The sequence below is a fragment of the Phocoena phocoena genome, chromosome 10 (assembly GCF_963924675.1).
Source record: "Phocoena phocoena chromosome 10, mPhoPho1.1, whole genome shotgun sequence".
NCBI lineage: Eukaryota > Metazoa > Chordata > Mammalia > Artiodactyla > Phocoenidae > Phocoena > Phocoena phocoena.
Window position 1 is genome coordinate 76,257,786 of NC_089228.1, and position 144,179 is coordinate 76,401,964.

The 144,179-nt window shown below is 43.6% G+C and overlaps 1 protein-coding gene and 1 non-coding gene across 2 annotated transcripts; both read right to left on the minus strand.

Moving 5' to 3' along the window:
- Positions 1 to 45,930: 45,930 nt before the first annotated feature.
- On the minus strand, positions 45,931 to 114,985 carry TNFRSF21 (TNF receptor superfamily member 21). The gene is made up of 6 exons (XM_065885671.1): positions 114,492 to 114,985; positions 95,350 to 96,001; positions 93,317 to 93,811; positions 71,782 to 72,047; positions 48,694 to 48,922; positions 45,931 to 47,356 (listed from the first exon to the last, which is right to left on the minus strand). The coding sequence occupies exons 1-6, from the start codon at positions 114,576 to 114,578 to the stop codon at positions 47,127 to 47,129; spliced, it is 1,959 nt and encodes a 652-aa protein (XP_065741743.1). The 5' UTR covers positions 114,579 to 114,985; the 3' UTR covers positions 45,931 to 47,126.
- Positions 107,971 to 108,043, minus strand: TRNAA-UGC (transfer RNA alanine (anticodon UGC)). The gene has a single exon. It is a non-coding gene; the product is annotated as a tRNA-Ala (tRNA).
- Positions 114,986 to 144,179: the final 29,194 nt, after the last annotated feature.

A 144,179-nucleotide genomic window follows, 5' to 3' on the forward strand; every position in this document is an offset into this window, starting at 1 on the left:
ATGCAAATGAATTGTGCCCAGCAGAAATTCAATTGATTTCTCCCAAGTGGAAGAGAATGGTTTTGCATTTATTAGGAAATCCTCTTCAGTATTACCAATTGCCTGTTTAAACATCTATGTTCTATGGATTCTCCTTTGAACTGGTTGTAACATCTTACTGGTTTCCTCATTAATTGATGGCTTAAATAAAATCTTTGACATGTGTTCACTTTATAGTTGTAGGAGAGTCATAATTTTACCATTTTGAATTTTTTCTTTTAACATTGGAAAGGTACAAAAATTATTGATAATTAATTCCGTACTTAAAAGAATGAAAAAAATTTAGAGCAAGACTTATCTAATACATGTAAGTAGATAAATTTACTGATGATAATTCCCAGCAAGCCCTCCCAAAGAATTGTAAAACGCGTCTGAGTCTATTTCCTTGCAGTCATTTCCCTCAGAAAAATCTATCAGTTCAATTTTTTTCCTAAAGAAATCTCACCTGAGCCATCCTTCCTCCTCTCTGAGGATGATTTGCTCCACTGCAGTCCTGGGACTTTCCCTTCCCTCTCTGGATTTCTGATCCCATGTTTTCCTCTTTCTTCTTTTAACCCCTTGTTTTTGAGAGGCACATCCTACAGTATCATTTGAGAAAGAGTTTACGAGGAATACATTTTTGAGACATTGCTAGTCTTAAAATATAGCCGTAGTCTACTCTTACTCCTGTTTTGTTTTTTTAATTTAGTTATTTATTTTTGGCTACTTTGTTGCTGTGTACAGGCTTTCTCTAGTTGCGGCGAGCGGGGGCTACTCTTCGTTGCAGTGCTTGGGCTTCTCATTGCAGTGGTTTCTCTTGTTGCAGAGCATGGGCTTTAGGTGCTCGGGCTTCAGTAGTTGCAGCACGTGGGCTCAGTAGTTGTGGCTTGTGGGTTCTAGAGCACAGGCTCAGTCGTTGTGGCGCACGGGCTTAGTTGCTCCGTGGCATGTAAGATCTTCCCGGACCAGGGCTCGAACCTGTGTCCCCTGCACTGGCAGGCGGATTCTTAACCACTGTGCCACCAGGGAAGTCCCTTACTCCTGTTTTGTTTGGCTGGGTATAGAATTCAGCTCCCCCTCTACACACACAAAAATAATAGTAATAATTGTTTCTTTAGAATTGTGAATATGTTTTTTCATTGCCTTTTTTGCTTCCCATATGTATATTGAGAAGGCAAATACCATTCTTATTCTTCCAGCAATGATCTAATTTTCCTCTTAGAAACATTTATGTTTTTTTCCCTTTATTCCCAATTTATGGGTATTTCATGATGAGACACATTTATATGAGTCATTTTTTTCTTTCATTGTACTGTGCCCTTGGTGTATTCTTTCTATCAGAAAACTCAAATTCTTCTCTTGTGAAATGTTTACTTGTATTATTTTAATACTCTTCTTCCTCCTCTCAGTTTTTTGTTTTTTTTTTAAATTTCTATTTCTGGAATTCTTATTATTTACTAGGTTGATTCTCCAAGTTTCTTAATTTTTCTCTTTACTTTTCAGGGTTTTTTTGTGTGGGTTTTTGTTTTGTTTTTTTAGTTTTTACTCTATATCTAAGAAAATTTCTCTAACTTTATTTTCCAACCTTCCTTTATTTTCCTTCTCTCATATTTCAAACTTCCAAGAATTCTGCTTGTCTTGAACTGCTCCTTTCACTAAGATGTTAGTCTTATTCTATGGATGTAGTAACTTCTCTTAATCCTCTGAAGATTTTAATTATAGATTAAAATTTTTTTCTTCTATTCCCTGAATTATTGCTCTTTCCTAAAACAATTTCCTCAACTCAGGGAATCAGCTGAGTTCCACCTGGTTTTCTCTCCCTGAACCACAGGCTGGAAACTGTCTAAAGGCAGTAAACTGGAGAAATCAGAAGACTCACATCGTTTGCTTTCCCTGTTTCAGGGATCAGTGTGCTTCACTGCCTGATGACCATTGTTTCAAAAACTGTTGTTTTATATATTTCATCAGGTTTTGGGTTGTTTCCATTAGGAAGGTAAATTTAGTCCCTCTTACTCTATTTTAAGAAGAAACAAAAGTTCTGTGTATATGTACTTATTACTTTTGTAAAAACAGTTACATTTTTGAGATCTCATTGTCCTCATAGTTTATTCAATTTATTTTCTTAGTTTTCTTGATATAGCATTTCTGTCACTTACTCCTACATTTATCTAACTGTAGTAGACTGTGCATAGCGAACAATGTCTCAAAATAGTCCTGAGAGTGGGGAGCCTTGTTTTAAAGTTTCTAGTGTCTTTTAAAGTCACATAATGTGCTGACTTAGGGCTTGAAATACATTTTTTATTGTTGTTTGGTGAAGAAAGTGTTCTTCTATGATCGTTTTCCTATGTGTTTGCATGTTTGTCTGTGTCTCTAAATCAGAACTAATTATTGAACTTCATTAAATGTCTTCTGGCCATTGATTGAGATGAACATGTTTTTCCTTTGATCTGTATTAGTAGAATGCACTATCATAATATATGTCAAGTACTTAGCTTGCGAAATGGATTTCATTTGCTGTATTTTAATGTTTGGTTGAGTTATGTATTTTTAATATTTAATATTTGTCAGCCCTATTCTTAAGTGAGATTGGATGTTAGATTTCTTCTTTAGTGCTATCTTTGTAGGTGTTGGTACAATGTTACTTTGGCTTTCTAAAAATAATTTGAAAGCTTTATCTGTTTCTCAATGCTCTGGAACAGATTAAATAGCACTGGAATTACCTGTTACTTAAAGATTTGAAACAATTCACCCATGAAGGAATCTACACTATATTTTCAACAGTGGCCAGCAGGTGCAGGAGTCAGGGAGGTGGGTAGTAGATCTTTAATAATTTTTTCCATTTCTATTGTGGTGGTCATTCTGTTTCATGTCTTTTTATCTTCTGAGGTTAATTTTGTTCCGTAGAAAATTATCCTCTTATCCAAGTCTCCAAATACATTTGCATATTATCTTGCAAGGTGCTGTTTAATAGTGCTTTAAACATCCTCAGAATGTGTGGTTATTTCTAATTTCTCATTCATAATTATATCGATGATTGGTGTTGGTTTTTACTTTTGTCTTCTTCATTAAGCTGGGTCAGGGTTAGCATATGGTTAAGATATAATGGGCTCCCAGGTAAAAATGCCTGGATTCAAATCATATCTCAATTACCATTTGTAATTACCAGATGGCCACATGCATGATAAACATCTACCACCTAGTATGAGGATAAAGGTATATGGACAAAGGCTCTCACCCTTTATAGTTCAACAGAGATACTGATATTAATTAGAATTTAATCAAATATAAACATGTAAGGAATTGTGCACAGTTCTATGAGAGCTTAGCATGTTCAGGCCTAGATAGATGGTCAAAGTTTCCCTGAGGAAATGGTAGTTGAGTTGAGAGCTGAAGAAAATGCGGGATAGGGGTTTATCAGACTGAAGGTGAGGGAAAAGCATAAGAGGCAGAGGGAAGGATTTGGGCAAAGGCTCCTCTTAGGAAGGAGCTGGGAACCTCATGAGGGACTGAGAAGTCCTCAAGTCAGGCAGGTGGAAATACACTGGAGAGGTGGGCAGGGCTGCCCCTCAGAGTCCCCCTCAGGGCTCTGAGACTCTCTCCTTGCCTGGGGAAGGGGCGGCATCCCCACCCGTTGTGAGTCAGGTAGTGAACAAGGAAACAGGGACGTGTATAATTGTAAACTTTCCCCAGGGGCTCTCGTGCACCCTCAGGATTTGGAAGGTCAGTCTGGCCTAGCACTCCCCCTTCAAGTGACTTTTCCAAAGGTATCAGTAAGGGCAGCGAAAGAAAAGGAGTGATTGTTCTTTAAATACCCACCATTTGCCAAGCACTGTGCTTATGGGCTTTACAGAGATGACCTCATCAGTGGGTGTATTTACAGCAAGGAGGGAATTAATTCCCAGCAAGGTTAAGTAACTTGCTCAAGGCCATGCATGTAATGAGGAATAGCAACAGGCTTTGTGCTCACAGCTCTCTGGTTCCAAACTCCAAAGTCTTTCCATAATACTGTGTAACCAACAGCAGGCTGGGGGAATGAGGTTCCAGGCCAGTGGTTCCCCAAGTGTGGTCCTCAAACCAGCCACATCAGCGGGTTTAACAGAAACTTGTTGTGACGACCTAAATGCGAAAAGAATTTGAAAAAGGATATAGGTATATGTGGAACTGAATCCCTTTGCTGTACAGCAGAAATTAACACAATATGGTGAATCAACTATACTTCAATAAAATTTGAAAAAAAGAAAGAAATTCAGATTCTCAGACCTCACCTCAGACCTACTGAATCAGACCCTCTGCAGGTGGCCCCAGAGAATGACCTGAGTCTTAGCCAGCCGTGCAGGTGGGTCTGAAACACACCAAGTTTTGAGAACCAGTGCACAAGGCTAGTCGTTCTCAAGGGTATTTGATGAAGGGCCCCTAAACTTGCATCTACTACTTTTCCTTGCCTCTATATTCGCCTTCAAACCAGAACAGCCATCTTAGCAGGGCTTTCTAGGAAGGATCTCGCACTGCTACCATGATTCTGCTGTCAGCAGCGGTCCAGTGTGTTCACACCAGTCCATACAGAACTGGTGTGTTCACAAATGCTGTTGCCCTCCTCTAAAAATAGTCCAACGGACCTGCTCCAAGGGCCTGTGAGTAATAGCCTGTGCTTTCTCCCCTCCCCTGGAGAATAGAGAGCATAGGAGGAAGAGAAAGAGAGACTTCCTGTCCCTTTGTACTTGTAAGAATATAGAAGAATGGGGGGAGTAGCCTTAGCGCTCCAGAAAGAACTCTCACCATCTTTCATAAAGGAAATCCAGCAAGAGGGGCCCTAACTGGGCAGAGTTACCCCAGGGAAACAGGAATCCATCACTTGCTCGTGCATTTTTTAACAATCTTAGCAGCTGAAATCTTGTTTAAAAGAGCATGGTAGGGCTTCCCTGGTGGCGCAGTGGTTGAGAGTCCGCCTGTTGATGCAGGGGACACGGGTTCACGCCCCGGTCCGGGAAGATCCCACATGCCGCGCAGCGGCTGGGTCCGTGAGCCATGGCCGCTGAGCCTGTGCGTCCGGAGCCTGTGCTCCGCAACGGGAGAGGCCACGACAGTGAGAGGCCCCACGTACCGCAAAAAAAAAAAAAAAAAAAGAGCATGGTAACAAGAACAAAATAATGCCATTTGCAGCAACATGGATGGACCTAGAGATTGTCATATTGAGTGAAGTAAGTCAGACACAGAAAGAGAAATATCATATGATATCACTTATATGTGGAATCTAAAAAAAGGGGGGGTACAAATGAACTTATTCACAAAACGGAAGTAGAGTCACAAACGTAGAAAACAAACTTATGGTCACCAGGGGTTAGGCGGGGGGAGGGATAAATTGGGAGATTGGGATTGACATATACACACTCCTATATATAAAATAGATAACTAATAAGAACCTACTGTATAGCACAGGGAACTCTACTCAGTGCTCTGTAATGGCCTATATGGGAAAGGAATCTTAAAAAAAAAAGAATGGATATACGTATAACTGATTCACTTTGCTGTACACCTGAAACTAACACAACATTGTAAATCAACTAGACTCCAATAAAAATGTTTTTTAAAAAAAGCGTGGTGGGGCTTCCCTGGTGGCGCAGTGGTTGAGAGTCTGCCTGCCGATGCAGGGGACACAGGTTCGTGCCCCGGTCCGGGAAGATCCCACATGCCGCGGAGCGGCTGGGCCCGTGAGCCATGGCCGCTGAGCCTGCGCATCCGGAGCCTGTGTTCCGCGACGGGAGAGGCCACAACAGTGAGAGGCCCGCGTACCGAAAGAAAAAAAAAAAGCGTGGTGGCAGTGGAGTAGGCAGGGAAATCAAGGAAGTGAGATGCCGTCTGCAGGGCACCTGGAGGGGGCAGGAGAGGGGATTGCCCGTCAGCCCATCTGGGTCTGGAGGGATTTGCAGTTTATCCGTGAGATGCTGCCTTTTTCACACCGCTGGAAGAGCTCCCTCCCCTCTGTCCCCCTCCCCAACTTCAGCCATCATCACCCTTACCTGCCAGGGCCCCAAACAAGTTCAAGGTTTCCCCAGAGCATCCATCTCAGGAAGAGTGACCCAGTTTCCTGTCCCCTGAGAGGGCCTGGCATCTGGGAATTGCTGTGTCAGGTCACACTGCCTCTTTGTCATTTGCTCAAGACTTGTGTCAAATGTCAGCTTGGTGCCAAGACAGAGCCCAGATCCGAGGGTACGGTGGTGACACCAGCCATACAATCTTTACTTTGGGTTCAAGTCCTCAAGCAGAATTATGCTGACCCACAAATTTTCAATCAGGGCACTGGGCAGTTCAGAGGGTTGGTAGAGGGAAAGAAGGATGTTAAATAGGAACCGAAAACCATCGATTGCTTCAGTCAACAATGACGGAAAAAAAAAGGAAAACTCACGCAGTTATGCCCACAGGAATCGTGCTTGTCCCTCTGCCCATGACAGAGCCCGGCCAGCTTGTGAAATCTCAGTAGCCTCTTTATATGGTAACAAAAGAAACAGTGAGAAGAAAAATCTTTTGTTTTCACTCAGCAGACTCCCCCAGTGGGTGTCAGGTGTGTCTCTTTCTTTTCCTGGAGAATAGGTTTTCTGTTTGTTTATTTGTTTGGTTTGCTTGTTTTTACCAGGCTCTGGTTACAGGGGAAGGGCCTGGATTCTCAATGAGTATTTTGCTGTAGCAAGGCTTGTACAGCGATGCACCATTTATGAACTCTACTCTATGTTCACGTGAAGAATGGAAGTGGGGACTAAGTTGATGCTAAAGAGTGAGCCGAATTATTTAGTGGACTTCATCATAGGGCTGCTTCTGCTTACCCTTAAAAACGAGTTCACCAGCCTCTCACAGGAGGAGGAAACTAACACTGAGGTTAAAGAATTTCATCAGCATGAATCCAACTCAACATCCCTCAATCAGTGGGGTCCAGAGACGCTGCTGGGAGAACCATTTTTAGAGGTTCTCCCAGCCCACAGCTCTGACTGGAGCCCCTTCAGCCTCCTCCCGTGCCCTCCTCACTGCCAAATTGAATGCCTTGTTCTCAGATGAATGTGAACTGAAGACATATGTATGCAGTAAACATGTGTCATTTTCCCTTCAGTCTCCCAGCATCTTCAACACCCTTCTCGTGACTGGGCGATTCCTCCGTATAGACACCAGACATTCTCTTCTGGACTGCTTTACAGCTGGGGCCTGACATATGACTTAGATTTTGACATCAGAGCCACCTGCTTCAGATTTTGCTTTGAAGCCTGTAGCATAAAGGAGTGGGTACCATGCAGATTCCATTTTGGTGAGCATGTTGGCAGGCAGATCCAGTTTCCTAGGGCAACAGTGATGGGGGATTCTAGCAATAGCTCCCAGTGTCCCAGCACTAAGAGGGGGGCCAGTCCTCTGCCACCCCCCTCAACTAGATCCTCTACCAAATCTTAGCCATCTCTGACTACATAGCCCTTAAGCCCAGTTCACTCGTCCTGACGGAGATTCTGTAGGTTACCCATTCTCCAATAAATTATTTTTCAGCCTAAACTTGTCCAAATTGGATTCTGTTGCCTGCAACTGAGAATCCTGTTATACAACATGTTCCATCTCATTCAATCCCCCATAACAGCCCTGTAGAATAGGGTTAACCTCAGTTTACAGAGGGGAAAACAGAGAATCTTAGCAGTCACTAAGCCTAATAAATGGGAAAGCTGAGATGTTTTCTTTTTCCGGTTTCATGGACTCCTTATCTTCCAGTGAACTTGGAGTAACACTTTATTTGATTTTTCTGCCTCTGGCATTCTACCTCAAACGCAACAGCTATTCTTTCTCATTGCTCTAGGCACTTAGGTCTTATCTCTCAGTGTGAACTTTCAGCTGCTGGGACCCTATCTAATACTTATGTTATATCACAGCTAGCTCTTTTCTCTTTCCCCTCTTCTTACTTATCATTTTTATACAACTAAAACCTAATTCAAATGAAAATATTATAGATAACATTTAGGTGTGTACCTCTTAAAGTCAGCACGCAGCCTATGGAAATCCATGGAAGGAAGGAAGGAGGGGGATATTGTTGCCAGGTACCCCGTCTCCATCTTGCCTGCTGGTGGGGTGCAGAGAGCATCATTCCTCCTTTTGCAGCTGTGGTCTCCTGCCAGCTACGCCCACCCCTTCATGCATACCTGCCGCAGCCTCTCTGAGTCACTCAAATCTTCTTGCCTCCAAAGAAACTCAAAACTTTTCCCTCCGAACTCTTCATGAGTTCATCTCCTTTAACCTCCCCTTGCTGTCAGCTCTGGGGCAATCGGACCAAGGCTGTCCTAAGCCTCATAGCGGTGTAGCAAACAAGATCTGCCCAGCCTGGCGTTCCAAGTGGAGTTGGCAGCAGCTGTTAATTGCCTAACATGAAGCCTGTGTTCCAGCTTCAGTATTACCAGTCACAAGCCACTGGGACCCCCCTCCCCGACTGCCCACCTTGCAGCAAATGAGGTCTTTGATCATGTGGCAGCTACATTAGGCTCCATCTCTCCTACCTCCTCCATTTTCCTTCTTCTCTCTTACCTCTAGGGAGATTTGGGGGATTCACGCTCCTCGAACTTCAACAGCTTCACAGCGTCCTTTGGGGCTTAGGATTCTCTCTCTGGAATCTTCCCTACTAGTGAGCACGAGGTGGGCACTACAAATGAGACCAGAGAAAGGAAGTATGGAATGGAGACAGAGAAAGTTGCAGTCTTTGAAATCACTGCCTGTCATGCAGATGTTGTTATGGACTGAAGGTCTGTGACCCTCAAAACTTATGTCTTAAAGCCCTGACTCCCACTGTGATGGTATTTAGAGGTGGGGCTTTGAGGAGGTAATTAGGTTCAGATGAGGTCAAGATAGTGGGGTCCCCATGATGGAATTAATGACCTTGGAAGGAGAGGAAGAAAGACCAGATTCCCTCTCCCCCCTGCATATGAGGACACAGTGAGAAGCCAGGAAGAGGGTCCTCACCAAGACCCCAATCTCCCAACGCCTTGATCTGGCACCCTCCCAACCTCCAGAACTGTGAGAAACGAGTGTCTGTTTAAGCTGCTCAGTCTATGGTATTTTGTTACAGCAGCTCAAGCAGACAGGCAGATGTTATCCCACTGTGGCCATTGATTCATTCTTCATAGAAACACTAAAAAGAGGAGTGGAAAATAAGCAACTAATGTTTCCCAAGTTTCCTGTCTGTGCTATACTCTATGCCAGATGACTTAAGTTTTTTCCTTAATTTTCACACCACCACCACAGTATCATCTCTTTTGTTTCAGTTTTAGAAATAAGAAAATTGAGCCGATAAGAGAACAAGTAATCAAAGTTATAAAGGCAATATCTACCAGAACTACGATTTGAACTCAGAACTTGTTTAAATTTAGTTTTTTAACGAAGTGTAGTTGATTGACAATTTGTGTTAATTACTGCTGTACAGCAAAGTGACTCATTTATAAACATATATACATTCTTTCTTATATTCTTTTCCATTATGGTTTACCCCAGGATATTGAAAATAATTCCCTGTGCTCTGCAGTAGGACTCTGTTGTTTATCTGTCGTATATGTAATAGTTTGCATCTACTAACCCCAACCTCCCACTCCATTCCTCCCCCACCCCCCTCCCCCTTCGTAAGCACACGTCTGTTCTCTATGTCTGTATGTTTCTGCTTCATAGATATGTTCATTTGTGCCATATTTTAGATTCCACATGTAAGTGATATCATATGGTATTTGTCTTTCTGACTTACTTCACTTAGTATGATAATCTCTAGTTGCATCCATGTTGCTGCAAATGGCATTATTTCATTCTTTTTTATGGCTAAGTAGTATTCCATTGTATATATGTACGACATCTTTTTTATTGAACTCAGAACTTTTGATCCCGAAATTTCTACCAGAGTAAAATGAAAACTTTTGAACAAGACCTCCCTTCTTAGACCACACACAGCATAATAAAATGCAGATAAACAAAGATTTTGTCTTTTAAAGTCCAGACTGTTTTTGCTTTGGGGTATTTTGAGAAATATAGATGCTGGTTGCTTCTTCCTTAAACCGGGTTATTTCATGCAATAACTCATAAAAATTATTTCCTTAGCTTACAAGTCTAGAGATTGAGGCACAGACATATCTCATTCATCTTAATATATCTCACAGTGACACCACGAGCAAAATGCAACAGGAAAATAACATTAAGCCCCAGCTGGCCTTAAAATGTGGAGGAAAATGAAGGTAGCGCAGTCTTCACACTGTCTGGCCTGTCTTTGAGGCAAATTTTTAATGGACTATAAATGAAAAGCCTACAGCCAGAAAACACTGGGAATTCTAGAGTTCTGCCTCCAAAATTCCAAGTGTTATCCCTACTTGCATAAACCAGGGATTTTTAAAACTACCGCAACAACCCAATATTATGCACTGAATCAACTGCAAAGATCTGCGAAGCAGAGAGAAGGAAGCCTTCCTTTTTACTTTAAAAAAAAAATTTTTTTTTATACAGCAGGTTCTTATTAGTTATCCATTTTATACATATTAGTGTATATATGTCAATCCCAATCTCCCAATTCATCACATCCCTTTTTACTTTTTTCTTCTTTTTTTCTTTTCAATTGAGCGTGTGCTGCCCAGATCTCAGGGTTCGAGGAATATGGAAGATGGTTCTGCTAAACAAACAACCAGAAATATTAATGCTGATTCACTCCAGATCTAGAAAAGCAACAAAGGAATCTTTTACTCCTGGTGATGAAATTCAAAGAGAGAGATTGAAAGAGACAGAGAAGTATTCCACCTTTGGAATCACAGTGTTGTTTCTTCCCCCCTTCATCTGTTACATCTTTCTTCCCCACCATCCTTCCTTTTGTATGATAGATACTCAGCAAATTATAGTGAAAACTGCTTTGCCACCATACCTGGAAATTTGGGGGTATAAACTGTACCCACTAGGTGGGTTTGAGGTCAGCTGATGGGCAAATATTCTTCTTCTAAGTCCTCAGTACTACGCCAAGTGCTAGAGAAAATAGAGTTGTTTACAAACTGGTCCTTATGCTGAAAGGGTGTATATACTTTTATGGAAAAAGATAATCATAAATGAAACAAGAGTGAGCGAATTAAAATATTACATTATTACACTTTCTGGCATATACTACAAGTGCTGTAAGTCTTCACAAGGAAGGGGAATTGATTTGAAGGCTGTGGGTAGGCAGAATCAGGTTTGCGAAACTCCTTAGCATCAACCTGCCCCTTCCGCAAGGCCAGCTCCGAGCCTGGAGGCTTCCCTGCCAGGCCAGTTGGCACCTTGCTTTGGTATTAACCATAAAGGCTTCAGACATTCATCCCTTACTAGCTTCCAGTTCAAATAAACAGACATGTATTAATAAACGACGTGCAAAGTTCTTCCTGTCTTTTGAGGACACAGTGATCACTAAGAAACCAGCATTCTTCGACACTCACCTTAAGTCTTTGGATGTGGGCTGCTGCAGAAAAAAGGCGTGTGGCCTCGGGCAAAGCAACTCTCTTTAGCCAAGGTAAATATTGCAAAGCGCTGACAGCTAAGGGCATCCGCACATAGCACTCCCAGCAGGTAGAGGAATAAGCCCTTCAAGTGCTGATGGGGAAGCTAGGCAGGGCATCACTGCATACACTAGTCTTTCCTTTATACCATTTAAATCCACTACTTTAAGTTCTGGAAACATCTCCTCTAGAATCCCAGGGTGGGTTGTGAGGGGTGAGGAGATTCTTTTGAGGGAAACTTAAAAGAGGAAGGTTAGCCCTGGGCACTACCGCTGGTTTCAGGGTCAAAACCAACGGTCATTATTTCCTTCCTCTTCAACCATTGTAGATTCTTCTACCTCCTGGCCAGCACTTCCGGGGTCTTGGTGGCTTACTTCGTGGCATCACCCATGTCCTCATCCCTGAGGAATCTCAGCCCTGGTCATCCTGCCTTTATCAGACTGTGGCTGCTGCACTCTTTATCATCAAACAAGGGAATTTTGAGAGGCGCCCAGGTGACTTCCTTGTGTCTCCATTGTATAACAGAAACCATACTTGGTCCTGATAATCAGGGTTAATTACCCCTGTTGGACTGTGACGTGAGCTCACAAATACAGCTATCTACCCTTGAATCAAGCCGAGGTTTTTGCCTCAACCATCAGCTGGTTGTTAGGATCCTCCATATGGTCATAGGTGTGAGTTGAGGGAGAGGTTCTGTTGCAGCGGTGATCCTATCTGGGCTACTTGCTCGGAAATCTTGCTTGTCCAGAAATCTTGACTATTTTTATTGCTCAGAAAAAATCTCTATTTTCTATAGCACTGGCCCTGCTCAGGCTTCCATCCTATGCGTGCTGCTTCTATCTTGCAATGGATGCTTGTTGGACCTGTCCAACTCTGTGACTAGGTGGATCCAAAAGAACTCTGCCCATGATGGACACTTTTGACTCCATGATCATTGGTGTCTCCTGATCAGTCATTCCATCACTTCCATGGCTCAGTAGCACGCCAGAGGCTGTTTTTCAAAAGGTATAAAATTATTTGTTAGAACTGGTATGGTCTTGCTCTAGAATCCTATGGTCTGTGTTGTGATTCTTCTTTGGTACTTAGTATAACTTCTGTGAGGAGTCTTTTCCCACCACTGGGGATACTTCTAATCTACTAGGTCATAAGGTCAAATAATGCATAGCAGCGTTGACCTGCTTCAGGGCTCTTTCCTGCCCCAGCCCCCAATCAGAATTAGTGAACTTCCATGTCACTAGGTATATCAGCTGGAGCAATATTCCAAGGTGTGGAATGTGCAGCTTCTAGAACAGCAAGAGGCCCACCAGGTGGTGAGCATCCTTCTTTGTGCCAGGAGGCACAAGATGAAATAATTTGCCCTGTTCTGATATACCCCCAAATAACCGGACACCTAAAATTTTTTCTAATATGGGGCCCCAAAAATTTTCAGGGTTTTTTCTATCCTCTGAAGTGTATGGGATTCCAGTGAACTAGCCATTATTTTTTTCATCTGGTCCAATTAGCATGATTCCATCCATATAGTGGACCAGTGGATGTTCTATGGAATGTCCAGCCAGTCCAGATCTCTGAAAGTTAACACAGCCTTAGAGCCAGACTATAAATTTATATAGTTGTCCAAGTAAATTTATGGTATTCCAGATATGCTTTTCTGATAGAGATACAAAAGAATGGATTGTCCAGATCAAGGACCACATTTCATGAATCTGAGGCTATGCTTACCTGATCTAAAAGAATACTCTCAGGAATCAGCTGCAATTAGCACCAGTCCTTGCTTGAGCTTGTGGTATCTACAAGCATCCCACAGGAGCCATCTGTTTTTTTCAGGCTCATACTGGTGAATGTAATGGAGATAGGATGGGAAAGAATTTCAAGGATGACGCTCATTTCTTTTGTTCTCCAAAGATGTAGTATTCTTTTTCACTTACTACCCTGCTAGAGGAGCAGGGTGCAATTTCAGAGGCTTCCTTCCACCCAGTCTTCCCCATTACAATAGCTCTTACTGCCCAGGCCAAGGAACCAATGTCAAGATTGTGCCTATTAGCAAATATGTCTTCTTCAATTATACACCAGGGACTGGAAGAATGCCTCCTGGCTGAGTCCACGCAGCTAGTGGACATTGCACTTAGCAAGAGCTACCCAATTTCACTATCCTTAGAGTTACATTTCCCATATTTCCCAAACATGGCACTTTGGAGAACATTCTCTCCCACAAGAATAATTTTCCAGTTCACCTCCAGTCTACGTGTTCGCAAGTGCACAGCTGTCTCGTGCCAGGCACTGTCTGGTGGGTGGAGGTCCCCATTGCCAACTGAGGGGCAAGCGACCCAGCTCCAAAATCTCATCCTAGCATCTGGTTTCTCAAACCACTCCTGGCACCAACTGTCATGGGCTGAGTTCCCAGGAAGCAGACGCTGAGACAGAGGGTAGCATGTAGGAAATCTATTCCAGATTGCTCCTGAGCGCGATACCTGTGGAGGAAAAAGGGTTCAGAAGCAGGACTGTGCAGAGGGAGAAGCTGGGTTAGAAGGCAGTTTTGACAAAGCAGCATCCAGCAGCTCAGAATCGGGGATGACCTGGAAGGCTGTGCAGAGCTGGGGCATGGGGCCGGGCATTGTGTCCACATCAACTAGGCGTTAGATACAGGTTGACTCAGGGAGAGGGGCTTCAATTTGAGTAAGTTGACCCTTTTCAAATAATTCTGAAGAGGATGGACAGCTGAGGGCTCTGTGGACAATGCTCCCTGCAGCTGGGGGAAGAGGGTCCTTCAGTGTTACCAAGGGACTTAGGCAACACATTGCAGCATCTATTCCAGCCACTCTCGTCATTGTGTAAGGAGATGGGATAAAAAATCAGGGCTAAGAAGCTTCAGAGGACCAACTTTGAACATCTGGCCCTGGAAGGCCATGTGCCTTCCAAACAGAAAAGGACTGTTTTGTCCAGAAAAATCGTGTGGATTAAATTGAAGAAAGGTTGCTGAGTCAGCAAGGTAAAGGTACTGCATGAAGATTCAGGAGACAAAGATTTTGACCTTTCCTTCCTCAGCTACTAAGTGACCAGGAAAGTCACTCCACTTCTCTGTCCCTCACTTTCCTCATCAGAAAATGAAAAAGGTACCTAGAGGGTAATACAGGAGAAAACCTAAATGACCTTGGGTACGGCGATGACTTTTTAGATACAACACCAAAAGCATGATCCAACAATGAGATACGACCGCACGCTTAATTAGAAGGGTATGAATTCAAACCACTGATGACACCAAATTTTGGTTTGGAGGATGTGGAGCAACAGGAACTCTCATTCATTGCCGGGGGGAAATGCAAAATGGTACAATCACTTTGAAAGACGGTTTGGTGGCTTTTTACAAAACTAAACATATTCCTACTATACAATCCAATAATCATGCTCCTTGGTAATTAAACAAGGTGAAACCAAATAAGAACAGGAATTACTTAGGAGGAAATAGCCTGGAGCCTTGAGAGTGACAGGATGGAGCAGGGGTAATGGGGAAGGGTCCAAATTTAGGTTGGAGGGGCACACAGTAGCTGCATCATATAAGCTTCCAAGGCATATTAAGGACTTTTTTTTTTTTTTGCGGTAGGCGGGCCTCTCACTGCTGTGGTCTCTCCCGTTGCGGAGCACAGAGCACAGGCTCCGGACGCGCAGGCTCAGCGGCCACGGGTCACGGGCCCAGCCGCTCCGCGGGAAGATGTGGAAGGGTTTCAAGCAGAGTAAGAGGTGATTGAAGCTACACGAGAAATCTAAGCTATTTTAGGAAATTTGCAATTGCAGTAGTAATTCAGCAACGGAATAGATTATCTACAGAGCTTGGGGAAACATTCTCCCAGAATGAATTGAGTTGACAGTCAAGGAAAATAAATAACTTCACGTGGGAAAGCTGCAGAAGACAGTGCCAGGGGGCTGCAAATTAGGTCAGAGTTGGGGCGGGAAGGGTGGACAAAGCAAAGATTTCAGGCTCTTGTCCCTGAGATTGGAGTCTTCAAAGTAGGAAAGGAAGGGTAGACACTTTGCTCCTTTGGTCACAAGCTGAAAATCTATTCAGAAGGGATATAGGAGCATTTTCCTGTTGTATCTTGGGCTCGCTAAGATGCAGGATAATAGGACAATATTTCAAAAAGGTAGGAATGATTATGACAGCCAGAAGAACTGCTCACCCAAACATCGGCAATGACTTTTTCAGAGACTCCTCCATCCACATCCATGGATGATTATTTTTCTGGAGCACAGCCTGTCCCCAAGGTGGGCAACTTGTAAGAAAGAGAAATAGGAAAGGAGATGGTCTTAATTTTCAACAGATTCTCAGAGAACTTTTTCCTTTTTCTATCCAGTCTCCCTAATCTCAAACTAAACTCTGTGACTCCTTTTATGTTATTTCACAATTTCTGCTACTTGAGGACGAATAGCTTCAATGCTGGAGTAGGGAAGCTTGTAAAATCCGTGGTAACTAACAGGTCCATGGTTATCATTTCGAAGTACTTTCTAATTCCATTTGTGCTCAGTAATGACATGAACGTCTATTGACGACATATTAAGTGCCATGCTACTATAAATTTTATGTTTTATACATGTACTTTTTAGGAAAGTTTTAGTGCAAATGTTTATTGAATGAGTGATTGAACAATAATTGGTAGTCACCATTAGGTAACCAGAAACTGACAAACTATATGAATGGATCAGCTAGGGGATGAGTGAAAGAGTTAAAAAAACAAAACAAAACCCTGATTGTGCATGTTTATCAGAGAATAAATCTGGCTGGGAAAAAAAAAGGCAATAATCCTCTAATTAACTGTATTGAGAGATCTCTAAATTGGCTTGAACCCCTGAAAACTCAAGTATATTCTGGCTTGAGCCAGTTACTAATTTATTTGATGGGATTGTCAATGAAAAGTCAAACAGACTAGCAGAGACTCCTGCATAAGCTCAGATCTCATGTAAAAGAGATTGGTTTGAATGCATTTAATGGGAGCTACCAGTTAAGAATCCTTTAACTGAATATGACCAGAGCTAGAAATGCTGAATAAACTATGGAAATCATGACCACAATGCATAGGAAAGGACATGTATATGTATATGAATATTGTTGGAAATTGAAAATTCCATATCTAGTAGTATTTCAGCCTAAGTCTTCCACTCTAATGTGTTATTTGGTATTTAAGATTCTTCATCACTGCCCCTTCTTAACTCCTTTTTTTTCCATTCATTGAACCCAAGGCTAGAAATTAAAGGAGAAAAAGCTGAGAAGCTATAGAATGGTAATGAGATCAAAACATATAGTAATCACCAGCATTTGGGATGTTTATTGTTCTATCAGCCTGGGTCCCTGAGCAAAGACCCTCTGTTGAGGGTCATTTTCTTGCTTTAAAAAAATTAATCCATCTTATCATACATATATAGACCTAGGAAGTATATTGCTTTGGCTTTTGAACCTTATAAAAAGTATACCAAAAAAAAAAAAAAAAGGGCTTCCCTGGTGGCGCAGTGGTTAAGAATCCACCTGCCAATGCAGGGGACACGGGTTCGAGCCCTGGTCCGGGAAGATCGCACATGCCGCAGAGCAACTAGGCCCATGCACCACAACTACTGAGCCTGTGCTCTAGAGCCCACGAGCATAACTACTGAGCCCGTGTGCCACAACTACTGGATCCTGTGAGCCTAGTGCCGGTGCTCCACAACAAGAGAAGCCACTGCAACAACAAAGAGCAACCCCCGCTCGCAGCAACTAGAGAAAGCCCGCGCACAGCAACGAAGACCCAACGCAGTCAAAAATAAATAAATTATAAAGAAAAAAAAGTATATCATACTGTATATATTCTCCTGGAACTTGCTTTTTTTCAATCATCTATGTTCTTATTTATAGCAGTGATTGTTTAATTACTATATAATTTTGTACTGTATAAACATCTCAATATTTTATCCATTCAACTGTCATTGACATTTGAGTTGAGTTCAGGTTTTTTGTAATGTGAATTATGCTACTATAGTCATTCTTGCACAGGTCTACTAGCATACATTTACAAGAATGATGAGAGAAATAAAAATGAAAACAATAAGATACGATTAGGTATAAAATTATTTGAAATGTCAAAAATGAAAAGTTCTATCAAGATCAAAGTTTGGAGTGATGAGCAGCAATTAGGATCTTGTTTACATTGCTGATAGGAGTATAAGTACCAACACCATTTAAAATAACTGCATTACTGTTAAAGCTGAACATTGGCATACGCTGTAGCACATCTCAATAAACGTTGAATGAATACCTGAATGGGTAAGTAATCACTCAGAGAGTTAGTTAAGATTATTTCAACCTCTTTTTCAAGTTTGTCCCTTTTCAGTCTCCTAGTGACTTTTCCATAATCATGGATTTCGATGCCTGGCCCATTTTCCTCTCTGCCTCATGTCCTGCACCATTTAGGTTACTTCAATTCCCAAATGGATGACCCATCCAACACGCTAGACTTCTCTTTACATGACATCAGTTATGAGGACTGAACACGCTAATAAGTCCAAAGTACCTAGAACAGTGCCTAGCACAGAGTGTTACATAAATGTTCATTATTGTTGTATTTCCTTCAGTACTCTTCTAGAAAAATATGACAATGGTATATAATTTAGGTGTTCTTGGTTCCTTGGCCAAATATATCTGTATACCCATTTCCATTGCATTTTTATTTGGGGCCAAGATATTGGTTTTCCTAACATACTTTTCCAGATTTTCCAGTGGAAGTCCCCCAGAGTGAAAGATCAAATGTCCATGAGTTCTGGATCTGCCCAAATCAACCATTATTCAAATAAGTCACACCTCCTTTTCCATTCCTTTGGAGGGATAGTTCCACTCTGATGTTACCTGCTCATGGTCATTACAACACCTAATGAAATCTGGACTTCACCCCTTGGAGCCATGCCTGTACCTCCTTTCGTGAACTTCATCTCCCCTTAGAGTTCTGACTTTATAAATTGTCCAGGTGTATCAGTCATTTCTACATTCTCCCCTTCAATCACACTGCCACCTTGAAACTTACTGAACAATGCTCAGAACAGCTTACTCTGATCTTATTCTTTTCTTCCTCCAACCACCCAAAATTTCTCTACCGGCTTGTTTAGCTGTCCCAGTCATCAAAGTTCCTCTATTGAATTTACTATTGATTCCCTTTCTATAGCTTTAAGAGAACTGCTGGAAACTTTCCTCCTTTGTGAGGATCAAACATGTGTTAGGCATTGCTATTTTGGGATTGAAAGCATGTGTAATTGGCCCTGGAGTTTACCAACTAGATTCTCTCTAAGCCAGGAAGGACTTGGAGAACATAGCGAAGATTTAGATGAAGTGGCTTCCATACCGATTATGTGAGCCATCAAGCACAGTCTTTCATTTTTATCTCCACCAGGCAGAGGTCATCAAAACAAGTCAACTTCCAGGGTCTGAGAGAGGACTGTGTCCCAAGCAGCCTGGATATATTGTTTACAGGCTTCTGGGAAAAGATTTGGAATGGGATATGGCGGGGGGGGGATGTCTCATAACATTGCCAGGAGACAGCTTGCTCAGTCAGGAACTATAGCATAAACTGGTAAAAAGAGAACAGAAAGAAAGGTGGATGAGTAAGAAGAGTGGAAAACAAGAATCAGATAACAAGGGTTGCAAAGGGGTCACACACTAGACCATGCATGCCTTAGAATTATTAAATTTCAGAACTGAAAGCGACCTTAGGACTTGTCTACCTTAACCAGCTCACTTTACAGTTAGGAAAATTTAGCTCACAGGGGTGAATGGATTTGTCCAAGGTCTTAGAGCTGTCAGCTGGATTGAAAATCCAGTTGTGGGAAATCAAATTCTTTGTTTATGTCAAGAAGTTTACCATAAGATGCAAAAATGCTTCCTATATTGAAAGTTAAAATAGTATGATAATGTACTACGATAAGATCATAATAAAATAAAATTAAATTAACCAAGAGTTAATGTCATTCCCCTGATCGAGATCCCATGATTATTACACATAGGCTTTAATCATTAGTGGCAGTTTTCTCTGGTAAAAGGAATTACAGGTATTTTTTTCCTTCTACTCTTCTGCATTTTCATTATAATCACATATTCCTTTCACAGACATTAAAAAAATGTTTTACCCATTTGATTTAGAGTTATTGGTCCCCATTGGGTTGTTCAGAAGGGAACAGTAAATTAGATAGTCTAACATTTCATTTTACGATATGGGAAAATTGGCAAATTTCTTTTGGTTGCTATTTTTAGGAAGGTACCATTTTAACATTTTGTTTCACAAAGATTCTCAGATACCTGTTCTGCTCTCCAGTTTCCAAAGCACTAATACACAGCAATCTAGGAGATAGAACAAATTCCCATGGGAAAAAATCCCTCTATATGTCAGTCATGTCAAAAACACAGACCTGGAGGGGAGGGACAAACTGGGAATTTGGCATTAACAGGTACACACTACTGTATGTAAAATAGATAAACAAGGATAGTACGGGAACTATATTCAATATCTTGTAATAACCTATAATGGAAAAGAATCTGAAAAAGAGTTTTCACATGCATATGTATAACTGAATCACTTTGCTATACAACTGAAACTAACACAACATTGTCAATCAACTATACTTCAATTAAAAAAATCTTTTTAAAGACACAAGCCTAGGAGGATTCTAGAAAGATGGTGTGTTCAGTTCCAGACCACCCCAACAGAGCGAGTTACACGAATGTTTTGGTCTCCCAGAGCATATAAAAAAGTTATGTTTATACTATACTGTAGTCTATTAAGTGTACAATAGTACTATGTCTAAACAAAGTACATAGTTTAATTCAAACATACTTTATCGATAAAAAACACTAGCCATCATGTGAGCCTTCAGCAAGTCATAATCTTCTTGCAGTAGTAATATCAGAGATGACTGATCTCAGGTCACCATCACAAGTATAATAATAATGAAAGAGTCTGAAATATCGAGAGAATTACCGAAATGTGACACAGAGACATGAAGTGAGCAAATGCTTTTGCAAAAACAACACCAGTAGACTTGCTTGAGGCAGAGTTGCCACCAATGTCCAATTTGTATAAAACACAGTATCTGTGAAGCACAGTAAGAAAACGAGGTGCACCAGTAACAAAACATATATAGTCTGTATAATATAGTATATAATACATAGAATTATATATAATACATTTTTCTAGTTTAATTGTGAATTGACATGTAACAGCTTTCAAGTATGCAGTACAGTATTGTCAACTGTACACACCATGCTGTACATAACATCTCCAGGACTTACTTATCTTGTAACGAAGTTTGTAACTTCTCGTCACCTTCACCAATTTCTCCCACCATTCACCCCCCGACTCTGGCAACCACCAACCTGTCCTCTGTTTCCATGAGTTCGCTTTTTTTTAGATTCCACATACAAGTGAGATCATATGGTATTGGTCTTCCTCTGTCCGACTTACTTCACTTAGCACGATGCTCTCAAGGGCAACAACCGTCACAAGGCCCTTCCTCTCCCTTCCCTCTACCTGTTGCTAGAATTCCCATTGTCCTTTTGATCCGTCCAGTTGAAGGTGAGCTCTAACCCCAGCTTTCAAGACAGCCATGAAGCCTGTGAATGGAGTCTGTCTCCACACACTGACCCCAGGTTGCCCTCCTTACTCAGGTGTTGTCATGGTGATCCACCCTCTATTCCCTGCTAGAACCTTCCTTCTGTTCTGTGTTACCTGTCAACTCCTCCAGCATCAGGGTTAGACCCTCTTAACTTTCCACAAACCCAAGTACTTCATACATCTTTCCCAGCGGGAAATCTCAGTACACCATTCTGCACCTCTACACTCCAACACGTGAGCATTTCCGTGACAACTTCCTGATAACAGTACTTTTGTTACGCTGAGGCTCGTGTTAACATGTCAGACAAAAAAAGCCGTGATAAGTCACTAGAGACATTTAGGGGCAAATTACTCTGTTCAGCAGAGTAACACTGGATGTCAGACCAGAGCATGGCGGAGGGGGCATGAGGGCAGCAGGACTTAATTTTCTGTTTTCCTCCGTGTTCTTGCCGGAGGAGTGGGGTTGCTCACTCCATGTGGCTCTTGGTTACACCTGCTTGGTAGGGAAGAAAGAGTTGAATCTGGAGGGAGACCTGAATGCATTGCTAACTCACTCTGTGGCCCTGGACCCAGTTCTTAATGCATCTACCTGGGCCTTGGTTTCCTCATCTGCAAAATGGGGAAGTGAATATCTACTCCACGAGACTGTTGTCTAAAGCACCTGGCATATAATAGAGGCTCAGAAAATGGTTACTCACGACCAGCCTCCTTGTTCTAAGACTCCATCCTTGTTGTCCCCTTCTGAAGCACGGGGGAGAAGTGAGCACACATGATTGGGAGGGCCTTGGACAGGCTGGGTGTGGTGTCCACATTCAGAGAAACACCCTGGGGTGTGGCAAGCCTCTTGCTTTCCTTTCCCCAAACCACTACCCCCACTGGCTTCCTGTAGCTTACACCACTCTGGGGCCACCTCAAAGCTTCCTGCCAGCATCCTCGCCCCTCCCTGAGCCTTCCCAGGGCAAACACGTCGGCACTTGGTGTTCAGAAACAAAGCTTTGAGGCCCATCCAGGTGCAGCCAATGGCCATAAAACTCACTTGGCCTGGACCCACATTTGGCAGTCAGGAAGCATCAGAAGGTATGCTGCAGAGACATGCGATTCAGGGAAAGAAATCCCCTTTCTCCCTTTCCTTTTTAATTTGTTCTATTTGCAGAATGCCAACCATAATTGCTTAATAATTATATTCATGGACCAATCTCTTCCTGTCCCAGACCTCCCCACGCTCATGCTTTCAACTTTTGATATTCCTGAGCAACAAAGATTTATGTCCCCACCCCATACATCAAAGTTAAGAAGGCAAGCCCTCCGGCTTCCATCATGCCTCTGGGGTTATTCAAGCTGTTCCTCCGGTTATATTCATGGACACAGGAAACCAGCCCCACTTCTGTTGTGAGGACCAACACTGTGTCCAACTGAGTCTTGCTTGGCCTCCCTCATTCAATCCCCTTGTGTCCCTCATCTGCTGTGGTCAGCCCAGCCTGTGTGGTACTCAGCTGACCCCTCAGGCTGACTGACCGTGGGCCTCTACCACGTGGGTCGGCAAAGCTTTTCTGTAAAGGGCCAGATAGTGAATATTTTAGGCTTTAGGAACCAAGAGACAAAATCAAAGGTAGTACAATCATGTAGGTACTTATGCAACCCTTTCAAACATAATAATTTTTACTTTTATTAATTTCAATGTTTGGTCCTGAAGGTTCTATTTGATTGTCCAGTTGGCCCAGTCATTTTCAATAATCTCTTATTCTTTACTCATCCATTTGATAGCATCTTTTCTTTGATAAGCATATTAAATATACTTCAATTTATTCCATAATCAATAACCGAATAGCTGAAACGTCTGCCAGGCCGTACCTGTTGTCTGTTGTTTTTGCTGGTTCTCTCTCATGAGGCCTTGTTTCCTCAAGTGCCCTGTAATCCTTTTTTCAGTTGTGAACTCCAGTTCCGTGGAATTTTACATCTGGGCATCGGTAAGGTCTATGATAGAGGTGATTCCTTCAGTGTGGATTTGATTTGTTTCTAGACTGAGAAACTTGGCCCCATTAAAACAAACTATCAACTAGGGTTTTTCAAACTACAGGGAAAGTGTGAAGTTGGCTGCAAGCCTGCAAAAGGTTAACCTGTGGTCATAAATTCTCAGCTTCTTCCTCCTGTTATCCAGAGCCTGTTAACGCAGGCAAGTTTCCTTTCTATCCTCTTCAGTGGGGAAATGGAGTTGCAGAAGTTCCTGTTTTCAACTGTCACCGAGGAGATATCCTTTGGGGTTAAAGTACTTTATAAGAGGGTCTCTGATCTGACTTCTCATGTTCCCTGGACTTTGTCTCACATAGACTGTGCAGATATTAAAACCAAGTCTCTGGGTCACTTGAGCGTAGAAAGATACCCACAGGGGAGCCATCAGCGTCATCATTCTCTTATGTCTCTGCTTCCTCATCTGTTCATTTATTTTGCCTCTTACTTTGCAATCAGCATAGTGATACATTTTGAAAGATTTAAAAAAAAATTTTCTTCTTGAATAGAAACTCATTACAGGATGAAAATATATAGGGACAGGCAAACTTCTACTTCATTTATTTGCCTCACTGGAGCTGAATAGCTATTATTTTTTGAAGTTAGTAGCTCTTAAATTTTGGAATATATTTCTGTTCCCCAATAATATTATCATGAAAATCAATATTTCTCAGTAACATCATCATCTCCATTAGCACTTACAAGGATATTCTATGTGCCAGGCACTGAACTCGTTTCTCTATATGCACAGATCATTTAATCTTTACAACCCCCATATGAGGTTTATTACTACTACTACTATTTTTATTATTTTACAAAGGTAGAAATGAAGGTTCAGAGAAGTTAACTTGCCCAAGGTCACAAACACACAGCGTGTAAGTGGTGCCACAGAAACTCAGAACCCAGCATGTCAGACTCCCAAGTCCACTCAATAGTCAACATTCCAGCAATATTTACAGAGCACCTGCTAAACCCAACCATGATTCTAGGCACCAGGTACACAGCGGTAATCAAAACAGACTCAGTGCATAGAAGAGCTAACAGTTGAGTGGAGGAGACATAGTAAACAAATAAACAGGCCAATTTTTTTTTTAATAAATGTATTTATTTATTTTTGGCTGCGTTGGGTCTTCGTTGCTGCGCGCGGGCTTTCTCTAGTTGCGGCGAGCAGGGGCTACTCTTTGTTGTGGTGCACGGGCTTCTCATTGTGGTGGCTTCTCTTGTTGCAGAGCACGGGCTCTAGGTGCACGGGCTTCAGTAGTGGCACACAGGCTCAGTAGTTGTGGCCCGCGGACTCTAGAGCACAGGCTCAGTAATTGTGGCGCATGGGTTTTGTTGCTCCGTGGCACATGGGATCTTCCCGGACCAGGGCTCGAACCCTTGTCCTCTGCATTGGCAGGAGGATTCTTAACCACTGCGCCACCGCTCCGTCAATTTTGTTTAGTGAATGAATTTTTCATGGAAATCATGAGTGCTAGATTTTGTTACACCTCATTTAGCAACAACAACAAAAAAAAACCCTGAAATCCCCCAAAATGAAATTGGTCAAAGATCACAGTCCAAAGAAGTAGGCCAATGGTATTGAAACAAAGATCAACTTCAAATGTAGATCGTTAATGGCACATGACAATTTTCTTGGTGGGGAAGACTTTCTAAGGTATCCTGAAGGTGAGAGAATAGGAAAAAGGGAATACAGTCAGCAAAATCCTTAAAAAGAAATGGAAACAAAGAAGAAGATGAAGTCAATTGAGCACATAAAATGAATTGCCCAGCCTCAGCCTGCTACCATCCTGTCCTGGAGAAAGATGACGTAGACTGAAGATCAACAGAGAAGAAACAAGTCTCTGAAAACTGGGTAACTTGCTGCAAAAGATTTCCAAAGAAAGCAATGTAAAATAAACTTGGGGAGGAAAAGTCACCGAAATACCTTCTTAAGAACTCTTTTCACACAGCAGGAGAGCAGAGCATCTGTTGCTTCCACCTCAGCACTTCTGAGCAGTTGTGTCCATATGTCCACAGCTACACAGAACACGTTTATATCTAGGATTAATCCCAGCAACTGAGACAAATAATCCTTGACTACAAATCTTAGGAAAGTTTTAGGGCCCACGTTCCACAAGTGGGGAGTATGGGGGATCAAAGTAGATTGTGTTTGATCTTTTTGTCTTATATCCTAGTAAACTGGACAAGAGGACAGCAATATAATTGCGACGATTGTCAAAAATAACTAAATCAGAATCTCTGGCGATGGGGTCCGGACAGCAATACGTTGGACATACTGGGTTGATTCTAAATTCTAAATGCAGCCAGAGTGAAGAACTCTTGGCTTCAGAGAAAGAGCTGGAGGGTTGGAGTCAAGGAACTGGGTTTGAATCGCAGCTAGAAGGTACCAGCCTTGAGACCTTAGAGCGAGTTCCTCACCTCGCTCATTCTGTTTCCTCATCCACAAAATTGAGCACATCTACCTTATGAGCTCTTGTGAGTATCTGATGGGACTTTGTAAGCCAAGTATCTCATGGTGCCTGGTAGAGGGGCCATTAAAGTCGGGGAGAGTGGGTTTTGCACATAGCCCAGTAACAATAAATACATGTCAGATTTGAGTGATTTTGCTAATGGCCACCCATTCAACTGTGCCTGGATAATTAGGAGATGCCAGAATGACTTATTTCTTCTCCCATCACACACACACACACACACACACAAGGCAAAAGTATCCAAAGGAAGCTGCCAATAATTTCTAGTTGGGGAACAAAGCACCCAGGACCAGGGGAAAGGGAGAAGAGGGAAGTAAAATATGGTCGTGAAGGGCTGGATGAGGTGCTACAACATCTCAAGGTGCTGACAAGGCAGTCTTAGAACAAGAGATGAAGAACTGACATCTTAGAAAGCCAGACAATACCTTAGCCTGAGAGTAGGACATACCTTTGGCTTGGGACACTGGAAAGAAAAACCAAATGAGTTAAGACATTTCTCCAAAGGAAGACTGGGATCCATCCTGCATTTTTATGTTTGCAAATGATATATAACTGATTCCTTTATAGAGTCCTTATTGTCTGTAGCAAAGTGGTTGCTGCTACACTCAAGCTATGTAGTCTGAATGTATTTCAGTGTTTCCAGTAGTAACAGCTAACAATTACTGAACGTTTTCTATGGAGCAGACACTCTGCTAAGCCCTTAATGTGTGTTCAGAGGACAGAAGGTAGATAGTGACTACAGAATAGATACCCTCGTCTTCTTACCATTTCACGGATGAGCGTGTTTTGAGAGTGGGGGGTTTGCTAAGGCACACGTGGTTAGGCTAGTGATGGGATCACAACACGGTCTGGTCCTCTGATTCCAAAGCTAAGGCTCTTAGGACCTGCGCTCATACCTGCTGGTGTGACAGTCCCTTTACTAATCCACAAGGATTTACCAAGCAACTTCTTTGAGGAAGAAACACTGGGGGATGCAAATGTGACAAACTTGCTATCGTCACAACTTGTACCTTTCAGTGAAGGATCCAGAAAAGGGCACAGCTATCTGTTAAAAGGTTAAAACACACACAGGCACACGCACACACACAAAACAGGGCACTCAGTTAAATTTTAATTTCAGATAACCGACAGAAAAATGTTAGCGTAAGTATTCCCCCTATTATACCTAGGCCATAATTATACTAAACCAAGGTACTCATTGTTCATCTGAAACTCAAACTTCACTGAGTGTCTTGTATATTATCTGGCAACCCTGCTGTGTGATAGGTTGCATGGCAGAGATTCAAAGTAGAAATTCAGAAGAGAGAGAGCTCTGGGAACAATTAAAGCCAAGATATAAAAAATGGTGAAGAGATAGAACACTGAGATAACTCCAAAGAAAGATCACACCTAGTTGTGTAGTTAAGGAAGAATTGGGAACTCCCTGGCGGTCCAGTGGTTAGGACTCCACATTCTCGCTGCCGAGGGCCCAGGTTCAATCCCTGGTCAGGGAGCTAAGATCCCACAAGCCATGTAGAATGGCCAAAAAAAAGGAAGGGCTCACAGGAGGTATTTGCACTTGACCTTAGAGGTGAATAGAGTTTGCCTTTATGTGAAGGAGCAGAGATGGCATTTCAGGCCAAGGTAATGGTGTGAGTAAGGGCACGGAAGAGGGGAAAAGTCAAGTTATAGCTCCGTCTAGTTAAGAACAGTGAATCGAGCTGGATTAGGAACCAAGTTTTTCTGTTTCCAGAGCCCACGCCTGTAACATTCTACCACTGAGAGGAGACCCAGGTCACACAAGGTAGAAGCGAGGGACAACGGTTGGCTGGGAGCAGACTGCCCAGGGACTAGAACGCCGGGCTGAATCCTGTGGGCTTAATTAAGAATAACTCAGTATGAGGAAAGAGGCCACCATCCAAGACCACTGCGTGCCCAAGCCATAGCTAACAGAGGGATTCCAGGACCTTTGGGACTGAGGGTCAGGAGAGAGGCAGGGTCACAAAGCTGTCTGTCCCCACCACCCCAAGCTCATACACTGCATGGACATCCTCAGGACCTGTAACTTGGTGTGACTGGAGACCAAGCAGTCCCATGACATTTTATTGGCCAAAGATGCATTTGGTTTCAACTAAATATCGGTATTCCAGGCACCGCCTCCGTTTTGCACTTATTTTTACCAGAAAAGCTACCACAGTGGGCTCTCCGTTGTAAGGCAGAGAAAAAGAAAAAAGCAGTTTAACAAGCTCGTCCGTGATTGTGCTGACTCTGAAAATGCTTTTCTGATGAGTAGCTGGGTCATGACAACAGTCATTCTAACCTCATCTTGGCTACAAAAAAATGCATCTTTTCACCCAATTGTTCTAGGGATTCAGATGCAGACATTATCCTGCTTCCCATACCCCTTTTAGAGATGAGGAAGTCAACTCTGAAAGATAATAGTTCTGTTCAAGTTCATGAAGTTGTCTTTGGGAGGAAAAACGTGAGTCAAGGCCAGGGCTCTGTCCGCTGTGCTGTCTCTCGTTATAAATGTTTGTCCAACAGCTGGCCCAGGAGAGGGCACACTCTGGGACTTAGGTACAGCACACCTAAGGACGGAGCTCTGGGGACTGAAGTTAGGGTTATTTACAGCCCTCCCAGGCCCAATCTTCTGTGAACCAAACATTCTTAATTCTCCTTCCCAGCATCCCTGGGAGACTCGGGAGGTTGAGGTACAGTGACCTAAAGTCCCTGAGAACTGGATTTTCTAAGTGTGGGTTGAGATATTACAGAGGACTTGTCAAGACACATGGAGACATTTCTTCCACCCACTCTTTAGCCATTCATCAGTCTGATTAACCCCTTTCCTTTCTGGGATTTAGCCTCCAGCCTCATGACTCATCTGTCAACCCCAACTCTCTCCTATATGGAAACCACCACCTCCCTTAGTTATGAAATAGTGAGTAACTAAGGAAAACAACTAAGATATCAGAACACCATAGGGACATCTGTAGCACTCAAACTGATTAGAAGGTGATGGCCTGGGAAATCTAAATTGAAAGAAAGCGTGGAGCCCTTGTCCGTTCCTAGCGCTCTATGGCAAAAGAAGGCAGATGCAGAATTAGGAAGCCTGTGTCCTCATTCACACTCCTCTTTCAATTCATCGTGTGACCTTGGGTGAGTCACTTCCGGTGAGCATTTGTCTCCTCCTCTGGACCAAGGTACGAGGCAGCTCACTCTGTGAAGTTCTATAACATCAGGTGAGAGTGCCGGATCTGGCATTACACAGCCTGAATGCATAACGCTGGTTCCACTAATTGTTAGAGAGATGAATCTGGGCAAAATACTTAGCTTCTCTGGGTCTCATTTTTCTTATAAATAAAATAAGGATGCTAATAATGTCACCAGCCTTAGACTTATTGTAAGGATTAAATGACATAATATGAATTATGCCCTTAGCACAGGGCCTGTCACATAATTAGCACTTAATAAATGTTAGTTATTGTTGTTACAGGTTAGTGATCTTCAAAGTGTGGTCCCGGGACCAGCAACATCAACCTCAGCTGGGAACTTGTTAGAAATGCCAATGCTCAAACCCATCCTAGACATTGTGTACCAGAAACTCTAGGGGTCTGGAACACAGCAGTCTGTGTTTTAACAAACCTTCCAGAGGATTCTGATGCCACATGTTAACGTTTGAAGAACCATGGGCATAGATGGTTCTAAGATCCCTTCCAGTTCTAGAATTCTATTATTTCCTTCAAGTGTATACATCTATCCAAGGCCCAAGGAAATCATTATTATTCACCCATGGTGTTCCACAAACATTTATTAAATCTCTCTTTATACTGGGACCTGGGGATAAAAAGAAAAACAAGACATAGCCTAAGGCCCAAAGTCGTTTCCTGTTCATCTCATGACAATTTATACGTTGAAAATCGTTATTTGTACAGTTTTCTGCATTTGTTCATGGACACTTGAGGTTCACTATAAGAAAACAATATCTTTTAAAAAGTATTTTCTTGTAGTTACAATTTGAGGAAGACGTTAGCTAAGTGACCTTGAATCTCAGTTTCTTCAATTCTAGAACAGGATTAATAATATCTCACTAATTTGTTGTGAAGATTAATATGATAAAATGTGATGACATGTATGAAATGACATAGTTGGTTACAGATGCCCAGTAACAATCAGTAGATCTCAATTTGAATGTAGTTTATAACTAAGTATAGTTGATGAGCATTGATTTGGCTTTATGGTGTATATTACTGATATACAAAGTAGAGGAAAAATAGATCAATTCATGATACGTTGAAATCTAGCTCCTGAAAGTTCTAAAAAGTGTCATCATTTTCACTTTCTTTTTTCTAGAATTCAGGCAACTAAGACCCTCAGAAGAAACTTTGTACTTCAGAGATGTCAGAGAACTAGCTGGTGTTTATCCAAAAGGACTTCTGATTAACCAGACAGATGAGTTTCACCCCTTTTGTTTAAAATCCAGAACCTACCCAGAGCTTGAACTGGAAATGAGGTTCCTTGCAGTTTCCAAAATTCAATTCGACAAATATCAGAGACCGTGATGGACTGCCTTTGAAGTCTGCAGCTTCTTCAATGGAGAGGGCTCACTCAGAGCCTGAAAGCTTTCTACACGTGGGGAGAAAGAGAGCAACAATCAATCTGTTGATAGGAAGCATTGTGTCTGCTTTTTGTTTATCCACCAGAGCTACTAAAGAGTGTTTCTCTGGAAACTCTTCAGGTAGAGATTTGAAATGTGAACCAAGATTTCACTGTGTCAATAAGTACCAGGCAGGGAGGAAAGGTCTGCTAAAGGTTATTCTGTCACCTTATCTACAGATGGGGACATTCCTGCTATTTACTGAATCATCACTTCTCTGGGCACTAGAACTTCTGCCCTGTTCCTCACCCTTCCCCAGCCCAAATCTAAGTGGCTTCTCACTTGTCTCTGAATCAGGTAAGCCTTGGAGTTCTAACAAGGCAGTACAGTCCGAGGTCCTATGAAGTGAGATAGCAAATCAAAATAAGAATGTCATGAGCACTTCGATGTTGAAAACTTCAGCTAAAGAAGAACACACAACCTGAAAGTTGTGAGTTAAGTTTTATTCGGTGACCTTACTGAGCACTCAGTCCAGACTTCAACCTCTCAGTGACTGGCACATAGTAAGTGCTCAGTAATTTCCCTGGAATGAAAAAGAGTGAGAGTAGTGTGTGACAGGTGACAAGTAGGTTGTACAGAAAACAAGGTAAGAAGAGTGACTGAAGAGTTTGAGAGAAGGAGGAGATCATAGTGGGCCGGAGCATCCAACAACATCCTCATTTTACGTGAGAGAAAACTGAGGCACAGCGAGGTTAAGTATGCTGCCCAAGGTCACACAGCTAGTAAGTAGTAGAGGTAAGATTTGAATCAAGTTGTCAGACCCCAGGCTCTACCTGTATAAACCTTTTGTATTTTAACTGTTATGTATTTAATTTACGGAATATAAAAATACAAATATGAACCAGTGATTTCATGGATATTCTTGTTTAAAATGAGGATGAGAAAGCAATGAGTCCATTTGAAGAAAATAACAGAAGGAGAGTGGTTGTCTGAAAGGACAAAAATCAGGAAGGTGGAATGCTAATGACTGATTAATGATTATTTTTATAAAACACATAATTAACTATGATAAAATGTAACAGACCTGTAGTTTACATACCTGCACAGGTAGTTGATGAGGTGTGTGCTCTATCTTCAGGTTGACTTGACTCAGTGAAAATGTATGGACTGGTTAAACTTTGTTACTGTAACCTTAGGACCTCTCATTCCACTGTCAGAAAATTCCTTTACACTTTGGACCTTGGCCTTAAACACGTTCACCTTTTCCTCCCCTTTCATTTCTCTGCACTACCAAACACCTACCTTTCTCTTTAACCTAGCTTTTCACCCTCTCAGGTAAAGTTTGCTTCCTAGTTTCTCCTATATCTCAGCCAAGAAAGCGTACATTCTCATTACCCTCCACTCCACCGTCGCTTCTGGATCATCTCTGCGTAAGTTTCTACTTTTAAACTTAACAGTCTCTCCTCTCTTGAAACTCATGTCAGATTATAACTTTCTCTCCATCTTTGCCGTGCTGTCCACCAACTTTCAAGTTACCTTTCCACACTCTGAAGACTCTGACCCCAACAATATTTGAGTGTGACTACCCTTCTTGAAAAATGTCTTCATCTTTTCTTTGCTGACTTTGTGTTTCTCCACTGAAAAGGAGAGATTTCTTCAAGGTCCCCCTCTTTCTCCTTTCTCCTCTCTCCCTGGTGACCTTCATGTCTTCAACCATTACTTCTTGTCAAATGTCTCTCAAATCCACATCTCTTGCTCAAACCTCCTCTGAGCTACAGGCTGGAATTTCCAAATGTCTCTTTGCAATATCTCCAAAATATCCTGTCAGCTCAAACCGTATATGAAAAAAAAAAAAAAAAAAGAATGAGCTCACTCTCTTCCTTCTAATCCTGGCTTTCCCTCTGTGCCCCTTGTCCCAGTGAATGGTAGTGGTATAGAAGAGAATAAATCCTCTCTTTCATCATCCCCCAACATACCTTTGGTCACGATGCCTCTTCAGTGGATCATCGTCTTTCTGTTCCTACAGTTGCTCAACCAGACTATCCTATGTGCCTTACTTCTCACGTCATACTGCACCAGTTAACAGAACAGACTACTAGACTAACGCTAGAACACGGCATACTCTCTCTCAGGTCTCTTCCAAGTGTCAATTTTGTCTATAGCACGGAGTTAAAATGTTTTGATTTGAAAGCCAACAATCTCTCCCAACCTATTTGTCCCCTCCTCTCTTTCTGTATACACCCTATTGTAACCAACCCAGAGTTCCTGATGTCACCTGAAGAAACTATTCATTCTTCAAGAAGTATTTATTAAGTACTTGGCATTAGCCCACCTCTGTCCTAAGTGTTGGCAATATAATGGTGAACATGACCTCTGCGTTTAGATTTAGATGATACAAGCAATGAAAATACACCGATCTAGGAAGATAATTGGGTACTATGGGCATTCATCTAGAGGCTCCTGACTACACCGGGGCAAGATCTGGGGAGTAGGAAGATACGGAAGACTTCCTGAGCTGAGACCTGAAAGGTAAATAAGAATTATTCAGATATAATATGGGAAGGGAGTGTCTACTACAGGAGAAGAAAATGTATGCATAAAGAATTGGGGCAAGCAGGATTGGCCAGAGAAAGGGAACTGAGAATAGAGATTAGAGAAGAAGAAGGAAACACAAGGTGTTGTAGAAACCAAAGGAGGAGTGAGAAGACAAGAGCAGACCACAGCATCCATGTTGCCAAGAGGTCAAATAAGATGAGGATTAAAGAGTGTCCATTGGATCTGGAATGGAGAAATCATTGATGACCTGGCCAGAAGCCCTCTGAGCAAGTGATGTAGACAAAGGCTAGAACACAGTGGAGAGAGAAATGAATTAAAAGTGAGGCATTGGAATTACAGACAAATCTGAGGAAATTCAAAAACCACTACATCTTTATGCTGTATCCTCATTTACACCACTTTCCTCCTCTCCTGCTTCTTTCCCTATTTTACCTAGACTGTCATCCCCAATTCTCTTCCTATTGAAAGCCTAGCCATTTTTTTAAAGATCAAATCAAATAAAATTTTCTTTGAAAATTTTTTCCATCTATTGTATTATTTTATTTTATTTATTTATTTTTTAAATAACAGAACATACTTTTTAAAAAATTTTAATTTATTTTTGGCTGCTTTGGGCTTTCGTCGCTGCACACGAGCTTTCTCTAGTTGCAGCGAGCGGAGGCTACTCTCTGCTGTGGTGCACGGGCTTCTCATTGCGGTGGCTTTTCTTGTTGCGGAGCACAGGCTCTAGGTGCGCGGGCTTCAGTAGTTGCAGCACGTGGGCTCAGTAGTTGTGGTGCACGGGCTTAGTTGCTCCGCAGCATGTGGGATCTTCCCAGACCAGGGCTCAAACCTGTGTCCCCTGCATTGGCAGGCGGATTCTTAACTATGCCACCAGGGAAGTCCCCAAATACAATTTTCTTTTTTAACATCTTTATTGGAGTATAATTGCTTTACAATGGTGTGTTAGTTTCTGCTTTATAACAAAGTGAATCGGTTATACATATACATATGTTCCCATATCTCTTCCCTCTTGCGTCTCCCTCCCTCCCACCCTCCCTATCCCACCCCTCTAGGTGGTCACAGACCTACTAGAGAATGGACTTGAGGATATGGGAAGGGGGAAGGGTAAGCTGTGACAAGGTGAGAGTGGCATGGACATATATACACTACCAAACGTAAAATAGCTAGCTAGTGGGAAGCAGCGGCGTAGCACAGGGAGATCAGCTCGGTGCTTTGTGACCAAATACAATCTTATTTTGAGCTTCCCTGCACTCCTGCCAGTTAAAATGGATTACTCAGTACTGGCTACATAAATCTTTGCTGAATTAGCAAACTGTTCCCATCGCACTGATCATATGGAATTTCCTTTGCATGTCTGTTATAGCACTGACTTCTTATTACCTCGTAATCTATATAGTCATACACACCTGTCTCCCTGACTATACAACTTGATGATGAACTAGCTATGTATCACTCACCATTAAACGTCTCATAGTTTCTAAGTGCGTTGGGCAGTGGCGTCATCCAAATTGAGCTCTACGGACCGTTCTCTAGCTTGCATTGATGTAAGCACATGTTACGTATGCCATGATCTTTATCCTTGGAGACAGTGGTTTTTAATGGTATCTATAATCCTAGGATTTGCTAGAGTCATCTTTAGCCTCTCAAAATCTTTCCACTATTATTCATATGCTTTACATATTCTAAATTCTATTGGATCTCTGTATGAATGAATACTCTACGAGCCAGCTTTGTGATTCAAGGGAAACAACCCACTCAACTTTCAAGCTCAGAAGACTCAAATAGCAACTCATTAATGAAATTAAGTTAATATTCACACATATCTCTCTTTCCAAAGAACAACCTAGGAAATGTTAAACCAAGCCAAAATAGAAAAATGACATTGAGCTTTTGGGTTTCTAAGGACTAAAACCAAAAGAATAAGTCATATTCTTAAATTCTAAGTACAAGATGATTATGTGGATTTGATTGATTTGAAGAGGGCAAGGACCATACAGTGTTCGATGGATTTATTATGTTGTAGACTGAAAGACTTCCAAAACCTTTCAAAAATTTAATAGTTGGGGAAATTAAGAGCAACTTAAAGTCTGTTAAATTCATACAATTGATAAACTCCAGTTTTAAAATATTTTAGAATTTCTATTAACATGTTACATAATTCTTCTGCAATGGAATCTGGAACTCTTGTCACCTCCTCCCTTTCAAAGCCCCAGCTTTCACCGCATTTTAAAGAAAAAGCACAGAAATAGCCAACTCATCTCTGGGTCACTCAATAGAATTGGGATTAAAGTCCAAAGCTCCATTTCTTTAGAAAACAAAATTAGGAAGCAACTATGGTTAAATGTTAATATGTGACAAAACTGGGTAGTGGGGACCCACGCAATTGTGATATTACTCTCTCTTCTTTTCTCTTGGTGTGAAATGTTTCATACCTTTAAAATGAGAGGGAAAATATCCATGTCATCCAAAATTACTGGAGAACTCAATAACAAAGAATTTCTTGTACTGATTCTTAGTTACCCAGTTTCTGTGCTTGCCCCATGAGCACTTAGGGCAGAGCTATTTCTTCAGTTTCCAGAGGAAGAAACAGAAGTAGTTAAGAGAAACCAAATGATTTTGGAGTAAGGGTAGGTGCAAGTTCAAGTCAGAGTTAAAATTCTTGGAGTATCAAAGGACAAGGGGCTGCGTCCAAATACTGAAAGCATAATAGACATTCAGTTAACGCTGACTTGATTAATTGGTTGCTTGTTTAACAGGAAGGAGAGCTCAGCTCCTTGAGAAAGATGGCAGATGTCACCTTTCATTCATCACTGACCACGGCAGTGCCGGACCAGACTCAGGCAACCTTTGTGTAACTTCAGGAGTGGTGAGAGTTTAATGTGGAAGCAATCACACTCTCAAGGGGCCGTGCATTTATAAGGTGACTTACCAGGGGTTATGGGTACTGTTAATAGCCTCCTTGTGGAGCAAAGTTAATAAATCCAATGATAGGGGCTTCCCTGGTGGCGCAGTGGTTGAGAGTCTGCCTGCCAATGCAGGGGACACGGGTTCGTGCCCCGGTCTGGGAAGATCCCACATGCCGCGGAGCGGCTGGGCCCGTGAGCCATGGCCACTGAGCCCTGCGCGTCCGGAGCCTATGCTCCACAACGGGAGAGGCCACAACAGTGAGAGGTCCGCGTACCACAAAAGAAGTAAATAAATAAATAATAAAAACAAATCCAACGATAGGAAGAACTACAGAACCTAAGGACAAGAAAGAGCAAAAATATCCCCGAGGAAATTAACATCCAATCTCCCTCATTTTGCAGCATTTCTGTTGCCGAAGAGGTGACTAGATGGTGCTGATTTGGTTGGTAGAAGAGTCCACCAAACAAGAGAGAGAATGCATGGTGGTCCCAGTCCAGCTCTGTAAGTCGTCTCTGTACTTCAGTTTAATACAGCAGCATTTATCCAGCAGGAGCTTTTACTGAGCGCCAACAGTAAGATAGTACACTGTCTTTTCTCCCTTACCTTCTCAATGTGTTATCTCTCTATCAGTCCTTCTCAATCAATCCCAATCTCTCTCTCTCTCTCTCTCTCTCTCTCTCTCACACACACACACACATTCCCAATACTGCTAGCAATTTGTTCTGCCTACAGGTAACCCATGTTCAAAGTCTATGAGGCATCAGTTTAGGGGGTTGAATGAGCCAAGGAAGGCCAACCTCAACTCTAAGGAAAGATATTGGCTGAAAAAACAAACTGAGCTCTAGTCAGTGCTCACTTCCTCAAGGCTGTCTTCTTAGGATCCCTTCGCCGTGCTAACTCATAACTAGGTCGCTACAATCAGCTGACCTTCCTCAGCGGCGACGCACACAACCTGGGCCCACCTTTCTAGGTGCCAGCCGTTCAGCTCACCCCCAGCGTCCTTGACTGATGCCTCCCACTTCTCTCCAACATCATCTCCCACTGCCCATGAAACCCTGCCTCAAACAGGCAAGGCCAGGCTCATCTTGGACGTCTTCTTTCTCACATGCATCTCGGTTCACGTTCTCCTGGGAAATCTCCCTGTATCCACCCCACACAACAAATCCTCCCAGTCCTTACATCTCCACTGCAGGCACAACCTCTAGAAAACTTCCCTGGACCTATCAGCTCCTCGGCTGAAAGGAGGACCCTTGTGGCATTGACAGCCTCTCCCCTCTCTGGGTAGTTACTTCATAAGCCTCTCGGCAGGACTGGTCACCTGTCTCCCTTAAGCAGATTGAAATCTTCCTTCAAGCTGAAACCCTGGCTTGCCCCAGTCTGGAACAGCATGGTGGGCCATGCCAGAGTCACCAGTACTCGACTTACCCATCCCCTGTGACTATTGCTGCTGTGGGATGAGAATAGCAGAGAAGAGGGTCTGACAATTCAAGGATATGGGGCAGATCCGAGGATCCAGAGATGCTATGACTTAGGGACCACATGAGTCCATGGTACATATAGAATTTCCCTTAGCTTTGTCTTAACCGAGGGCCATCACACGGTGCGGGAGGATTCTAGTGACAAGGGCACAGGTTCACTGAAGCTTCTCGGGAGAAGTGTAATTCAAATGCATCCTCTTAGAGAGAGAGCGGTCAGAGTCACGAGAAGCAAAGATGTGCGTGCATCTATGTGCGTGAGCACGTGTGTGACTGCTGTTTGCGGGAGTGGTTCTTACATGGAGGTGGCATTCATGTGCCCTCTCTGGGCAGCCACAGCCCTGGTTGGAGCCAGGATTCCACCCCGGCCAGGGCTGAGGATGGGAAGGTCCTCAGGGAATCCTGAAGGCTGCAGCTGGAAAGGACTTAGCAAGAAACCCAGGCCCCGCCATTGCACAATGGAGAGGTAGGTCCTGGAGACGATGGTGAGCTTGGACCAGACTCTGGGTGAGCGAGAATGTCAGCTCAAGACTCTGTTCCTGACCTGGGTGGGGTGGCGCACAAATGCTCTCCGGGAGCCTTCTCTGTCACCTATAAAACACCGCCAGTGACCGAGAGGAGGAGTCACGAGGCTCGTGCTCTCACTAAGTCACCCTCCCAGGCTGGGCCGTATACTGTGTCTTTCCAAACCTTGCCCCTGGGACTGGCAGCGGAATTTCTCCTCCACAGCTCCATGAGAAGGAGCCAGAGAAAGTTAGAGAAGGTTTCAAGAAGGGCAATGAATGAACAGGTGGGAGAAAGGGCTGCACAGAGGAGAGGGGGTATAAGATGAGCCAAAGGGAAGTCAGCCCTGGACACATGACGGCAAAGACCAAGTTGAGCAATGCTTTTGTCCTCTCTGCAGGGGAAGAGAGCCAGACCATGCAAGTTCTGGGAGTTGCCTCTGAACACCCCGGCCTGCTGAGTCCTTTGGTTTCCATGACCTGGAAATGGTGGGTGAGAGGGGATGGCATGGAGGCAAAGCTGGCGGTGGGATGAGTCCCAGACGCACACAGTCAGGGTCCCCGAGTGAGTCCATCCTTCCTAAGCAGGCTGCCGTCACTGTGTCTGAGGGACCAACACTGGGCCAGACCTCAGAATAGGACACCTCCTTCAGGACTTCTCGTCAACCTTTGTTCTGAACTTGCCTAAGACCAAGATGTCCTATGCCTCAGCCGGCCTAATCCTCCTTAAAAATGCTTTCATCTCACTGCTCCCAGGATCAGACCACTCTCCTGGCTCTAGAGTGCATCCTGCTTCAAGTCTCAACTTCTCTGCCCCCTTCCAGGTGCCCCTAGTTCAGCCCTGCCTCCTTCCCCATCCTCAGATCCCTCCCCTCGCTGCCCACTCACTCTGTCCGCTCATTCCTAACTCCCTTGCCTTTCTCTCACCTCTCTTATGCAGGAAATCCTGTCTTCTCCCTCTGCCTAAAAATAATCTGCTTATCCATTCAAGCGTGGCTTGGGCTGACTTCTCCCATGAATCCTGCTTCTTTATGAATTCACACGGATCTCTCCCTTCTCAAAATGTCATTGTAACAATCCGGAGCACACCCGGGAATGTAGACTCTGAGCTCTGGGGAAAGAGAGCTCCCAGGCAGCAAGATGAAGAGTCAATGGTCTGACTCCCAAGTCTGCTGGGCAGGTTCACACAGGGCATCTGATAGTCCGTATGACATCTCTGTGCCCATTAGAAAGAGGTGTCCCCACCTGCACAGCGATACACAGCAGCCCTGGTGCCAATCCCTCGCCTGCGGCCCACTAGCTGTGTGCCCTGAGGTAAGTCCTTAATTTCTATTAGCCTCAGTTCCTCATCTGTAAAATGGAGGTAATAGTGCCTACCCCACTGGGTTATTCTAAGAGTTAAGATGAAAGCTGATATAAAGTGCTCAGCCTTTGAATCCATGGAGCAGTCACTAAATGTTAGCTATTACTGTCATGAGCCGTCACTACCTCTTTGATGAGCTGTCTCTAGGAAAAGGAAAGGTCTTCAGTAATTTTTTAAGACAGGAACTGATGCCTCTGCCTCTTTCTCTTCTTTTTTCTTTGCCATCATATCACCACATCCCATAATTGGCAATTTCAAAGACCCTGGAACCAAAAATAATACAGCTGTGGGGAAAAATTACATCTGAGGAGTAAGAGGAATCAGATTTAACCTAAGACAATCCAGGCATCAGGAATACAAGAGAGAGAAAAAATTCACCTCTAAAATGGGAGAAAGAGAGTGAGAACATTGTCCCTAAAGCCAGTCAGTATTCGAGAGTGGGGAGATGTGAGCACAAATGAAATGGATGTGAAAGCCGAAGCATTATAGGGCTGACTTGGGCAGTTCTTAACGATTAAATGAATTGACTTTGGAGTTTGACACCATAGGGTTCAAATCTTCAATTTGCTCCTTACTGGCAGTGTGATATTGGACAAGTTGCTTAACCCCTCTGTGCCTTAAATTTCCTTTCTAGGGATAGTAGATGAGTAGAACCAATTAAGGGAGATAGCATGGTAAGTGTCCCCATATTTGATAGCTATTTAATATGTAAGAGGCCCTCTGTGACATCCACTGAGAGGAGAAATCTCTGCCCATTTTTCAGCCATGGGACCATTAATAACCCTTACCATCTCCTCCAAAATAAATCATCCCTGACCTGAGTCAGGGTCCAGGACAACCGGGATTCACGTTGAGGAGGAAGCAGCAAACACAGGGACAGTTCCATTTACCACAGTAAATACGTGATGCCTTGTCAAGTATCCGACACATTAACTTTTGTCGAAGGCGTGCGTAAACAAGCAGTTAGTGTATAATTTAGCCTGGAATATTACTTAACCAGAGCAGAATTCATAATCCTGGGGAGGATTTATTTTGTATTTTTTATTATGAATAATTTATACAAAAGTAGAAAAGTTTCATAAACCTCAGCGTATTCATCACCCAGACGCAACAACAGTCAACTCGTGGCCAGGCTTGTTTCACAGACATCCCACTCTCTCCCTGCCCAAAGCCAAATTATTTTGAGGCAAATCCCAAATACCATAGCATTTCCTGATGAGGATATAGTTTTTGTAAAGGAAAGGGAGAAGGGACACATACCTTTTACATAAGTTTTGGGCTCAGAACCTGTGTCCCCTGCATTGGCAGGCAGATTCTTAGCCACTGCGCCACCAGGGAAGTCCCAGACCTTATTATTTTTATCTATTTCTTTTACTTGGCGCAGCTAAACAAGTGCTAATTAGGATGGAAAGGTGGTGATGTGGACAAATCATTTTTATGGTGGTTGTTTTTATTAGGTTGACTGTATCTGTAATGCACCTGTGGAAATATATTTGGAAATGTTCACTCCGTAGCCCTTGAGCTGTTTAATCGTGTAGCTGAGGCTTTGCCTTAAGATTTGTAAAACTCAAAATGAAATCAATTGACCACTGAATTGGAGTGTGAAGATAATCATTGCCATGGAATTATCTATTCTTTCGTCACTTCCCCAATTTTCTTGGCAGTTGAAAATTCCACACTTTACACTTGAGTTGTTGCGCTTGACTGCTTTTAGAGCTCAGGGGCTGGAGGGTTGTTTTTAAGTTTCATGGGTCATGAATTTGAATTGCAGTGAAGTATGCACTAGAGCACTTTGGAGTGAGAAGTGTGATTAAATGACCTCTAAGGTTCCTGCCATTTACATATCTAGTTCCTGGACCATAGAGATCTGGAGCTACTAAATTTAACTATCTATAACTAGATCTACATCTATATCTATATATTAGTATTATCACTTTTAATGTTCTATAAAAAGGGAAAGGCTATTTTCTACCTGAGCCCTAGTGTGATCAAGAAGAGACCGTGTACCATGGGACAAGCTGCTTTCTGATGGAGCCCTCCCCTCCAGGGGTCGGGGGCAGAGCCAGAAGTGGGCTGGAGTTAGAATTAAACTAAATTTCGGAAAGATGACTCAACGACAAGTTTGGATGGTAGAGGTAAGAGTTTGACCACGTTGAGATCTAGTGTCATATTTTATGATATTTACATTCAGGGACCACAAAGAATCTTGTTCCAGGACAATTCCAGGTCCCCTGCATCCAGAAGTGACTTCATTTCCACTCACTTGCTCCCCCTTGGAATCAGGCGCTCACTCACCTGTCTTCCTCAATTCCCATTATGCCTGCTTGTCTTGTCTTGCTTGATTGCCGTCCACTCACCTCTCACCCTCATCTATAAAGGCAATTGTTGCCCCCAACTCCAGGGATAAGATCTGATCTTAGGGGAGGAAGGGCTCTTTGGGGGAGAACTTGGAGCCTAAAATCCCTGTCTTTAAATCCTCCACTCTCAAACCATCATGAGTGGGTTTCCGCCCCTATTTCCATCTTTGAGGGGCTGCTTGCCGAACCCATGCTTCTGGCCGTCTGAGTACTAACATCCTACTCTCTGGGCTTTGGCTCATCTCCCACCCTACTCCTGCTTGGGGCCACCACTGATTTTAAACTGGGAGGCCTTGAAAATTGTCCTTCTGACCTACGAGTTCTAGATCCCTGGGACACACACCCTCTGGAACCCTCCTCCATCTGTCTCCCACCTGGGCTCCCATGTGGGTCTTCAGGTTCTGTCTTGACCCAAGCTAAGCTCATAATCCATAATCCATAATTCCCTAGTCTGTCCCTGCCCCTGCCAGGCCTATGACCCTGGACTTGGTTTCAGGCCAAGGAGAAAGTGAAGGTGAAATCTCTGGCTCTGCCAAAGCCTTGCCTCAGTTATCAGCTCCACACGATCACTTTCTAATTGCTTTTCCCTGTATCAATTTTCTTTATGTCCAAATGCTGGTCTCTGACCCAGAGCCTGACCTGACGATCATGGTAACAGTGTCTGTCTTATGCTTCTTGCTTCCTTGGAACTCTCAGGGCCTCTTTAGCCACTGGGATATTACCTTCCTCTGATAGATGGCTCAGATGTGCTCAAACCTCCCTAGTCTTAACCAACAGCAGCTGTGGGCTAAGGACTTCTGACCCTAAATCCAGTGTTCTTTCTAGGATGCCACAATGTTATGATTTATACCAGTGCCCTAACTTCCCACCTGAAAAACCACAGGCTCCCTGGATGATGTCCAATGTTCCCTACAAAGGTAAGGGCTACAATTCTGCTAAACAAAAGATCACACTTACTTTTCTCAAGTCAAAGGTCAAGATAGGATCTTGCTGCATCTACAGGACTGTACGATGAGATGGAAGCCCCAGTGGCCCAGGTGTTGCAAAAGTCTGAGATTCTATGATATAGTCAGTGCAGGTTTATGACTCATGACACCTTTTTCATTTCTTTGAAATTGGCAAACCTTCAATCAAATATACAGATAGAAACATAAATCAGGATAACATCACTTCCCAAGTGTTCTTGTTTAATCATATGTTCCTAACATCACTTCCCAAATATTCTTGATTAATCATACCTTATATATTATGCTCAAAGCCACGAAGAACCGATTGGTTGCAGGTGGGTTCTTCAGTGTAATTAAGCCATAAGATGTTGCCCCAACTGTGCTTGGTAGTGTATCAATTCCTAGCAGTTACATAGCATTTTTAGAATTTAATTAATTACTTACTTAATTTGTCTGCACTGGGTCTTTGTTGCTGCACTGGGCTTTTCTCTAGTTGAGGCGAGCGGGGGCTACTTTTTGCTGCGGTGAACGGGCTTCTCATTGCGGTGGCTTCTCTTGTTGCGGAGCACGGGCTCTAGACGCATGGGCTCCAGAGCGCAGGCTCAGTAGGTGTGGCGCACGGACTTAGTTGTTCCGCGGCATGTGGTATCTTCCCGGACCAGGGCTCAAACCCGTGTCCCCTGCATTGGCAGGCGGATTCTGAACCACTGCACCACCAAGGAAGCCCGCTAACAGTTACATAACATTTTACAGCAGGGTTATGTGTCCTAAAGCAAGTCTGCAGGGTTGAGCGGGACTGGCTATAGCAAAATCACAGTTGCAGAACCCCAGGTTACCTCCCTGTAAGATTTATCCATCAGATCTGGGGTGCGGCTCCAGAAGCACTCTGTTCACGAGCTCTTAAATCAGCAGTTGTGCAAGCTGTCTACACACTGGCATCTCCTGGGGAGCTTTAAAAAATGCTCATGTCGGGGTCCCATCATCCCTGAGAGGCTGGCATAATTGGTCTGGAGTTGAGCTTGGGCACTGGATTTCTCAAAGCTCCTCTGGCTGATTCCAGTAGATTCTGACCAGGATTGGATTGCCTGATGGTGGAAATCTCTTTAGATCATCCGAGATTTTTTCCTTCTCTCCTGTGGAATTGGTGTAAGCTTCTCCCATATCAGTGCTACTCTTTGTAAGTCTCTTTGAAACCGAAGCTTCATCTCAGGCTCCTCAGTGCGATCTGGGGGCCAGCAGCATCCATGCCACCCAGGCACCCCCTCTCCCCGGCCAACAACTGAAAAAGAATCTGTGCTGTAACAAGATCCCCAAGTGCTTCATGGCTTATTAAAGTTTAAGAAGCACAGCAAAGTGGCCTCAAACTATGCATTTCTAAAAGCTCCCAGATGTAGTTCGGCTGGTCCCCAGTCCACAGTGGCAAGGATCTAAAGCATTTTTCTCCATGTGACCCAATGAGGGTTTCCAGAAGAACTGTGTGGGAAGCTCGATCTCCACGTCACTACAAATCTCCTGAATCGAACTTTCCGGGAATCTGCCTACTTAGCAGCCTGCTGATTCCCAGACGACGCTTACTTACGTGAAAAGTTCAGAAGCACGGAAGCACGTCCAAGTTCTCCTCAGAGGAGGAATCATCCTCTCTGCAAACCAGCCTCACCTAGTTGTGTCAAAGCTCCTCTGCATTTAGCCTAAGTTGGCCTAGAGAAGACAGTATGACTCTAAAGAAAAACAGTGTCTTGCTTAGCCTTTCAAATCACTGAAGGTAGCCTTTGCCCTGCCTCCATGGGTCTTCCTCATCAAGTGTAGATTTCCCAGCCATTGCTCCCGATTCTGTTTCTTACTCTTCCCCCCCAAACCCCACAGTGGAGACCTTCCAGTTCAGCAGATCCCCCGAGGCAGGGCAGCTCCAATCCGAGAAAACCTCCAAAGTGATCAAGATACTATACAAATGAGATTATCATCAGCTCCAATCAGAACATTCTATTTTTATTTTATTTTATTTTTTTTGAGGTACGCGGGCCTCTCACCGCTGTGGCCTCTTGCGCTGCGGAACACAGGCTCCGGACGCGCAGGCTCAGTGGCCATGGCTCACGGGCCCAGCCTCTCCGCGGCATGTGGGATCTTCCCGGACCGGGGCACGAACCCGTGTCCCCTGCATTGGCAGGCGGACTCCCAACCACTGCGCCACCAGGGAAGCCCAGAACATTCTATTTTTTAATACTGCAGTTAAAGGTTGCCTTTTTTTTTTTTTTTTAAGAAAAGCTATATATCATGTTAATTCAATATTCAGCTTCTGTTTAACCACAACTCCTATGTCCCTTTCCCCTGGATCATCAAGAGATGCCACCCCTTCCCTATATTTCCACAATTATTGATTGAACTTACGTATAGGGCTTTCCTTATAACCCAGATAAATTGTATCACCATGATCTCTGTGTCCACTGCTTCAGCCTGACAAAAGAGTTCTGGATAAACAGTCCTGAATAAACTGTCTTGGGTTCAGATTCAAGTCTGATCTCTACAACTCTGCTGTTGGCCCTTAAGCAAGTTCCTTAGCCTTTAAAATAAGCCTATTTTTCATCTATAAAATGGGCACAAATTATAGTCCCTGTCTTACAGGATAGTTGTGTATCATAATATGAAAAGTACTTTGTAAAGTATAAAGCTGTGTAAAAGATTAATAAAAGCATCTCCAAGCTATGAATAATTTACAAATTACCGTTAACGCTGATTCATTCATTTATGATGTTCTCAACCCCATATAAAATAAGTGGCAGTCCTGAAATCCTCTGAAAAACAAAAAAATCTGTCTCCTCCACTACCATCCAGGACCCATTCCGGTTTGTTTTCCTTTTGTGAAGAGTTTCTATCTTCTGGTGACAAAGAGGAAAGGAAACTTGGCCCGAGAACCATGAAAACAAATCCCAGGATGGAGCTCTAGAAACCAGTCACATGGAAGTGGACAAAACCAGAAAACCCCTTTCATGTCACTGACATGGGTGTCAAAGTGTTCAGACAGGGTATCTACTTCCCATTTCTCACTGAAAGAGGAACTCAAAGTTGCTGAACCCTCAAAGGGTTCTGGCTGTGGGAATTCTGGAGAGCCAGGGTTCCCAAACTAAGGGAGATAAGCAAGGAAATATAAAATATAACATAATAGATAAAATATAATGTAATATATCCCACCCATATAAGATGCTACCCTGCCATACTGCCAAGAAAGCCCCCTGAAGTTAATCAGGGGCAATAAGGTTTCATATAGAAGCCTATGAACTTGTGTAGACAGGCCCATGAACTTATATAGACCCGCCCATGAGTATTAATTTCCAAGATGGAACTGAGTTAAGAAGAATATAATCCAAAGCCTAGTCAGCATTTATACCTCTCCACCTCCAAATCCTCATTTCTTAAAGCAGAGACAATCTCAAAAGCAGGAGCCTCAGATTTACCCCCAATAAACTAGGAAATGCTTGTTCATCCTCAATGCTTGGAAGTCCTTCTCTATGAATCTCTAGGTACTTTTCCAAACACAAACCTTTGCTAGGTTTTTAGAATACACTTTTCCAAGAGACTAATCAAAGAATTATAACATGAGCACACGAACAAGGCAAGGATTAAATACACTCAACTACTCAAGTAACAAACACCTAATATTTATTAATAAATTAGTACACTTGAAGGCAGTTTTCTGATATCAGTCCCTCACCACTACCCACAAACCCCACCCACACAAAGGGAGTCCACACCACCTTTGCATTAGAATTCAGCAACTAAGCATCAAAGAGCACGTTTATAAATGGGAGCAGAGTTGCAAATATATCAGACAAGAGTTCTTAAAGCTGCAGCCATTTTTAACTAAAGTGATTGAATGAAGGAAACCCACCAAGACCGAGGCCTCGAGGGCAGACCATACCTATCGACTATGTGTGTATAAAAAACAAGACATCTTGTAAAGCAAAGCTGGACAAATTCCCTTTGGAAAAGGTGTCATTTGTCACCAGCACTTCAATTGTGACTTTCCAAAGTACAGCAATACGTTCCAGAACAGCTCAATCTCTAAAAGTTGAAGTTCAAGTTCCTTGGTGGCCCAGTTGTCAAGCCACTCAAATAGCAAGTCATGATGGCTTGTGAGGATTTCATGTCTCCAGCCCAGAGCAGAATAGCGTAAGGGGAGCACACGTAATCAAGCATTCAACACGGTGTCCAGGTGAAAACCATACAATCAGCAACAGTGTGGTCAAGTTTCAGCCATAAATATGAACTACCCAACAAGGCATGTTAAAAAGATACTTCAAGATCTAATTGCATTACAGTAACTCAATGGGGTCTTACGTTTCTTGAACCCTTAGGAAAATTCATAAATGGCAAATAATAAAATAGTAATAATAATAATAAAGCAGATGTGAATGTTGAGACATGAAGACAGCTTATAGCATTCACAAGATGCTATGACACTTTTAAGAAGAAGTTAAGAGCCTCATAATCCAGTGTGTGGGAAAAGCCACACTGTATCTGTGATACATTAGGGGAATTTAAAGTGCACAGAACAATTTTGAGAATACATACGAAGGCAAGACAGAGAAAATATGGAACCTAAAAAAACTTCAGTGGTGGATATTCTGAAACAGTTGAAAAGGCTTATATGCTAACTTCCCAGGAGGGTTTTTAAAAAGAAAGAATGAACTCAAAACACTGGCCATATACTCTGTTAAACACACACACACACACACACACCAAAAAACAAAAATTAAAAAAAAAAAAAAAAAGAATAAAAACGCCACCCTGCCACTAAACTGAGTAATTTCCAGAGTGCAGTATTCCTCGTGTTCTACAACAGGTCGGGGAGATGGCTATAAACAGAGTCCAGGAGGGTCTGGCTGGCTTCCTGGCTCTTGACTCCAATGATCTCAAACAGCCGGTCCAGCTTGTCCTCGGCCTGAGGAATCTCTTCAATCACCCGCAGCTCCTCGGGATTCAGGATGTGGAGCATGTCATCAAAAATAGGCTGCAAGTCGCAGGGGTCCAGGCGCACCTGTCGCAGCACTGTGTCCTTCTTTTCTGCAGGGAGGAGAGGAGAGGGGACAGCTGTAACGGGACTGTATTGGGGGACGGAGGAGAGCTAAGGTGACAGCGACCGTCTCCCCAGGCTGTCCCCATCCCACCCTGCAAGGTGAGGGACTGAAGCTCAGGCACATTTTTAAACACCACAGTGGTTTTTACCGACGTTGCATGTAAGATAACAAACAAGATGTGTCTAACAGAGATCAGACAAGGATCTGCTGATCTGCTTGGATGCGTTGTTGATGGAACATGACATTTGCCTAGACTCAAATGACGTCTCCGAAATTCTCCTAAAACTCAGGAGAATGCTGAAATACTTAAAGAAACTTTAAAAAAAACAAAAACAAAACGTCACTACTTTCCCCATCTGTAACATGTTAGTAAGCAAAGATATGAGCCCAGCCTTTCCCCTCAAACATTCCAAGTCAATAATCGGCTATTCTGACTTCCTAATTACATTGTCATATTTTAAAATTAAACTGCTCAGAGCAAAAGCACATAAATAAGAAAATATTGCTTCTTGGGTCATATCTTACAATGGAGTGAGGAACTATAACTTCTACTACCATTTATAAAATGTATTCTCTAAAATATAATATGTAACATAAATTATAAACTAAAATATAAATCTTTATATAAGTATAGAGATATATGAATATATAAAGTATAAAATATAAATATGTGAAATAGAATTATTTTATAAATATACAAAAAACAACATAAAATATACCCCTTTCGGTAAAATATAACCGGTGTTACCCAAACTAGGAAATTTCTAACAAAAACCTGTCATCAGTATAGTGTACATGCTAATTCCCTACCCTGCTATTCAAAACTGCAAGTGGCAAATTATTTACCGAAAGTACCAACCCATGATGTTTAAAACATTGTTATTTGCAACCAAGCTTAACAGAGCGAAATTTAATTTCAGTCACTAAAACCTCTACTCCAGACTCTCAAGATAAGTTATACTTTAAATCCCTGGATTCTGCAAGCCTAGTAAATAATTTGTACACACACACAAAAAACCCTGCCAGACTACACGTTATCGGACCTTCCCCGAAACACACACTCGATAGCACCATGAGGATCGAGGGTGACCGATACTCCTGGACGCAGGCTCCCGGCCGGACAGTCGGGGCTATAAAGATTTTCTAGGCAGGTCCAGACTGGCTAATGACGTCGTTTCGCGCAGACCAGCCTCACCTCGGAGTCCAGGGAAGGTCATTTAGATGACCCAGCCCCTACTGGAATGGGGAACTGATGGAGGGAGAGATGCCACGGGCTCTTTGAGGGGAGGCTGAAGAATGAATGTGGGTCTGAGCCATCCGTACCTTTGGTTATAAAGGATCCGGTCCTGCTCAGCGCCGAGGAGCCGCTGGACGTGGAGTCACAGCGAAGGAGGGGCTCGGACTCGTCCACGAAGAAGCCCTTGTTCTTATCCAGCGGGGAGGGCTCCACCGTCAGAAGCGTGGAATTCTCAAGTTTCGGGTTGGGGTTGGCGACCGGGCTCGTGCTAAGCGGACTGGGGCTCCTCGGGAGAGCCAGCTTGTCAGTTTCCAGCTGTGGAAAGAAACAATTTTGAATTATATACTTCAAAAATTATAGAAACTGGGGCTTCCCTGGTGGCGCAGTGGTTAAGAATCCGCCTGCCAATGCAGGGGACACGGGTTCGAGCCCTGGTCCAGGAAGATCCCACATGCCGCGGAGCAACTAAGCCCGTGTGCCACAACTACTGAGCCTATGCTCTACAGCCCACGAGCCACAACTACTGAGCCCGCGTGCCTAGAGCCCATGCTCCGCAACAAGAGAAGCCACCGCAACAAAGAGTAGCCCCGGCTCATCGCAACTAGAGAAAGCCCGCGCGCAGTGACAAAGACCCAATGCAGCCAAAAAAAAAAAAAAAAATTATAGAAACCAAATGGAAAGCATCTGAAAAAGAATATACACATATGTGAATAACTGTATAACTTTGGTGTACATCAGAAACTAACACAAGATTCTAAATCAACTATACTTCAATTTTTAAAATAAAAGAAATAATTTTTAAATTAAAAAAATGATAGAAAAAAATGAAATTTAAAGCCCTTCTTGGGGCTTCCCTGGTGGCGCAGTGGTTGAGAGTCCGCCTGCCGATGCAGGGGACACGGGTTCGTGCCCCGGGCCGGGAAGATCCCACATGCCGTGGAGCGGCTGGGCCCGTGAGCCATGGCCGCTGAGCCTGCGCGTCCGGAGCCTGTGCTCCGCAACAGGAGAGGCCACAGCAGTGAGAAGCCTGCGTACTGCAAAAAAAAAAAAAAGCCCTTCTTGGATGCTTTTTTTGGGTTCCATTTAGTATTTTGTGGATAAATTCTCCCATTTTGACAGTCCATAACTTACATTATTGCTAGATACACACACACACACCCCCTTCAAAATGCACAAGAGGATATGTATGAACGTTAAAAATTAGGAAGCATATGCACCAAGCTGTTACCTCACAGGAGTGAAACTGGGCAAGAAAGTGAGGAGGAAGATGTCCAACAAAAATATAATTTTGTACCTGCTGGAAATGGTCTTAGATATTATCCAGCATATTCCCCTCTGTTTCGGGATGAATTACGTGCACCCAAAATTCATATGTTGAACTCATAACTCCTTGTACCTCAGAACATGACTATATTTGGAGATAGGGCCTTTAAAGATGTAATTAAGGTACACCTGGGCCCTCATCCAATATGACTGATGTCCTTATAAGAATAGATTAGGACACAGACACACAGAGGGGAAGCCATGTTGAAGACACAGGGAGAAGATGGCCATCTTCGACATGCCCAGGAGAATCAACCCTGCTGACACCTTTACCTCAAACTTCTAGTCTCCAGAATTGTGAGAAAACACACTTCTGATGTTTAAGCTTCCCAGTCTGTAGTAGTTTATTATGGCAGCCCTTGCAAACAAAAACACCCTCTCTTTACAAGTAAGGAAACAGGCCCAGAGAAGGTAAGTGACTGTCTTTAGGGCACCCAGCCAGGAAGTGGCAGAACTAAAACTCAACCCTCCGTTTCCTGATTCCCATTTCAAACTAGCTCAGGAAGTAAATAAAACTGCTTGAAAAAAATGAGAACAGGAGAACACCAGAGCAAAAGCGGCTGGAAGGAGAGAGGGAGAACCACCCCGCTGGAGCCAATGGATAGGCTCTTCAGGATGTAGGGGAGACCGTGAAGCTTGCATTCCAGGGCAGGGATCAGAGAGAAGATAACAAGAAAGCAAGCAAACAAGATGGGTTCAGATGGAGACAGTGAGCATCATGGCCGCTCTGGCTGGTGCATGGAGGCTGGATTTTAGGGAGGTAAGAATCAACACAGGAAGACTAGTTAGGATGCTGCTACAGTGAGCGGGCAGGTGACGTGTAATCATGGCTTGTACCAGGGTGCACAGTGGAGATGAGCGTAAGTGATGAGTGGTATCACCCCGTTTTGCAGGTGAAATGACTACGGCCCAGAGACGGCACACAAACCCGGGGAGAAAGTCAGTGCTCAACTCAGGCCAGCTGGACATCTCTAGTTGCCCCTGTCATTTGACACCATACCCTAGAAATCTGGCAGACACTGGTGGCATCTCCTAGTCGGTTGACTTATATTTTTATTGGTTCTTCTGGCACAGAGGGAAATCTGGGAGTCAGGTGGCCAGATGACACGGGGCAGGGTGCAGACAGTGATGTGCACTCTTCCCGGAGCTGTTAATCACCGCTCATTAGAAACCTCATGACTAGACTCCCACTTGTCAAGAGAAACATTTTCCAGTTCCTCAATCAGGAAGACATTGCCCCTTGTTTCAAAGGATGACGTTCACCAGTTGTAAAACGCACAAAGCAAAGCACAACTGCCTCTTTTACAAGCTTTACAGCCTGAGAAATTCTTGCAACTGTGCAGATTCTGAAGGCCTCTGACACGGCACATCTAATGTTCCAACAGCATTTTTCCCTTGTACAACCACCCGCATCCTACTTCTGCTTCCAGTGCAATCTTAAGGCTTGGATATCACGCATTCCCACCAGTCCTGTTCTGATCCACAGACAAGTGTTATGGATACGTTTTTAAGATTTGAATTCATTAGGCCCTGGCATGCATGTGCCCCTCCTCCCTGAAAATGCACATGGCCATTCATGCCAAAACATGTTTTTTATTCACTCAATTAGACAAAGAACACTTGTCTACGCTCTGGTTCTCAGGGACAGTACATTGGATGACCCGGCCAGTCAATATAGCGCACTGTTCTTGCTTAAAAAAAGAAATTCCTACCCACAAATCACATGCCTAAGAAATCCACCCACCTATTTCCTGAACTCAGTCCAAAACTTTCAATATTTAATATTCCCCCCAATTTTGCCAAAGGATATTATCAGTGGAAATTAAGTACATGACTTCTAACATAATTTGGAAGGCAGAATGCTGAATTGATGCTGTCCGACCATTAACAGTGAGTCAAGTGAATGGGAAAATGCCGCTAGGAATGGTTTTAGAAGTTCCACAATGGAGCTCACACCACAGCTAAAGCCAGAGACCATTTGACAAGCATCTTTCTAGAAAATCTATTCCTCTACCAAGTAAAGATATCTGTCACTATGTACAGGATACACAGTAGCTGGTTGCATTGCAGATTTCTCTAAAGTTACTTGCATTTTTTTCCTAGCAGGAAAAAAAAAATTTGCCCCTAGAAACTTACTTCTTTCCTCCCTTTACCGTACTATTGACAATATCCATCAAAATTGTTTTGCAGGGCTTCCCTGGTGGTGCAGTGGTTGAGAGTCCGCCTGCCGATGCAGGGGACACGGGTTCGTGCCCCGGTCCGGGAAGATCCCACATGCCGCGGAGTGGCTGGGCCCGTGAGCCATGGCCGCTGAGCCTGCGCGTCCAGAGCCCGTGCTCCGCAACGGGAGAGGCCACAACAGTGAGAGGCCCGCGTACCGCCAAAAAAAAAAAAAAAAAATTGTTTTGCAGCAACTCAAGCACTGTGTTACCTGTGACTTCTCTAATAAGAAACTGAAGCCTCAGGATGTGTGGAATAAATTAATTCTTTATTTTCTTAGTTCAGAAAGTTCATGGTTCAGTATTGAGTTTAGAGCAAATAAAGAGCACTTATAATAAGATTCAGATGCTAAAAGAGAAGACAAACGCTCTAAACAAGAAAGCTAGATGTCCACAGAAGTGGGTTGTATTCTCTTGGAAAAGATTTGAACATAAACTTATCAAAATAGTCACAAAAGAGATTTGCTCAGGAGCAAATGAATTTATTCCTTTTTCGCCTTTAAGCTTCCCAAATTCTCTACAGGGCCATATTAACTTTTATAATTAGGAAAACAATAAATGTTATTTTTAAAAGCAGTTACCACTGATAAGTATATTTTCCCTCTGTTAATTGGAAAATGTGGCCGCAACAGCTCTTATTTATATTGGTAGCCAAGGAACAGGACAGTTGGAAAATCATCTACTTGGCTGAGCTCCTCTCCTTACTTTTTTTAAGCATTCACAGGCACAAAAGGACAACACTCCTCCCAACTTACTGTGGTGAAGCAAATATTAAGACTTAAACGAAAGGCCTCTGGGAAAACTTGGCCAGTGAAGGCAATGGATCCACCGGATATTTGAAGTCCCTTTGGAGAAACTTGAAAAGTAGAGTTCTTTTTGCTCTATAGCCATGCTGTAACCATGCTAACTTAGAAGACTCATTTGAGAAATCAGGGTGAGACAGTAAGACAGACCAAAAACGGGGAGAAGGCAGGGATCCTGAGGGGAGAGCTCCCTCAGTAACCCAAATCAGTAAGAGTCTATTGTATGAACTTCAAGACAATGAAATTTATTTTGGCCAAATGAGCCCCAAATGTCCTCCTGATTAGTTTCCATACAAATACACTCTGTCCTTCCAGATACTGTATTTATTGGTCTAAACTGATAAGAAAAGAGAGATAAGTGGTTCACCTTACAGGACAGCTGAGTCATACCTAAAACTCCATTGCTGACCTGACTATTTTCCTTCCGGATTCCCAGAACCACTGAGTATGAGGAACCATCCAAAGGGATTAGGTAAACAAGCTATTGATTAAATTTCGTGGGCTTGAATGCCTCTGGGCTACAGAGGTTTGAGCAGTATCGGTGAGAACAATGATATAACTTGTCCTGGGTTGCACTGGAAAGAGCCATTTCCAGCTGTGTCCTTGCAACTGTCCACTCTTCTTCCCTCAACCAGCTCCCCAAACTGACATGCCCGCTTTGGGTGCACCATCAAATCACAACCTGAAACTGAACCTCAAAAGTACCTCTCCTCTTAACAAATATACACTACTATAGATAAAATAGATAATCAACAAGGACCTACCATATAGCACAGGAAACTCTACTCAATATTCTGTAATAACCTATATGGGAAAAGAATCTGAAAAACAATGGATGGATGTATATGTATAACTGAATGACTTTGCTGTATACCTGAAACTAACACAACGTCATAAATCAACTCTACTCCAATATAAAATTAAAATAAAATAAAATAACTCTCCTCTTTTAACATCAAACAAAATGCACTTCCCTGTTGACTGGCCCTTCCGAGGATAACACACTGTGGAAGGCTGAAATGTTTCTCCAGCCCTGGGGATGGTGGAGCCATGGATGCTGAAGCCATTGTCATGGCGAGGGTGGTATATAAGTGAAACAGGAGTTTGAGACTACTTTGCTTCTCTCCTATGATGGAGCAGCATTCCCGAGCATACTCTGCAAACAGGCAGGGGTGGAAGACTCCAGCCCCAGAAGCCTTCTTTTCAGCGTGTTTCATGATCTTCATAGTCAACTCCTAAAAATCAAAATCATGACAATCCTGGAACATCGTGGCAAAGGAAGAAAGGAAATCTACCACTAACTAGCTGTGTGGTCTTAGAAAAACCCCACCCCTTTTCAGATCTGTTTCCTCATTTCTAAAAGAAAAAGGTTACTCTAGGTCATCTCTCTTCAAATTGTCTTATTGTTTGTCTCACTATGGCTCTTTCATTCTCCCCACTCCCCACCTACAGACCCCCAACTCCCTTTCTCCTTCCAAGTTACTTCCACTGGTTCCTCAACTAAGGTTTACCACTGAGTTATTTTCAATTACTACCTAATTACAATCTCCCTGTGGTTGCACAATTTGTTTTCATAAAACTAATTAACAACTTTGCTGCATCAGTGATCCCCTGAAATGAAGCCTTAATTACCCAGCCCTGATGCCCCTTGCCAATCTGCTAAAATGGTTCAACTTAACCCCTTGGTTCCTGGTATCACTCAGTCAGATTCTACAAGATCCTTTTCTCTCCCCTCTGTAGCCAGATATGTCTGATAGACTCAAGAAGAAAGCTCCTTACAATTAAAAATCACCTTCCTACTGAACTTTCCCTCCAGACTTCATCCAACACTTAGAAAGAAGGAAGAATTCTTTTTTTTTTGGCGGTACGCGGGCCTCTCACTGTTGTGGCCTCTCCCGTTGCGGAGCGCAGGCTCAGCGGCCATGACTCACGGGCCCAGCCGCTTTGCGGCATGTGGGATCTTCCCGGACCGGGGCACAAACTCGTGTCCCCTGCATCGGCAGGCGGACTCTCAACCACTGCGCCACCAGGGAAGCCCAAGAAGGAAGAATTCTTATGTTACATTTGTGAAAACTTCTGTCACTTTAATGATGGTTTTCGAAAACCCATTTGCTAAATTCAACGGAAACGAATTGCTATTCCATCTGAGTTGACCAGCTTGTTACTCAGATCCAGTAAACAATAAGGGGCTTTAAAAAATAAGCCATCATCAGTACTCTGCTAAACAACTCAGCATGAAATATATGGAATCCATTTGATGTTAAGGTAGCGCTTATTAGCTCCATTTTACAGATGAGAAAACTGTGGCTTTAAGAGGTTTAAGTAACCTGCCCAAGATCACAGAAGCCAGGACTCAAGATCAGACATGGTCTAGTTTCCAAGTAATCGTCTTTGCTGAGTCATGTCACTTCCCTGTCTGGACCCACTGCAGTTACAGAAATTGACAAACCCTGTAAACTCAATACAAAGACATCACATGACCAGAAGGGGCTGCCCTGGCCCATACAGTCTGCAAGGACCTGTAACTCAGTGACAGATCTTGAACCTCAGCTGGATGACTGCCCTGAGATAAAGATGAGAGATTATGTAATGAAACTTAAAAGCTTTTGCACAGCAAAGGAAACCATAAACCAGATGAAAGGACAACCCTCAGAATGGGAGAAGACATTTGAAAACGAAGCAACTGACAAAGGATTAGTCACCAAAATATACAAGCAGCTCATGCAGCTCAATATCAAAAAAACAAACAACCCAATCCAAAAATGGGTGGAAGACCTAAACAGACATTTCTAAGACATACAGATTGCCAACAAACACATGAAAAGATGCTCAACATCACTAATCATTAGAGGAATGCAAATCAAAACCACAATGAGGTATCACCTCACACCGGTCAGAATGGCCATCATCAATTAATCTACAAACAATAGATGCTGGAAAGGGTGTGGAGAAGAGGGAACACTCTTGCACTGTTGGTGGGAATGTAAATTGATACAGCCACTATGGAGAACAGTATGGAGGTTCCTTAAAAAACTGAAAATAGAACTACCATATGACCCAACAATCCCACTACTGGGCATATACCCTGAGAAAACCATAATTCAGAAAGACTCATGTACCACAGTGTTCACTGCAGCTCTATTTACAAGAGCCAGGACATGGAAGCAACCTAAATGTCCATCGACAGATGAATGGATAAAGAATATGGGGCACATATATACAATGGAATATTACTCAACCATAAAAAGCAACAAAATTGAGATATTTGTAATGAGGTAGATGGACCTAGAGTCTGTTATACAGAGTGAAGTAAGTCAGAAAGAGAAAAACATATACCATATGCTAACGCACATGCATAGAATCTAGAAAACGGTACTGATGAACCTAGTGTCAGGGCAGGAATAAAGACGCAGATGTAGAGAATGGAGTTGAGGACACAGGTGGGGGGAAAAGGAAGCTGGGACGAAGTGAGAAGGTAGCATTGACATATGTACATTACCAAATATAAAATGGATGGCTAGTGGGAAGCTGCTGCATAGCACAGGGAGATCAGCTCGATGCTTTGTGACCACCTAGGTGGTGGGATAGGGGGGTGGGAGGGAGGCTCAAGAGGGAGGGGATATGGGGATATATGTACACGTAGAGATGATTCACTTTGTTGTACAGCAGAAACTAACACAACACTGTAAAGCAATTATACTCCAATAAAGATATTAAAATTTAAAAAATAGATAAAGATGAGAGACTATGTAAATAACCAGACACTTCAACTGTGGCCAATAACTGTTTTCTATTAGAAAATATTTCCGATCCCAACAGACCAGTGACTATTTAAAAAAACACAAATTCAATTTCCACTAAAGGTTTATCTCAAAGGAATTACAGTCACAAAAAAGACATGACTACAGCTATTTAAGGATGATGATATTATCTGAAGCTTGTTTCCCCCATTCTCCCAGCTGCCCGTGTAATCAAGATCGAATTAGATTTCATGACCTCCCATAGGTCCATGTAGGTATGTAAGATTGGGCTCTGATAAAAACGAGCACCTTCCTCCTTGCTATACAAATATCTCTTGATATCTGGATCTATGTAGTTCCTACCTTGAGAGAACAGGATTTCGGATGATAAGAAACGCTTTGTCATCCAAAGCTATGTGGTTCCAGGACTTCAGATCTACATGAGGGTTCAGATAATGATGGTTACCAGCCCTATCACAAAACATGTACCTGAATCTATTCAATTCCTAAGTTCAGATACTAAAGAATACCTGTATACGAGGATTTCTCCCTAAAAAAAATAAAACAAATACACCACCTCCAACAGAAAAGGGGGAAAATAGGTGGGTTTCTTTAAAGTTCCAGCTGCTAGGGGACAGACTTTAATTATTCTTCCGAGTGTGAATTCTTGTTCAATCCAACCCAGAGAAAGGGGTCTTAAGAAGAACAACCCAAATTTACTCAGCAAAATTTTTTGCAAACAAAAAGAAAAAACTTAAGAGGAAATTGAGAAGACGCTGATTCCTAAACCTTTAAAAGAAGGGTTATCATTTATAAGAAATTTGGAGGGAAGTCTTAGAAAGAGGAATATGGACTGGAAATATATACACACATATATAGATAAAGCAAAGATGTCAAAATATAATTGTTGAATCTAGGTGGTAGGTTCTGGGTGTTTGTTGTACTGTGTTTTAACTTTTCTTTGTTTCCTAAGTCTTATTTTTGAAAGTTAGGACAATAAATAAATTAAAAAGAAGGCTAAGGGCCAAATAACCTGAAGACAGAAATTCCCCAAACTTTTCCTAGGCTTCTGATTATTTTAGTCTTTTGTTGACCTTCCTTCTTTCTTCTCCGGCCCAGCCCAGAACACAGGAAAGGGAAGCACAGAGGGGCTTCCATTGCATAAGTAGGGAACAGTGCTAACACTTAAACGTAAATCATCAGCTGGCAAGCGGACACTGCAGCGTTATGCTGTCTAGATCTCCCTGGGTTCACTGGAGGTCACGGGATGGAAGCAGGAACAGGAGTACAATGCCAAGATGCCCTGTTCAGCTTCCCTGGGAACCCCTGCGCTGGACCACAGAGGCAACAGAGCTGAGTGAACACTGAGCTATGCACTGCCCAGGTAAGCTGCAAGCCAACAGCAGCACCTGCAGAACCAAGTCACCCACCCTCAGGAAGCTCACGGGATTCACGTGACCAAAAACTGCCCAAACCACTGGGAAATTATTTTAAAAGACACCCTGCACGCCCCCTACATCTGTCCAAGCACAGGATAATTCAAGAATTTTGTTTCAACTGCAACCTTACTTAAGATTCCATTTAAACATTAGCCCAGGCGAGCTGGCCATGGCTGGGTTCTCCTTTAAGTATCTCAAGCCCCAATCAAGGCAGTTGTCAGTCTTGTGTATATATGTCATCTGCTAATTCTGATCATGTCTAAGAGTTCATTTCAAATCCACCCACGTTTAAGCCAAGGTGTGGTTGGTGGCCAATCCTTGCCTAGCAAGAGAACTTAAGAGGACTAGGTGCACGGTGGGGCGAGGGGGCAGCCACAGGAAGCCACAAGCAGTGCTGTGCAAAGCTGCCAAAACTGGTAAGAACCAGCTGGCTCCGGAGGGAGGAGAGGAGGGCGTGGCCACCAGCTGCTGGCACATGTGTCTGCCAAGCAGTCCAGGCTGCTGACATCAACCGTAATGTTGCAGCCCTGAGCTGACTCACCGGCTAGCTTTCTCAAAAAAGGAAGTGAGGAGAGATAAGTCAGGGGGCCCCACCATTATAGGAGAAGATTGTGCTGTTGGAAATGCCTCGGGTTTTCGTAAACTTCACTCAATGAGACCTCCTATTAGGAAGCCTTTCCCACAAAAAAGCCTTTGGACAATTCTAATCATGAAAAAAGGTTGCAAGAATCATAAGCTTGCCTTAAGACAAGATAGAAGTATCCAACTATATAAAAGGAGGTCTTGTGCATTTCAAGTTTGCAAGGCACCTGTGTACTTAAGCTATGTACAGACACTTACTGTACAGTAGCTTTGACCCTTGATTTGGGGTACATTAATCTTACAGTATTTATCCACCCAACCCCAGACTGAGATACTGGTCCAAGGGGCCTTCAGTAGCTGCCAGTAAGTTATTTTAATGGCTGTCTTGAAGTTAACAACTGTTATAATGAAATAGCCTACCTGGTGCTAAATAAAGCCTTTAGAATGTTTTTTTAAAAAAGTATGGAGGATAGAAAATAATTTCATGGGAAATGCATGACCTTGAAATAAGAAGGCTCAAGCCGACCTTTGTGACTCAAGTTTTCTGAACGTCCCAAATTTGATTAAATTAGTGTTGTTTAATAAAATCGTTAATTGGATTCATGCCATTAGAATTAGACTATACATGGTACACAATGCCACAGGTACAAAAGGGGACCCTGAAACTACTTCCCCCTCACTAAACCCTGACTTTAGCTTCTCCGTACCTACCACCCCCAGTGTTAACTGTTACCAATTCCCCGTGTATTCTTCCAGACATTGTCTATACTTATACCAGTTGGTAGGTACATATATTCTCTACCCCACTCCAGACCTTCTCTTTCATGTTTTACAATTTTTTTTTACAATATGGTGTTAAGGTATACATACACACTGTCCTGTACCTTGCCCGTTTTTGTTTAAAAACACTTCTTGAGGTTAGCACATAAAGAGCTGACTCACTGTTTTTGATAAGTATATACTGTTACACTATACAGATGTTCCATAGCTTACATAACCAGTTTTCTATTGAAGGGCATCTGTGTTGCTTCCACTCTTTTGATATTAATGAGGGATACTATAATGAATACTTATACTTGCATCACTCTGCACATATGTGGGAGGTATATAAGGATATATGTAGGATGGGGTCAGGAGGGGATGGATTGGGAGTTCGGGATTAGCAGATGCAAGCTATTATACAGAGAATGGATAAACAACAAGGCTCTACTGTATAGCACAGAGAACTGTATTCAATATCCTGTGATAAACCATAATGGAAAAGAATATGAAAAATAATGTGTGTATATATATATGTATAATTGAATTACTTTGCTGTACAGTAGAAATTAACACAACATTGTAAACCAGCTATACTTCAATAAAATAATTTTTTTAAAAAAAGAATATATGTAGGGCTTCCCTGGTGGCGCAGTGGTTAAGAATCCGCCTGCCAATGCAGGGGACACGGGTTCGAGCCCTGGTCCGGGAAGATCCCACATGCCGTGGAGCAGCTAAGCCCCTGCGCCACAACTACTGAGCCCGCATGACTAGAGCCCGTGCTCCACAACAAGAGAAGCCACCGCAATGAGAAGCCCAAGCACCGCAACGAAGAATAGCCCCTGCTCGCTGCAACTAGAGAAAGCCTGCGTGCAGCAACGAAGACCCAATGCAGCCAAAAATAAAAATAAATTAAATAAATTGAAAAAAAGAATATATGTAGGACGTACTCCTAAGAGTGGAATGTCCATGGTCAATGGACACGTCCTTAGGTAGAAGATGCCAGATGGCCCTCTGAAGGGGCAGGGCTGATGTACACACCCATTGGTGTACACACCCTTATTCCCTTCACAGTACAAGAATGGCGTCATACCTTTCCCTCTTTGCCAGTCTAAAAGGTTAAAGTTGTATCTCAGTGTAGGTTTCAATTTGAATTTTTCTTATTTGAGCAAGGTAAAAAATAAATAAAAATCTGTATACCTTTAAGAACCTTCAGTGTTTCTTTTCTGTGCACTGTCTTGTTCACAAACTGCCCATTTTGCTTTTGGATGGTTGGTTTCTTAATTAATTTGCAAAAGCTCTTCATTATTAAAGGAAGTTAACCCTATATTGCAAACAACTTTCCCAGTTATTATTTTGTCTTTGATTTACATATGGTGTTTTCTGGCTTGTATATATATTGTCAAGTAGTTGAATCTTTCTTGTATGCCTTCTGTGTTTTATATCATTCTCAGAAGAGCCTTACTTATTGTTGTGATTATAAAAACAAAAACTTTCCTCCATCTTTTTCCCTAGTACTTTTTTCCCTAAGCCAATTGAATGGTTGGTCATTCCAGCCTGCCCCCTGACTCAGCCCAACTGTGGATAAATCAAAGTTCCTTCTGTAAAAAAAAAAAAAAAAATTAATGAGGAATTCAGTAGTGACAGCTGTCTCTCCTAAGGAACTGGTGAGGAATAAGCGATTAAAATGTTGAAATTAACTAGTGTACAATAAAACCTACTGCTGACTGAGATACAATTCCTTATCAGTAAGTGTACGTACTTTTGGAACTTGGGTTATAACAGATGAACAGACAGTCTCACAAACATAGGGTGGAGAAGCTAGGCCAAAACTGAAAGGTATTAAGCTTCGTCTGAATATAAGTTTTGGCTTTAAAATAAAAATATAATATCCAGCACTGGTAATTGATTGAGAAAATAAGCTTCTTTTCACAATATTGATTCTGATTTCCTTCCAATGCACATTTTGAGAAAGCCGATAAGGGTGTGGATTAAAGGGGTAGAAAATGTCATCAACTGATAGACGCAGACTTTTCTGAATGTTGAGACACTGTGTCTCAGGAAAAAAAAGAAAAGCCCACTGCACGTCCTCTATGAGGCAGTCTCACAGAATGTATTCTAAAGTTTGGCTCACGTACGCATCCCTCCTATAAAACGGCCAGCATCCTGAGGGATGATTCCTGTTGTGTTTTGGGGTGTGTGTGTGTGTGTGTGTGTTTTCTTTTCTTTTTTATACTATTTTGAAAGGTTACTTTCCATTTACTGTTATTACAAAATAACAAAATGGATATATTCCCCATATTGTACAATGCAACCTTGAGCCTATCTTATACCCAATAGTTTGTACCTCCCATTCCCCACCCTTATGTTGCCCCCACATTGGTAACGACTAGTTGTTGTTGTTGTTGTTTTTGCGGCATGCGGGCCTCTCACTGTTGTGGCCTCTCCTGTTCTGGAGCACAGGCTCCGGACGCGCAGGCTCAGCGGCCATGGCTCACGGGCCCAGCCACTCCACGCCATGTGGGATCTTCCCAGACTGGGGCACGAACCCGTGTCCCCTGCATCGGCAGGCGGACTCTCAACCACTGTGCCACCAGGGAAGCCCTGTTGTTGTTTATTTTTTAACATCTTTATTGGAGTATAATTGCTTTACAATACTGTGTTAGTTTCTACTGTATAACAAAGTGAATCAGCTATCATATACGTATATCCCCATATCCCCTCCCTCTTGTGTCTCCCTCCCACCCTCCCTATCCCACCCCTCTAGGTGGTCACAAAGCACCGAGCTGACCTCTCTGTACTATGTGGCTGCTTCCCACTAGCCATCCATTTTACGTTTGGTAGTGTATATATGTCCGTGCCACTCTCTCACTTTGTCCCAGCTTACCCTTCCCCCTTCCCATATCTTCAAGTCCATTCTCTACATCCGTGTCTTTATTCCTGTCCTGCCCCTAGGTTCTTCAGAACCGTTTGTTTTTTTTTTTAGATTTCATATATGGTAGCATACGATATTTGTTTTTCTCTTTCTGACTTACTTCACTCTGTATGACAGACTCTAGGTCCATCCACCTCACTACAAATAACTCAATTTCGTTTCTTTTTATGGCTGAGTAATATTCCATTGTATATATGTGCCACATCTTCTTTTCCATTCATCTGTTGATGGACACTTAGGTTTCTTCCATGTCTTGGCTATTGTAAATAGAGCTGCAATGAACATTGTGGTACATGACTATTTTTGAATTATGGTTTTCTCAGGGTATATGCCCAGTAGTGGGATTGCTGGGTCATGTGGTAGTTATATTTTTGGTTTTTTAAGGAACCTCCATACTGTTTTCCCTAGTGGCTGTATCAATTTACATTCCAACCAGCAGTGCAAGAGGGTTCCCTTTTCTCCACACCCTCTCCAGCATTTACTGTTTGTAGATTTTTTGATGATGGCCATTCTGACTGGGGTGAGGTGATACCTCATTGTAGTTTTGATTTGCATTTCTCTAATGATTAGTGATGTTGAGCATCCTTTCATGTGGGTAATGACTAGTTTGTTCTCTATATCTGTGAGTCTGCTTCTTTTTTGTTATATTCACTAGTTTGTTGTATTTTTTAGATTCCACATACAAGTGATATCATACAGTATTTGTCTTTCTCTATCTAACTTATTTCACTAAGCATAATACTCTCCAAGTCTACCCATGTTGCTGCAAATGGCAAAAATTTGTTCTTTTTATGGCTGAGTAGTATTCCAATGTACATAGTGTGTGTTTTCATTTAGTATAGCCGGTGCCTGGTACAGGGCTTGAAACACAATGGGTGTTCCATTAACGGATGGTAAATAAATTGCTTGTGTTAAACTGTCTCATCTTTAAAGGCTACTAAAAAACACAAAAAGCATGTGTAAGTCTGTGTGTGTTGGGGAGGGAGGGTATATCAATCCCAAGATCCCAAGAATCTGTTTCCCAGACTTTTCCCCCAATAACCTGTACTCTTCAAGCTCAACTACCGTATTTCATTAATTCTACGGTGGATATTTCTTTTCACATTTTAACATCTCTGAAATAGGGATGTATCTAACAACTATAATTAGCAATGTTTTTATTGCTTTCTTAGTGGTACCTATAACAACGGTACATACATGGTTGCCATGGCATTCAACGAAATACAGAAATATATCTTAATTCTAATACTGACCTATATCTCACAGGGCCATGAAGCTTGCTAGATAAAAGCAGATGCAAAGCACCCAATGTGTTTGGGACACAATAGATACTCAGCAAACACTGGTCCCCTTTCTGCTTAATCTCCTTTCACAGAAAGTAGAGTGGTATTGCTCTTGAGTCAAAAAACGAGAGTGTAGAGTTCAAATTCCAACATGGAAAACAGTAGCTAAGATTCACTGAGCCCCCCCTAGTAGATGTCAAGTGCAGGACTGGACATCTACAATCATTACCTCTACTATGTACACTCTATCTCACCAGATGCTTATAAGACGGCTACGATTTCAAGAAGTAGGGAACTCCCTGGCGGTCCAGCGGTTAGGACTTGGTGCTTTCACTGCTGTGGGCCCAGGTTCGATCCCTGGTCAGGGAACTAAGATCTTGCATGCCGCATATTGTGTCCAAAAAAAAAAAAAAAGGAAATATATATATATATATATATATATATATATATCTGTTCTTATTTTCTAGGTATATTTTGGTGGGTCGCATACCCCTGCCTTCTGACGCTATCTTACAATTCCTCGTGCACACTTCTATTATACATTTGCTTATCCCACTGAATTGTCGTTATTTGCACGTGTCTCCATCTCAGTGAGTGAGCTATTGAAAGGCACACACCTTTCTTCTTTACATAGTACCAGGAACACAGCTGGTGCTCGACAAAAGATTGTTGACTGACTGAATGAAACCTTGGAGTATGATAACAAGTAGAATGGCCTGAAATGTCATTAAAAGTCTAAAGGCTTATTCATAGACATGGCTCCTTTGTACACAATAACCACCTAAAACACAAGCATCACTCAGTGTACTCGGGCCTACTGTGTGTCAGCAATGCCTTTACAATGTCCCCTTCTCACCAACTCACAAGTTCCCCAGAGCCCACAGTCACACCCTGCAAATTAAGTAACTTGACCTGAAATGACCTTCCACACAGTGGTCACACAGAAGTCAGGGGCTCGACACACATGAGTTTAGCTAACATCTTAAGGCCTTAGGACAATAATCCCTGTTCTCTAAGAGATGATCAACTGGCAAGTTAAAGACAGATTTGAAAAGCCAAAAAGTCAACAGCTAAAGGTACAGCTGGTATTTGCCTCCACTCACCCTCGCTATATTAAATTTCTGAAAAGAGCTGGTCTCAGTCACACTGTAGATAAAGACAGCTGCATCCTGCAGCTGGTAAGAAAAAAAAAAAAAATCACGTAGTTCCCTTTGCAGCAAAAGCAGTGGTACCGTCCTCGCAAATAGAATGCCCACTGCTCGCCTCACTGGTAGCTTCTCCCTGTTGATTATACAGAGCAAAACCACTCAATCTCCAACACAGAGTCCACTATAGTTGAGAGAGAGAGAGAGAGAGAGAGAGAGAGAGAGAGAAAACTCTGTCCCTGGGATGTAGGTTTCCTATGTGGTTTCTGGAAAGGATTAAGAATCTCTAACAAAGAATCATTCTACTACCATAGAAGTTAACCATGACAATTCTGGCTTCAGAGCCACTGGTTGGTACATTACAGTGTAGTTTTAATCTAGCTAATCGAAGGAGGGCAGGGGGGATGAGCTACCCAAACCCCCTGCCTGATCAACACCAACTCTTTTCATTTATGAATCTCTGGTCAAAGCAGGAAGCTAAAGTAACACTTTATATTATTTTAAATGCTTGTGGTTGTTTTTAATATGATCATTTCTTTTTATGGAAGTGTAGTTGATTTACAATGTTGTGTTAGTCTCTGGTGTACAGCAAAGTGATTCAGTTATACATAGATATATTCTTTTCCATTATGGCTTATTACAGGATATTGAATATAGTTCCCTGTGCTATACAGTAGGACCTTGTTGTTTATCATTTTTAAATGTACCTAAAATTCCTTTTGCCTCCCTTTCTCCAAATGAAACTATAAAGGAATGCTGGAAAATTCAAATCACCACGACTTCCGAACCTAGCCAGTAAGCATCACTTTCATTACCTCATTTTTTTTACATCCCACAGTTCAACAAGCCATTATCTGATTTAATTCTGAAAAGCACTTGAATTCCCATTTTAAATAGAAAACTCTGAGTCAGAGAAATCATTTGCCCAAGGTTTCCTAGAGAGAAAAAAACAAGTCCAAGGTGAGGGAGAAAAGAAAAGAAAATGACAGCACTGGGTAAGCCTATTTGAATATACAAAGTCCCCCCCACAAAAAAAAAGAAAAGAAAGTAAGGAAACCTAGAAATCCAGTTGCTCAATTTCATGTCCTTTTTCTGACAGCCCTTGAGAGCAGGCCTGTCTACACACACACCATCACCTTTGTTTCTTCACTAGAGAAAACATCCCTGCCAGCCTAGGAACGCTCACTCAGCCAGTAAGGAATAAATATCTACAACTACTAGAATTTCCAGTTCTTGGGCACTGAACGCAGGTGGCAACTCTCGTGCTCAACCATCTACCTGTCAAGCAGTCTTGGACTTGGCTGTCCCTTCCCACCCGACACTGAGCAACCCTTGGCGTTCAGGGTTTAAAGGATCCACCATGTGAGTTGGAGCTAGTCAGGAACATTCTTCCACCTCTCTTGCCTCTAGAGCCTGGGAATAACTGCAATGATTCATGGTAAACATTCACCAAGAGCTTTCTGTGGGTCACACTGACCTAATTTCACAACAACTCAAAGAACAGGCACTAAGGGTGCTCCCATTTTCTCAGGAAAAAACTGATGCAGAGAGGTCAAGTAATTGACCATTGAGTCCCCAGTGTGATATGCTGCCTGGACAGGAATTTAACCCGGCACACGTCTCCACACTGACATCCCGCTCTGGAGCCTTAATGTCGATCAACTGTACATCCACCAATTCCCTCCTCCCTCCCTCCCTCCTGGGTTTACTCCCTTAGATTAAACATTGATATGTATACGTTTCTTCCCTTCAATGGTAAGCTTCCCTGACAGCAATGACTCTGTCCTCCTTGTCTTTGCATTGCCCAAAGTCCTCGGTATAATATTGCACACGTAATTCGTTATGTAATACAGATTTAAAAATAAAATAAAATCACATTCCCCTCCTTTGCTATTTAGCAGGGGAAACTTAAACCCACGCAAGAAAGTACCGAAAGAAAAATAACTATCAAGCTTAAGTTCTACTTTCCAGCTCACCTTCAAAAACAAAGGGCAAATAATGCAATTTATTTTAGTCAGCGGGCACTTTCCAGATGAAGAAAAACAGTTTACTGCCGGAAACCTACACCGCGTGTTCTTTAGGCCAAAGAAAAATGATCTCAGGCAGAGATGGGGAATGAAGAACAACAGAAAATATCAGTGAGCAGGTGGATCATGACTGTGTAAAACCGTAATAATTGTGCCTTTGGGAGGTTTAAGAAATGTGTAGTGTTAAAACGTATGACAACAAAAACACAATACCAGAGAAGGAGAAATAGGATTCAAGTCTTTTAAGGCTGCTGTGTGGTCTGTAAAGTAGTCGAAAGTACACATTTATAAAATGGCTCATAATTTAAGTAGGCGTGTTGTAACCTCCGGGGTATCCACTAAAAGTAAAGAAAAAATGTGTAACTAAGAAGTTAAGAGGAAAAGTAGAATAATAAAGAAATGCTTTATGAACAAGAAAGGAAAGGGGGACGAGAACAGATAGGACAAATACAAAACAAATAATAAGATGGCCAAATACACGGGTAGTTACGTTAACAATGTGACCACACTGAAATTCTCTAGTTAAATGACAAAAACTGTCAGCATAGATTTTTTAAAAGCTTGAATATATGCTCCTTACAAAAGACTTTCTTGAAATTAAGCCACAGAAAAGAATCAAAGTAAAAGGACGGGAAAAAAGAGAGAACATAAAATTTGGAAGACTGTGTTAGGTTTTTGTTTTGTCTTGTTTTTTAAAGAGTTTCGGCAAAGTCCCAGTAACTTCTAAACTACTGTCCCACTGCTTTACTGCTTCTCCCAAAAGCTCATGACCAGGAAGGAAAGAATTCAGACGATTCTGGAAGGCTGGGTTCAGTTTTGATGTTGAACTTGAAAGAAGAGCAAACGGAAACACCCAGCTCATACCTCAGAGAAGGAAAGAGTCGGGGAGGTCAATGAATACATAAAACTGTATGAATGAATGAATACATAAATCCAGACAACTGAATATTATTTGGTGCTTAAAACAAATGAGCATTCAAGTCATAAACAGACACAGAGGAAGCTTAAATGCATATGACTGAGGGAAAAAAGCCAACCTGAAAAGGCTACACACTCTATGATTCCAACTATATGACATTCTGAAAAAGGCAAAACTGTAGGAGACAAGGAAAAGGTTAGTGGTTGATGTGGGAGAGAGGTGGGTAATGGGGAAGAGAGAAATAGGGAAAGCATAGAGGATTTTTTGAGCAGTAAAAGTATTCTGTATGATAGTATAGTGATGGACATATGTCATTATACATTTGTCCAAATCCATAGCACAGGTAGCACAGGTACGACACCAAGAGTGAACCCTATGGTAAACTATGGACTTTGGGTAATTATGACGTGTCAATGCAGGTTCACTCTTGGTAAAACTGTACTATTCTGGTGAGTGAGATTGATAACGGGTGAGCCTGTGCATGTGTGAGGGGAGGGAGTATACAGGAAACTCTGTAACATCCCTCTCAATTTTGTTTTAAACCTAAACCTGCTCTAAAAACTTGTTTAAAAAAAAATGCAAAGAACAGTACACCAAAAAGTAAATCTTACTGTATAATTTGTTATGCATAAATTTTTTTTTAAAGTAAGACTCTGGATGTGTTTAACTCAAAAATGGCTAATAGGCCACCATGGTTAATAATGGACCAGCTGTCCCTGAGAGAGGTAACTAAAGGGAACACCAGGGCTAATCCTTCGAGTGGAACATAACATAGGTGTTCTCAGGCTCATGAATAGGAAAAATCATTAACCATTTTAAACACACACACGGAGTCATTTTTGCATATTATGAGTCCATTAACTCCTGGGGCAAAGTCTCAAACTGTCAGCAGTACCACCGTACACACAGAACACAGGTCCACTAGAAAATGGAAACTAGGTCTCAATTATGCCCCCTGCGTTTTGATTCTCTTGTTTGACTCCACAAATCTCAGAGATAAACTATAAGCAAACTGTGCAATAGCTGGCAGCCAGAAATCCATGCTCGTTGGCTGCTAAAATTAGGGTAAGAGCTGGGTCCACAACACTGCCAGACAATGATGGACATGATTAAAACATGGAACAAGAAGCTTAATACTGCCTTCTCAGCCTCCATACTAACATGCAGGCTACACTAGAACCAAGAAGAAGGCTACAAGATGTCTTGATGTCACTGTTTCTTACAAAATAAACAACAAAAAATAGATACTAGAATCTTTTGTATACGGAGGAGATAAGAGGAAGGAAAAAACTAAAAGGAACAAGAGCTTGGCACTTGGGGACTAAGGGTTTTGGTCTCTTATTCATTGACCCAGTGATTTTGGCTATAATCACTCTCCCTGACATGTAGTCTCCTCCATGGAGTCTGCACCTTTGGCCCACTTTTCCCAGCACCTAGGACAGTGCCTGGAATAAAGTAGGTGCTCCATAAACATTGATGAAACTCAATGGTACTATAAGAGAAACATACCAACGTCATTTGGTATAGACAATATTCTACCACCATCATTACCACCATTAAGAAGTACCTTAAAGACTAGGCCCAAATTCTAAGTGATTGCTGAGTGTACACAGAGAGAGGAGACAGATCTGCAGAACCCGAAAGTAAAGTAAGTTTTAGGCAAATATGACCCAACATAGCAAACCTCAGCCAGTCCTCAAGGAAGAATGGATGGCGCATAAACCACTGTCTGCTTTTCCTCAATTAAAATGAGGATGGTTCCGTCTTTCAATTCAGCACAGTAAAACAAAGCCCTACCTATCTTTCCTCGTGGGCCTTTTCAGCTGTCATTTAAAAAAATGTTTTAAACCACAAAAGTAATGTTTTCATTATAGAAAATAATTTTTAAAAAATCACTTCTAATTCAACCACCTAGATTTAATAATATTAACATGTATGCATTTTCCTATGTTTACATTTGTTTTTTCTAATGATAAACCTTTGAACCCTTAACAATACATCATGATCATCCTTCCGCCTTATTAAATATTCCATTGAACCGACATCAATTACATTTTCTCTTTTTGGAGGCATTATCAAGGCGATCCAGTGGCTTATTCTCAAGCATCTAAATCCTTCTTCAAATCTACTGCTCGTCCTAGTAGTTCTTTCCTTAAAGCCAGCACTCCAAGGAAGCACAATAATGGTTTTTTTTGTTTGTTTGTTTTTTTTCCGGTACGCGGGCCTCTCACTGCTGTGGCCTCTCCCGTTGCGGAGCACAGGCTCCGGACGCGCAGGCTCAGCGGCCATGGCTCACGGGCCCAGCCGCTCCGCGGCATGTGGGATCTTCCCGGCCCGGGGTACGAACCCGTGTCCCCTGCATCGGCAGGCGGACTCTCAACCACTGCGCCACCAGGGAAGCCCCACAATAATGTTTTGCCTCTTGAGTCCCTTTGTTTGAACTGCAGCCATTTTACTAAACTGGGGGCCAAGCATCTCCCTCTCCTTTCCCCAAATCCAGCTACTCAAAGCCTCGTTTTAGTTGTGAACCATACTTAATTGAGATCATTTCGCAGAAAGTCACAAGACACTGGTGTGTGCCTTTGAATAATTACCCCCGACTCTATTAGTAAATCTCTTTTCTGAAATTCCACATTTCAAAAAAGTTAAAAATACATCAGGGGTTTTAAAGACTACCTTTAAAGTCAATTAGCACCGTTGAACTTTTATCTAGTCACTTGGATAAAAGATTCACCTGATGAATGTTTATTTCAATAATGAAGAAACACTACGCTGTTAGTATAGAAAGATAAAGGCACTTGGACTTCTTAAATGTATAAAACTGAGTCCCTTGATATACACCTGTGGTACAGAATGATAGTAGATTAGAGTGAACAGGGGGAAAATCTCTCCCTTGCACTTTTAGGTAATGAGTTTGGACCACTGGAAAAGAACACAGGCTGAATTGCCTTTTAAATTTTAAGTGGGTTTTATCAAGGCCCAAGGGCAGCGTTTCTCCTTCGGGAACACGTTACAAAACTTCAATCGAAGTCTAAGAAATATGATTCAATAGCCAAATTTGTATTTAATTCACGACCTTTCAGGGAAGCACCTTATGATTAAGGAAAGGCTAAGTAAAATGAGTTACATCATGACCATAACTACAATTTACAGAACACCTTCAATGTGTCAGGCATTTTATATACTTTATTTCCAGTCTTAATTAACCCTACAAACCTGGCTTACAACGGAGAGAACAGAGGCAGAGAAAGTTGAAGTAATGTATCCTCGGTCACCCAGCTAGTAAGTGTCAGAGCCAGGATGCCTATCCAGTGCTGTCTGACTCCAAAGCCAGGGCTCATGGACCAACGATTATAAATAAATCACACCCCCGGGTCCCCTCAGTTTCATCTGAGGCACTGATTGGACAAGCCCAAGAAGAAATATCAATCCTATCACTAAATACTGCCAGTACCACCTGCATCCTTGGGGGTACTCAGGAGTAAGACAGAGCGTTCTTAAACCACATCACAGAAAATATCGTCCGGAAGGGAAAGGGAATAGAAAAAAGTCTTCCTTCTTGCTTTTGTTCAAAATGTGTTATGCAAAATGAAACTGTAAATTGGGTAGCAAGGAATAGATCTAGCCATACAGTCTGATGCCAGAATCCACTCCAAAGGCAAAGATTCTCAAGTTTGCACATTAGAATCACTTGGAGAGCTTTTAAAAATACTGATTCCTAAAAATACTGGTTCCTAGTCCTGTCCCTAGAGATTCTACAGTGACTGGTCTACAGTGGGGTCCAAATACCAAAATTTTTAAAAAGTTCTCTAGATGATTAATGGAAAACCATTGAGAAGTACTGCCCTAGAAGAGGGGTGTGTGTGTGGGAGTGAGACAAGAGAGACAGAACCTAGACACCGACTCTCAGTTCTTTCTCCTTATTACATATACCTGGTAAAGTCTGGAGCACAGGGGCCTAAAGGTTAGTGGGGAAGACAGACAATCCGGGCTGCATTACCTGAGCTGTATCTTCCATCAGGCCACGGATCTTCTCCACGACATCGTTGCGCCGGTGCTGACGCAGGGCGCTAATTAACTGGGCCAGGCTGGCCTCGGGGCCCCGGATGGTCCAGTGCTGCAGTGCTGCGTAGGCCCGCTCGTGGTCCGCCGTGTACCCGTTGGAGAAAGCGGCCACCTCCCTCTCGCTGGCATTGCACAGAAGCTGATAGATATCCTTCCACTGGCTTCCCACTTGGGCTGCTACAAGCTTCAGGATGTCAATACCTATACCAGACACAAAATAAAATAAAACACAAATACAGATATGTGAGGTCTTTACAGAAGGCCAATCTGTTTTAATGAACTTAAAGAAGCACGCTTTCCCATGGCTCTCGTCCGTCAAAGGGATGCAGGGCCTCCTACTGCACATGCAGGCCATCCTGGAGACTAGTTAGGTACCCTCCTGCAAATGTCACTTCCAGAACGTGGAACCAGAGGAGCAACCTGGAAGAAAAATAAATCGCCCCTAAACAATATTTTGAAAGTCAAACCCAAACAAAGTACTCAGAGTGATTCCTTTATCGTTGCTAAAAACTGGAACCAAATAAACTAGAGACTCTCAGATGAAAAAAGTGGCGACTTTATAAAATCTAGAAAAGGTAAGCCACAGGTTCACACTGCAGTGGAGTTTATCCAGCAGGGTCTGGGTAATGGGTGGTGAGAGTCTGGCTATGGTGTCTTGTATATCAACTGATGAAATTCCCAACTGATCCAGCCCAATGGGGGCATTCCTTCAGAACTTCTAACTTCCCATGCTCTAAAATCCTATGCTCAAGAGGCAACTTTCTGATCTATGTGTCAGTCTCCTAAAGTTGACTTGCACGGTTATAATGAAGACAACAGCAAAATGACAATATACGAACACTAGCTATTATCTTCCAGGTATTATTGGTATTAACATTCCAACTGCCCGGGTAAGAAAAAACAAAACAAAACAGAAAAGTCAGGCAACTTGCCCAATATCACAAAGGTAGGTGCGTTGTGTTTTGAACCCAACTCACTGGATAACGTTATAAATGGAGTCATCCTGGCTCATCAGTTACTTATAAACTCAATCAGCAGGGGTCTGCAGTCCCCAGATCTGATGAACAGAGGGTGAAAATGCCAAAATCAAATCTTGGGATTTGACAACTCAGGATAAGCACCTACCACCGACCCTCTGTGAGGTGGGGTTTTCCCTGAGTGGCACACTTTGGTGTCTTCCTCTTTAAGGTACCTTCTCTCTGCAATTACGTATTGGCTTTTCCCAAATTTATCCATGGAGTGTATATATAACCCCACAGTAAGGGCTCTGGTAGGTATCACAACAGGTGAACGAGTCTTCTGAATCAACACCACCGTATCTTTGAATGAGGCCATACTCACAAACTCAGATACCAGAGTTATTATAGTTAACAATGTCTTGGCTAACTACAGCTAACAAAGAGGATACACAATGGAATACTATTCAGCCATAAAAAAGAATGAAATAGTGTTATTTGAGCAACATGGGTGGGCCTAGAGATTATCATACTAAGTGAAGTGAGACAGAGAAGACAAATACCATGTGATACCACTTATATGTGGAATCTAAAATATGACACAAATGAACTTATTTACAAAACAGAAACAGACTCACAGATGTGGAAAACAAACTTATGGTTACCAAAGGGGAAAGGGAGTGAGGGAGGAATAAATTAGGAGTTTTGGATTAGCAGAAACAAACTACTATATATACAATAGATAAACAACAACGTCCTACTGTATAGCACAGGGAACTATATTCAGTATCTTATAATAAGCTATAATGGAAAAGAATATATATGTGTATAACTGAATCACTTTGCTATACACCAGAAACTAACAACACTGTAAATCAACTACACTTCAATTTAAAAGGAAAGTTGAAAAAAAGTCTTTAAAACATTTACTACTCAAAAAAAAAAAAAAAAAAAAAAACGGGGGGGGGGGGTAATTCCCTGGCGGTCCAATGGTTAGGACTCTGTGCTTCCACTGCAAGGAGTACGGGTTCAATCCCTGGTCAGGGAACTAAGATGCCACAGGGTGAGGCCAAAAAAAAAAAAAAAAATGAAGTCAAGTTCCCAAGTGAAACTTGGGGAAGAAAGCAAAAGAAGAGAAGAGGAGCTTACTGTGATGGTTAATTGAATTTTTCAATTAACTAGAGGTTAGTTGGGCGGGAAAGAAAAAAACCTTTTTTGCTCCAATCAGTTGTTGGGGAAAATATTTATAAAATGAGCTATCAACTTTTGCCTGAGAAAAGAGCAATAACAATTCCCGAAATTTCCTTGTAAATGGAGGAATTTGTGGTTCCTCCATGGAAACCCTTCCTCTGCCACGCAATCCCATTGAAGCAGATGACTTGGAAGACTTGCGTGTACATCCTGAACCAACCCCCTGAAAATGGTTTCGGAAAGTAAGTTCCTGGTAGCAGGCTGCTTTCTTGTCAACTGTAAAAGTAGAATGCCACAGATTGAGACCCGACTGTACTTCCCACACTATTTTCCCCGGCAGTGTGAAATACACTTGAACCCGCTGTTTTCCAGTTTTCATAGCAATGTTTAGACAGATACAGAGCTTCTGATTTCAAGCAAACAGACACCTCAAAAAACAACATGTCTTATTTAAAACCCCGCAGGTAACTTTCAGAAGCAAGCCAGCTCTTTGTGGTTGGTGTGGTCGATTCTTCCAAACACCAAAAGGCTTCTTAGCCCCCGAATCTTAATTTAGGTCAAGTTAACGAAGGCCCACAGTGTCTTACATGGAAACATGACTGTTTTCTTGTATGTGGGCCCTTTGCTCAAATCTTCGTAGTGCCAGTGACAGTGCGGCTTTGGGCAAACCACTAACTGTCATGTTCATTTCCTCATTTGTACAATGGAGATACTCAGTGTGGTCCCTGGGGATGAGCTGATTAACATTTTCTATAGAGTGGATTTATTTTTGGAAGTACCCCATCATTATAAATGTTCCATACACTGGGCACTACAACTTAAGACTAAATGCATTTCTGATGGAAACACACAGGCTTTATAGAGTAATTACAGAGTTTAAAAGGCTTACGCTTAACAATAGCTCCTTCTTCCAAAAGCCAGTATTTATACTTTTTTTCTGCCACAAAATTAAAAAAAAAAAAGGAAAACACGAAGAATGGGTGCAATGAGATTTTCCTTCAACTAAAATTGACGGGAGGCTAAATTTTAGGTCCACGAATCAGGTTTCACCTTATTCTTTTACTATGTAAACATGGAGTCAACTTTTGTGAACCAGCCTGGATCAACAAGGTTCCTCACCACGGGCCCCTCCCACTTCGGAGCTGATAAATACAAAGGCAACCACTACCTCCGGAGACCCCAGCCTCTCAGCCTAGCACAGGATCACAAACCACAGCAGGAGGAGGGAAGACCAGTCTGAACCAGCCCACGACTTTGGTGTACCCTGCCCCCGACCCCACTATCGCCACCAAAGGGAAAAGAAAAACCTGCGGAATATTTCAAGAGTATTTGTTGGGCAGCCACCGTGTGTTAACTTTGTTTGCTGGACTGAAAGCCCTTGGGAGATTTTCAGACAAAGAGTTTAGCACCAAGAAAATGAAGTCACACTGATGAAGTACAAAATCTGATGGGATCTGAAAGTGCTCTTCGTTTAGAAAACACGTTTCAGGCAAAACTAAACAATACAACTATAGGGCAAAGCAGTAGAATGATTAAACTAAATTGAGATAGCTACCGTTGGGGAGGGAGCGAGATACGGTAGCTGTCCCCTACTGGATAGGTGCACAGAGGGGACTTCAAAGGTATTCCTGAGGTTCAATTTCCTAAGCTGGATGGTGGGGAAATGGGTCTTCTTTTTATTTTATTATTGTATTTGATATTTATGTTATTATTCCTTTTAAAGCTACATACATATATATAACACACATATATAGATATATTTGCATATACTTCATACCTATACATACTATGATGTGGGATACATAATTTTTTTAATGTTTAATTTAATTGGTGAGGAATCTCATGTAGAAAGGTTAGTGACTAGTTCAAGGTTGCCCAGCTAGTTAGTGGTACCTCTGTTGTGGTTAATAGGGAATATGGTATCGCAGAGGAACATTGCTATTCACTGGAATTATGCTCCTAGGGCACAGTCCACATATGAATGCACTCGGCATAGACCATGGTGTGTGTACTTCTTCCTGGCCTGTTATTACTGACCAAGCAGATGCTTGGAAAGTTTTTCTTTAGGGCTAGCAAGTGTAGTTCTTTCCTTTAAAACTAAGGTACCCTTTTTTTTTAAAAAAAGAAGGAAGTTTCAGCAAGCTTTTTCTGTACAGGACAAGAATAAGTATTTTAGGCTTTGAGAACCATACAGTCTCTGTTGCAAGTTCTCAACTCTGTTGTTCGGTGACAGCGGCCATAAGCAGTACAAATGAGCCCACGTGCTAAAGTTCTCCAACCCCTGAAACTGTAGCAATTTCAAGAGACCACAGCTAGACTGTCAAACGGCAGAAAGATTTAGAAAAGCATTGTTAAAGAAACACAAACACACACAAAGCCTCCCAAATGAAGTTCCTACCCCAATGATCAATCTCAATGTGAAATGATAGTAAAATAGAGACCAAATCTCTGCGTGGCTGGGTGCCCTACTCATCTGTCCATCAGCGTTCCAACAATTTTCATCTAGAATGGAGACAGTCACCATGTGTTGAATTAATCTAACTTGTTTAGCGTGATGCCAAATCTCTTTTTTTCTTAGGTTGAAAAGCTATACAACCATCAACGCACAGAAGTGCTGACTGATAGGCAACGAGCTTAACTTCCCTTTTCTTGTGATGGCAGGTCCTGGAGCTCTGGAGAATGGCTGAAGTTTCCAAAGAAGTCATGACGCAGCCAAGCCCTATAAACCAGGGGCTGTACTTGCCAGGGGCTGTGTATGCGAAGGTGGTTCTGGCACCAGGGAAATGGCTTGTGACTTTTAAGATGCAGGTAGTAGAAAGATCATAAACTTGCTAATCCCAAGATACAGTTTCAAACTCCACGACTTGTAACTTGTGTGACATGGGGCAAATGACCTCTAAGATTTCGGTGTACTCACCAGTAAAACGAAAATACCATCTCTTATCTCATAGGCTGGGTAAGGAGATGTACGGGGTCAAGTATTAAACCTGTAAAGCACTTTGGTTCTCCTTCCTCTGTCCCCTCCATTTCTGGACAAGAGTCACTGGGGCAACGAAGCTGACAGGCGGGAGGAGTTCTGCATAGACATCGGTTTTAGCACCAGGACCACAGGCGCTGAACAATGAGGCCGGGCACCAGCATCCTCGCCTCCTGGGTTTTTCAGAACCTCACCAGTATGTGTCCGAAGGGGCACCTCTGCACAAGAGGGGCACCACCCACAGAAAGACACATGTGAGAGGTCAACGCTGCCCCCCGCCACACACAGGGCATCATAACAGGACTCGGGGGGTTCTTCCGAATGAGCGGACTCTGCCCAGCTCTGCTGTGAGGGAGCTCAAGGAAAAGGCACGAGGTGAGCAGTTGGGTTATTGTGGAAGACATGGCATTTTCCCATGCGTTATAAAACCCTGAATCAGATATAATCTGGGTGACAACCCTCATCGGAGGCTCAATGTCAACGTCAGTATGCAAAAAAAGTTCCTCCTCTTTTAATACGAACCTGAATTGACCTTTTCAAGAGAAGGTATTAACGCTCCTTCCTTTTGGAGATAAATATCTGAAATGAGTGCCATCATTCAGAAGCCATGGTAGGGCTTCCCTGGTGGTTGAGAGTCCGCCTGCCGATGCAGGGGACACGGGTTTGTGCCCCGGTCCGGGAGGATCCCACATGCCGCGGAGCGGCTGGGCCCGTGAGCCATGGCCGCTGAGCCTGCACGTCCGGAGCCTGTGCTCCCCAAGGGGAGAGGCCACAACAGTGAGAGGCCCGCGTACCGCAAAAAAAAAAAAAAAAGTCTGGCTTTAGCATGCCATGATGGCCTTCCCTGTACAATGGTCATGTCCTCAGAGATGCCGTTTCTGGCCACCTTCTGCCCGAGCCCCATGTCTGCTTCGATCACCATTATCCCCAGCTACTCCCGGAGCCTAGCACATAACAAAAGTACAATGAATATCTCTGATTGAATGAGTGAATGAATGAATGAATGAGAGCCTTTTTACATCCCTCCCCTCTTGCCTGAACCTCCTCCCCACCATTTGTTATCCCATTAGCCCCTGTAACTTAAGTCCCTGAAAATGAGAGGGACCAAATGCACATCCTTGCTGTGTAGCCCTGCCAGATCTACAGTCTCTATGATGACAAGAAGAAAGGCCCACGTGTGGCTGCCAGTGGGGGAAACGTGGGCTTCCTGGCACAGGAACCCAGCCGTTGTACAATAGCCTCTCCCTCTGCTGGCGCCCTCTTCCCATCGAGGGCGGTCCACTGAATCCATGTGAGGGCCCAGAGCTCACGAGGCAACGAGGTCCCACCATGGCGGAAACCTCCTCCAGAGATAAGCTATCCAGGCCACGGTCTGGCTGGCCTGATAACATAGTAAATGCTCCTAAAAGCAACAACCCCACATGTGCATGGTTTTTTTTTTTTGCAGTAACCAGCATGTCATAGGATGGTTAAAACATGCTATAATCAGGACTTCCCTGGCGGTCCAGAGTTTAAGACTCTACGATTCCATTGTAGGGGGCGTGGGTTCGATCCCTGGTCAAGGAACTAAGATCCCGCGTGGCCAAAAACAAAAACAAAAGGCAAAAAACATACTATATCTAAAGTGATCACTCCCAAAGTATCACACAGGAAACTGCTTCATCCACGCCAGGAACTTGGTTGGCCCCAAGTTAAAAATACTCCTTCCCTATTGCGGTAAAAAGTTGGAGGAACTGTTTAGATTTCATCTGAAACCCCAAAAGCTGAATTCATCAGCATCTTGTTGAAGGTTCAATAGGCAATCATTACAAGCTCAGATGAATCTCGGGAGCCGCTAAAAACCACCGTGCAAAGGTCTCGTGGTTAATGGAAGAACTGTTTACCAAGGGCAAACTCTATCAAAGCAGTAGGAATGGAAGATATAAATTTCACTGAGGCTGGGAGGACAAAACTAATAACCTTTTCTTTCATTCCAGGAGGAAAACAAAACAACACAAAATGCCCTCTTCCTCCCTGTCTCAGCCTCTGTATGAAGCTGTTCGTTTATTCATATAATGAAAATGTACTGAGCCCTTACTGAGCACCAGACACGATTCTGGGCATTGCGGACGTGGCAGCGAATGAGACAAAACAAAATCCTTTTTCCTGGTGAAGTCTGCATTCTGTTGGGGAACGCGGGAAGTAATAAAATATTCCATACGTTGCACAGCCAGGAGTGCTAAGGAGTAAAAGACAGCAGGGGAAGGGGACCGAGGGGGCAGGGCTGCAATTTTAGACATGGGGCCTTCTCCCTGATATCTCAAAGAAGGCTCCACTGAGCTAACGTTGGAATCGAGCCCTAATGGAGGTAAGGGAGCAAGTCCTGCGGAGGGAACCGCAGGTAGAAAGGGAGGATGGGTGCTGGCATGTACAAAGAGGGCAGGAAGACCAGCGTGGTTGCAACAGTGAGTGGCGGGGAGTGTGGTGGGCGTCAGAGGCTAGATACGAATGGCCAGGAGGGGAGTACAGATTGCACTGGGCTTTCAGGCTGCCGCTCCCCGTGCAGTGAAAAGTCACTGGGGATTCTGACGTTTCAAGGACAGGACTGCCGCGATGTGACTTACATGGAACAGGATCACTCTGGCCGTTGTGAAAAGAATAAACTAAAAGGGGCACAGGCAGAAGTGGAGCAACCAGTTCAGAGGCCATGGCAATGATCCAGGAGGGAGGTGACAGTGCCTTGGGGCCAGGGTGGTGGCTGTGGAAATGAGGGCAAATGGTGGCCTTCTGCATCTATTTTGAAGGTAGTGCTGATTGGATTGGCTAATGGCTTGAATATGGGGTGAGAAAGCAGGAAAGGAGTTAAGGATGATGCTAAGGTTTTGCTCGGAGGAGCAGGAAGACCAGCGGGGCCATTTTCTGCGCTGGGCAACTGATGTGAGCAGCACAGTTCGGGATTCAGGTTTTCACATCTTAAGTGGGAGGTGCCTCTTGGACATCTGGGTCCATCAGGCAGGTGGGAGGCTATCTGTATGTTGAGTTCGGGTACAAGATCCAGGCTGGGTAGATACACTTGGGAATTAGCAGAAGATAGATGGCATTTAAAGCCATGGGTCACCCACGGAAGGGGTGTGTGAGGGTAGAAAAGAGGGTTGAGTCCTGAGCCCCGGGGCTCTCCATTATTCAGAGGTGGGGTCCAAGAGGAGGAAATAGCCAAGGAGCTGGAGAAGGAACAGCCAGAGAGGTGGGAGAAGAGCGAGAGAGGGTGGAGTCCAGGAAGCCAAAGGAAGGAAGTGTTTCAGGAAGAAGGGAACCAAGGGACCCAGTAGGCCCTAGAGGAAAACTCAGAACCGAACAATGCAGTGAGAATCGTGCTGTCAGACTACGTGGAAAAGAAGCCAGATTGGGGCTAAAACATTGCTACCATATTTTAGAGGTGCTAAAACATCTAAATGCACTTTTAAAAAACTGAAATATAGTTGATTTACAGTGTTCCAGGTATACAGCAAAGTGATTCAGATATAGATAGACTGATAGATAGATAGATAGGTATTCTTTTTCAGATTCTTTTCCCTTGTAGATTATTACAAGATATTGAATATAGTTCCCTGTGCTATACAGTAGCAGGTCCTTGTTGGTTATCTATTTTATATACGGTAGTATGTACCTGTTAATCCCAAATTCCCAGTTTATCCCTCCCCCACTCCTTCCCCCTTTGGTAACCACAGATTTGTTCTCCAAATCTGTGAGTCCAATTCTGTTTTGTAGATAAGTTCATTTGTATCAGCGTTTTAGATTCCACGTATAAGTGATATATATGTTTTTGACCAGTGCCTTTCCGTAGCTTGGTTGCAGTGTGCTTTCTTCCTTAGTGGTGTATAAAATAATGGTGCGTCTCACAATCAGTGGTGTCTTAGATTTGACGAAATATAGTAAGAACTATTATTTTTTTAATTTATAAACTTGAACCCGCCTAATTTTTACAACCTGACATACCATCAACAACCTAATACGTCAAATTCTGTTCATACGCTGCAAGGGTAACGACCAATTACTCGTGAAGAACAAAATCAACAGAATTAGAGAGATTCCTCCTTCTCTGCAAAATCTGCTTACATAATACCTGACCAGGTTGATTCAAGGACACTCATTTGTAAGGATTTTCTTTTCTACTTGCATTTTAGCCCTACGTGGGGAAAATGCTTATGTGTTTTTCAGTATCCCAAACAGCTTAAATTCAAAAGCTGTTCAATAAATTAGAGAAAAAAAAATATACATTTAAAACATAAACACCTGTCCTCTAAAGCCTAGAGGAAGAAGCCATTGGTGGGTGGGCCTGGGGAGGACAACAGCCTTCCAAGGGCAAAGGCCACACCTTTCTTTTTTTTTAACAAAGTGAATCAGTTATACATATACATATGTTCCCATATCTCTTCCCTCTTGCATCTCCCTCCCACCATCCCTATCCCACCCCTCCAGGCGGGTCACAAAGCACCGAGCTGATCTCTCTGTGCTATGCGGCTGCTTCCCACTAGCTATCTACCTTAAGTTTGGTAGTGTATATATATGTCCATGCCTCTCTCTCACTTTCTCACAGCTTACCTTTCCCCCTCCCCATATCCTCAAGTAGGTCTGGGTCTTTTATTCCTGTCTTACCCCTAGGTTCTTCGTGACATTCTTTTTTTCTTAAATTCTATATATATATGTGTTAGCATACGGTATTTGTCTTTCTCTTTCTGACTTACTTCACTCTGTATGACAGACTCTAGACTCTGTGCACGAGAAAATGCTTTTGAGGCTGTCGCAATAAGAGGCTTTTCTACTGCAGTGGTTGTGTGTGCTTTATAATTCTCAAACATCTTAGAGGTTCAACCGATAGGTGCCATCGGCTGGAAGTAGCATTACCGGAAGCAGAGGTGGCAAAGACCGGGGTTGGGGAGCACGGGATGGAGAACAGCCTGCCTGTTCCTGCCTGCTCCCAGAAAATGACTGCGGCCCTGGGGGCAGAGCAAGGGCACAGCAACCTCTTAAATGGAATAATCTGCTCCCTTCAGCCTGGCTTCCCGGTGTTTACACTTCAAGTCTACTTCCCGTAGGAAATTTGGGCTGACAGACAGGATGACTGTCTAGAATTTGGAGTCCAGGAGCCTTTTGGCAAAGGGAGGAGGGTTTCTTTGGTTGCAGCTGCTGCTGTCTGGGGCTGAGAAAACTACCACCAAGTTCAACAGATGTGAGTTCCAATTAGCACGACTCCATCACCTCTGACTTATCTGAAACAGCCTTTATGTTTTCAAACAGCCCTCAGAGCCTTCAGCCATTGGGTATCTGGCTTTAGAATTTTTCCATTTCAAGCAATCCAAGAAAACAGTGAAAAGTAGGAAATCGGGGTGACTTCTATGGAGGAAAACTCATTATTGGTGACAATTTTTCAGTTGTTTTATTTCAGAACAAGCTGGGTTTTGCTAAGGGAAATAAATTTTTCTTGATTGAGCACAATTTTAAAAAATCAACCATAGAAACTAGAAATTTCTAACATTGGAAAAATTAAAATCCAGATTCCAAGAACCAGAAAAATAAATCCAGATTCTAAGAATCAAGGGGCAGTGTCCAGAGTCAGATCAGTGCCTGGGTTTAAAGCCTAGCACTGCCCTTTTGTAGCTGTGCGACCTCGGGCAAGTGATTCTCTGTACCTCAGTTTTCCCACCTGTAAAATGGCCATGATAGTGGCCTACCTCATATGGTTAAGAAAATTAAGTTAATATTTATAAAAAATGCTTAGAACAGGATATGGCATTCAGTAAGCGCGATACAAGTCTTTGTTAAAGAAAAGTAGACAATGAAAACTTAATGGTAGCAGAAACCTTTCTTATAAGGTTAGAAAATTATATTAGTAAGTCACGGTTTAGTCCATCTTTTGCACCCCAAAATCACCTCAAGATCTTGCCTATGTGGGTGGTAGCAAACACTCCCTAATCTCACTTTAGAAAAATGGAAAGTGGAAAAGTACTTATTATTGAATTCCTAATGCACTTCATTTGTTCTTCATTTCTCAACACTGCTTATGGTGGTTTTAATAATTCAGGCAAAATGTTATGTCATTCCCGAAACCTGATGTTGTTCCAATGCATCCAAGGCACACATGTCAGTTACTCAGCATCTGTCCCTAACCAACCCCCGCAACTTCGGGGAAATATTTATAAGAGACACACAATCACAATTCCGCTCTTACAATTCGATGGCATCTTCCTGCTTCCCCTCGAAAGAGGATGAAGTCTGCAGAGTTGCAAAACCGAGGGATGGTTTTCCTTCATAAAGCCCCAATAAAAACCACTTCTCCCACACGGGGCCAATCCTAAAGAAGGAAGCAGTTTTTCTCAGCCTATTGCTGGGTTTTGTAAGGAACCAGAATTCTGGGAGGAAAGGAAGCATTTATTCTCAGCCTATTGTTGGGATTTGTAGGGACCCAGAACTGAGAACATGGTCGTTACGGAGTAAAACCTAAAGACCACAGAGATGGGAGGGGATGTGTATCTGCTCGTTTGCTGGGTAAGGCAGGATGATGTCCTGTTTTGCTTTGCTTGAGCAGTGAGTTGTGGATGGGGGAAAGGATGGAAGAAATAAAAAATATATTACCAGAAACTCAAGATCTAAAATAGAGCTCAGTGCCAGGACAATATCTGAACCTTTTAAGTAAGTGCACTAAGCCAATTCTGTCCTGTTCCTTAAGCAGCATTGTTTTCCCTAAGAACAGTCTTTAGGTACAGATTGGGACGTCAAAGTTATGCAAAAACATGGATGGACCTAGAGATGATCATACTAAGTGAAGCAAGTCACACAGAGAAAGACAAATACCGTATAATATCACTTATATGTGAAATCTAAAAAAATGATACAAATGAACTAATGAACTTATTTATGAAACAGAAACAGACTCACAGACATAGAAAACAAAGTTACGGTTACCGAAGGGGAAAGGGTGAGGGAGGGATAAATTAGGAGTTTGGGTTTAACAGATACAGACTACCATAGGACCTAAGGTATAGCACAGGGAACTATATTCAATACCTTATAATAACCTATAATGGAAAAGAATCTAAGAAAGAATATAGATAGATAGGTAGATAGATAGGTAGACAGGTAGATAGATAGATAGATATAACCAAATCACTTTGCTGTACCAGAAACTAACACAACATTGTAAATCAACTATACTCCAATAAAAAAATTTTTTTTAATTTAAAAATTAAAAAAAAAGAAATAGCATCTTAGTATCTCGTTCTACAGAATGAGCCCTTTGCCTTTTTGCTGCTGCAGGTACAAAACGGTCTGCTTGAGAAAACATCCACCAGCTACCTTCACAATCCCTTTTGCGTCCACTGGAAGGAGACGCTGTCTTTATACAACACGTGCTTTAAGAAACTACACAGGGAAGGATTACTGTCCCTGTCAAATGCTTCCGATCTCCCTAAGATCCAGGACTATGAATGTGCTCATCAGGAACTAAGTGTAGTTTAAACAAGGTAAGTCCAATTCCTTTGTCTCTCACCCTTTTTTCCCCTCATTTTTCTTCATAGCCTGAAGTCTGAAAGAAAAAGGGAATGCGGCTGAAGAGAGAGACATTGTCCGTTTTTTGCTCCCTTTCTCACTGTCCAGAACCTCCTCCACAAGTATTTCAGGGCAATTTCCACGCCTCACCTGCTTTCCAAACTTCCCCTCAAAATCCCAAGGGCAACGGGGCTGCTGGGAACCCAACTTCATACTCATCACAAACAGTTACAGGTCACAAATAGGAAGAGAGAGAAGTGGGGAAGGCAGAAGGGAGGAGAGGAACAAAGGAAGGAAAGTCAACAGCAAGGACCCATATTAGAAACAGCACCGAGAGAACGGCACTGGCTCCCATTCTCAAGCCATCTCTGTCCTTAACTGGGACAGGACCACACTGTTCTGTATGATCCATAATCCTAACGAAGTGAATGAGGTGACTGTTTTAAGATCACTTGAGACTTTCTCAGTGCAATGGATGGCCAGTGCGTACACGCTAAGTGTCACTCTCCTTACTTTGGTGCTTTTTGTTTCCAAAGCGATCAGACCAAAAAAATATTGTTTTTCGTGTAAATTCCCAAATAACATGAACCCACATTAATCTTTAAGTTGAACAATTTGGACCCCCACTTGCCCCATTATGCTTGGGTTATGTTATCAAAAGAACTAAAATTTTTAAAAACGACAAAAAGGGACTTCCCTGGTGGCACAATGGTTAGGAGCCCTCCTGCCAATGCAGGGGACATGGGTTCGAGCCCTGGTCCGGGAAGATCTCACATGCCACAGAGCAACTAAGCCTGTGTGTCACAACTACTGAGCCTGCGCTCTAGAGCCTGCAAGCCACAACGACAGAGCCCGTGGGTCACAACTACTGAAGCCCGCATGCCTACAGCCCGTGCTTCCAACAAGAGAAGCCACCGCAATGAGAAGCCCGAGCACTGCAACAAAGAGCAGCCCCTGCTCGCCGCAACTAGAGAAAGCCCGCGCTCAGCAACAAAGACCCAACGTAGCCAAAAAGAAAAAGACAAAAACATGGCACATTAAGCATTAACAATAGACTTACATCTTGATGATACTTGGACCTAGTAATAAACTCTTAAATAAATTCTGAATGGACATTCAATTCCTGCTGCTGAAAAGGGCATACTACAGAAAACCACAGTACAGTCCCAATCTACCAACAGAAAATTGCTATGACTCCAGAAAGGAAGGAAACATACAAAATGCCACAGCCCCTCAGTCTCCCATCCTCCTGGCCACATAAGGTCTCGTCATGTGTTTCCAAAACTAGGATTCCATGGAAGTAGGGAGGCAGTTTTGTGGAGTCCAACTTTAAAACCGTAAACCCACGGAAGGCAGAGAGGGATGAGTGGAACCAAAAGAGGCTCTTGTTGGTGAGAAAGATGGGAACCACTGGGCTGGCTTCACAGTGCTGGGGGTCTACAAGGCATTCAGGAGCACGGCACCATCTTGTTGGGAGCCAAGAAGTTTTCGCCATTAGAAGATGGCCGACATCCTGCTTCTCTTCCTGCTTAATGAGATAAAAGCCCGCGCCTAAAAACAAAAGCCCGCGCCTAAAACGAAAGCCCGCGCACACAGCACCAATGATAATTTGCCAAATACTTCCCTTATTCTGGATCCCGCCCCCCTTTCTCTGTACTGTATAAATACAACTACTGCAGCAATAAAAGTTTGAGGCTTGATCAGGAATTTGTCTTGCCTCCATTCTTTCGCGTCTCCTGCCCCTTCTTCTCTTTTCAACCCCTACAGGTTCCTCCTCGGACTCACAAGGATTTGTCCTGCTGGTCGGGACTCCCGGGGACGCCCGGGGCCGAGCACAATTGGCGCCCAACGTGGGGCTCGAGGAACGGATCCTAACGGAGGTAGCACGCTTACGAAGGCCTGGCCAGGCACCCACTGAGCCGCCGCGAGAGTGAACTCGAAAGTGCGGCTCGATTAGGTCCCCGGAGGACTAGCCGCCCTTCGGCAGTTGTGACCGGTAGAGAGTAAGGTAAGTGGAGCTTAAAAATGGGACAGGAATTGAGTTCCCACGAACTCTTTCTTCAGGGGATCGAGGATTCCCTCAAGATGCGAAAGATTAAGGCTAGAAAAAAAGATTTGCGTGATTTTTTTATATTTTTGTCTGATGTTTGTCCATGGTTCCCACAAGAAGGGACGATAGATAAAAAATGTTGGAATCGTGTAGGAGATTGTTTAAATGATTATTATAAGACTTTTGGGCCTTCTAAAGTACCTGTGACTGCATTTTTATATTGGAACTTAATTAGAGAGATTCTTATGGGTCATTCTTTTGACCCCGATGTCCAAAAGGTTGTTGAGACCGGAGAAACAATTCTTAAAGCAGCCCCTATGATTCCAATGAGGCTCAGGCTGCTTTTCCCCCTGGTCTGTTGGCTCAAATACAAAATGCTGGCCTTAAGGCCTGGCGCCGCCTTCCGCCTAAGGGTTCGGCCACAACTTCTTTGGCGAAAATTCGCCAGGGACCAGAAGAGCCTTATTGTGAGTTTATTAGCCGCCTCACGGACGCCACCGAACGTCTGGTGGGCGATAGTGAAACTGATAACGCCTTTGTTAAACATTTAGCTTATGAAAATGCTAATCCAGCCTGCCAGGCTGCCCTTCGGGCTCATCGTGGTGGTAGCCTTGCTGATTATATTAAATTGTGTTCCGGAATTGGTCCCTCCCATTCTGTTGGTCTTGCAATAGGAGCCGCCCTAAAAGATTTTATTAAAGACACATCCGCCCTAGACAAACAACAAAAAACTTGCTATAGGATACATTTGTCCGTTTCTCCTAACAAAGTGCTTAAGACCTACCCTTCCTTAGTAGCAAAGGTTCTTACTTTAGGCAGGGAAAAAAGCCGTCAATTTTTTGGCAGAGATCCTGATCATTTGATTCTCCCCTATACCAAAGAAGAACTTAATTGGTTACTGCAAACTGATGATAAATGGCTTGTTTCCTTATCCTCCTTTCAGGGTAATATTGATAATCATTATCCTCCTGATAAGCTCCTTCAGTTTGCTAGAAAACATCTCTTTATATTTCCCAAAATTACTTCTGCTGTTCCTTTGGTAGATGCTGCCTTAGTATTTACTGATGGATCATCATCCGGTGTTGCTGTATATGTTATAAACAATCGGTCCTATAGGGTACAATCCCCCTTTTTGTCAGCACAGCTTGTTGAGCTTTTTGCCATTCTTCAGGTTTTTGAAATGTTACAAGAAACCCCCTTTAATTTATATACGGATAGCTCATATATAGCCTTGTCCGTCCCCCTTTTAGAAACTGTTCCATATATTAAACCCTCTTCCAATGCTGTTCCCCTTTTTCAACAGCTTCAGAGTCTTATACTCCGGAGACAAGTGCCTTTTTTTATTGATCATCTTAGGGCTCATACAGATCTCCCTAGACCCCTTTCTCAGGGCAATGATTTGGCTGATAAAAATGCCCGCCTAATGTGCACCATAACCTCTGATCCTATTTCTCAGGCTACTCAATTTCATCAGCTACATCATGTTAATGCACATACTCTTCGCTTGTTGTTCAAGCTCACTCGAGAGCAGGCAAGACAAATTGTAAAAAATTGTCCAGGGTGCGTTACACTTTTACCTCTTCCACATCTTGGAGTAAACCCAAGAGGTTTATTACCTAATGAAATTTGGCAAATGGATGTCACCCATCTTGCTGAATTTGGAAAATTAAAATTTATTCATGTGTCCATTGACACTTTTAGCGGCTTTATATATGCCTCCCTCCAGGGAGGAGAAGCCACAAGAAACATTATTTCACATGTGCTCCAATGTTTTACAGTTTTAGGCAAGCCTCAAATAATTAAAACAGATAATGGGCCTGGGTATACTTCCCAGGCTTTCCAAGATTTTTGCACCCGGTTTCAAATAAAACATCTTACGGGAATTCCCTATAACCCCCAGGGTCAAGGCATAGTAGAAAGAGCCCATCAAACTCTTAAAAATACCATTTCCAAACTTAAAAATAATGATTTAACTGCTACAAAAAATTCCCCAAAAAATATTCTTAGTCATGCCCTATTTGTTATTAATTTTTTACAATTAGATATTAATGGTAGATCTGCCGCCGATCGTCTTTGGCATCAAGAAACTAAAAATCAATATGCACAAGTTATGTGGAAAGACCCTTTGACCTTTAAGTGGCATGGGCCCGATCCACTCCTCATCTGGGGGAGGGGGTCTGCATGTGTATACAATACCAAGGAAGGTGGAGCACGTTGGCTGCCCGAGCGTCTTATTAAACCTATAAATTCTATGAAATAATGAAAATTATCCAGGGCCCTGTTCCCTGAGATTGTATTTCTTTTCCTTTTCAGAAAAAGATGGAGATCCTCTTGGCATTGAAAAGACGACAAAGACAACAAGGACTATCCGTTGTGACCCTGATCCTGTCATCTTTGCTGGTTGTCAGCCAGGCTGAACCCCCTCCACACTTGCCTCAGAATTTAACCTGAAGCAGAACCAAAAGATGATTCTGGCTGCCCCTCCACTGGAGCGGCATGAGACAGAGACATGCCTACCCCCCTCTTTGATGGGAGGGTATGGGTACCGAGTTGAGTGTGACAGCAAAGCATGCACAAGGGAAAACCTTTATACATAAGGTAATCTCTGTTATTCCCTGTGAGTATACCTGAATTATGAAAGAGGTTGGTATCTAAACATTGTTTTTGGCTTCAGTATCTAAGATTATTCTTGGCTCTGCCTCTCCTCCCCAAAAGATACCAAGAGCCAGCAATGGTGGACACACATACATTGTCCACGGGAGGATTCAGGTCACTACTCCCTCACTCGGTTAATGCCCACCTCCTTAAAAGAAATAAAAAGGGAGGAGATGTTGGGAGCCAAGAAGTTTTCGCCATTAGAAGATGGCCGACATCCTGCTTCTCTTCCTGCTTAATGAGATAAAAGCCCGCGCCTAAAAACAAAAGCCCGCGCCTAAAACGAAAGCCCGCGCACACAGCACCAATGATAATTTGCCAAATACTTCCCTTATTCTGGATCCCGCCCCCCTTTCTCTGTACTGTATAAATACAACTACTGCAGCAATAAAAGTTTGAGGCTTGATCAGGAATTTGTCTTGCCTCCATTCTTTCGCGTCTCCTGCCCCTTCTTCTCTTTTCAACCCCTACAGGTTCCTCCTCGGACTCACAAGGATTTGTCCTGCTGGTCGGGACTCCCGGGGACGCCCGGGGCCGAGCACACCATCTGTTTAAGGTGGGTAAGGGTTAAGTGAGGTCCTACACGACCTCTTATACAGAATACACAGGACTAGGCGATTTTATCCCCACCCTCATCCTCTTGAACAATTCAGTGTGAAATGGACAAGGACCAGAAAACGATCTTATTATACAGGATTATCTGCTGCCCAGAACTCACTGCAATCAGATCAACACGGTATTGTTTCCAGAGGCCTCTCTGAGCACCTGGAATGGTTTTTCTGAAACAGAACCTCCCTTTGTTATGGGATTTTACCTGGGTGTACCTTTGAGAATAGCAATTTGGAAACAGACCTTCCTTAAAAAAACACCTTAAACATAAACTTCCCAATGCAAAATCCCGGGGAAAAAGGTTAAACTACTGGGAGAGATAATAACGTCTGAGCGAGACGACTGTGATTTAGTTGGAAAAGTGTATTGCTGAAATACTGCTTTCTCGGAAGGTAGGCTCAGGTTTTGTTTAATTTGGCACTTCCATTCTTTCTACAAAATAGGATTGCTTCAAGGACACAGACATAGTAGTTTACAAGGTTACAGTGGCCATAAGAATGCCTAAGATCATGGTATTAAATTGCTTTCTGCTGCTGGAACAGATTTACTTCTACAACTCCCTGTGTTCTCAAGAATTCTGAAAACTGCACTGCAAGAGAGTTTAGAACTATAGCTGACCATAATCTAATCTATAAATCCAGCTACTAAAGTAATGGAGTCGTTTCTTTAATAAAGTGAGGGCTTCCCTGGAGGCGCAGTGGTTAAGAATCCGCCTGTCAACGCAGGGGACATGGGTTCGATCCCTGGTCTGGGAAGATCCCACATGCCCTGAGGCACCTAAGCCCGTGCGCGCCACAGCTACTGAGCCTGTGGTCTAGAGCCCTCAAGCCACAACTACTGAGCCCGCGTGCTGCAAATACTAAAGCCTGTGTGCCTGGAGCCCATGCTCTGCAACAGGAGAAGACACCACCAGTGAGAAGCCCGCACACCGCAACGAAGAGTAGCCCCGGCTCGCCACAACTAGAGAAAGCCCGCGTGCAGCAACGAAGACTCACGCATCCAAAAATAAAATAAATAAATTTATTAAAAAATAAAATGAATAATGAGAGGAGAGTTCCAAATATTTACATAATTAAGCACAATGTGAACACTGTTTTCTGCTAATTAGATATATTAGAACAAGTGTTCTGCCTGGCCACCTTAAAGGACAATTTAATGAAATATAGGATCCTAGGCAGGATCCTATACCAGAGCAAAAAGTATGCTGTTTATCAAGGGCCTTACTGGGTCAACTGACAACTATGGAATATGGACAGCAAATTAAAATATTGTATCCATGTTAAATTTACTGAAGTTGAAAACTGTGCTGGTTTTTTAAGAGAATATCCTTACTGTTAGGAAATACATACTGAAGAATCTAGGCATAAATGGTCATAAAATGGTTCAGAAAAATTATTTTATGTCTGTATATATGTGCATATACATGCTATATATTGTGTACTATGGAACATTATATTATATAACATTATATATAACACAGATTATTCTACATGGCACATTTTATAATATAAAATTTATATTTTTATAGAAAGAGAGCACATGATAATGCAAAAGGGCAAAATGTTAATAATAGGTCAATCTGGGCACAGGTATATAGATATTCTTTGTACTATTTTTGTAATTTTTCCATACGTTTGAGATTATATCCAAATAAAAATTTTTTATTAAAAAGGAGGAAGAATTGGAGCCTCGCTTGCCCAGATGGTTGCCTGCAAAGGGTTGTTTTATTCAAGTCTGTATAGGCTCATCCCAAGTCGGAGGTTCACCCCAGTCTGACTTTCACTTGGTTTGATCGTTCATACAAATTAGCAAAAAGAAGCAAAATGAGTTGTTCTTTTAAACTTTCTCTACATTTCTGATTACAAAAGTAGCATGTCCTTATCATAGAAAATTTGGGGAAAAGACAGAAAACTAATAAAGAAGGAAAAAATCCACATAAATCTCACCAAATCCCACCAAACTGGAAGAAACATCATTGTCATTTTGGCATATTTCCTTCAGTCTTTATTCCCAAATTTTAAGAGAACTAGGGTAATATTCTATAAAGTGTGTAGTGCGGAGCTTTTTTTTCCCCCATTCTTTAACCTAGTATAAACATTTTCCTATGTCATGGGTAAAAAGTAAAAAACTTCATAATAAAATCTTCAATGTCAACATAATATTCTACTATATAGATATGCCATAATTTACATAGCCATTTCCCTAAAACCAGCCCTTTGAGTATTTCCAGTTTTTATTTATTACAAATAATGCTGAATTAAAAGTTCAAGATCTTTGTGCTTCAATTTTTTTTTAATATTTCTGGTTTATATCTTTATGATAGATTCACAAAAATAGAATTGCTGGGCCAAAGAGTATAAACATTTTTAAGACTCAATACAAAAGGCCAAACCACCTTTAAGGAAGTTAAGCTTACCCCTTTACCTTTTTTTTTGTTTGTTTTTTGTTTGTTTGTTTTGCGGTACGTGGGCCTCTCACTGCCGTGGCCTCTCCCGTTGCGGAGCACAGGCTCCGGACGCGCAGGCTCAGCGGCCACGGCTCACGAACCCAGCCGCTCCGCGGCATGTGGGATCTTCTCGGACCGGGGCATGAACCCGCGTCCCCTGCATCGGCAGGAGGACTCTCAACCACTGCGCAACCAGGGAAGCCCACCCCTTTATCTTTAAGGAAAACGATCCCAAATGGGATTATCAAAACTTTGAGCTGAAGTATCATTTAATATTAAAGAAAGGGAAGTTACTGCCACAGTCTGAAAACTGTAGTCTTCAGATCACACTTAGCTGCTAGAACAAGTTCTATAAGCTATTTTTTGCCCTCAAAAGAGGAAGAACTGAAAATTCCAGCCTATATCCATACACACTGACAACTAGGAAAAAGATACAGGGCCCAGCCTCAGATGATAACCGATATACTAAGCTTTGAGTGTCTAAAACCCAAAAGACCTTTCGATCTTCCTGATAGAAATGCGATCCTAAAAATATAAGGGGGGAAAAGGACATGTGAGAAAAGTGATAGGAACCTGAAAGCAAGGTTCAAATTCAACAAGGCAAATTTAAGACAAGTTGTTTTTTTCCTCCCTCAATTTTCTGAGCAGTCTCCTGTGAAGAAGCAAGGGCTCCAAAGTCAGGAGACATGGATTCAGTCCCATCCGTCCCGAACAAAAGACTCCCCTGGGTCAACGCAGCCAAATCTCTCTGAACTTGATTCCCTCACTTGTTAAATGATGAGGTTGAACGAAGTCCCTAAAGGTCACTCTCACGTCTCTGATGCCAAAACACTGTCCTCTAAATGTGCCACGGGGACAGGTGGCAGAGGAGTTATTCTCTCTGAACGTTATTATGTCGAATGCTGACCACCTCCTTTTTCGGAACGCGACTGAGATCAAACAGCACTTGGTACTCAAAGGAGATTCCAGAAACTTTGCATTTCCCATTCCCTCCGCCCACAGGGACTAGGGAGGGAGAGGCGGGGGATCTGGAAGCAAGGGGGAAAGATGGGGGAGGCTTACCGTGGCCGTTGCAGTAGTAGATCCACTTCTCCCGGTGCTGGGTGGGGGTCATGGATTTCTTGAGCCCCGCCTTTTCCACAATGGTGCTGGGATCCTGCCGGGGCCCCTTCTTCAGAGTCCTCGAGCTTTTCCGGATACTGCACACCACTATGACCACGAGCACCAGCAGCAGGAAAAGCACAATCATCCACGGCAGATGCTCATTGACGTCAAAAGGCTTGTGTGGGCTCTGCCTGGGATGGCCCCTCTTGAGGCCTTTGATGGGCGTGCTGGACTTCTCGCCCCCAGTGGCCTCCATGGACGGCAGCAGCTTCAGGATGTGTCTGTGGTGGGGGCCTTGCTGGTGGTGGACTACCTGGAGGTTTGGGAGGGTCTTGTTCATACCTTCCTCCCCCTTCGCTGAGCTTGTGTTCTCAGGGACTGTCCCTTCCTGGATGCCACTCGGCACCTTTGGTCTAACAGAGGCAGAAGAGTTGGATTCTGTTGAGTTCATGCCTAGAAAAAAAGAGGAAGGAGGGGGGAAGAGCTTTTCTATATGTGGGGCTCTATACATTCCCTCCTCTTCCTAGTCATCTCCAAACCAGGCCAGATAATCCAAGAAAAGACGACCTCTGGAGCTTAAGAATAAATGGCATTGTACGTTTTCATAAAGACCCTGACAGCACCTTTATGGAGAAGGTAAAAACTCAGCTTAACAGCTAAACTCACTTCCTCGTGTCAAAACCATCCTCAGGGATCGTGTTTGAGCTTCACAGCAGCTTCTCCTGTGCTGCTAATACTGGGTCAACCCTTAATTGTTTTGATTATTCAGAAAACTAGTTCCAATTGAATTCCTTTGTCCTTTAGTTTCTTTATTGCTACTCTCCCACCAGTTGGCTATTTCACGATGCAGTGGTAAAATGGAGAATATGACTAAAATAAAGAAAAGAGCTCGAACTCCAGTCTAAGTCTGACTAGTGAAAGGTTCAGTGAGACAGGTCAGTGAGTACAATCAGGCAGGACTTGCTTAGTACGTGCTGGTGATAAGAGGAACAAGATTTGGGCAGGCAGCTCAGTGGACTGCTTTCGGAGAAGCTTCCACAAGCATTCTCTATTAAGGAGTGAAAGCCTGGGAATTTGAGTCCCAAGAGACAGGACCTGGCCTGAATCAACCCCTGAGGAAACCTGGGCAGGTCATGGGATCTCTCTGAGGTTGTTTCTTCATTTCAACTGGCGGTTGTGAGAAGGCCCTCCTTATGGAGTCATCGGGAAGGTCAAACGTAACCACACGTGAGAGTCTGCTGGAAAGCACAGCTCACACTGGCTGTCATCTCATGAAAATTAAATTTAATCAAAAAGGACATGAAAATAAAAACAATGTTATTCTTGCCTGAGGTTCAAAATGAGTTCTGAGGAAAACTGGGATACACTTAATGGAGGACATAAAGTCCTTTGAAAAAAAGAAATTCTTTTCTAGATGTGAACGCTAGTTACCTTCAATGTGACACGGATGTGCTTGTTTCCTGAAGCTTCTGCCTTACTGTCCTTTTCTGGCCCACCTCAGATCCAACATTCATCCCTCCCTTCCAGATGTCATGGTATTTTTCTCCCCTTCTCCTTCTGACCTTCAGGCTGTGTCTCCCCAGGATTGACTGGGTGTTGGAAAACTTTTAATCTAGAAGGGACCTTAAAACAGCTAAATCACTCATTTATGGTGTCATACGATTGACAAGTTTGCAACCAAGGCCTGGAGAAGTTCAGTGACTTCCATAAGGCCACACGCTGACCTTGTTTCTCTCAGTTTTTATTTTCTAGCTTGATGTCACCTAGTTCTCAGATACTTGCTCCCCCCGATAGATAACTTCTGAGTCTCAATGTTTCTAACAGGTCCAAAGAAGCTAGACTTAAAATAGCCACAAAACGCAAGCCCTTTCTTCAAGGGGTGACTTTGGAATAGACCAGATGGAGAAAATATCCTGGGTCCAAGCCCATTCTCGGTACCTCCACGGAGCACAAAGCCTTCCTCACATACATAACTCATGAGGTTAAGTTACCTTTGGGAACATAAGTGGAGGAAGGGACTTCGTGGGGTTCCACGTGCTCAGGGCGGGAAAGGCTGATGGTGCCAGGGGAAGGAGGGGCGGTGCTGGAGAGGGGCGGGAGCGTGCCACAGACGTTGTCTGCCTCCTTGGTCCCCAGCCTGATCACCACCAGGTTCTGACTCAGACAGTCTGTGTATGCTCTGCATCTCATCACACTGGAAGGCACATCAGAGAAGGTCCCCCGAGCACACTGCTTACACCGCACGTCCTCCGTCTCCGTCCCCTTCTTCCGCACCCCCCAACCCACAGGGCACACCGTGTGGGGGGCGCAGGTAGCATTTGACTGGAACATGCCAGGTGGGCAAGTGCATTCTCGGTCAGTCAAGGCAGCACAAGGTAATTTCTCAATCATCGGCCGGGGGCACGGCTGACTACACTCGTGGCATTTCTCAATGCCGTTCTCGTGTCTGGTAAAGGTCCCCGTGGGGCAGCTGCTGCAGACACGCAGGCTTGTGTTGGTACAGTGCTCAGACACATAGGTTCCTGCCGGACACTTGTCGCAGGTAAGCACCTGGCCGGTGACACGATCGACATGGTGGTATTTGCCAATGAGACTTGGGGCCTTCTGTTCCGGCTGAGCCCTGGTGGTACTGAGGAATCCAAGCTGAAAGAAAGAAAAAGCAGGTGGGGGGACAAAAACCAAGAAGGTGTTACACGGGAAAAGGAGGAGAAAGGATGGAAGAATCCCAACCCCACCATCATCATCATTCCCATGAAAGGTCTGACCCGTTCTGTACCCTTTTAAGACTGCGGCTGCAACATAACAGAGAGAGAAAAACAGACTCCAGTTCCGTATGGGGGCCTGATCTCCTGGCTGTGGAGCTTTGGTTTTGTTGCCTGACCTTTGTATTAGCTTCCTTTTTTTCCATCTATAAAATGAAGTTGACAGTACCTCTCGAACTGATTGTAAAATCAATGGAGAATATGAATGTGAAAGCACTTTGGGACTCACATTAAAAACGCTACACAGAAGTCAAAATTCTAATGCAAGAGGAAAAGAACTTGCTGAATAGTGTCCTCCTTCTATGACCCAAAGGTTGCGTGGCCATTTCTTGATACCAGGACAAGTCAGCCGAGAAGCAGCATGGCAAATATTTGAGCTGCTACTTCCCTAACAGGTGACCCGGTTGGAGCTGACCAATAGACAAAGGTAAATGTTTTTTGTTTGTATTTTGTAAAACAGAGGCAGGCCCTTGGCATTCTTAACGGGCTTTAAATAACAGAATTAATGTTTTTAGATGCACATCCTGTTTGTTGAGCCTCCGAAGGCCACAGTCAACCTGCTGCCACCTAGGAGCCCAAGCACAAAGCTTGGGGAGGATGGCAGTCAAGTTCAAAAACAGTATTTAAGGGACTTCCCTGGTGGCACAGTGGTTAAGAATCTGCCTGCCAATGCAGGGGACACGGGTTTGAGCCCTGGTCTGGGAAGATCCCACACAGCGCGGAGCAACTAAACCCGTGGCCACAACTACTGAGCCTGAGCTCTAGAGCCTGCGTGCCACAACTACTGAGCTCGTGTGCTGCCACTACTGAAGCCCGCGCGCCTAGAGCCCATGCTCCGCAACAAGAATAAGCCACTGCAATGAGAAGCCCATGTACCGCAACAAAGTACAGCCCGCTTGCCACAACTGGGGAAAGCCCACACATAGCAACGAAGACCCCATGCAGCCAAAAATAAATAAATTATTTTAAAAAAAAACAGTATTTAAGAATGTTCCCTATAAAATGTAAAGACAAATTTAGATGATACCGAAAATCCGATGTTAGGGAAAACACCTGAATCGAGAGACACAGTCACTGAGAAAAGTTCAGGAGAACAGGAGCCAGAAAACCTGAAGCTGGCTCTCCCTGATCAAGATCCTTACTTCTCTCCTTGATACAGAGGCAGGGAAACTAAATCAGAGCTTCAGACAGAGACTCGGGCCTCAAACGCAGCATCAAAATTACCTGAGCAGTTTTTTAAAAGTCCACCTCCCCAGCCCATCACCTGGTATCACGTGGATCTGCAGTGTGGCCAGGAATCTGTTTTGGTTTGGTTCGGTTTGCTTGTTAAGCTTTCCAAGTGATTCTCATCCCCAACTAAGTTTTAGACCCCCTGAACCACGACGGGCCTCCTGGGGCTCTCATCACCTATGATTCTGAGACAGCTCAGTTCCACGGTCAGAGCCCTTCCCTCTGCCTCTCACCCAACCTGGCACTTTTTACTGTTTTAATATTCCTCTTTTTTAATGATTATTTTTATAACAAAAATAAACATTCTTGTAACAATTTTAATAATTATGAAATAGAGTGAAATGTTTAAGTCTTTGCTCAAATCCACCCATTCCCCAGAGAAACACACTATTCATTCTGGTGTGCACCGTTCCAGACCATTTTCTGAGCATTTACACATAAAACACACATACATGCTTTCAGTTGGCCAGTTCAGCTACTTTGGGTTTGGGTTTGGTTTACGTATATAAAGGGGACAGGCCATACCCACTATTCACAGTGACTTGCTTTTGTTCACCTTCTAATACTGCATCGCTGAAATCTTTCCATGTCTGAACACGTAGGTACTTCCTTCTCTATAATGGTCAAGCTCTCTTCAACAGTATGGATATGCCTTTGAACATGCGCATGGTAAAGAAGTTAGAGATACTTCCTACTAAGGACATGTAGATTGCTTCTCTGTCCATGTGTCAGTGCACGCATGTGTCTTTCTATAATCCATATTCGCCTCCTTCCCTTCCCACACAACACCCCAGTTTCCCTTTTCTTTCCTTCTCATCCCAAATGACAGCTACAACTATGCTGCCCTCAGGCTTTTGAGAACCCCTTTCTTCAAGGACCAAAGAAGTCTCCATACAACCCATAACTAGGAACCCCTCACTCCTTCTCCTCTTTATTACTATGAATTTACTAGATACGTACTTTCAGCCTACGAGAGTACCAGACCTGAAATACAAAGAATACCTGGGCAAAGATTTAGAGAACAGAGGACTTGTGTTCTTGTCCAGACTCTGCCTTAAGATCAATTGGACCCGGTTTTACATGCCTGTAAAATTATCAGGTTGGACTAGGTTGTATTCAGCTCTAACCTTCAAGGTGTCTGTGATTGGTTATCAAGTTCCACCTTCTCTACGAAGCCTTTACAACCATTCCTAGACACCCAGATGCCAAGCCGATGAGCAAATTCTTCAACACATTTCCTGTTTCTTCTGTTCATCATGTTGGTGCCTAACGACATATTGCCTTGTAATGTTAGTTGATGGCTTCCTCAGTGTATATACTTATCTTCCCATACTGATTATAAGCAGCTCGAGGCCAGGGTCAACCACGTAGATTGCATTTCCTTCCTTGCTCAACCACCTGTGACGAAGATCATGGAAATGATAAACAAAGCATCCTCTGAGCCAAGGGTCAGCAAGCTACACGCCCCCTGTTCCTGTAAATAAGTGTTACGGGAACCTAGGCATCCATTCAGGTATTGTCTATGGCTGCTTTCATGCTATTAACGGCAGAGCTGGATAGTTGCAATAGAGACCATACGGCTGCAAACTTAAAGTATTTACTATCTGGATCTTTACAGGAAAGAAAAAGAAAAAAAAGAAGCCTGCCAATACCTGTACTCAGCAGTCAAAAGAAATGTCCAAAAATTCAGGGACCAGGAGCTCACTCACAGAAACACTCATACCTCCTCGGAGAGTCCAGCAGAGTATGGAGTTCGTGGCTTCCTTTCTTGACACCCATTCCAACTGACACGCCAAATCTGATCCTTCCATCCCCTGCTTAAAACTCTCAATGGCTCCCCATATGACTTACGACGGAATGCAAAACCTTTACCAGAGTTAGGGCTTACTTGGAAATGCCATCCCTGCCCTCCCCTCCCCAACTTAAAACTGGTCTCATATTTTCCCCTCATATACATTTTTTTAGGCTAATAAATGTTTTATTTTTTTTAATTTATTTTATTGAAATATAGTTGACTTACTATATTGTGTTGTGTTAATTTCTGCCGTCCAGCAAAGTGACTCAGTTATACATATATATACATCCTTTTCCATATTCTTTTCCAGTATGCTTTATCACAGGATATTGAATACAGTTCCCTGTGCTATGCAGTAAGACCTTGTTGTTTATCCATCCCCTCGTTCCTGTTTTTCCTATACGACCACCTTTATTTTGTAGTTACACATTCATCTGCTTAGTGCTGTCTTCCCCTCTGGACCACAAGCTCCATGAGGATAAGAATAGACTCTGTTACATTCTGATGCCCTCCAAGTCCTTGAGGACAGTACCCAATGTGTGGTATAACTGGCGAGGGTTTGCTGGCTAAATGAATGAATGGCTTTGCAGACTGTAAGTAATTAGAAGCAGCAAAGTAGAGGGTGGGGATGGAAGAGGTTGCTGGGCATGAGCACGGATATAAAGGCAAGTGAGAGAAAACCAAAATGCCTCCACCACGTAGCCATCATCACTCAGGAGATAAAGCAGGTTGGCACCTTTCGGTGGAAAGGCAACTAGTTTCGCCTCCAAAGCCCCTGAGGATATCACTCTGTTTTAACAGAACCAAAACTGGCTTATAAGAATTATGCTTTGTGTGGTGCTTAAGATGACAAGCAAATGTAACGAAGAATTTTAAATACCTCTCCTTCATTTCATAAAAAGATTACACTAACTTGGTGCTTGGAATTATAAGCAGTGTAATGAGATTATTCTCCGGAAGTCACCTATGTCCCTCTTAGCTTCAACTTTAGTTATTTGAAAAATTTCATGTACTTAGGACACTTATTTCACCACCAATCATGGTTAAATGAGCAAATATCAGTGTACCACCCCAAACTGTACAGGATATGGGAGCACTGTAAATACTTAGGAAGTGATTAAAAGGGAAAACCCAAGACAAAGCAAATTTCAAAGGAGGGAAGAGGTAGCTCTAAAACGACCAGCTATAAAGGCCTCCACACTCACCTTGGTGATACACATCACACCTGTCCTGTTATATCGCTTCTACTCTAGGGCACAGAGATGGACCCAAGAGGCACCAGCTGTGCTGATACATGTCAGAATGTGCTGATACATGTCAGAATACTGATGCCTATTTCTCTTTAACAATTCTTATCCCGTGACGTTGTCCTTCAAACAAATGGGGAAAAAAGTCCACGCAGTTTATAAGTACAACGTGTTTATGTCATTCTTGTTCCCTATCAAATTCCAATCACTTTTCATGGAAAATGAGCAAACTCAAGACAGTGACAAACTTTTGTCTATTCGTAAGGGATCAGCAGGAAGACCACTTGTGAGTTTGCTATAGAAAATTGTTCAATGCTGCCTAAAATTAGTACATCAAAAGGAATCTCCGCTACTGTGGATACGATAACAAAGAAAAGGGAACCAAGTTATTCCTGAGATGGTGACTATAAGACATACTAATAGATGCTCAAACAGCAAAAAGCAGGCAGGGTAGAAACACCCCCAGAAGTTCTGACCGTTTTATTTTCAGCATCACATTAAATTTGTAATCGCAAGACACTGACTGCTGGGAATTCTCTAGACTTGAAGAAAGAAAAAGAATGTACAAAGAGAAAGGCACCAGGGATAAAGCTTCTACAAAGCACGGACAGACCTGTTCTCAGTTGTGTTATATAAATTTGGCTGGCTCTGGCACTGCCTACTATCCTCTCTGATATAAAAAAGCCTTCTGTTGCTAGGGTAAAAGCAGGGACTGCTGTTAAAGCTGGCAAATCTAGAGAATGCTGAGGCTAGAATGTGCTGACAATAGGACCGGAAGGAGGCAAGCTCGGGGGACCCAGGGGAAAAGGGAAAAAAATGGGCAAGACTGAACTAACCCGGATGCTGTCTTCCCTGGAACCTACAATGCAGAAGAGTGTGTACTCAGCCTTCAGGCCTTGGACCACAGAAACGCATCTCCCTCCATCCATCACGATGGCTAGTTCTATAGGCTAAGACCCCCACCTACGTGGAGAAGCCAACTTATAAATAAGACAGGTAAAGGTGTAGGGGAAACATGCCTCTGGGCTCACTAAGAATTTATAGAATCCTCATACAAACCAAGGCAAAACTAACAGCACCAGCCAGGCCAGCAACTCCAGCCTGAAAGTATAAACAAAACCTAATTTAGCTTGAAGCATCTGAGCAAGCCCAGCTCTACCAGATCTTGATTTGGAGCTGGGAGGGGGGGGGGGGGAAGGGGGGAGGGGGGAGGGTATGGAAGTGGTTTGACCTGTGTCTCCATTTCCTTATCAATATAATGGAGATAATAATAATACAATTAAATAATTTTAATAATAATGCAATAAAAATAATACATAGGATAACAATCCTAGGGTTGTTTTCACAATTAATTGTTACTACACATAAAGCAGGTAGAACACGCATGACCCAAGGAAGTTCTCCATGAATGTTAGTTATTTTAATCATCACTCCTTCTACTGTCATTTTACTCTAGTTTAGCTTCAGTCCCTTGGGATTAGACAACTTTTTAAAACACCCCAATTAAAACACAAATATCCAATAGAGAACAAACTAGTGGTTACCAGTGGAGAGAGGGAAGGGGGAGAAGCAATATGGGGATGGGGGAAAAAGGGTTACTATGGGATTATATGAATACGAATCATGTGTATGAAACTTTTGAAAATTGTAAAGCACTACAGAATTTAAAGAACCTTTCATCCAATAAAATAAATAAATAAATAAATAATACCTGTTTTTTTTTTTTACAACACTAAAGAATAAACGTGGGATTCCCTGGTGGCGCAGTGGTTGACAGTCCGCCTGCCGATGCAGGGGACGCGGGTTCGTGCCCCCGTCCGGGAAGATCCCACATGCCGCGGAGCGGCTGGGCCTGTGAGCCATGGACGCTGAGCCTGCGCATCCGGAGCCTGTGCTCCGCAACAGGAGAGGCCACAGCAGTGAGAGGCCCGCGTACGCAAAAAAAAAAAAAAAAAAAAAAAAAAAAAAGAATAAACATGTAGCCTCCTTTTCATTAAAAAACAAAACAAAACACGGGAGTTCCCTGGAGGTCCAGTGGTTAGGACTACGTGCTTTCACTGCAGAGGGCACGGGTTCCATCATCCCTAGGTGGGGAACTAAGATCCCACAAGCCGTGAGGTGCGGCAAAAAAAAAATAAAAACACGAAAATATCCGATTCTTGGTAAGTGTGTCAAAGACTCTAAATTAAAAAAAAAACAAAGAACACCCTACTAGGCTAGGAGCCCACACAGAACAAAACATACAGACCGCATGGCAAAGAGGTAAAAGACAAGCAAGGACCAACTGGCGTTTCCAAACAGATTTAGAAGATAGACTTACTATACAGCAAATGAGAAAACACAAGAGGAGAAAGGATGTGTTACTAGTAGGTACACTGGAGACAAAGGGAGAAGAAGTTAAGTCAGATGTTCACGATTCTAGGGTCTACAACACCGGTGAACAAACTCCGGCTTTTACGTTTTTGTTTTTTTTTTTCTTTTTGCGGTACGCAGGCCTCTCACTGTTGTGGCCTCTCCCGTTGCGGAGCACAGGCTCCGGACGCACAGGCTCAGCGGCCATGGCTCACGGGCCTAGCCGCTCCGCGGCATGTGGGATCTTCCCGAACCGGGGCACGAACCCGTGTCCCCTGCATCGGCAGGCGGACGCTCAACCACTGCGCCACCAGGGAAGCCCCGGCTTTTACGTTTTTAATAGTTGGGGGAAAAATATCAAAAGAAGAATAAAATTTTGTGACACATGAAAAAAATCATTTGAAATTCAAATTTCGGTGTCCACAAATCAAGTTTACTTGGTACCCAGCCACACCCATTCCTCTGGGCATTGCCTAGGTCCGGCTGTCAAAGTACAGAGGCAGAGTTGAGTAGTTTCCACAGAGATCACAGGGTCTACGTGGCCGAAAATACTATCTAGCTCTTTATAGATAAAGTTCACCCACCCCTGGTCTAAAAGTTTAGGAAATGCTCCTGATTGGAGCCCTGTCTTGCAGAGGCACAGTTAATGGCAGCCTGATGATGGCGCCAGGAGGCCCAGCGGGAGGACTGCAGAAAATGGTGAGACTTATTGGACCATGAAATCCTTTACTCACACTAGGAGTATGAACATCTGCAGAACACACTGATGTAGTTCTCACCACCAGCGTGATGCTGAATTCCAGAAAGGTTAATAAACCCAACATTAAAAAGATCAAATATATTCACTTTGTTATAAAGCAGAAACTAACACACCATTGTAAAGCAATTATACCCCAATAAAGATGTTAAAAAAAAAAAGATCAATGTCTGACTGTGAAAACAAAAATGAACAACAAAAAAGAAGATACTCTCAGACACAAAAGAAGATACTCTCATTTTCTGATACTTTCAGAAAATAAGTTTAAGAAATTAACCGAGGGAAATCCCTGGCAGTCCAGTGGTTAGGACTCCACGCTTTCAATGCCGTGGCCCGGGTTCAATCCCTGGTCAGGGAACTAAGATCCTGCAAGCCGCACAGCACGGCTGAAAAAAAGAAAAAGAAAGAAAAAGAAAAAAAAAAAACATTAACAGAAATGTTTGCATTATGAAATATAAAAACATTAAAAGTAGACTGGAAAAATATATGCCACATATAGCTAATAAAAGCTCATAACTAAAAATGTAAAGAATTAATGCAAAGGAGGTTAACACAAATTCCACTCAATAGTTGAGACAGAATCATTACAAGGGAAATTATCCCATGGATAAATTGATGATATCCCTAGCAACTACTGAAATGTAAATTTGCACAACCAAGGACCTTTACAGGTCTATATTAAAGCAGCATAAATAAATTAAAGTGAGAAACTTCAACGTTGGCAGGCTTGTGGGGTAGAAGGTACATTTACAGGTTGCTGGTGATGTTTTCAATGAATTGAGTCTTTCTAAAGACAATCTGGCAACAGGCAGCACGAGCCATAAAATGGTTCGTTCATTGCCTGCGACCCCGCAATTCCACTCTGGGGAATACACTTCAAATGCACCTCACTCTTGGGAACAACCCAAAAGGGAAAAGAGCAGCTTGTCTGTACAGAGACAACTCTACTGCTGCTGCTCGCTTGCAGTAGGAAAACAATGACGATAACCTAAGTGTCCAACAACAGGGGCATGACTCAACACACTGCCAACCAGAGAAGAGGTGGGCTTAAAAACTGGCGGGCATGAAGACTGCACTGACATAAACCACAGCACCTCAAACTCACATCCAAACTTTGGGTGCCCCAATCCCACCCACTCCTTCCCCAGCCTCCCCTTTAAAGGAATCAGACCATCAAAGACTAAATTCAAGAAGCGGAGAGTCATGGGATTTCCCTGGCGGTCCAGTGGTCAGGATTCCGAGCTTCCACTGCAGGGGGCACAGTTTCGACACCTGTGCCCCCCAGGGAACTAAGATCCCACAAGCCACACGGTGCCAGGGAGCCAGCCTTGATGACTGCTTGCTTTCCACCGCACCTGCCCGCTCGTGTTTCACCATCAGGAAACTCTCTTCAAACTCTTGCAGATCTAACGGGTAACCCCCCACGTTCACGGCCACCGCCCCAGAACCATCATCTTTCCCCTGCACTATGGCAAAAGGTTCCAACTGGCCTCCTGCATCTACGTTTCTCCTTTCCAACCCATTTTCCACAGAACTGCCACAGTGATCTATTAAAAAAAAAAATTTAATTAAAGCCATATTATAACCCTGCTTCCCACTGTACTCGTATCTTTAAAGATCTTGTACAGTCTGGCCTCTGCCCACCTGTTCAACCTCAGTCCATGCCCCCTCTGCCTCTATTCGCTGAGCACCAACCACAATGGCCTTCTTTCCAGTCTCTGAACATGTGGGCCCTTTCCTACCTCTGGGCCCTTCCACGTGCTGTTCCCTCTTACTGGAATATTCACCCTTCTGCTCTTTCAGAAGATTAGTCTTTAAATATCAACTCTTCTGTCTTCCCTAATAAACTATAAACTTCAAGAGGGAGGACCCATTAATAGCCTTTTACCATCACATACCCAGAGTCTAGCAATGCCTGATGTTTAACAGACACACCATAAATATTTATTAAACGAGTGAAAAATATATCCCTGTAAGATCACAGAAAAATAGCTACGGAAAGAAACGCAGAGCACAAGCACGTACATATTAGTTTTAACTGTACAGGAATGGTTGTGTAACATCCAAGAATAAGAATGAATTGGGAAGGGGCTTCCCTGGCGGTCCAGTGGTTAGGACTCGGTACTTTCACTGCCGAGGGACCAGGTTCAATCCCGGGCCCAGGTTCAATCCCTGGTCACAGAACTAAGATCCCACAAGCGGTGCAACGTGGCTAAAAAAATAATAATAATAAATAAATTAAATGTTCCTTGTTAGTAACTCAAATACCCTTGAGATGTAGCTCAAAGTATTGAGAGATAGATCAAGCTCTCACTACCCTCTAACTCGTCTAGAATGAATGAGCAGTTAGTTTACAGCAAAATCCTTCTGGAATTCATTCAACAATCATTTATTGCTTAACTACTATGTGTCAGGGCATTGAGCCAGAAACACAAAGATGAATAGCACATTGTCTGTCGTCAGTAAGAAGCTGAAATGGAGTAACGCTGGCCCTGAGCATCCCACATGGGGAGGGAAGCATACCCAGATCTTGTCCGATTTGGTATTTCTCCTGGACCAGGTACACAAGATTTCAACCAAAGAGAGAAGAGCCATGGACGTCCAGAAGTAAAGGAAGAGCAAGGAGTGACTAACGCCCAGTTAGATTATTCTGGGAACCTGTCACCATTTGCCTTTGAGTACTTTTCCCCCTTCCCATCCTCTTGCCTCTATTAACCCTGGTTATGCTGAACTGGCCATACCTAAGTTGATATCAGATTATGGTCTTGTCTCTCAAGGATTCTTTGGGAAACCAGAATGCCAACCTCTTTCCTGGAACCTGTGATAACATTTCTTCTCCCCTTATGCCTTTCTTTAGTCTACTCGGCACCTACAATCTATGAAAACCTTGCTTAGGAGAGCGCTACAAGCGTGATAAACCACACACAAACACATCACATACAAGACCATGCAAATCATGGAGCCCAACCAGTTTCTAAGAGACCTGAAATGAAAAGTTAACAAAGAAAATACTAATAACAGATGAGGCAAACCCATGCACTGATCCTATACAAATAATCAGGCTGGCAGCAAAGAAAAAACCCCAAGAGGTCCTCAAGTTCTCAGGATGAGTTGAAACTGCCATGCTAAGCAGAACCCATGTCATACTGTTACTCACTAAGCAAATATTTTTCAAAATGACCCAAGGAGCAGGAAAGCAAAGCGTCTATTCCCTATTTATAACATTTCAATTTGCAAGAGTATCTTTCCATCTTAACCATGGCACCATTCCTTGTCAGAATCACACCATAGGAAAATGCTTGCCAATGGCTGCATGCCCTCCCCTTTCAATACACACACACACACACACACACACACACACACACACACACAGAGGTTGCTTTTACTTTATAATCAGCCCTTTGGGCTAAACTTCCAAATGCCATCGTGGAGCAGAAATGCTCACCCAGTGGAAAGAGAATGTTCGACTCTCAGGTAAAAGCATTCCTTTAACGGGAAACAAAATTCCAGTCAATTAAGGTTACTTGTGCCCTACCCACATCTTGGCAGAAAGAGCAGTGTGTAGGAAGCCAGGTCGGCCTAGATCTGAACTCTCTCTCTGGCAGTCGACAACTGCTTGACCATAACTTCTCCTAAGCCTCATTTCCTACAAAATGGGGCTAATGCTACTACCTCATGGACTTGAAGGTTTTATTGAGATCGTTTGTAGAAGGTATTCAACACAATGTCAATGGTACACGCTCAATAAATAGAAGCTTAACGATACCAACATCGATGATTCATATTAAGAGCCATTAATATTCCTTCCCTCTGGGCTGTCAGGGCCAAAGCCCTCTTAAAGCCACCACTGTTCATTGGATTCCAGAACCCAGGAACTCACTCCTTTCCTTTCTCCTAAATCCATTCAACTCAGGCCCCTTCTCCCAAAACAGATTAGCAAATGGCTCCAAGAACTAGAGCCACCAAGCAGTCCGGGTGGCAAAAGAGCAAATGGAAAATTATATCGGGACTTCCCTGGTGGTGCAGTGGCTAAGAATCCGCCTGTCAATGCAGGGGACACAGGTTCGAGCCCTGGTCCGGGAAAATCCCACATGCCTCGGAGCAACTAAGCCCGTGTGCCACAACTACTGAGCCTATGCTCCAGAGTCCATGAGCCACAACTACTGAGCCCACGTGCCACAACTACTGAAGCCCGTGTGCCTAGAGCCTGTGCTTCGCCAGAAGAGAAGCCACCGCAATGAGAAGCCCGCGTGCTGCAACGAAAAGGAGCCCCCACTCGCCACAACTAGAGAAAGCCCACACACAGCAACGAAGACCCAACACAGCCAAAAATAAATAAATAAAATAAATAAAATATTATATCAAGAGAAGCTCATGAGCCTTGCTGTGACTTCGTTTATGAAGCCCCCTCTTTTTTATTTTTATTTTTTTAACTTTTTGGCCACGCCATATGGCATGCAGGATCTTAGTTCCCTGACCAGGGATCAAACCCGTGCCCCCTGCAATGCAAGTGCAGAGTCTTAACCACTGGACCACCAGGGAAGTCCCAGAAGCCCCATCTTTTAAAATTTGGTTTCGTTTTTTTTTGTTTAGAATGAAGGCTTGGGGCTTCCCTGGTGGCGCAGTGGTTGAGAATCTGCCTGCCAATGCAGGGGACACGGGTTCGAGCGCTGGTCTGGGAGGATCCCACGTGCTGCGGAGCAGCTGGGCCCGTGAGCCACAACTACTGAGCCTGCGCATCTGGAACCTGTGCTCTACAACAAGAGAGGCCGCGATAGTGAGAGGCCCGCGCACCGCGATGAAGAGTGGCCCCCGCTTGCCGCAACTAGAGAAAGCCCTCGCACAGAAACGAAGACCCAACACAGCCAAAAATAAATAAATAAATAGAATGAAGCCTTGGACAAAATTCCCAGATATTCTCAAGAGAAGATGGGGCTATAGCACGCCGCCCTGACTCCCCACCCATGCCCCGCCCAGTCCCACCCCTGCTTGAGGACCCCCTGAGCGCAACTTTCCCACCACTGCAAGCATCCATCATCTCCAAGGCCAGGGTGCTAACATGTGGAAAAACTCCAGAGAGCCAGAAGCCAGGAGAACGGACCGTTCCTGGAGGCCTTCAGCAGCTCTTACGAAGCGTGAGGTCACCACTGCTTTCAAGCAACGGCCTAAACGTCCGTGAGCGCCAGGTTTCTACAGCTCTCGTGAGCATTCAGCAGACACTTAAACATCTGCCAGGTTCCTCCCTACTTATAATCTCTGCCCGGCTCCTCTCCTCTTGGACTCAGGCTGGAAATGGGAGGTGGTAGAGTAGCCAGGTGGCAGCACACAAGCCAATTTAGGATGCCTGTTTACTTTTTGGTATTTGACAAATACAAACACTGGGGCTAGGCCAGTATTTATTCACGACCTCACCCCACCCCTAAAGAATCGAAGCTCAGCAGCTGCTATCCCAGCAACAGTAATGCCCAGTGTCCCGCTAACACTAAACGGGGATTCAATTTGGGGACCAGGTTAACTCCTATTACGGCTTCCGTTTTCATTCTGTCAAACAGACATAGCTGCACCTAATGCTCCAGACTGCATCCACTCCAAATGGTCGTCGGGCACATGACCAAGGGCGATGAGAGACTCTTGTCACCCCAGAGAAGCACCTGAGTTTTCCAGGAAGTTGCCGGGTGACCTGGCATCACCGGAGTCTGCCAGGCCTGCTTGGGGGAAGAGGGCCAGCAGAGTTAGTGCTTACCGGAAAAAAAGGCATGGCAGTTGACAGAAGGAAAAGTCACTCAATTCACACTGGCCCCTGAATAATCTGAGGATGCATCTGACCATTTCCCATCACTCACACACACACACACACACACACACACACAATTAATAAAGTCTACTTGAGCCAATTATAGTTTGAATGCTTTATAAAGGGCCGGCTGAGTACAAAACCAATTTGCAACTTCTCTATGGAATCTCTGAAGAGACGTTACCTCTCATCCTCACAGATGGAGTCAAGTGTAAGGTGAAATGTGATGTCTTCTGATCTACAAGCAGACTGAGCCCACGCACACTCACCCCATCCACCTGGAGAAAGGGGCCTTCTGCAAACAGTGCTGGAAAAGACAGCATTAACTGTGCTAACCACATCCAGCCTGAAAGACTCTGTTCAAATTTAGCCACACGAAAATATGTAATCTAGCCGGTTGGTGGACCTATGCCGATCTAGTCCCGGGTACTTCCTCAACTTAAGGTAGCCTGCATTCCATGACAAGGAATCGTTTTCTTGCTGATCTGGTGCGCCTGTGTGTTTTCTTTACACGGTAGGTTTGTTTATTTGTTTCGGACTGGGCCTGCACCAGATTCAGCCATATGCCTTTAGAAACAGTTGAGATGAGAATTCAGATGAGAAAGCTCGATCCCATTCTATACATTTTGACAACAGGGATGGGAGATTCTCGGGGTACATGAGAAACCCTGCCTTCCGGGACAGGTCTGCATTCCCTACTCTTCTGAGTCATAAGTCACTTTCCCTACCAAGGCTAGTAGATATCATTCTGAGAGTAGGAAGACCTTTCTTCTTCTGACTTTCAGACTAAAAGCCAAAATTATTTCAAGTAGTTTAAAGATGTTAACATCTATCACATTTTGTGTATTACTTTGAGTATAGTACATTCATCCACTGATTCTTTCTGAACGCGTGAAACCCAACCAGCACTATTGATAGCCATGTACGTTTATACAACAAACGTACTATCAAATTATCAAATTAACTTTGATAAGCAAAGGTCAGGAGATGGCATTAAGCTAGACATCTAGTCTCAAAGACACTGACAAACACCATACTTGGGACTTTCTAGACTAGCACAGCTGAAGGATCTTACAGCAACTATCCTATCTGGAATTGATAATCTGTGCAGATGAGTGGTTTCTAAAATTTCAGACCTCATTTCCTTATCAATTACGGCTCCCTTCTTCTGACTGTCCCACTGCCAATATTCTATCTGTCCAGTCAAAGCAACTCCCTGAGGGCAAGAGACATCTATGAGTGTGTTATGTCATACTGGGCAAGCCCTTCTAGCACATTCCTTAACTCTGGCACAAACCTTAAGGTCTCATTTATCTGCTCTCCAGACTTTTGGCCTGAAACATGCAATATTGTTTTCTGGGGTTTTTAAAAATATATTTTATTTATTTATTTTTGGCTGCATTGGGTCTTCGTTGCTGTGCGCGGCTCTCTCCAGCTGCGGTGAGCAGGGGCCACTCTTCGCTGAGGTGCGGGGGCCCCTCATTGCGGTGGCCTCTCCTATTGCGGGGCATGGGCTCCAGGCGTGTGGGCTTCAGCAGGGAAGCCCTGAAACACGCAATATTTTGCCTTTCAGTGTGTGGTTCACTTTCCTATATCACACAGATATCTCAACGCATCAGAAACAGGGACTTTCGGACTTCCCTGGTGGCGCAGTGGTTAAGAATCCGCCTGCCAATGCTGGGGACACGGGTTCGAGCCCTGCTCCGGGAAGATCTCACATGCCACGGAGCAACTAAACCCATGCGCCACAACTACTGAGCCTGTGCTCTAGAGCCCGCAAGCCACAACTACTGAAGCCCGCGAGCCTAGAGCCCGTGCTCCACAACAAGAGAAGCCTGAACACTGCAACAAAGAGTAGCCCCCACTCGCCGCAACTAGAGAAAGCCCACGCACAGCAACAAAGACCCAATGCAGCCAAAAATAAACAAATAAATTAATTAATTAAAAACAAAAAAGAAACAGGGACTTCCCTGGCGGTCCAGTGGTTAAGACTCCGTGCTTCCACTGCACAGGGCGTGGGTTCAATCCCTGGCCAGGGAACTAAGATCCAACAAGCCACGTGGTGTGGCCAAAAAAAAAAACAACAACAAAAATAAACGCATCAGAAACAGAAGTGCAAGCAGCGAAAACACTTTCCTCCAAAGGCACTGCTGTCATTCTCATCAACGTCCTGCAACAGAGACCAAACCACCAGCCTCAACTCTCCCCCAGTGAGCCTTCTCTCCTGTTACATTTCATCATCCGGCAATTTGGAGTTGTGAAACCTGCAGAGTGGCACAGGAGGGAGGCATGAAGTGGGAGAGGGAGTCAGGCTGTCCTGGGTCCCAGCCCCAGTGCCATCATCCCTTGGGAGCTGGGTGGCCCAGGACAATCAATGAAGTTTTTGCAGCCTCCATCTTCCCAACTGTAAAATGGAAATCATCCCACCTGCTTCAGAGATGTTGGGAGTAAGAGAGATACTCTCTATAAAACACCTGACACATACAATAATAATAGTCATATTATATATGTATATGTATATATATGTATACATATTATATGTATATGTATATGTATATTATATACTAAAGATTTTTTAAAGCTTATAGTAAGTTCTCTTTCAGTTAGCCTGTCATCACAAGAAAGAAATTGTCAAAAATCGTGACAACAACAAACACTGTCACCCAAAAAAGGAGATATTTGAAAGAAGAAGAGTGATGGAAAGCCATAATAAAAAGACATTTTATTGGGTTTATTACTTTTGAAGCTAACGGCAACGAATGGGTAGGGCATTATCTCCCCACTGGCCCCGGTAGTGTTCTGAGCGTGCTTCCGTGTCTACCTGAGCTCCAGTACCTGGAGTCTGTCATTTTCACATGGCCAAGGATCCCAGTGGGATAAAGAATCCTTATAACAATGTCGTGGGGTCATCATTTTTTTTTTTTTTTTTGGCCATGACTTGCAGCATGCAAGATCTTAGTTCCCTGACCAGGGATTGAACCCGTGCCCCCTGTACTGGGAACGTGGAGTCTTAACCACTAGACAGCCAGGGAAGTCCTATGAGATCATCATTTTATACACTAACAACGCCTGGGCTGAGGACTGGAGCTTGCAGAGTGGGAATGGGAAAAATAAAAGACATTGCCTCCCCACCCTGGTGACCCCTGGTCCACCCTCTCAGTTTCCCTTCAGGACAATGGGGTCAACTCTAGGCCATTCCATGAACTGAAGTGGAACCTTTCTTATCATAATTAGCAGAAGAATAAGGACACATTTTAGTTAATATCTTGAGATTGCTTCTAAACATGACTATAAATTTCTTTTTCTTTTTTTTAAAGACAGCCAAACTTACATTCTCAAGTCTTCAGTTGCAAATCCAGTGCACAATTTTTAGGTCAACTGGACTTAATGATTTCAGAAAAGGAGTTGGGCTCTTTCTCTGGAGGTTAAAGCAAGCTGCACTTTGATTACATTCTGACCTTACTTTAAGCATCTCATGCAGAAATGGAAAGTCAATGAAATATTGCACTGACTTAAGACTTAATCCAGAAATGGACTCTATGGGGAGCTTAATGATCAGATGTGTTGGAGGGATTGGACAGGCATGTAGTGGGGTGGCACATAGTGGGGCACAGTAGTAGATCTAAGGCTGACAAGGAGGCAGCTGAAGGATGGACCTACTTCATCTTAGGATCAATGTTCCCTGGGCCTTAGATGGGCTTCTCTCCACACCAAGACTGTCCAATCCAGGTTCCCTGCTTTAAGAGACCTTCCCCCTCTACCACTCATCACCCACCACCCTTGAGTCAACGATAAAAATCTTGACTTTGCCATTTCTATAAAATGGGCAGAAAAGGGTCTTTGGAGGAAGACTGGGACTTGCCTCATTATAAATGCTAACAGCACCAAACTTTTCTTTAGTCTCTCTCTTCCCCTTTAAAACACACCCTCACACAGGGAACCAGAGTGTCTGTAGGATGAATGCTCAGGCCATAGCAACTGCAATGCCCTGGGATCTAAGAGATCTTGGCTGGCCAGGCATTAAGCCCTTTGCGAGAAGGAGACAGCAAGCCTGCCTTTCCCTGACACAGCCCTGCCATGAAAATAGGCTCTTGTTTTTTGTTTTTGTTCGGCCTTTAGCTAAGAATCTCCATCCTCCTTGAGGAGACAAAAAGATACGCACGGGAAGCTTATGGTGGCTCGGGTTTGATCTTAAGTCAACTTTCTTCCCCCTAACTCATCCCATCCCCCTCAACATTTGCAAAGAAGGGGAAGGGTTCTGGGGAAGTTGGGGATAAGTTTTGGGTCAAAGGTGCTTTCAGGCTCTGACCAGATAAGTGACAGAGAGGACTACCTACAGAGCACGCCCTGGAGCTGAATGCAGACCGAGTGCCCAAGGAGGAAGCTGCCTCACCCTGTAGGCTCACCTGCCCGGCCACAGGTAAGCGAGCGATAGGAAAGACTGGAGAAAATTCAGCTTCCTTTATGGAGAGCTCTCTCCCCCTCCCCCCACTCAAGTGCCAACGCGCTGGCTCTGCCTGGCTGCGAGCCGGCGCTTTGGAGGCGCCTCAGAGCGGGTCTCAGGGTTCTTCTTTGGGCGTGCAGAAACCGGGACCCACCCAGCCAAAGCGGAGAGATGGGGGGAGGGGCGAGGCGCCCGCGCCGAACGCTAGGCGCGGATGCACGCGGCGGTCTTGGGAGCCAGCGCGCACAGGTCCCGCGCTCTCCCACTGCGGTAGCATCCCGACATGACACTGCAGCTGCAACAAAGCGGCGGCCGCCGCCAGCCTCGTCGCCCACCCCGCGGCCCCAGCCCCACTCCACGCGGCGGGGGCAGCGGCCGGTGGCCGTGGGGGTGCGTGGAGGGGGTGGAGGCCCCCGGAGGGGCCGAGGAGGGGGAGAAGCCCTGAAATGCGCAGGAAGCCCGGTGGACACCTCCCGCACCTCGCCCGGCGCAGCCAGACTGCAAGGAAAACAATTCGCCTTCATTCCGGAGTCCCGGCTGAGCCCTACGTCTCCCCCAAATGACCCGGTCCGAGCCCTCCGCTGTGTTGCTTTCCCTCGGTCGCAAACCTCCCGACCCAGCCGGCCGGACCCCAGCCCCCCGCAGCCCCGGCCCGAGGACCCGCCCGGCTCCCGGAGCGCGGTGCCTTCTGCTCCCACGCGGCCGCCGCCCCCGGCTCCCCCCCCCAGCCCCCAGCAACCCCGAGCTCTCACCAGGAAAAGGGAGCCCGCGATCATCGTGGCTCCGGCGATGCGGCTGCAGGAGGCCGGGGCGGTGCTGCTGCTCGCGGAGATCCCCATGGCTGAGCCCGGGGCTCGCAGGGCGCCCGGGGCGCGTGGTCCCCCGGCAGCTGGAATCAGCAGCTGCTTCTGCCCAGCGCCGCATCCACCGCCGCCTCCCGAGCCGGGAGCCCATCTACCTCCAACACCCCATGTGCACTGCGGCAGCCGGACAGCCCGACAGAGGAGGGAGGCGGCGAGGGAGGCTCCGGGGGCGCTCAGCACCTGCCCAGCTGCGCGGCTGCCCGGGCGGGGAGAAGCAGCCGCGGCTGCAACCCGCGCCTCCCCGTGCTCTCCTCCGACAGCGGCTGCGGAGAACCAGCGAGGAGGGCTGGGCGCGAGAGAGCGAAGGAACAACTTCCCATAGCGAAGCCTCCAGCCGCTGCCAACCACCCTCCTCCGCTGCCCAGACCGGCCGGCGAGGGAATGAGTCGGGTGGCCGCCGGGCGCGGGGACACACGTGGTGATACTGAAGGGGCGGGGAATCGGCCCTTTGTGATGTCACCGCGAAGGAGGCCGGCTCTTTGTGCGATCAGAAGTGGGAAGGCGGTCCAGGAGGAGCGAGGAGGGAGAAGTTGCCGCCTGGCGTTCGCCGAAGAAATTGCAGCTGCTTATTGACCCAGGGAAAACTTTGCGAAGGTATGCACACCCTTGACCCCAATTTATTTCCTTTTTCTAAGATGATTCTCAGTAAATTATTTTCTGTGACAGACGCCTTTCTATTGCTTCTGGCTCAATGATTAAGGACAGCAAACGACCATAAAGCATTAGATCAAGTGTATGCCATAAAGAGACCAGCAACTTGGTTCTCAAACGTAGCTGCGCTTTAGAATCAGCTGGAGAGTTTAAAACACACGCGTTGATGCCTGGTCCTACCCCAGAGATTCTGCTTTACTTGAAACAGGATGTGGCCTGGGCATTGGGAATTTTTTCAGTTCTCCAGGTGATTTGAGGAGATTATGGGGCAAAGTTTGAAATCCTCTGGGCTAATGAATGCAGTTAAGGAAATCCAGACTAAAGAATTCCAAACCCGGAGTCCGCGGAAGCTGGGTCCGTGGATGGTCTTCCAGAGGTCTTGGAAATCCTTGAAATACGTGGGCCGGTGCATTTTCCTAAATAAAGGATCCAAAGTTTTGAATCAGACTATAACTGAGATAAGAAACACCCTTCCCCTCAAAAAAAGTGTTAAAAAATTTTGAGTTGAGTTCCAAATGCCTTTGTGAGATGTGAGTGGGTAGAGAGGGAGGTAATATTCTGCCTCAGAAGTAAGAGCAACCAGAGCGTTCCCTTGGTTGGTTGGCATCTCCTGCATTTCTCAGTGTGAGAGAGGACCTGGCCTTCCTTTCTTTGTCTCTCCTGGTGGGAGGCAGAGTCTCCTGAGAGCTGCCACCATTTCTGGTACAGTGTCCATCCTCTAGGTTCTGCCAGCACAGGGCACACTATATTGAAATTACCTCTTTGGCCATCTGGCTCATACCACTCATTTGTGAACCCTATGGTGCTGGGCTTCTTCTAGCTTTCCTTGACCCCTTCTACTTCAAGATAACACAGTTTCTCAATTATCTGCTTCAAGACTCAATGCAGTACTCCTGAAGGTAACTTACCAAGGCAGTTGCGAGAATAGTGGAAGAAAAGTGGTTACCAAATGGAAAAAGATGAACTGCTAAGTTAAATAAAGAAGACCTAAAATTGATGAGAGCTGTCTACTAAAAAGCAGAAGGTTTTTGCCAGTCATAGCATCTTTGTGTGCTACGGGCAAATAGCAATTTTGGACCTTGAGAAAACAATTTTGAAAAGTATATTTCTATTAAAGCCCTGCTAAGAGGAAGTGTGACAAACAAACCCTCAGTATATTAACAGAGGCTATGTTGCAAGAAAGGGAGCCTCAGAAACGACTGCACACAGGTCAGTAATTAAATGTATTATAAAATAATCCACTGAAATATTTAAGTATTATTAAGATATATATTTGGACCCAACACTGTAGAATTCCTACTATGCTATATAGGAAGTTTCAGATTTAGCTATTTGAGGTCTGGTTTTGTCATGTATAAAAAGATTTTAAAATAGAAAAAAAAAAAAGAATGTAAGTACCCACTTTTTACAATGAAAATAATAGTTCACATTCTTAGTAGTGCCTGCTTTATGGTCAACATCCCGAGCTGATCCATGAAGGAATGAATGACAGGAATTTGATGGGAAGAGGTGTGAGCATACAAAAGCTACAAGAATCAGCTTAAAGCCACACTCAAAGGGGGAAAAGAAAGCATGAAATTCATCTAAGCAACAGCAAGATTGTTTCATTTCAACACTTACTGAGTATCTCCTATGTGTTTGGCACTGTTGGGTACAGCAGAAACAATATTAAGAACTGATCCTGTCTTTGAGGGATTCACAGTCTCAGGGAGGAGAAAGGTTAAAAGATGACTAAAATAGTACAGCAGGTCTGGGTGTTAGAGATGGCTATTGTGTTCAATTATAGGTGCATACTTATTTCAACCAATCATGTGGCTGCCCAGAATAAAAGACTACTTTTCCCAGCCTCCAGTGCTCCTAGGTATGGCCATGTGACTAAAATTCTGGCCAAGTAGAATCGCCATGTGTGTCTTCTGGGAAGCATTCCCATTGGCTAGACCTTAGTTATTCATCATCCCTCTCATCCAAGGTCATGAAGACCTGCTAATTCTATCTCAATTAATTCTAATCTAATTCTATCTCTGTCATTTTTTCCCCTTTGCTCCTCCTCTAGATCCCTTCTGCTCTGGTCAAAGCCTCTTGTCTAGACGATTACACAAACCTCATGACTGGCATCCCTGCCTCTCAGTCCTGCAATAAATCTCTTCTTCACACCCTAAGGATAATGAACATTTTAGAACCTAAATCTGGTCATGTTCTTTCCTCACCAAATCCCCAACAAAGTTTCCTCATTATTCTCAATTTGAAGTTCAAAATCCTAACAAAACAATTCATTCTGATCTCTGTTTATGGTTCAACCCTCCCCACTGCTACAAGGTTGAGTAAACATGTACAGATATGGCACATAGAGCCTTTACTTCCTACATCCGGCTTAGTTTCATCCCCAGTAACTGCCAGTCCCTAAAAACCCCAGATTCTACACACTAATCCCATTAGATCATTGTGTTTCTTAACTACCTTGTCCTTGTCCTACTTCTGAGCCTTTGTTAGGTGTTGTTTTCTTTTCAATTCCCCTCCTCTGCTTATTGAATCCCTATGAATCTACCCTTTAAGACCAACCTCAAGTGGTACCTCATCTCAGAAGCCTTTCCTAATGTCCTCTCCTCACCTTCTCTACCCTCATATGGAAAGACAGTTGTTCCTCTAGTTTTATCCTACATGTCTCTGTTACAGCATGTATGACATTATACTATAGTTAGTTTACCTCTCTGTGTCACTGGCCAGATCTTGAGCTCTTTGGGTCCAAAGTTTATGTCTTAATCATCTTCTATCTCCATAGTGAAGATTCAAGATATTGACCTGGCTCAATAAATATTTGTTGAGTGAAACAAACTTGGAAAGTTTAACAAACCATGGAACAGTTAACACACCTGATGTACCTTTTCCTTTTCCAAGCCTTAAATCAAACATTCTGAGTTGTGTTATACAAATAATAACAGGTTTAATCTTGTGTTTTGCTAAAGTGCCGTGTCCTGGACTTGGGTTAAGTGTTTTGTCCACAGCTTTGCTTCCTTAAACTAGTTCATTTAAGAACTTGCCGTTCTCTGGCCTAAGAAGGAGTATCAGCCATTCTGCAACAGATTGCAAGATTAAGTGCATGGGCATGGTTTGATCAAGTCTCCATGATGACATTCTACAAAGAAGACATTCTTGGATAAGATCAAATGGGAATAGGATTGCAAGGCAGGCATGGCATGGTTCTGGAAGCTTCCTTCTCTCTTGGATAGTCAAAGAGGGATGATTTGAAAAAATAAAATAGCCGATCGTTTGAAGGTATGACATCTTTGTCTCACTCCCAGGAACAGTGAGGTGATTAAATTAGTTCCTTTTTCTTTTTCACCTGCAGCACTATGAAAAGTGGCCCTGACCTTGAATTGCCCATCATACACGTGCCTTAGGAGTTCACACCTGTAATGTTCTCATTATACCATAAGCTCTTCCATGCAGGGGAATGGACAGAGAAACAACTTCATTAGCAAGAGAAAATTGGACCCAGAATCATTTAAGCAATGGAAATTTAGGCAGTATAATCACATACCCCCAATTCACCATCCCACACACACCCTGCCTCACCCCGTCAAGGGCCTTTAGGGTTCTTTTGGATGATTGGTCTTTGGTGCCCTGCCTACATCAACTGATCTAAGGAAAAAGGGATTTTTTTTCTTTAGAGGGAATTTTCCCTTCTGATTCGATCTTTTTCACTTTTATTCTCCACAGCACTTACTATGTATAGTATTTGACAAAAGATGTCCCAAAGGTCTTAGTGCAATTTTAAATGTTCATCCTTTCAGAAGTATATACGTTACAAACTTTAGAAACCGTTTGAAAGTTCAGTTTTTTTACTTCTTCATGCAATTACTACATTTTTAACGTTTTAGAATAATTCATATTTAATTTTAATGTTTGTCCCTCTAATTGAAGTTAGCAAACATTGACCAAAACAAACAAACAAACAAAAATGAAAACATTAGTCATTCAAGGGAATTCCCTGGCTGTCCAGTGGTTAGGACTTGGTGCTTTCACTCCCATGGCCCAGGTTCAACCCCTGGTCCGGGAACTAAGATCCCACAAGCTGCCTACAAGCCACGTGGTACAGCCAAAAACACAAAAAACAAACAAAAAACAAAGTCATTCAAAATGCACCAAAATGCATAAAGGTAAAGAAATGGAAATACTAACACTTTCAAATGATTTTTTTGTTGTTTGTAACATATATACTCTTGAAGTAATGAAAGATTGAAACCACTTTAAGGTTTTGGGGACATTCTGCTCACACTATACCTTAGGCTCAATTGAAGTAGCTTGCTTGCGTCTGAAGTCACTTTTAAAGCAGCACGAACTTTGCTTGGAAAATAATCATTTTATGGAATTATCTGAACTATTCAAAAGCCTTAGAGTAATCAACAATGTGGTTGTCACTTTGTGAGATTTTCAGCCGTCTCTCTTCACAGCACTAAAACTAATATTAAATAAAAGTTTCATAATGATGAACACAATGGATATTCGTATCCTAATGCAGTATTTTCTAGAACTGATTTATGAATGGGGTTGTTTGAAAACCCATCCTCCTCTTATGTCTTTTCCCAAATCAGTTAGACCCTGTTTTTAATATAGAAACGTTTACTGCTTTTAAAATTAAGGATTGTAAATGAGTTGATTGGCTGCTAAAATGGTATTTTATGCAATTTTTCTCTTAGAAGTAAGGGTAAAAATGAGTTTCATTTTAAGGCATTAAATTCCTGTTTCCCTAATAAAATAAGTATATCTGTTTACAAGCAATTTAAAAAAATAACTGCACCCTAATTCCTATTGCTTTTTTTTTTTGGCCGCGCCACATGGCTTGTGGAATCTTAGTTCCCCAACCAGGAATTGAATCCGAGCCCTTGGCAGTGAAAGCACCAAGTCCTAACCACTGGACCACTAGGGAATTCCCTATTGCTTCTTTTTCCAAATTCTCCTGTCAGGTGGGCTGAAGACAGAGGGATTTGCAAGGCAGAGAACAAAATTTAAGGACGGGGAAGCCAGGGGTAGGAGGTTGAGTGTTATCTCTGTGGAACTCAGAGAAAGGTATAACTTGAAATTTCACAGGTCATAAGCTCTTAGTTTGAGTGATTACTATATGCCAGATGTTTTCACAAATATCATCCTACATTAATCTTATGAGTCAGGAATCCTTAATCATATTTTACAGATGAAGAGACAAATATTCAGAGGCAAGTGACTGGTCCAAGCTCACACAGCCAAGCAGCAAAGCTAGAATCCTACCCAGCTGCTTGGCAATGACTCCTGCTGGTGGCAGAAACTAAGACCCAGTTTGAGAAATGCAACTTTATTCAGCTCAGATCAGGAAAGAACCTGAGGTCCATCCTCCCTTTACCTCCGACCCTCGCTGAAGACAGATCTCTAAATTCACTATGTACACTGCCCCCAGCCATTATATATCCACACTATTGAAAGTTTTTCAAATTTGTTTGTTTGGCTTTTTCTACCTTTTGACCCCATTCACCCATTTCTCCCACCCCTACCCTCCACCTCTGGCAATCACCAATCTGTCCTCTGTATCTATGTGCTTGTCTTTTGGGAGTCTTGTTTTGTTTTTTAATTTATTTTTGGTTACGTTGGGTCTTTGTTGCTGCGCGCAGTCTTTCTCTAGTTGCAGCGAAAAGGGGCTACTCTTCATTGCAGTGCGCGGGCTTCTCATTGCAGTGGCTTCTCTTATTGCGGAGCACGGGCTCTAGGCATGCAGGCTTCAGTAGTTGTGGTGTGCGGGCTCAGTAGTTGTGGCCCACGGAACTTAGTTGCTCTGCGGCATGTGGGATCTTCCCGGACCAGGGCTTGAACCCGTGTCCCTTGCATTGGCAGACGGATTCTTAACCACTGCGCCACCAGGGAAGTCCCTGTTTTGTTTTTTTAGATCCCACATATAAGAGAGTCACATGGTATTTGTCTTTATCTGTCTGACTTATTTCACTTAGCATAATGCCTTCGAGTTCCATCTACGTTGTTATATTGCCAATGGCAAGATTTCCTTCTTTTTTATGGTCCATCCATGTTGCTGCAAATGGCAAGCTTTACTTCGTTTTTACACACATACTAGAATTTCCTTATCCATTCATCCACTGATGGATACTTAGGCTGTTTCCATACCTTGGCTATTGCAAATAGTACTGCAGTGAACCTGGGGCTGCAGATATCTTTTTGGATTAGTGTTTTCATTTTCTTTGGATAAATACCCAGAAGTGCGATTGCCGGGAGTTCTTATTTCTTATTCATGTTTGTATTACCTCACAGCACTTGGAACAATACTCTTCAAACAGGGGCTTGAGAAACATTTGCCTGCTTAATTCAAGATTAGTAGTAAATCCAAACTTTTTTCTGGGATACTTTGACTTGAGCTGATATAAAAACAAGAATATGTTTGGGAAACTTACCCCCCAGGAATTTATATTCCAAGAGAGAAAGGAAGGGGAGAAAGAGAATTATGTAGTCTTTTCCTTCCTTCCTTTTTTCCTTCCTTCCTTTTTTCCTTCCTTCCTTTTTTCCTTCCTTCTTACTTTCCTTCTCTTCTTTTTCTCCGTCTCTCTCTCCTTATTGTTTTTGGTTTGGTATGACACCTGTTATACACACTGAAACTTTTCCTTAGAAACATGTCAACATGTTTATTAAAATCTTTTTGGTATATCTGTACTTTCTAAATATCTTTAGACTGTCATAGCACTCTTTAAAAAATCAGAAGGAAGGGGTGAAGGGAGGGACCGAGGGAGGGAAAGCTAGAAAGGAAAGAGAAAGAGCGCTAACTACAGGCTAGGCAACTTGCTAGGTAGATCTCATTTGTTAATTTGTGCATTTGTGAGCTGGATAACTTTATCCACATTTACATGCAAGAAAAACTCAAGTGTGAAGAAATGTAACTTCTTACATTGTAAGAAGTAAATCTTCTTTCCCCATATAGGTCATTACTCCAACTCCTCTTTCTAAAATAGCAATCCGTGTTATTTTCCGTACTCTTCCCTGTTTTATTTTTAATCAGCACTTTTCTTTACCTGGCACTGTATTTTATCTTTATGTGTTTATGTTATCGTGTTCTGTCTCCCCGATAAGAATTTAAGCTTTGTACTTACATCTTACAATGTACTTAGATACCTAAGTTACACAGGTGTGAAGTTTCAGAATCAAGACTTGAACCCAGGCTTGCCTAGCTGGCCTACTCTTTGGATTATTTTGTACAATAAACCAGAGTGGTGAGATTTGTCTCAAAAGTTACATTCGGGAATTTCCCTGGCGGTTCAGTAATTAGGTCTCCGTGCTTTCACCACCAGTGCCCAGGTTCAGTCTCTGGTTGGGGAACTAAGATCCCACAAGCTGTGCAACATGGCCAAAAAAAAAAAAAAAAAAAAAAAATTACATTTGGTTTTTGTAATTATGTTGTTGTTCATATTGGGCTTTGCCTTTTCAGTCCTCAATTTTGACCAGTGTAATGACCAGATTTAAAACCTGTGGCCCATTTTTCAGCCTCAAAGATGAGCTCCCCAACCCTCTGGCATTTCAGCTGCGAGAGCAGGCGGGGCTGGGCCACCTGGTAAGGACAGTCAAGGATGTCCCCTCTGGCCCCTGGACCAGGCAGAAGGTGCGAGCAGCAGTGATGTGGAAGCTGATTCCCAGGGGTGTCGGACTCTCCTTCTTGCTCTGTTTTGTTTCTTTACCCTTCCTTGAATCACATGTTCTCAGCTTCACCTTCCAAGCTTTCTCCCACCTCCCCCTGACCTCACTTACACTTTGGAGTCCTTCTTCATCCCCTATGTCCAAGATGCTAATCATGGAACAAAAGCAACAATAGGAGACGTGAACCAAACCAGACAATGGAGAAGAAAGCCAAATATCTTTCCAAATATAAGAGGAAGAAGCAAATCCTCTGAAAGAGGCTGTCATGGGGTGATGACTTGGGTATCAGAACTTGGGAAGGGATGGTTCCTTTTGACTCCTGCAGGAAGATTGAGCTGGTCTGATGCAGAGGCTGGGATCTTGAGAAATAAAGAGTTGCCCGAGGTGGGGACTCTCAGGACCACAGAAGGATGCAAGCGGCCATGATCAGTTACACCTTCAGGGGATACAGGAGGGCTTCTCAGCAGAGATGACACATGAGGATGGCTTTCCTGAAGGCAGCTTAGCTGTGCCGTTGAGACGAGGAGAGGGGCATCTGTCTCCCCCACCAGAGGAACAGCCAAGCAAAGACAGAAGGTCCTCTAAGACTCTCTGGGGTACAACCCCTGGAAACCTGTCCACTTTCACCTACCAGTCCTTTCCAGGCTCACTCCTCTCCAGCCACACCCACTTCCCCCGCAGGTTCTCAAACTCACTACCCAGATCCTGCCCCAGGGCTTTTGCACTTCCTCCCCTCCTCCCCTGCCTATCTCTTTCCTCCTCCCTCACTGCTCACGTGCCACTCCTCAGAGAAGCCCTCTCCAACTCCTCTTTCTTTTTTTTTTTTAATTTTTATTGGAGTATAGGTGATTTACAATGTTGTGTAGTTTCTGCTGTACAGCAAAGTGAATCAGTTACATGTATACATATATCCCCTCTTTTTTTAGCATCTTTCCCCTTATAGGTCATTACTGCAGCTCCTCGTTCTAAAATAACAATCCTTGTTATTTTCCGTACTCTTCCCTGTTTTATTTTTATCAGCATTTTTCTTTACCTGGCATTGTATTTTATCTTTATGTGTTTACCTTATCATGTTCTGTCTCCCTGATAAGAATTTAAGCCCTGTACTTACACAACGTTTTCCTCTAGCTTCTTAGCAGACCTGGAAAGATTCCCCTTTTCTGCATTGGCCACGTAACTTTCCCTCTGCCTTAGAATTCCATCACCCAGAGGGCATTGCATGAAAACTCTTCCTACTCAGGGCAAATGGTCCTCACAATTCATTTGTGAATCCAAAGGAGATTGCCTTATCCCCATTTAACCTTTGCTATCTTTTTTTCCTTGGACTTTATTATCTCAAAATGAATCATTCTACGTCTCCCTTACCTGTCTGTGCCCTGGTCTGTGGCAAGCTGTCTGCTCTAATGCTGAGGGCCTGCTTCAGATCTGGGGCAAAAAACGTAAGGTGGGACCTGCTGGCACGGTTGTGTTTTTCTCCAGACTGGTCGAGCTGCTTGGATGCAAGCACATGGAGGACTGGGTGAAGTTGTAGCCTACAACAGAAGGGAGAAGCAGGGTGTGGAGGGTGCCTGCAATGGGGGCCTCACAGAGGTGGGTCCCGGAATCTACGCTGAGGAAGTGAGGGCATGGGGACAGATGGCAGGTGATTGGGGTAGGTGGAGGAGCCTCTCCGCCCCACCCAAAGCCACGTCCTAATTCCCAGAACCTGTGATGGTTACCTCATAAGGCAAAAGAAACTCTGCAGATGTGATGACATTAAGGATCTTGAGATGGGGGGAGATTACTCGGGGTTGTCTGGTGGGTCATAAATGTGGTCACAAGGGTTTTTAGAAGAGGGAGGTAAGAAGGTCAAAGGATCGAGGAGGAAGTGTGATGGCAGAAACAGAGGTTAGAGTGATGCGCTTTGAAGATGGACGAAGGCCACGAGTGCAGGAGTGTAGGTGGCTTCTAGATGCTAAAAAACACAAGGAAATGGATTCTCCCTTAGAGCTTCTAGGAAGAACCAGCCGTGCTGACACCTTGACTTTAGCTCAGTGAGACTGATTTAAAAATTCTGACTGCACCATTGTAAGAGAAGAAATTTGTGTCGTTTTAAGCATCCTCCCTCCAAAAAGAGTTCTGCCCTAAGGCTGTGTGAGAACTGTCAAGTCCCAGGGTGTCCCCTGAATTTAATCAAGAAGCCACTTTCATTGCATCATAATCCTCAACCTCATCCTTCTCACCATCCTCACCATTAGCATCTTCAGGCTTACCTTCACTGCCCCCAACCTCAGCAACAGTTAGTATTTACTGAGCTCTTGCCATATACCGGGTTCCTTGATAAGTGTTTTATATGCATTATTTAAATTTCCTATCTATAATAACCCTCCATGGAAGATACTATTATTACCCTTATTTGAGAGATGAAGAAAATGAGATTGAAAGTTAACTTATTGGACAGAGGTTTTATAGGCTGTCTACCAGGCAGAGAAATGCACATATTTCCTGTTTCATGGTTTGCCAAATAGTGCTAAACAGGGTTCGAGATCGGAAGTAGGGGAGCCAGTGGGGTAAAGGATCTGATCCCTTAGTATATCCCTTTCTTATGTCTGCCTCCCTTTTGGGGATTTGGAGTGGGGGAACAAACACCCCATCCATTAGAACCAAGCTATGATAGAGCCCTAGTCCCTGATCCATGACTCTGGCAATGGGTCCCTGGAAGACACTCCAGTAATAATAATAATCACCATTTGCAAACCTACTATGTCCTGAGCATGCCATAAATGGAATTTCTAATCTTCACAACTATCCTGTAGAGTAGGTGTTTTGACTGACATTTTATCGATGAGAAAACTAAATCTCAGGTAGGTTAAAGGACTGCCCAAGTTTACCTGGCTATTATACTTAGGAAGTGGCTAAGTCAAGATTCCAACCAAAGTGTAATATCACAGTCCATAGTGTTTCAATTACATACTTTCTGTACTCAACTCCCACAAACAGGGTATATCTTGAGGTCCGTTCAGGCTTACAGTCACCTTTGGCTTCAGTATCTGGTCTTGTCTTGGTTTAACTGGGGCCTCAGTGGGTGCTGGGACTACTGTAGTTCAGATTTCTGCTGAACTGGACTCTTCATAGGTGGTGTTCTAGCTTTTGAACCCAGATCGTAACTACCCCAACCTTCGGGTTGGTTGCTTGGGTGTCCGCTTGGCCAAGCAAACCTCAGTATTTCATTCTGAGATAGTCACAGGTTCCAGGAATGCGGACATGGACATCTTTTATTAATTATTCAGCTACCACCAAGGGGGGAAGATGGGAGGGGGGTGATGAATTGGGAGACCGGGATTGACATATATACACTAATATGCATAAAATGGCTAACTAATAAGAACCTGCTGTATAGCACAGGGAACTCCACTTCGCTGTACAGTAGAAACTAACACAACGTTGTAACACAACTCTACCCTGATTAAAAAAAAAAAAAAAAAGGAAAAAGGAAAATTATTCAGCTACCACGGCAGGTAATGCAGATCAACTCAACCTTGGACCTGGCGCCCAGGTCCCTGCTGTCCAAATGTGGCTCTGGAGTCCACATCTCATCCTGCTGTACACTTTGTCCCCCTGTCACAACCGGCCAAACTGTCCAGAAATTCAACAGTAAATAGTTATAGAATGCCTACTACGTGCCAGTCACTGTGAGAGGCTCCAGGGATTCCAGAGAACCCACTCTTCCATCACGGGTGGGAAGCAGAGGGTAAAAAACAAGTAAAAAGAGAATTAAGTAAAATAATTAGAAGTTTTAATAAGTTCTACAAAGTAGCAGTATCCTGAGTGACATGGGCAAGAACTCTCTGAGGACGTATGCTTAAAACTGAGTCCCAGGGGCTTCCCTGGTGGCGCAGTGGTTGAGAGTCTGCCTGCCGATGCAGGGGACACGGGTTCGTGCCCCGGTCCGGGAAGATCCCACATGCCGCGGAGCGGCTGGGCCCGTGAGCCACGGCTGCTAAGCCTGCGCGTCCGGAGCCTGTGCTCCGCAACGGGAGAGGCCACAACAGTGAGAGGCCCGTGTACCGCAAAAAAAAAAAAAAAAAAAAAAAAAAAAGTGAGTCCCAAAGGAGGAAAAAGAGCAAGAGCACATAAAGAGTGTGGGGAAGAATATTCCAGACAGAGAGAAAAGGCTGCACTAAAGCCTTTAAAGAACGTGGCCCCTTCAAGGCACTGAAGGAAGGGGAGAATGCCGAAGATGGCCAACAGGGTGGTGGGGGGGCCAGATGCTGTGAGCCCCGACAGTCCTCTGGATGCTATTCTCAGCAAAGTCCATTGAAAGGAGAGTACGGTTTAAGCCAAGAGAGGTTGTCAATGATATGAAAGGACTTACTTGCCCTCCAAACTCGGGCTGTACAATTCTCCAACAGAAAAATGGAGGACAAAATGCAAGCCACGCCTCAAAGCAGGCTCCCTTCCCTTGATGGAGGAAACTGAATGTTCACTCAAAGATGTTTGTCTGTACTTGGAAAGGGGTTCCTGGCCTTGTTCCCATGTCTGACCCTGCAGCTTCTTTACAACTGAGCCTCAAAGATAGCTCTTTTTGCCTTAAACATCATCATGTTCTTTCCCTAGTTCCCAATCTGGGAATCTGTCCTAAGGAATAATCATCAATGCAAACAAGAATTTATGTAGGAGACTTATAGCATCATTGCGATAGTGAAAATTTCACAACCTAAATATCCACCAGGAGGGAAATATTTAAATCATATTATATATTGAAATAATGGAATCTTATATAGTTATTACAATAATATGTTTCGAGAATAATGTCTTTCCATATGTTTAGTTATGTAAAAATCTTTGTAATATAACATGAAATTAATGTAAATATTAGTTAAGAATATTGTACGTATATGCATATACATACACACGTTCTCAATTTTATTTGAGGTATTGAAACCAAGCAAGACGCTGTGGAGCCCTCCTGGGTACAAAAGCCTTTCCATGTCCCCCAGTTCTTGTGTCTGGAAAAAGGCTTTATTCCCCTAAGCCTTCCCTGGGTTCCAAAGAGCAAATTCAAGCAATTGCTAATTATAGAAGTGAGTGAATGCAGAAACTGAGGAAAAGCAGTCAAGAAACAATAGTGTAACATAAAACCGATAAAACCTGAGTCCTAGTTCCTCCTCAAGGGATATCCATAACAATCTGGTACTGTATCTTTGAGTTTCTGCAGGAACTAAGGCCCCCACCCAGGTGAAGGACGCTAACTACCTGCAAAGATTCCCAGACCGTTTGGAACCAGAACGTTGATGATTGAGATTCCCGGTAACCACCGTTACCTCCCAACAACCAATCAGAAGAAAGTCATGCCCCCTGCAGCCTTCACCCCAAATGTTTCCTTTAAAAACGATTCCCAGGGCTTCCTTGGTGGTGCAGTGGTTAAGAATCCGCCTGCCAATGCAGGGGACGTGGGCTTGAGCCCTGGTCCGGAAAGATCCCACAGGCTGCGGAGCAACTAAGCCCATGCACCACAACTACTGAGCCTGTGCTCTAGACCCTGAGAGCCACAACTACTGAGCCCATGTACCACAACTAATGAAGCCTGTGCACCTAGAGCCCGTGCTCCGCAACAAGAGAAGCCACCCCAATGAGAAGCCCGCGCACCGCAACAAAGAGTAGACCCCGCTCGCCGCGACTAGAGGAAGCCCGTGCACAGCAATGACGACCCAACGCAGCCAAAAATAAATAAATTAAAAAAAAAAATTATTCCCTAAAAGACATTGGGGAGTTTGCATCTTTTGAATATGAGCCATCTGTTCTCCTGCTTGGCCCGGCAAAAAGCCTTTCTCTGCCCCAAAACTCCGTTTCTGTTTGTTCGGCCTTACTGTGTATCAGGCACATGGACTTGGGTTTGATAACAATAAGGTAAAATGAATGTAAAAATAAAAATATTTACAGTGGATATGTAACTGGCATTTTAAAAATATCACCCAGTCCCTAATAGGCACTATAATAATATTTGTTGATTAAAAAATAATGTTACCAAACAAAGTTCATGTCCCTGACACACAGTGGGGCCAGACCAACCAAAAAGTCAGAGTCTGGAGCAGAGAAAGGTTTAGTGCAGGGCCAAGCAAGGAGAAGGGGTGGCTCATGCTCAAAACCCCCAAACTCCCCACTGGTCTGGGGAAAAGGTTTTTATAGGCAACATTTGGGGTGAGGGCTGCAGGGTGTGTGACTTTCTTCTGATGGGTTGGTGGTGAGGTAGTGGGGAGGTGCTCCAGGAATCTTGTGCTCAGCCTGAAGTTGCCATCCTCCACCTGGGTGGGGACCTTGGTTCTGCAGAAGGGCTCAAAGATATTGTTACGTCTATTCCTTGAGGAGGAACCAGGACCCTGCCCCAAGGCTGCACTGTTGTTTCTTGACTACTCCTCCCTTGTTTCTGCACCCCCTCTCTTCTCTGATCAGCAACTGTTCGAATCTGCCCTTTGGAACTCAGGGAAGGTCACGGTGGCTGAATGAAGCCTATTTCCTACAAATAAGAAACGAGAGACGCAGAAAGGATTTGTACCCAGGAGCTGCACAGGGTCCTGCTCTGTTTCAATAACTCTACAGGAATACAAGAGAATTAACTTCAGGTCTGTGAATGACAACTTACCTCTCCCTTGCAGGAGAGTGCAATGGGTAATGGAAAGTTTGAGAATTCTTAAATTAGAACCTTTTTCCCTTATAAAAGGACCTTCCCATCCTTCACCTTGTGACTTCTGAGCCTCTTTTAGAGCATAAAATGTGCTTATTTGTGCCCATCTCAATCCTTAATCTGGTTTATGCCCAGAAAAGTTATTCATTTCTTAATCTTCATCAGTGAAATAAAAGTGGTGACTGGGGAGATAATATATGTAAAAGAGGCTAGAAGCTATATTTATTGGCACGCAGAATAAGTTGTTGTTTGTATGGTAATTGGAGTAGCCCTGGGAGATTTGCTCCCTCCCAAATCTTTCCTTCTAGCACAGTATGAAATGCTGCATTAGAGGGTAATTTGTTCGGCTTAAGGCATCATTAAAATGTAAATACCCCGGATATAGACTAAGCCATTCTCAGTTATAATTAGTTTATCACGTCCTTTTCTATAATTCCAGGATCTGACCCTGGGTCCTGCTCTATGGGAGAGTGGATGCCACGAGGAGTGGGAGCTGGTGAGGAAGAAACACACAGGACCAGTGAGAACCAGGTGAGTTTGGCATGATGAGAAGGGCACAGAGCAAGGAGTCTGAACACCTGGATTTGAGCCCTACCTCAGCCACTAAAAGTTATGGGAGAGGCTGCTTGGAGAGGGGGTTCAACACTGCCACCAGCACAGTCCTGTCTAACAAAAGCAAATTACTGCCACCCTGGGCACAGGCGATGAGTCCCAGCACAGCTGATGCCCAGGCCAGGTGGCAGTCTTCAAGATCTGACACAAGAATATTGTCCACGAAGAATAACTATGAAACTAAAGGGGGACTTCCCTGGTGGTGCAGTGGTTAAGAATCCGCCTGCCAATGCAGGGGACACGGGTTCCATCCCTGGTCCAGGAAGATCCCACATGCTACGGAGCAACTAAGCCCATGTGCCACAACTACTGAGCCTGTGCCCTAGAGCCTGCGAGCCACATCTACTGAGCCCTCGTGCCACAACTACGGAAGCCCGCATGCCTAGAGCCCGTGCTCCACAACAAGAGAAGCCACCAAAATGAGAAGCCTGCGCACCACAACAGAGAGTAGCCCCCACTCGCCGCAACTAGAGAAAGCCCTCACGCAGCAACGAAGACCCAAAGCAGCCAAAAATAAAGGAAGGGAGGGAGGGAGGGAGGGAGGAAGGAAGGCAGGAAGGAAGGAGGGAAGGGAGGAGGAAACTAAACGAACCAATCAGCCCCTCTCTCGGAAACTTTTTTTTTATTTTTTGGCAGCGCCATGCAGCTTACAGGATCTCGGTTCCTGACCAGGGACTGAACCCAGGCCACGGTAGTGAAAGCCCGGAATCCTAACCACTTGGCCACCAGGGAACTCCCTCTTGGGAACTTTAAAGGCTAGACTGAGAGAAGGACTTAGCAATGGGCAAAAGCCGATGATCCACAGAGACCCAGCAAGTAGAAACCGCAATCAGGAGAGGCCAAGGGTCAGCATGAGCCATAAAGGAGACAGACGAGTTGGTGTTTTTCTTCTCAAGTTATTAACCTGTGGCAGCAAAGTAGCAGGAATAGCAGAGGCAGAGATAAGAGGAGTGAGGCTGTCACCAGGTGTAACACTTGGGTGGGACTAAGAATTCCCTAATTCTGGGTATGTGGCCTGATGCCTGGTTTCTGTGCTGTATCAACCCCTGCAGAACCTTAGAATGTTCCAACATCCATAAAGCCTGGCTGTATGGCTGCTGGGATTGCGTCTTACATTTTCCACCTGCCTGCGTGGACCAGGGTCTCCTACCACGCACTCTTCTCCAACACACACACACGTACATACACACACACACGCACACACATGCATATCCCCCATCAGAGTAGGGAACCAAGATGTGCCTCTGTTGCTTTCAGCTCCAGAGTCTTGTTAGCTTGAGATAAATTCCCCTGATCTGTTTTTTTCTAAAATGAAGGAGCTAGATTTCACTAGACGTTCTCTAAGGTCCCATCTGGATCTTGCCTTTAGAATTGCATGAATCCAACAGAGATGTGAAGAGATTAGGATTGAAACATGTTTTTATTATAGTACCTTCGCCCACATTAAGGGAGATGGTGTCTAAGAATATACCCCTTCCTTGCTGTGGAAATCCAGTGACAATCATGGCTTGCCGTGACAAGAGTCAAGACAATAGGGGAGAGCCTGAGATGACTGAAGTGTGTGTGTGTGTGTGTGTGTGTGTGTGTGTGTGTTGGGGAAAAGGAGCTGACGAGTGGAGGGATGGAGAAGTAGAAATTAGTTCGGAAGACAGGCTGAGAAGCAGAGTGGGCTGAAACAGTCAGGACTGAATTAAGAAAGCTTGAGGTTTGCTGCTTTCAAACTAGTCCTAATTATGTTATTTGAGTGTATATAATGGGTCTGGTGCCTTTTCTCCAAATGATGTTGACACATGTCTGCTCAAATAAATCAGCGCTCCTATCTCTATGGACTCATTTGGTGGGAATGACAAGCACACATGCTGACGGGAATAGAGATGAAGAGAGGGCACAGCAGCAGGAAGAAGAAAGACAGGGACGTTGTACAATTGATCAAACCTTCCCTTTGCCACAGGATAACATCCAAACTCCCAGCTATATGCGTGCCTGGCCCTGCCTCCATCTTTGCCTTCCCACTGCATATCCTATGAGCCAAGCGTATTAAGTTTCCTAGTGCTTTAATTGTATTTCATTTTCTTTCTTGCCTTTATGGCTTTATGTATCCTGTTCTCTGCTAGAGAAGTCTTGACTCCCTTACCTATGCAGTGAATGCTGCTTCTTCCTGCAAAACATGAATCAAAATTCATAGCCCCCAACTGGAATATAAACCGTGATAGGGCAGAGCCCTTGCTGTCTTGTTCATGACTATATCTCCAATGGCTAGAGCAGTATCTGGCACTTAAGCTGGCACTGAGTCAATGTTAGATGGATAGATGGATGGATGGATGGATGGGTGGGTGGGAGGATGGATGGGAGGATGGATGCAGGCATGCATGGACTGTTCATAACGCTTTCCCTTAATCCCCACAGGCCCCTTTGCATGCAAGTCTTCCCTTTCCTGATGTCCTTTCAGCACTTTGTACATATCTTTATTAGGTGTTATTCCCAAGAGACTAAAATCTCCTAAAGGGAAGATAACATGCAGTAGTAGAGACAGAGAGTAACGGGAGTCGGGGGAGGAGGAAACCTGCTACTTACAACCACAAATTTCCATTTACCAAGGCTGGATTCTGCTAAATAGAGATCCCCTACTGTGCTGTTGAGCTCTCAAATACCCCATTAGCCTGGGACCTGGGACCTGGGTACCTTCTCAGAAAGCAAAGAGAAGAATTTTAAGAGGCATGAGGAAGAGAGCAGGAAGGTGGCGTCACTGGGTGTCTGGGCTGGGACTGTGGAAAGTCACTGTTAGTGATAAGGCTGGATGACAGTAGATTTGAAGATATTGCCTTACTGCATTGTAAACCCTCCCTCTGTCCCCTTAAGTCTTCAGGAAGTCCTATATCACATGCTTGGAGTGAAAGTTTCAGCAGGAAGAAGGGGCAGCACCTAGAATTTTGCCAGGTGATTCATCAACCTGTGAACTCAGGAACAAACAGGAGCTCAGATCAGAACAAACTCTAAGCTTCCTGGGAACGTGGTTATCTCAGGGTGGGCTTTGCACTCCCGTGGGGCATAGAATGGGGTTCAAGACAATCATGTCTAGATATTTGGGACCAGGGAAGGTCCAGCTGATGGCTAACTCCTAGAAGGCTCTGAACAAATTTGTTGGGGGGAAAAAAAAAGCAGGGATGAGAGGAAATGAGTATAGAGGAAAGGGAAAGATGTGAATATGTATGCCTTGTTTTAAGAACGGAATCCCTTTTTTAGAGTCAGATCTTTATTGTAAAATCTGATCTAACAAATAATAATTAATTGATTTTAAAAATCTGATGTGGCAATTTGACATTTTCCACCAACTCAGGGAGCAGAAACCTTCACTTGACAATTTGACATTTTCCACCAACTCAGGGAGCAGAAACCTTCACGGGCTTCACAATATTTTTCTTAGGTGCTGCCTTCGAGGGAGGCTTAGCAGCAGCCTTTGCTGTATTTTTAGATGCTTTCTTAGCCCTCTTTTGCTTCCTTGGCAGCCCTGTTAGGTTGTTCTAGTTAAGCCTTTCTGATTCCTCTTAGCCCTTATATCAGCAAGGGCTATACCGGTGATGGCCTCTGGAATTTGACTATACCGTGGGCTCCTTTTAAAATTTCTTCAGCTCTCCCTTTTTGTGCTTTCTTCTGGAGAGAACAGTCCAGTTTACCTGCCAAGGATTCCTCTTGGAAAGGAACGCCAACTTGCAATTTGCATTATGAAGTTGGAAAACCTTCCAGTAGGTCCCGGTGTAGAGCCTCCGGTGTCCAGGGTAGATTGTATACCCACCAAAACTGCAGAGCTCGACCCTCTTGTCTGCGGCTGCTAGGGAAGAGGAAAGATGGCAAAGAGAAGAACTGGGTCTTGATTATTTAGTGCACATATGGAAATGAAGATAGTACCCTTGTAATAATAAGAGCTACTCAAAATTAGAATTTTCTCTCACAAACTTCAGCAAAATCTTTAGCGAAATTAAAAATGGGAGAACATTTGTCTTAACCTCTCATCCGTTTCGTCCCAGATGTCAGGTACTCTCCCAAAAGCATTTGCACTGCCAGAGGACAACTTTCTAACCCTAAAAGACCTCTAAAGGAAGGAATTGTGTATGTGGGAAAAGGGAGGGAAGGTTTTATGCGTGAGAACTTTAGGATTCTCTTCCTTTTCTCTGGGTCAACAAAATTCCCCACTGAATCAAGGAGTAATTAGAGGTTCCACCTTGAGCCCTCACGCCCTTTCCCTCTATAAGTCCTCCAGCCCAGTGTTGAACACATTGGTGAACTTAATAATTAACTGATCACTGATCATCTTTTTGGGCTTCCCCTCCCAAGGACCTTTTTCTGCCCTGGAAGCCTCCACACCTACAGATCTTTGTGCCACACGGGAATTTTTTTTTTTTAAGAAAAATCTGTAGGTGAAAAATTACTAGTGAAACTGTGTGCGTATATGTGCATGCAACATGAAAGTATAGCAGCACCTAAGGAGCTCAAATCTTGGTTCCTATAAAACTGCAAATGGATGTGGTATTAATAAAAAAAGAACATAGTGGAAAAACATAACTGTGTGTTTGCTGTGCCATCTGTCCCCACCTTCCCTTCTCTGTGTTCACGGCCCTAACTTAGGATCCCTAGTATCTCTCATCTTGTTCCTGATTGACCTAACAATTTATCTCCTCTCCATCAATTTCCATCCTCCATCAACTAGTCTTAAAATGCTATTCTGATTCTGCTCTCAGCTGTGCCCTATTATGAAGAATTAAGAATAGACTCTGTCATCAGCATATCTCCTGGGCTGCTGCTTCAAGTTTCTGCTTTCTTGGGTGGAATTTAGTCCTTCCTATTCTCCAAACAGAGTACTTTTTACAGGTTCCTACTGTTAGAATTCATTGTTGTTGTGTCTGTTTCCACACAAGATTGTGATCCCCCAGAATCCAGCCATGCCTTAGTTCTCTGGAGCTCTGTGGCTCTGGCCCAATTCACTCACTTACATGACTTGTTTGTTGAATGAGTAATGGGCATGAAAGAAATATTTTTAAAGTAATTGGGAAGCTACAGTGTTCAAAGCTCCCCACAGTCTGGAGTGAGACCAATGTAATGTAGTAAAAAAGTAAAGATTTGGGAATAGACAAACTCAAAGTTTCAGTTTAATCCCTGTGACTGAGTAGCTGTGTTGGACAAGTTCTATAGCTCCCTGAGCCTCAGGTACTTCCATCTGGTTGTTATGAGGATAGGATGCAGGCTGTCGTGTTTCACATCCTGACTTGACCTCTTGCCAGCTATGAGATATTAGGCAAGTTACTTCACCTCTTTGTATTGTACTTCACTTTTATGGATATGCAAAGTAAACCTCAACAAAGCTATTTTTATTTATTTTTTATTTTTTTAAATTAATTAATTTATTTTTTGGCTGCATTGGTTCTTCATTGCTGTGCATGGGCTTTCTCTAGTAGCAGGGGCTACTCTTCATTGCAGTGTGCGGGCTTCTCATTGCGGTGGCTTCTCTTGTTGCAGAGCATGGGCTCTAGGCGCACGGGCTTCAGTAGTTGTGGCCCGCTGGCTCTAGAGCGCAGGCTCAGTAGCTGTGGCTCACGGGCCCAGCTGCTCCGCAGCATGTGGGATCTTCCTGGACCAGGGCTCGAACCCGTGTCCCCTGCATTGGCAGGCAGATTCCCAATGACTGCGCCACCAGGGAAGCCCAAAAAAGCTGTTTTTAAAAAAAGGAAGGGAAAGCTACCCAGGTCTTGTCTTCCCTCCACGGGTGAGAATTGCTCTTCTTAAGCATTCAGACAGTGCTTTGTTCATCGTGACCGCTTGGCACGATGTGTGCGTCAAAATGTAACTGGATTGATGTCAATGTATGGAACAAATGGCCTCTATGTTAAAGCCAGGTTTTAATTACTTTAACTTCCTTGGAAGGCTATAGCCCTTCATAGAAATTTGTATTACATTAAAAGGCGTAGAGTCCTTTGGCCCAGGTGCCTTGGCAGTCACCCTGGAGTGATTGGCTTCCTGGGGACGACCATGACATGGAAACTAGAAGGGCACTCCCTGTGCACTCCCACCATGCAGGGCACACAGCTCCCTGCACCCCCCAAAATAGGAAGCACCCCCTTTCCCAGTGAATCTTGGGGAAATGGGCTGGTAACATAGCCATGAAATTGTCCATTTGGCTTAAGGATTTGAGATGAACTTCTGCTTTCAGTACCCTGCCTTACCAGCTAACCTGTATTTTCTCTGCCTGGGAGCAGTAGGATGAAACTGAACTATTTGTGTGGTTTGGTGTATCATTACGGGCCTATGTGAAATTATGAGTTTAAATGAACTAGAAAGAGAGAATCCTCTTTGACTGTGGGTGTTGCCTGGTTATCTAGAGAAAAGAGTGATTACCTACTTTAGATTTGTCATAGGAAAAATAAAGTGTCCAGCTCCCTTTGTGACAGCAGAGTAAGGAGCGACTGGGTCACTGATGTATTAGTGGAGGGTGAAACAAAGGATCTGGTTTCCCCCGGCTGACACCCCGTTTAAAAACATAGAGATAAATGAGTATAGCTTCTCGGGTTTCCTTGGTGGTGCAGGGGTTGAAAGTCCGCCTGCCGATGCAGGGGACACGGGTTCGTGCCCCGGTCTGGGAAGATCCCACATGCTGCAGAGCAACTAAGCCCATGCTACTCAACTACTGAGCCTGCGCTCTAGAGCCCGCAAGCCACAACTACTGAGCCCACGCACCACAACTACTGAAGCCCGCACGCCTAGAGCCCGAGCTCTGCCACGAGAGAAACCACCACAATGAGAAGCTCGTGCACTGCAACGCAAGAGTAGTCCACACTCGCCACAGCTAGAGAAAGGCCACGCATAGCAACAAAGACCCAACGCAGCCAAAAATAAAAATAAATAGATAAATAAATAAATTTATTAAAAAGAAAAAGAAACTCATTGGTATGGAAAGGACAGATATTGGATGCCATGAAAGGAGTCGCTTTGTGGAGTCCCAGGGGATATAAATGCATAAACATAAGGCTTCTGATATGTTTGGGAACCACAACAGCCAGTATAAACAAATCATCTTTAAACCTGTAACTTGAAAAAAAAAATACAAAAGGAGATAGGAAAATGAAGAAATTACTTTTGCCAAAATGCCTTTCAAACAATAAGAGGGAGGACGAGGGGATAAATAATAGATTGGATGGTTTTAAGAGGCCTTAGTAACCATTTAAGTACATTATTTGAAATTTCTGAATATTTACCACAGAAAGCCTGTGGTAAACACAATCCATGTTGATTATTTGCCTGCCATTAAAATTCACACACACACACACACACAATTTTTTCAGGCCAGGTCTTTTTAAAATATCCTCTTGAGAAGACTTACTCAATGGAAAACAACATTAATTATTGGATTACTTCATCCAGGCAACGGAAACCATGCAAAACGCTCAACTTTTTGGTGCAGACATATTTCTGGAGTCATGCCCTCAACTTTGAATGCAATGGCATTCATTGATGCAGTTCTGTACACAAAATCTGAAACGCAGCCTAGGTGATAGTATTTAATGAGCTGACTGCCTTTAACAGAAGCCACAGAAGTGGAGTAACATGGATATCATATCTATGATTTAAAAGTGAGATCATTGCCGTGTTTTCCAGTTTGGGAGATAAATAGAAAAGTAGGAACCTGAATGCAGGAGAGGAGTATCCACAGAAGCTAAGAGGACCATATTAACTTTTGGTTCTAAAGGGGTACAGGTCAAATGACGTTTTCTTCCTTCTTTCCTTCCTTCCTGTCTTCCCTCCTCCTTCCTCCCCTTCTCCTTCTTTCCATCTCACAAATTCCCTGTTTGTAAAGTTCAGGCAAGCTTTTAATTTTTTTCATGTAAAGGACCAGGAAGTTCCCCGTCTTTGAAACCTAGAGCAATTAACCAATTTGAGGGAAGAATGGAATTCAACTTATTCCAAAGCCATCTGGAAAATCAGCAGTGTCCTTACACTGCTGTCCATACTGCTTTATGAGAAAATGAGACATGGTAACCAAATGGCCTTTTATTAAGCAGTCTATCCATTTCCAAAATATTATCCTAATAGCTCAAGAAACCACTGAGAATAAGAAATAAGTCTTGCTTGAATCAAATGTGAGGAATATGAAAGCCGCGTGCATCCTTCTCCTCTGGGATTGGTCCATGTGGCACATTAGAAGGGTATATTTTTTCTTGCCCTTTTAACTCATGTAGAGCTGCAGTGTCAGAACTGGTTGTAAGGGGTGTAATCCTGAAGAATCTTATGCAGAAGAGCAAGATGCTGAAGGGTCTGAAGGGTCAGACATTGTCTGGGATGCTCCAGAGATGCTTTTCTTTCCCTGTGATTCCCTTAGCTCTCAAAGTCAGGTTTTTAAACCAGTTTTATTCCAATTCCTTCTTTCCTTGTTCAAATTTACTCTTTTTTTTTTTTTCCCTTTGTTTTTGGCTATTGGGTCTTCATTGCTGACCGTGGGCTTTCTCTAGTTGAGGCGAGCGGGGGCTACTCTTCATTGCGGTGCACGGGTTTCTCGTCGTGGTGGCTTCTCTTGCTGTGGAGCACAGGCTCTAGGCGCGTGGGCTTCAGTAGTTGTGACGTGCGGGCTCAGTAGTTATGGCGCATGGGCTTAGTTGCTTCGCGGCATGTGGGATCTTCGTTCCCTGACCAGGAATCGAACCCGTGTCCCCTGCATTGGCAGGCGGATTCTTAACCACTGCGCCACCAGGGACGTCCCCAAATTTACTCTTGACTAGGGTAGGCAGGAGCTTTAATTTCTTTCTAAAATTACCTCATGCTTTAAGAGTGTCTTTAAAATCTCAATGTCTTTAAAAGATCTGCATGAACATCGAAATGTCTCTATTTCTGTTTTGCAAATCTAGTAACAATGAGTCTCGATCAATGGCTCTGATCTTACAATGATCAATGTGGTCAGCAGAAGCAAAACCCAAATGCTTGACTAAGTGTTCCTAATAACATGAAATGTCACAGGACAGTGAGTCGGCGTGTGAAGTCACTCATACTTTGCACCTGGAAAGTATACTTAGTATCCTTAGTGCCTGCTTTTATTAACTAGATTTTTAATTACAAATGTGCTCTCATTTTAACAAGTAAAAGCATAGTGAAACTATGCTATAAAAGTATAGTAAACGTTAATAATCTCTCCCCTCATCACCTCATCCCCACTCCCCAAACTACACTCCCCACTTTCAAGTGAACACTTTGAATTCCAGTCAAGTCAAGGGCTCATGAGTACCTGCGAGCATCCTTTAGTGCAGGCTGCAACTCAGGGAAGAAGGGAAGCAATCACAGGGGTCCCTTCTCTTCTGTGGATAGAAAGATTGGGCTATAGATGCCACCAGACATACCATGGGGCTGTGCTGCAGAAGAAGGATCCCACCTCTCTGTGACTCTTCCTTTTTATGGGGCACATATTGGGATGTGCTTGCAAGTAGGGAAAAAGAGCTTTGCGCTTGAGTACCAAAAGGGTGAGCATGGGTTCCAGCTGTTCCCAGGCTTCTAGGACCATTATCTGCTCGCACCTGATAGCCTTGTGAGAAACTGAGTTGGAGTCTCACCTCCCCAACCCCAGGGAGGAGCAGTCCCTGACCCAGCCCACTTACTGCTACTGACACTAAATGAGACTCAGGGGCCAAATATCCAAGCATTCTCCTTGTCTCTTTAGAATAACTTATGTTAAAAGCTTTCTTTGTGTTTATCCATGTGTGCATATCTATATCTCTCTGTAGATGTAGACATATGTATTGTATGTATCAATGTATGTATATGTATGCATCCTCCATATATATCTATACAGTACGTGTATGTTATGTATGTGACACATAACACATATATAAAGTGGGGATTTTTTGGTTGGGTTTTTTTTGTTTGTTTGTTTGTTTGTTTTTTGGCCACGTCGTGCAGCTTGTGGGATCTTAGTTCCCTGACCAGGGCAGTGAAAGCACTGATTCCTAACTACTGGACCACCAGGGAATTCCCGTAAAGGGTTTTTTTTAGTATCAAAACAAAAAAGGAAATGAAATCTTACTAGACACATTATTCTGCAACTTTTTTGTTTTAATTCCGTGATTAAAGTTGAGGAAATTGAGGGCCAGAAAGGTTAAATGATTACAGTCCAGGACTAGGAACCATTTAGTGACTGAACAGAATTGAAATCTTTATGTCTTCATCCCCTACACTGCCTGGTCTTGATGCTACCCTCAAAGCAACACAGGCCTTGCCTGAGATGGGATTGGTAGATGCAAGACCCCTTGCTGGTGCAAAGCTGTACCATTTCTGCTCCTCTACAGAATTGCAATTCATTCCAGATCCTGCAGAGCTGAAGCATCTGACTAGGTGAGTCTTCCTTTTTGTTCTTGTCTAATAAAGAGAAAACAAGTCCCAGGGAGGGTCCTCTGGGCCTGAAAGTGGCAGATGCCCTAGAGGCAGAGTAAATAAGTGACCCAGAGAGATCAACTCTAAAAAGTCTGTCCTCTCTAATCCTTGTCACAAAGTCTGTTTGTATCTAATATATATTTATCTTGGTAGAAGATGGCAGCTTTGTTTCATTATAAGGACAATAAATCTGTCTCTTCTTGGCACAATGCCGTTTCTCAGTTGAGAGGAGTGTTTTCTAAGTGTCTTTGTCTTGTTATTCTGTGTTATTTAGATGAAAAATTCCGGGGACAGTTGTCAGATATTACATTGTATTTTTCGGGATTGTTTAAGAATAGAGAATGTGTATACCCGTAACAAACTCCAGGTACATAACAGTAAATGGATAAATGACATTAATGTGTATACAAGCTCTTCTAAATGAACTGTCAAGTATTATACTGTAACAACTGAGACGGTATTCATGGCACTACACCATTTGATATAAGGAACTTGAGCATCCTTGGATTTTGGTACCCACAGGGTCTCCAATCCCCCAGGGGATACTGAGGACATCTGTATAATGCTGGTAACGTTAAGTACTTTGAAGAAAAACAAAACTAGAATGGGGACAAGAGAGCAGTGGGAGGTGGCATTTCAGGTAGAATCGTCAAAGAAGGCCTCGCTGGTAGATGACATTGGAACTAAGCCTGAATCAAGTGAGGGAGTGAGATGGTGGATATATTAGGGGGCAGAAGGAAAGGCAAGATTTGAATACATAGCAGATAAATATCACTACCTCAGTGACCTACTTATAGAAATGTTCTTCTACGTAAATGAGCACAAAGTATTTTCATTTCCTAGACACTTAGCTATACCACTGTACCCTTCCTATCTGCTCATCAAATTTTTTATTAAATAAAGATGTCTATATAACAGATGCCATTGACCCTCCATCTCCTTCAGAGTTAAGTGTCAAAGTATCATCAATGGCCCCAAAGTTCTACCTACTCTGCCCTGCCTGTAACCTTCTCCCTCCCCTCCCTCCCCTCTGCAATTCCCCTTCTGACCCCATTTCCTACTACTGTGCCTTTCCCTCACTCAATTCAGCCACTCTGGCCTCCTTCGTGGCCTTGGAACTTTCCAGTCATACTTCAGCTTCAGGACCTTGGTACTTGCTTTTTCATTTGGCCAGGATGCTCTCCACCCACATGGCTTTTATGAATCACTCCCTCACCGCTCCCTGGTCCTGACCCACATGCTGCCTCCTCGAGCGTCCTTTCTTGACTAGCCTTTCTACAATTGCAGCCTCACCCCACAAACAAACTCCTTGTCCCTCTTCCCTGCCTTATTTTCTCCTTAGGGTTTAATATCAGCTAACACACCATAGTCTAAGGTCTTATCTAATTTTCTTGTGTGTCCATGAGGTCAAGGATTTGCGGGGGGTTGATTTGGGGGGAGGGGTTTTTGGGGGGTGTTGCTCACTGTTGTACTGCCAGCACCCAGGACAGAGCCAAGCAACCTGGTAGGCACTCAGTAAGTACTTGTTGAATGAATGAACGATTGACAACTTACTTGACAAAATGATCAGCTTTTTCACACTGTTTAGCATTTCAACAGGTCACGTCAGAACCATAAAGACATAGTTAAACCTGGGCTTAATCTAGGACAGGTCAAACTCACTGTGCATTTTCTGTATCAGGGATAGTTAGGATCCAGGATTGAGATATGAAGCAAGCCAAATACTACCAGGGGAGCCAGACAAAGCCCTTGCACTGGGAGCTGTCTAGATGAAGGGCTGTTGTGATGCTGTGATTTATAAGAAGAAATATATATAATAAGAATATGTATATATATTCAAACTTCTTTCTGGCACAGAGCTCCAAAAACCCTTGGAATTTCCCAAGTGAAGAGAGCAACAAAGGTGTCTTGTTATGTTGATGGGTGACTTTTGGAAGGAACCTAAGGAGGCTAACTTGCCAGGAGAACCAACCATTTAATTAGAGGGTTGGAACATTCAGTCCCAATTTGCACCCCGCTCCAACCTCTGGAAAGGGGAGAGGGGCTGGAAGTTTAATCAGTGGCCAATGGCCAATGATTTAATCAGTCATGCCTGTGTAATGAAGACTCCATAAAACCCTAAAAAGACAGGGTTTGGAGAACTTCCAGGCTGGTGAACATGTGGAGATTCAGGGAAAATGGTGTACTTGGGAACCATTGGTGCACGTGGTAGCCCTGTGCCCTTTCCTCATATCTTGCCCTATGCATCTCTTCCACCTGGTTGTTCTTGAGTTATATCATTTTTTTTCAAAAATTGGTAATCTAGTAAGTAAAACGTTCTGAGTTCAGTGCGCTGGCAAATTAATCAACCCCCCAAGTAGGGGGTTGTGGGAATCTCTGATCTATAGTCTGTTGGTCAGAAGCCCAAGTGACTGCCTGGACTTGTAATTGGCGTCTGAAGTAGGAGGGGAGACAGTCTTGTAGGACTGAGTCCTTAGCCTGTGGGATCTGATGCTATCTCCAAGTCATCCCTCTGTATCTGCAGGGGGATTGTTTCCAGGAGCCCCTCTTATACCAAAATCTGAGGACATTCAAGTCCCCTGTATAAAATGGCATAGTATAGCAGGCCCTCCACATCCACGAATGCAGAAACCGGAGACAGAAAGGACCAACTGCCGTGTTAGAATTGGGTTGAATTGTAGGACACGCCGCTGGAGTCAGAGAATTACTTGGATGTACGGGATCCCCCTGCCCCCATGAACACACACATATATGTTGGAAATTCACTCTAGAACTTTAAGCTGTGTGATTCTCAGGACGGAGAAGTTGCCTCCAGCTACTCAATGGAGACTTGTTGGAGGAAGGACTGGACACTGTTTATGGGTTAGCTCCCCATACATAGCTGGTCTTTAAGCCGCCCATCCAAGAACTCCTATACCCACTCTTTTCCCTTCTCCTCCACACCTGGCAACCAGCATCCTCTCAACTCAGGGAACGTGCTGCTGTCCCTCCAGTGGAAGGGTTGATAAGACCTATTTGTCTTCACTGAAATGTGAGCTAATCCTTATGGCTTCATCACTACTGGATGGGAAATTGACCCCACCAAGCCGCTGGGGGAATGCCTTGAGAAGTTTCACCACTTAGTTACCATCGTGTGGTGTATCTAACACTCAGTAATGTTCAATGTGCTCAATAAATGCTGGCTCATGAATTAGTTATCTATTATTTCTGTCTCTGGTCAATATAGAGCATTTACTCTAGAGTTCTCTACAAGACTGTGGGCATTGTGTACCTTGTTGGTCATTAGATTATGCCCTAGGGATTGGTAGATGAAAGTAAGCCTGTCCCAAATGTCATATTTCAGAGTCCTAAGTATAAAAATCCATAATCGGCTGCCTCTTTAAGAACAAAGAGAATGATGGCTTGTCTTCCCCAAGAAGGATATGCAAGATGGACACAAACAAAAAGTCATTGCTGTAGGGACATGAGATTTTTAAATGACCTGGGAAAACCCGGTGGTATGGTGCCCTGGAGTTAACCCTGTGACTATAAAAACCAAGCTGGGAACAAGGCTCTCATCAACACTTACGCAAATGCTCTCAGGAGAG

Excerpts from the sequence above, each read along its gene's own strand:
- TNFRSF21 (XM_065885671.1), bottom strand. The coding sequence starts at position 114,578 with ATGGGGATCTCCGCGAGCAGCAGCACCGCCCCGGCCTCCTGCAGCCGC. Across the intron at positions 96,002-114,491 it reads TCGCGGGCTCCCTTTTCCTG|CTTGGATTCCTCAGTACCAC; the intron begins GTGAGAGCTCGG and ends TCTTTCTTTCAG. Across the intron at positions 72,048-93,316 it reads CTACTACTGCAACGGCCACG|GTATTGACATCCTGAAGCTT; the intron begins GTAAGCCTCCCC and ends TGTCTGGTATAG.